The following is a 144,179-nucleotide window of genomic DNA, read 5'->3' on the forward strand; positions in this document are numbered from 1 at the left end:
CCCCAGTTTCTTACCATTAGATCAGACCCTTTTGTCCTCCAATCATGTTTCTTCACAATTATCTACTTTTCTTCATCAAGCTTAGCATAAAAATACAGATTTCCCTGTTTGTTTGGGTCTTCATTTCTGAAGGCTCCTGTGTTGTGTAAACTTGCATTAAATAAATTTGTGTGCTTTTCTCTTGTTAATCTGTCTATTGGTATATGGATGTCATTCATGAACCTAGAGATGGGTGAGAAATCTTTTTTCCTCTACAACAGATTTAAAATAATAGCAATAATATTGCTACTATTGGTAAGATTACTACTACACTTTTTTTATTTGTTATTTTTATTTTTTGGAATGGGGTCTCACCATGTTACCCAGGCTGGTCTCCAACTCCTGGGCTCAAGCAATGCTCCCACCTTGACCTCCCAGAATGTTGAGATTATAGGTGTGAGCCACCATGCCTGGCCCTGACTATACTTTATTTCCCTTCATTTCTTTGCCACCAAATATTGTTCTGCATTTTGCTTTTTTAACTTAACAATACATTTTGGTCATCACTCCATGTCATTATATATAGATCTCCTTTCTTTTAACAGCTGCATATTACTCCATTGTGTGGACATATATGAATTATTTTCGATGTTTATAACATAGATTTTACATTATTTCTCATGTTATCTGTTGAATGCTGTAATAATCAACATATTCTAGAAATGTTATATTTGGCTAAATTTAATAAAGATAGAATGCAAAGACTGGAAAAAAATGGCAACTCTTAACTAAACATAGTAATTTGAATTCACACCACTTGAGAAAGGAAAAAGAACTCCAAAAATGTGGTAGGTGGAGAAGCTAGCCTGAAATGATCAGTAACCTAAAATGTTCACTGCCAATTTAAAAAGTGGCTACCATTTGTCTTAACACAAATTCCCTGAAAACAGAGCCTGAAGTAAAAGGGGTAGGGTTGTAGGAGCAGTTTGTGCAATCCTAGGGAAGTAGAAGTGAGGAGAAGGAGAGAGCAAATATTAGGATTATTAGGTTGGTGCAAGAGTAATTGTGGTTTTTGCCATTGAAAGTAATGGCAAAACTGTAATTACTTTTGCATCAACCTTATAAATGGAAGATTTTTTCCCTTTCTTTCATCTTTCATCTCTCTCTCTCTCTCTTTTTTTTTTTTTTTTTTTTTTTTTTTGAGACAGGGTCTCACTCTTTTGCCCAGGATGGAGTGCATGATGCAATCATAGCTCACTGCAACCTCAAACTCCCAGGCTCAAGTGACACTCCCCAAATGGAGCATGTTTCTGAGCTGATCTCAGCTCCACAACATCTCTGGCTTCCCAATGGTGGAAGCGTGCTCCATGGAACTTCCTGCAGTTCTGGATTGTATCACCTGGCCCTCGCAAGCAGTTGCTAGAGAAGCCTGAGCCTCTCTGGCTCTTGGTCTATTTAGGCTGGTGGGCAAGCACAAGGGTTTCTCCTGGTCAGTCAGCTTCATGTGTTGGGGCTCCTTGTCCTATGACGGGGGGAGGTGGCAGCAACAATGAGTGTGCTTCAAGACCCCAGAAATGGCCTCTGTTGCTATGATGGCAACCAGGCTGCTAAAGGAGGTACAGCCAAGCCAATCTGAAGTGGTTCAGAAGCTGAGCCTAATGCACAATGCTAAATGAAATCATCTAAGTCTTTTGTCTTTCAGAAATCTTTCAGAACAAAAGCTATTTCTAACACAGCAAGAAAACATCTTAAGAAGTCATCAGATATTTTTCCTTGGCTTTAAACAAGACTATAAAGCCAGTGTGGTTGCACACACCTGTAGGTTCAGCTATTTGGGAGGCAGAGGTGGGAGGATGGCTTGAGCCCAGGAGTTCTAGACAGGTACGCGGTGCATGCCTGTGAATGGCTTCTGCACTCCAGCCTGAGCAAGAAAGCAAGACCCTGTCTCTGGAAGAAAAAAAAAAAAAAGTAGTTAATTCTAGTATCTAAACATAGCAATTTACACCTTTAATAATCAGGCTATAGGCCAATGCTGTGGCTCATGCGTGTATTCCCAGCACTTTGGGAGGCAGGAGGATCGCTTGAGCTCAGGAGTTGGAGACAAGCCTACGCAACATAGTGAAACCTCTGTCTGTACAAATAATAAAAAAATTTTCCAGGCATGGTGGCGTGCACCCCCAGTTCCAGCTATTTGGGAGGCTGAGGTAGGAGGAATGCTTGAAGCCAGGAGTTGAAGACAAGCCTGGGCAACATAGTGAGATTCTGTGTCTATAAAAAATAATTAGCTGGTTGTCTTGGCACAGGCCTGCAGCTAGCTACTCGGAAGACTGAGGTGGGCGGATCACTGAGCCCAGGAGGCTGAGGCTGCAGTGAACAGTGATCACCCAGCTGGATTCCAGCCTGGAAGACAGAGGGAGACCCTGTTTCCAAAAAAAAAAAAAAAAAAAAAATGCAAGAAAAGACATCATAAACTTGACCTGGGACATAACTTTTATGTGATGAAAATTCACAATCTTTTAGGAAGAAATTAGCATTTCTGATAAAATGTATTATAATTATATTATTATAAATTCAAATGGAATTAAATATTCTGAAAAACTAGCTTCTCACTCTCTCAGTTGTCAGTCAAAACTTTAATGGTCTTTCGCCGGGTGCGGTGGCTCACGCCTGTAATCCCAGCACTTTGGGAGGCCGAGGCCGGTGGATCACAAGGTTAGGAGATCGAGACCATCCTGGCTAACACGGTGAAACCTCGTCTCTACTAAAAATACAAAAAATTAGCCGATGTGCGGTGCCAGACGCCTGTAGTCCCAGCTGCTCAGGAGGCTGAGGCAGGAGAATGGTGTGAACCCGGGAGGCGGAGCTTGCAGTGAGCCGAGATTGCGCCACTGCACTCCAGCCTGGGTGACAGTGCGAGACTCTGTCTCAAAAAAAAAAAAAAAGTTGAATGGTCTTTGAGCCAAGTAGTCTTCCTTTTCTTCTTCTTCTTTTTTTTTTTTTCAAAAAATATCTCTAGATTGAATCTTAGAATTGGCTTAAGTCTCTTCTCTTGTGGCAATTTTGAAATGAAAAAACACATGCTCATAATTAAATTACCTGAACATTTTAAAAAACCATCATGAGGTTCAAATATCAAATATTCATAAATATTGTTGTGATAATAGACATAACTCTTATTTTTTCCCTTAATAATGTTTGTCTATATATCCTCCATTCTGTCTCGCTTTATGATTAGTACATTATAGTGGCAATAATCTTAGGAATCTAACAGAGAAAAGTGTTGAATTTGAAGACTACAGACTGCAAACCAATTTAAGCCAGATTCCTTGACATGTTGTGCTATTAATATAGTACTTTACATATAGTAAGCATTAATTACATATATGTGGAAGGAAGCAAGCAAGAAAGGAAGAAAGTATTTCATTCAAACTCCTCTCTCTCCATCACCATTGGCTAATATCATCATTTGTACAGTTAAGAACAACATAGGTGCTCACCACATAGTTTTTGAATAAATGAATGAATGGCAACCCTTCTAAGACTATTGGATACACTATTGTTTGAAGGCAAAGAGATGCAGTAGATATGTTCAACTTTTTTCCTGTTTTATGATTCTGTGGTTTCTTTGACTACTAAAAGTTAGCTAGGTAGCAAATTTGTTTTAAAGTCTGAAAACCAAAATGCTTTCAGATAAAAAGTAGGGAGAAAAATACTCCTCAACATGTCCACTTTAGCACCAGGAAAACCTAATATCAATATCACCACCAATGATATCATATAAATATCATTGCATAGATACGCAATGTCAATCCCTAAAAGCTATGTATACCAATAGCACTAACTTGTGGCCAGAACAAGAACCTTAACTGTGCCAAATTTTATTCTATTCAATAGCAGCTGCCTCGTTTTCAGTTGTGCACATCTGAATGCAAGCAATCCCTGTCTGATGTGGAGTTTCTTGCACTGATAAGGAAAAACTGCTGAAGTTGTGAGGCTGCTCCAGGCAGAGCCATCATGTGAGTCATATGAAAGCTCCACGCTGCTGACCTCTGGCAAAAAGGGAGAGAACAAGGATAGGAGAGGCAGTGGGGGAAAGGTTCAAGTGCGGGTTTTCTCCTTGAACCTAGAAGATTATGGGTCAAGAGCTGTGTGCAAAGACTGTACAGCCTGGATGCAGCTGCTATCGTTGTTCAGAGGGAGGCGAGGCACACAGCTGTCGGAGGAGTCAGCCTGAGACCACGGAGGCTGCGTTCAAGGTATTTGTATCCCAGGAGAGAGCATCTTTCTCTATTGATAAACCAAGGAGTTCAGACGCTCCCTTTTTGTAGCGGGGTCTGATTCTTCTGCGGTAGGTCTAAACCAATAAAATGAAAATTCTATTAAAGTCACAGAAAATTTATGGCTGTAGTTATCAAATTTGGGAAATTTCTTGTAAACCAAAAGGGAAAAATAATCCTTGGCTTTGGGCTGCACGAAACTCACTTGGCTTGAAGTCGAGAAAGTAGTTCTCTCAAAATCTCTAAGGTCCTAAATTACAGAGCTGAAACTTAAAAGGCAAGCTGCAGTATTAGTTGGTATGCTATGGATTTGAAACTTTAGTAATTAATATGATTATTAGCAATGCCATAGATTATTCCCCTACAGCAATAAATTAAGTGGACATGAAAAAAAAAAAAAAGCCAGACTTAAACAGAAAAAAGTTGGAAAACATCCATCAAAGAGATTTAGGTTAACCCGAATGTTAAAGACACATTTTTAGGTGAAGAAAGAATGTAGTATTTCAGGAGTTGATACCATTATGGTCTTTTTCAGGGATCTTTCAAGAAAAGTGCCTTTTGGGGGTACAGGAAGCTTAGAAAACATTTGAAGAGTGAAAATGAGGCAAATAAAGAAAAAATGGTTTTACCAGGCACTGAATCTTTACTTTGCATAAATTTTATTTCTGCTCTTTCTTTTTTCTCTAGCTAACAGACCTAAAAGAAGCATCATGTTCCATGACTTCATTTCACCCCAGGGGACTTCAAGCTGTCCGTGCCCAGAAGTTCAAGAGTAAAAGGCCACGGAGTAACAGTGATTCTTTTCAGGAAGAGGATCTGAGGCAGGGTTTTCAGTGGGTGAGTGAGCAGCTGATGTTGATCAAGAAGAATTTAATGTGAGCTTGTCTACGGAGGCCGGCCCTTGCTTCCAGGGCAATTACTGAGCGAGCCTTCCCAAGTCTGCTCTGGCAATGCTGTCTAATTTCCCCGGGGAAAAAAAAGTCAACACTAAAAAAAAGTGCTCTTTCTCTCTTCCCTTTCACCCGCTCCTTTTCCCCATTCCCCTAGAGCAGAGGAAGAGCCTCCCTTTTGGGGCAGCCTCATCTTACTTGAACTTGGAGAAGCTCGGTGAAGGCTCTTATGCTACAGTTTACAAGGGGATTAGCAGGTAAGTGACACCTAGCTGGGAGAGACTTTAGAGATGAGAGTCCCGCCCCCCCAATTTCACATTATAAAGCCAGGTGAGACATCATAGAAGTTCATAGCACTCAGGACCTGTGCAAGACACCATGGCCGACAGGGAGAGAGACATGATGACTTAAACAGCCTTGAAAGAAAAACAAACCTGCCCTGCCCTAATTAAAATCAGCCCACTTAAATGTTTATCAGCCTTTCCCTTCTTGCATTCAATTCAGAGAATTCAAAGAAAATAGACATTCTCTACTACTGACCCAAAGAACAATTATCACTCTTCAGGCCTGTGGGAGGCACAGTTGGTAAAGCGTCTCTAACAGGTTTTTTATATCCCTCCCTAAATCACAATGACAGAGGTTTGTAATGGCAACCTGGAATTTGCTGCTTCATTCCTCCACCTGGCCTTTATAGAAGAAACTGAAGTTGGTTTCTGCAAATTACGGTACATGCAAAAGATGATAAATCCTAGATTTTTTATATTTGCAAAATACACAAAATGTCTGGAGAATAAAAATAGTGCTTGTCCAAAAGCTAAGTACTAATTTTGGTAAACAGCCAACTTTGTTAAATATATGTAAAAGATCCATGAATTCCCCTTTTAGTCAAGATGGGAAAGTTGGATGGTCGCTTTTTTCTTTATGTTACTCCAATAGAGAGAAAAGTAATGGCTCAATAGTGGTTAAATATTAATTTTAAAAATATAGCTGATCCGAGTGCAGTGGTGTTTACAACTACTTGATCACAACCAGTTACAGATTTCTTTGTTCCTTCTCCACTCCCACTGCTTCACTTAACTGGCCAAAAACAAAAAAAGAAAAATTTTATATAACTACTACAAGACTAAATATTTATTATTTATCTTAGTATCTATGCTGTTATTATTATTTTTACTTGTTAAAACAGGATTGTAGGGGACATACAGTTTTATTTTATTTTATTATTTATCTATTTATTTATTTTGGAATGGAATCTCTGTCACCCAGGCTGGAGTGCAGTGGTGCGATCTCAGATCACTGCAACCTCTGCCTCCTGGGTTCAAGCAACTCTCCTGCCCCTGGCCCTTTATACTTTCTTAATCTGTTTTAGTCATGGTGTACATTAACTTTTTTCAATGCTGAGAACATCTGCAATAAAGGACCACATTTATTTTATTCTAAGCTTCCTCATGTCAATTTGGCCATGGTAACTGTTTTCAAGGTGGCTCGGAACGGGGGCACCCTGGAACATACTTGGATACGTGGGCACCATGGATACTTCTGATCCTCTCTTCTGAGTTCTGACTTTGATTGTTCTGCACAGACCTTTCCAGCCCAAAGTTTACACAGAATTCACTTATCTTTTCTTCTAGTTACTTTATGTTTTCTTTTTCATTTAATGGGAATTTATATTGTATATTCACAATCACCCCAGCTCCATTTATTAGATTTTCTTTTCTCTGATGGTTTGAAATGCTGCCATGATTATATATTAGATCTCACGAATACTTGAAATTCTTTCTGTTCTAATCTTTTAAAAATCATGTTTCCTTTATCTTTTCTTATATTTGTGCTGCATGATTTTAATTATTGTTGCTTTAGGCTATTTTTAGAATATATCAAAACTCTAAGTTAGAGAATTATTGACATCTTTGCATTATTAGATTTTCTAATACAAATATCCTGTAAATATCTAATACAACAGTCTCTGGATGGTCACTGTACAAGACCCTATAGAATCCCTACCCTCCATTCCCCGGCACACACTCAGCTCCTCCCTGTCCTCATCTCCTTCCCCTCTCCTGCTTCAATGCCAGACTGCTCCTGCCTCAGTCAAGGACTTTTAACTTGCTGTTCCCTCTGCCTGGAGCTGCCTTCCACTGTTCATGCACACAGCTGACTCCCCCTCTCCGTCAGATTCCCGGTTCAAGTGTTACCTTATTTATAAAACTGTAGTCCCAGCTAGTCAGGAGGCTGAGGCAGGAGAATCACTTGAACTTTGGAGGCAGAGGTTGCAGTGAGCTGAGATCGGCACCACTGCACTCCAGCCTGGGTGAGAGTGACACTGTCTCAAAAAAAAAAAAAAAAAAAAGCATTTTCTCCTATAAACATATTTGCCAAAAAACTTTTTGCAGGGTTTGGGGGAGAATTTCACAGAACCATGTTCTGAGGAAAATACTTACATCATAAAACTTTAAAACAAAATTTCAAAGACATGATAAGGCACACAAAAGAAACTGGGGAAAAGTATATGCAAAATAGTTCAATAAAAAGGTGGGCAAATCGGCAAATCACAAGAAAAACAGAAAAGATCCATAAACTTATGAAAAGTCAGTTTCACATATGGTTAAAGAAATATAAATTAAAATGTGATAAACCTTTTTACCTTTCAAATAGGCCAAAAAAAAAAAGAAGATGAAAGCGAAAAGCCAACCCACATGATAGGGCTATGACAGAGGGACACAGGAGCCAACTGAAAGAGCTTCCAAAGGACAAAGCTGCAAAAATATGAGCAACCAAAAAAAGTGGTATTAAATTATAACCCAAAGTATAAAATAAATATCTATGAGTCCGTACTGATATAAATAAATGATTCAATACATTAACAAATGGGAGAGAAGAAACAAATCTCTCATGCCAAATAAATACAAATAATTTATGTAGATAATATACCTTCAAAGAGGTACAGCATAACTCTCCACTCCTTAAGTGTGGGTCATTCATAGTGGCATTTCTCTAAAAGTACAGTATGAAAAAGGGGGGAGAAAGAGTAACTTTAGAGTAGAGAAACCTGACCAACACTATCTCAGACAGGTGACTAAGGTCAACATCAAAAGTCATAAATCATGATGATGGTATGCACTCTTTTTTTTTTTTTTTTTTTCAGATGGAGTCTCACTCTGTCGCCCAGGCTGGGGTGCAGTGGCGCAATCTCGGCTCACTGCAACCTCCAGGTCCCGGGTTCAAGCGATTCTCCTCTCTCAGCCTCCTGAGTAGCTGGGATCACAGGCGCGTGCCACCGTACCCGGCTAATTTTTTGTATTTTAGTAGAGACGGGGTTTCACCATGTTGCCCAGGCTGGTCTCAAACTCCCGAGCTCAGGCAATCCACCCGCCTTAACCTCCCAAAGTGCTAGGATTACAGGCGTGAGCCACTGCGCCTGGCTGATGGTATGCACTTTTTTTTTTTTTTTTTTTGAGACGGAGTCTTGCTCTGTTGCCCAGGCTGGAGTGCAGTGGCATGATCTTGGCTCACTGCAAGCTCCGCCTCCCAGGTTCACGCCATTCTCCTGCCTCAGCCTCCCGAGTAGCTGGGACTACAGGTGCCCACCACCACACCCGGCTAATTTTTTGTATTTTTAGTAGAGATGGGGTTTCACTGTGTTAGGCAGGATGGTCTCGATCTCCTGACCTCGTGATCCACCGGCCTTGGCCTCCCAAAGTGCTGGGATTACAGGCGTGAGCCATTGTGCCCGGCCTGATGAAATGTTAAATCTTTATTAAATATCAGATTGTACAAGAATGAACTATAAGAGAAAAGTTACATGGAGGAAAAAAGGTTACTAACAATATGATTTTAATCCCACTGTATTAAAAACAATGGATTTATACCTGCATTAAAATCTTCTCTATTCTCAGCACTTAGCTGATATCATGAATAAAATGATGAATAAGGGGAGAGTAGGAGGAAATGAAGAGAGAGAGAGATAATGGTGTGGCCTGGGAAGATCAGGTAGCACTTAGAAGCCAGCTGCAAGAATTTGGCTTTTATTCTAAGTAACGTGTGGAGATATGGTGGCTTTTGAACAGAAAAGTGGCTTGTCCTGATTGTCATTTGAAAAGTATGCCTCCAACTACTCTGCTGAGAATAAATAGTAGGAGTGCAAATGTCTCAGCAGGGAAACTGTCAGAAGACCACTACAAGGCTGGGCATGGTGGCTCGCGCCTGTAATCCCAGCACTTTGGGAGCCTGAGGTGGGCAGATCACCTGAGGTCAGGAGTTCGAGACCAGCCTGGCCAAAATGGTGAAACCCCATCTCTGCTAAAAATACAAAAATTAGCCAGGTGTGGTGGGGGTCCCCTGTAATCCCAGCTACGTGGAAGGCTGAGGCAGGAGAATTGCTTGAACCCAGGAGGCGGAGGTTACAGTGAGCCGAGATCGTGCCACTGTACTCCAGCCTGGGCAACAGAGCGAGATTCTGTCTCAAAACAAACAAACAAACAAACAAACAAAAAACAAAAAAACACACACTACAAAAAGTCAGATGAAAAATAATAATAAGCTCCAAATTTTCTATAATGGACATATATATATCACTTTAGTAAAGAGGGAAAATGCTTTCAAATATATATGTTATATATGTATTGATACATGTTAAACTTCTTATTTTGAGAAAATTATAGATTTATATGCTAGAATATATTTTGAAGTGAAAGTGCTTTTGTTAAGCCATCTTTGGTATAAATTGCTGCTTTGAACCACCTCAATAAGTGTGTGCCCCTCAATCCCTCTCTTCTAGAATAAATGGACAACTAGTGGCTTTAAAAGTCATCAGCATGAATGCAGAGGAAGGAGTCCCATTTACAGCTATCCGAGAAGGTAAGAACAGCAGAAATGGACCCAATAGATCTGTTTTGAGTCCTTGATTTGATAAAAAATGTATTGCATTGATCCATTCAGCATCTAGTTTTGATTCTTCTGGAATACTATAATTACATTTTTATTTTTCATACAAGTTTTTCAAGAACTTTACACTGCTATTTTTTTTACTTAATTTTGAGGAAATTGAGATTTAAAACTATTATATCACTTGACCGAAACTATGAATTCACTGAGCGATTACTAATACTTTCCGTGTGTTTGGCCTCATGCTAGGTGCTAAGGCTATACCTATATAACCTCAGAAAATTCCTATAAAAGATAAAATATATAATCACACAAATTCTTACTGGGAAATTTGCCTGAACATAACATGTTGTTAGCTAGCACTTGGAGATTCTCCAGAAGGCATGCATGTATAGTGTTCTGCCTGTATTTTCTCTGTGCCCTGGACAGTACAGCAAATGGGTGAGGAACCTGGTGTCAAATGGACTTGGGTTTGCAGCACAGGTCCACCAATCACTAGTGGTATGATGTTGGGTAGGTTACTTCACCTATTTATTACTCAGTTTCTTGCAGGAAGAGGATAATAGTGGTACCTATTTCATGGAGTTGTTATGAGGATTCAACAAGAATATGTATATGAAGCACTTATCACAGAGTCAGTTTTTCAGAGTTCAACAAACGTTGACCATTATTATTCCATTCTTCTTTTCCTGGGTAATGTCTTATTTACCATCAAGATAACTAATACTTTATAATATAAACATCAAGAAGCCAATATAGTGAAATGAATCATTAAAAATATAATTTATCAACCTTTATTGCATGAGCCATTTGAAATAAGATGATGATAGGATTGCTATGCATTTCAGCAAAATCCCAGAGAAATGGCACTTCCCTGGCCTTATTTTCTCCCACTTTTAACTACTTATCTTCTGTTCTTTACTGAGCACATGCTATATGCAGAGTATGCTGCTGGATGCTGTGAAGGATGAGAAGAGAAACCCATATCTTTGTTCTATCATTTGCAGTCTTAACAGAGCACATGATTCAAGTTACAAGTGTATAGAAGACATAAACTAAGATGAGAGCAAGTTAGTCTCAGTGTGACTGATGGAGTCACTAGATTTTGAACTGAGCTTCGAAGGATGGGTTATGCAAACAGGCATGGAAAAAGCAATTCAGAAAATGAGTTTATAACTGAATTTGATACCCTTTTCAAAAGTCTTTCAGAGCCCCTGGGAAATACATCATTTTGAATTTAATTGGAAGGGCCAAATGGGCTATTGGTTTAGCCAGAGATTCATCCTGGTAGGATCAGGTGCATTCTGGGAGAAGGCATGGTTTTAAGTGTTTAATATAATGGAAACTGCATTAACTAATGTACTTATTAATGGTCTCCATGAAAGGATGATCAGATTTGGAAGGAAATGTATGGATAGGTTAAAGAGTATTTGTGAACGTAATAGAAATTCCCAGGTCACCCGCATAAGAGGAAGGTTTCCTTTGTGAGCTTGAGTTTGCCAATTGCTTAAGATTGGCTTTGCTTAGATATTGCCCACAGCCAAGTTTTTCAGGTTGACATTTAACTGTAACAGTGAAACCTTTTGCCAGGTTTGCTAACAGATGGTTCTCAGCATGGTTCAGAAAACCTGGATCCGTTTTGTTCTGTATGCTAAATGTTTCTTTCATTGCATATTTACGGAGGAATTGCCTCTCCATCACAGGTGTTTACAATTACATTTAGTAGTCAACTGTGGACTTTCTTGGTTTGTTTTATGGACTTACCTTACCGAATGCTTTGCTTGTGTAATATTAAAAACCACAAGAGGATTTCTGACACATTGGAGGTTGTTAGGAATCCAATTTCCAACAATGAATGTTTCTTTTTACACCACTATAAAAGCTTGGAGCCCTTGTTAAAAGAGCCCTCTCCCCTCAAGAAGATATGAGGCTTTATTCGAAAACTTTGGCACTGTCCCATTTTTCCTGTAAGAACTTTAAGGATGTGAGACCAGGGAGACAGGAGGTTAAATGAGAAGGGCTGGAAGGCAAAATAAGAACAGCTGGAGTTCATTAGCTAAAATCCAGGGTCACTAGCTAAAAAGGCAACCGAAAGGCACGTGCAGGAAAACTGAACAAGTAATGCAGCCTTCTTTAAAAAGCCTTGAAGCAGGAATTGCTTTTCCTGAACAATTTGGCTGCCCTGATGGTATAGCAGCCAAAGATTTATTAAGTATGATTTTACTACATATATGGTCTCTTTCTATACAGGTAGAATACATGTGGCAATTTACTAGTCTGGTCATTTGGAATACTATTTTCATTTGACCTTAACATGTGATATTATGAAACTAGCAAAAGTATGAACAGCACTAAGGGAAATTTTTTTTTTTTTTTTTGAGACGAAGTTTTGCTCTTGTTGCCCAGGCTGGAGTGCAATGGCACAATCTTGGCTTACTGCAACCTCTGCCTTCGGGGTTCAAGCAATTCTCCTGCCTCAGCCTCCGGAGTAGCTGAGATTACAGGCATGTACCACCACACCCAGCTAATTTTGTATTTTTAGTAGAGACAGGGTTTCACCATGTTGGCCAGGCTGGTCTTGAACTCCTGACCTCAGGTGATCTGCGTGTCTCAGCCTCCCAAGGGAAATATATCTTAATACATGTGTCAGTGCTTTTCATACTTCTTTCAATCCTCTTAACAATCTTTAGAGATAGATATTATTAATATTATTCCACTATATGGTGGTGATTCAAACCAAATCTCTCTGATTCAAAAATTCATATGCTTTCTATGCACCCACTCTAGAAATATTCATTTAGCACCTACTATGACCAGGTACTCTGCCGAACTGCTAGATACACAGCAATACACAAAATAGATGTGTTCCCTACCACCCTCATTCCTTTGCTAATTAAGAAAAGCAGAGGCCTTCATAGTGCCTTGGAAATCTCTCATAATTGACTATAGAATTGTATTTTAAGTGTTGATTTTTACAACTAGGAGGAAATACTTTCATTTGAATAGGCTAATGTGTTATGTTTTTACATAGTACAGCATTTCTTAGTTTTATGAAACTTTATAGCAATATCTTAATAATGTGCATTGTTTTAAATATTTTTGTTCAAGTGGTCAACTTTTGGTTTAAACTGAGGACTTTCAGCCTGTTAATAGCATTTTTCTTAGGAAGGAGTCATATAACTAATCTTTTTTGAGGACGAGGCATATGACATAATCTCCCCCTTCCTCTACATAATGTATATTTTTAAAACCTTTATGCCAACCCTAGGAAGTAAAATGTGCTATTTTTGTTGTAGAGATAAAGAAATTCCAGCCTCAGAGAGGTTAGGTAACTTGTCTGAGGTCACAGAGATAGTAATCAGAGTTGTTAGAATCCATATCTATTCTATTTAAAATCCTTTCTACTTTATTATGATGAATTTGGAAATGCTTAACTAAAGTATTTATTGTTTAGCAACAGTAAAAATAAAAATAGAAATCTGTTTTTATTATACATTTTATATAAACATTAAGGAAAATGCAGAAGTATTTTTTTAATCTTTAATTTTAGATTCAAGGGGTACATGTCCAGGTTTGTTACATGAGTATATTGCATGATGCTGAGGTATCTTGTCACCCAAATAGTGAGTATAGTACCTGATAGGTAGTTTTTCAACCCGTGTCCCTCTCCCTTCCTCTCCCCTTTTGGAGTCCCTGGTGTAGTGTCTATTATTCCCATCTTATGTCTGTGTGTACCCAATACCCCCAGTTATTAGCTTTCACTTGTAAGTGAGAACATGTGGTATTTGTTTTCTGTTCCTGGGTTAATTCACTTAGGATAATGGCCTCCATCTGCATCCATGTTGCTGCTAAGGACATTATTATTTTTTTTTTTTTGTGGCTGCATAGTATTTTATGGTGCCAGTGTACAAATTTTCTTTATCCAATCCACCATTGCTGGGCACCTAGGTTGAGTCCATGTCTTTGCTATTGTGAATAGTGCTGTGACGAACATAAAAGTGTAGGTGTCTTTTTGACAGAACAATTTATTTTCCTTTGGGTATATACCCAGGAATGGAATTGCTGGGTCAAATGGTAATTCTGTTTTTGGTTTTTTTGAGGCAGGAGATGGGACTCGACTCCAGAGATGGGGCTTGAACACTAAACCAAATTTAGGACTAGCCAAAACAGGGCCTGGGGGGAGGCAGCTTTCCAGAAGACACACCCACCAGTGTGCCATGTCAGTTTACCATTGCCACGGCAACACCTGAAAGTTACCACCCTTTCCCATGGCAACAACCTGACAACCTGGAATTACCACTCTTTTCCTAAAACTTTCTGTATAAACTGCCCCTTAATTTGCATATAACTAAAAGTGGGTATAAATATAACTGTAGAGCTACCTATGAGCTGCTACTCTGGGCACACTGCCTATGTGGCAGCCCTGCTCTGCAAGGAGAGGTACACCCGCTGCTGCTGAACACTGCTGCTTCAATAAAAGCTGCTGTCTAACACCACAGGCTCACCCTTGAATTCTTTCCTGGGTGAAGCCAAGAACCCTCCCAGGCTAAGCCCCAGTTTTGGGACTCACCTGCCCTGCCTCACTTTGAGAAATTTCTAAACTGTTTTCCACAGTGGCTGAACTAATTAACATTCCCACCCACAGTGTATAAGCACTCCCTTTTCTTCTCAAGCTTACCAGCATCCATTAACTTTTTACTTCTAAATAATAGCCTTTTTGACTGGTGTGAGATGGTATCTCATTGAGGTTTTGATTTGCATTTCTCTGATGATTCATGACGTTGAGAAATTTTTTCATATGTTTGTTGGCCACTTGTGTGTCCAGAAGAAATATTTTAAAGAAAATAACATATCATGTTGTATATTCATCAATTCTGATTCTATCATTGATTCTACAGTGCCAGTAATTGCAGTGTTTAAATTAGAAACAGTCTCAGCTAAGAATCTTTTAAGATCATTCTCTAGTAGAAAAACATTACAAAGTAATGATTCCCAATCCATATATGAGAAAACTGAGCCAAAAATAGGCTAAGGAGCCTCCCTAAGGTCATACAATGAGGCAGGGGAGGAGGCTGATTAGAACTTCTGAATTGCCAATGACCAGAAATAGTCTAGGGTAGGCCTGGTTGACAGAAAGTCTGCCACTGAACACAATCATATCACATGACAAATACAGCAAATTCATTGTGCATAGTTACATCCTTATAAAACAAAATAATGCCAGGATAATGGTATGTGATCAGCATTACAATTCCAAAGATACCAAGACAACTACTTATCTGACACTTGTCTTAGTATTTCTCTAACATTTATCTAAAATTATTTCAATTATTTCTTTTCTTGGAATGCATAACTTGACTCATTGACTTGATTTATGATTCTCAGGTCAGAGGAACTGTAACAACAGGGACTAGAAACACTTTTTTATTCAATGTCCAATGAGGGTTGGGGAGGACTCCATCATTGACTCATTATATAATTCCTCATAAACTCATTACAATTGGCCTGGCTTTCATTAATTCATGAGCACTTATTGAGCACCACATGCCAGGCCTGTGCTAGTGCTGGAGATGCAAAGACAAGGGCAAGTTCAATCCATGCCCTCAATGAGTTTACAGCCTAGAGACGACTTTGACTACCAGGCCTTCATTACATAGAGCGACATCCTAGGACTTGGAGAATCAGCTTTCCTCTGGAGCCTTAAAGACATCCCTATTTACTTTTGTGTCTTTTCTTTGAAGAAAAACAAAAATAAGTATACATAGGATACATTAATAATAAAAAAACACTATTTTATGAGACTCAGAATGCTAATTTTAGGATCTTTGCCCTTCTCAGTTGACTTTTGTGTCCCTCAACTGTTTAGTCTGCAGGACAGATATCATATCCTGCTGTGCAGTTTATAAAATGTCCTTAAAATTAGAAGAAAGAAAGACCTTTTCTTCCTGGGTTTAAGACCCACACATCTGAGGCTGTAGGCATTTCACATCCCTCTGGTGGATGGACCAAAATGATAAACAATACTGTGAGATAAATGCTTTAAACATCATCTGCTCTTTCATCTGAATTCCCTATTCATTATTCAGCAAAATTCACAGTTTTCATATAACGATTTCAGTAGTTCTAGGGCACCAGAAAAGCAGTAATAGGAATGGCCGTAAAGCATAGAATATTTATAATCTAATGAGGGAGACAACTAAGAGAAAGAAGGAATAAAAGCATCTTCAACAGAAACACCCTTTACCAACCAACGAGAGGTATAGAAACGATATTAGGTAATTAGTGACCACTAATTTAAAGATAAATATTTATTGAGTGCCAGACATTGTTCTAGGCACTGAGTATACAGCAATAAGCAAAAAAAAAAAAACAAAAGTGCCCACTCTCAATGGAGTTTATATTCTCAATTGTGGAGACAGACAATAAACAAATATTTATATATAAAATGTCAGATGGTGGTGACAGGCACTATGGAAAAGAATAAAGCAGGGCCCAGAGAGAGAGGGTAGGATGGGGTAGAGGTGGGATGGGGTGGAGGGCTGCTGAGGTGGGATGGAGTAGAGGGCTGCTATCTCACCTAGAATGGTCAAGGAAGTCTGCACCTATATGTATCACTTGAGCGGAGGCTCTGAAGAAAGTGAGGGAGGATGAAGGCAGAGAGGTGAGAAGAGAGGATTACAGGAAAAGACATTGGCAAGTGTAAAATCCTGGGGTGGAAATGTGTTTGCAAGTGTGTCTAAGGAACAGCTAGGAGGCCAGTGAGGCTAAAGCCAAGTGAGCAAAGATGGAAGTGTGAGGAGATGACAGGTCACGATGGGCACAGCCAACAGTAGGGTAGGCAGGAAATCGCAAGTCCTTTGAATTTACTCTGCAGGAGATGAGAGGCCACTGGAGGGTTTGGAACCAGGAGGCACATGCCCTAACTCATTTGAGAAGGATAGCAGTGTCTGGCTCTCCTGTGAAGAAGTGGCCATAGGAGGAAAGCAGGGAAGCAGGCAGATGGGAGGCATTTGCAATAATTCAGCCAACATATGATAGTGGCTTGGTCCAGGGTGCTGGCAGAAGATATGGCAAGAAGGGAGGGGTTCTGGACAATTTGGAAGGTAATGCCAATAGATTTGTATGTGATAAAAAGTTGAGAGGACTTGACATGTACGAGTGGTTAATCTTCATAAAATGGATGAATGGTTAAAAAGATTTCTGCAAAGAAACTGTGGGTTGAAGGTAAAACTAGTAATTCCAATGTAAGTGAACAACACAGAAATACAAAACAGACATTTTTCCTACTCCTACAAAAACTGTAATTATCAAGAAGATGACATGAAGTTTATACCCAGTATTGTTAGCAGGAAGCCTCATTCCAAGTAGATATTGTTCCTTGGCCATTTTAGCAAGTAAGAGCATGAGGCCATCATAATGAACAAATCATGCCATCATGATTTAAAAAGAAGCATCTGGAGTTTTAGTAATATAGTTAGGTAAGACTAAAATTATACTAAACATAAAATTAAAATATCTTAACAATATTCTTAGCAATTTCAGCTTTACCGTATCCTTTTGAAATCTAATTTTGCTATATGCTTTGTAACATAGGGGTGGGGGAAAGAGAGAAATTTACGAGATAATTTATAAGTAAAAATACACCTAAAGTATAAGCATTCTCAACTGATGGTCAGAAAATATGGAAGGTATTCAAAACTCTAGCAGAAACATACCATAAACAAGATTTTAAGACTGAAAGTAGACGTTTAGTGGGGTTCAGGGTGAAAGGCAGGGGCAAGAAGCTGGCAAGAAGAGGGAAGGGATACTAATTCTAATTTGCCTCTGTAATGCTTTACATTTACCAAGGTTCCACAAATGGTATCTGATTCCATCCTCATATCAACCCTATGAAGTAAGTCAGAAAAGACGATATCTCTTTTCCTAAGGAATGAATTGAGACTTAGTTTGAGATACTCTCCAGAGCTTACTCAGATAGGAAGTGACAGGGCCAGGATTCATATTAGGGCTTCTGGCTCCACAGACAGTTCTCCTTAAGACATTCAATAATATGTTTGACAAATTAAGTGCTTACTCTCGGCTGAGTGTGGTACTAGGTGGTGTGGCAGCATCTCAAAAAGGGGGAAAGTCACTCCCTCAATTCCCATGTGGCCTTCAGTCTGAGACTAGGGAGATTAAACAGATGCCTGAGAAGCTGTTTATTACATTTACAAAGCAACACATTTGTCAAAGTGAAATAATAAATTTAGCCTATAAGGACTCTGGGGGCAAAAAGTAAAAATTAAGGCATTAGTCATTACAGCAAATAAGGTTAACAGGTGTGATGGAGCTCCTTCCGTGTAAGTCAGCTTAAATTGACAAGTAAAGAGAGAAATTCACTGGCTCACAGATCTGATAACTACAGGCTGGTAGGGCATAAGCAATATCATCAGGAAGCCGTGTCTCTCATTACCCAACACTGGTTTGCTGTGCATTCATTTTATTCCCAGGCATGTTGTCACCAGGTGTTGGTAATCTGACCCCAGCAACTCCTGGCTAAATCCCACAGGTTTAGCTCTCACAATAGAAAAGAAAGCACTTCTTTTCTAATGGCACCAGCAAAACAGGGCTCTGCCAAACTTGGGTTTTGTGCCTGTCTCTGAACCAATCACTAGGGATAGGGGAGTGCTGTGCTCTGATTGGCCAGCCCTGGGTCATATGCCCATTCTTGGGTAGAGGCCGGGTCAGTTCCACCAGATGAGCATGGTCTGAGGAAGAAGACAGTTGTTTTTCCAGGGGAAAATAGAAGTGCCCCCACTAGAAGGGAGAATGGCTATCAGGAGGGCAAAACGACAGATTCACTAAAATAGGTTGATGCCTAAAGAAAATAATTTTATTCCTAAATTTAAGGGAGTATTTCAGTTGTTTTTAATCTTATGGAATTCTACACTGGGAGGGAGTTGGTGCAGGAGATTCATGATATGCAGGCATAGGCTACAGAATAATGCTTTGAGTTTTTATCCTTTACTTTTCCTTACCTTTAAGCTTTAAAGACACGATTTCTTCATGCAGGGATGCCCTGAGGTGAGCCTTATCATCTCTTTTTTTTTTTTTTTTTTTTTTTTTTTGAGATGGAGTCTCGCTCTGTCACCCAGGCCAGAGTGCAGTGGTGCAATCTTGGCTCACTGCAACCTCCGCCTCCCAGGTTCAAGTGATTCTCCTGCCTCAGCTTCCCGAGTGGCTGGGATTACAGGTGTGCACCACCAGGCCCCACCACGCCCGGCTAATTTTTGTATTTTTAGTAGAGACGGGGTTTCACCATGTTGGCCAGGCTGGTCTCAAACTCCTGACCTCAGGTGATCCACCCACCTCGGCCTCCCCGAATGCTGGGATCACAAGCATGCGCTACCACACCCGGCCTCATGGTCTCTTTATTGTACCTTTTCTAGTCTCTGCTTTCCTGAAGCCAGAGGTCTTCCTATCTCCAGAAGCTCCAAAGACAGACTTTCAAACCCCTCCCAGTCACTTGGCCTTTTGTGATGACTTCTTTCCTTCAAGGCTGCCTTTAGTAAACGATTATTGAAGAGGCAAGAGAAAGCCCTCAGCCTTCTCCACTTTCACCTCCCTGGGCTCCCCAAGTTTGGCCAACTCCTCTTTTCAAGTTCACATTTTCTCCTTTCCACAGAGGTTTGCAACATTACCTTTAAGAAATCATCTCCAGTCTCTATCATGTTTCAACAGTTCTTTACCCCATGCTTTTATCCCTGTCTCCCACCAATCATATCCACCGGACCTACTGACCGCTTGTGGGAGTTAGAATTTTGGAGACTGCTCATATGTCGCAAAGTCCTGCTCTAGAAGGCAGAACACTCCATTTCCTGCTCCTCCAAAGCCCTTTATCTCTCCAGGCCTCTCCTCCTGTAGCTCTGAAGCTGGGTTGATGAGATTCCCAGAGGAGAGCATTTAGTGCTCTGAGTGCTTTGATGAAATTGATTAGGTAAATGGAAACATATTTTTTGCAACCACTCTAGCCTGTAGGAACAATAAGTTGCAATGATTTGCCATTTTTGAAATAATGAAGGTTCTTTGTAATTTTAAATATTCTTTTGCCACAAGAGATTGTTTTCCGGCAGTAAAATAACCAGAATGTTTGATTTGAAATGTTGAAAAAATATATACCGTCTGATATCTTTAGAGCAGCATTTTCATTATCAATGATGGATTTAACATTTTGTTTAATTTTTCTAGCTTCTCTCCTGAAGGGTTTGAAACATGCCAATATTGTGCTCCTGCATGACATAATCCACACCAAAGAGACGCTGACATTCGTTTTTGAATACATGGTGAGTTGTTCGAGCATTTTACAACACTTGAGAAAAATAGCCTGGTACTTGTATAATGAATCTGTTAATATTTTATGGCATGATAAAACTTTTATTACAATGTGAAAAGTATGGAAATTTTCGTTATTGTGATTAGTAGAACCTTATTGTTCCCACATCCATCTTTGGTCCTGCTTCCTTACCCATGACTTTTGCTGTCCCTTTTCCCCTCATCAGCAATAATAAATGAGGATCTTGAGTTTACCTTCTAAATAAAACTTTTGCACTTATTTTTAATCTAATTTTAATCACTATCTGAGCAGAATCCAACATTTTTTCATTGACAATAAAGGTAAAAATCACAAGATATTTAAAAATTGTATGCAAGCTTGCTAAAGAATAACTCATGTTGTATTTTTGGAAGAAAAAATATTTAAATAAGCAGAAAGAACTTATAAGGTATGTGTACTTGACTTGCCTCCAAGGACACTTGGAGAGTGAAAAATTCCTGCGTCGTTGTGTTCAGTGCCAGTCATTTAAAATGAGCATCTCTGTGCTGAGAGACAGGCTTTGTTCTAAGAGCAGCCAGTTAGAAAGACACACTGTGTTTGACCTTAACAGTGGGTTCTCAGAAAACCTGGTAATATTCCTTTTGCACCTTATTCTTAAAATTCTGTACTTCATAATACCTTCTGACAGTCAAGTCAATGTTCTGCTTTAGGACGCTATCCAAACACCACTGAATTCACTCACTTCTCTTTCTCCACTGCTTTATTTAGCACACAGACCTGGCCCAGTATATGTCTCAGCATCCAGGAGGGCTTCATCCTCACAATGTCAGAGTGAGTATGTTAAGGGTCAGGACCCTCTCCTGGCTTGCCCACAGAAGGAGAATTCTGAAACAGACTGTCTCACAAAGCAAAGTCCTATGATACTAAATAAGAGGATGGACATCACTGATATTCCAGAGAAAAGTTTTGTTTTGTTTTCGTTTTTGTTTTTTTTAAAAAAGGAAAGAAAAAAGAAAAAGAGTTGCTGAGTTGCTTCTTAAGATATGGAGCAATGTTTTCTGAGCAACCTAATGCTGTCAGTCATGGCCACATGCAAATGTGCCTTTAGATGAATAAACGAGTGAAGGAGAATTATACTAAAAGGAAAAAAGTAAAGCTAGGCCATCAAAAAATAAATACCTTCTTCATATCAGATTACCGTGGTCTAAGGTGAAGTCTGCAATACTTGTACTAGCAGATCCTATTATATATGTGGCCCTAACTCCCATTTTTCCAGTCATTAGAATAGAAATAATAAACTCTTAATTAGCTATAATTCTACATCTGTTATAAATTTTAGAAACCATTTGTATTTCATACTTTTCATTCCCTAAGGTTTTATTGGCATTAATTAATTGATTGGCTCTTAAAATAACTGTATGAAATTTGTATATGATGTATTTATTCATTTAACTAATATTTATTTATGTATTCATTTATTCATTTAAGAAATATTTATTGAGTACTTATTGCTGTAATAAGTTCTGGGGTTTCAATAACGAATAAGTTCTGTTTCTTATTTTCAATGAGCTTAAAGTCCAGTAAGATATATGAACTTAAATAGGCAGTGAGGGCCAGTCTTCAAGCAACAGCAATGCAAGATGGCAGCCACCATGGGCTCAGGAAATTTATGAAAGCCAAATATACAGCCTTAAAATAGAATGTGGACCTAAATACCCAGAAGAACTCCCCTTTGTAAGATTTGTAACAAAAATTAATATGAATAGAGTTAATAGTTCTAATGGAATGGTGAACCCAAGAGCCATATCAGCGCTAGCAAAATGGCAGAATTCATATATCATCAAAGTTATCCTTCAAGAGCTTCAGCGCCTAATGATGTCTAAAGAAAATGTGAAACTCCCTCAGCCATCTGAAGGACAGTGTTACAGCAATTGATCAAAAAGAAAAACCACAGGCCCTTCCCCTTCCTCCATACTTGATGTAAGCAGTCTTCATTTTCCATAGTCGTAAATTTTCTAGATACATCTTGTAGAGCTCAAAGTACTGGAAAGGAAGCTCCCATTCAAAGGAAATTTATCTTAAGATACTGTAAATGATACTAATTTTGTACATTTACAAAAATTTAGTACATTTTGTACTAATTTTTGGAATATATAAGTTGTTAGCCTGGCGCGGTGGCTCACGCCTGTAATCCCAGCCCTTTGGGAGGCCAGAGTGGGCAGATCATGAGGTCAGGAGTTTGAGACCAGCCTAGCCAACATGGTGAAACCCCGTCTCTACTAAAGATACAAAAAATTAGCCAGGTGTGGTGGTGTACACCTGTAACCCCAGCTGCTCGAGAGAGTGAGGCAGGAGAATTGCTTGAACCCAGGAGGCGGAGGTGCAGCGAGCAAAGATCACACCAATGCACTGTAGCCTGGATGACAGGGCAAGACTCCAACTCAAAAAAAAAAAAAAAGAAATATGTAAGTTGTGCTATAACAAATAAATAAACAGGCAGTGAGAAGCAAAGTGCTAAAGCCTATGACCATGGTAACTAGGAATACTGTGGGAACACATAATAAGGGAACCTAACCCAGTCCTGGAAGTAAGGTTTTGGAAAGGAATGTTTGAGGACAAAGGGTTAAGGAGAGTGAAAAAAAAAAATTAGCTGTGTGGAGAATGGGATAGGGAGATAACTAGAGAAATCAAATAGGAATGTTTCATGGTGTGTTAAGGACCCTGGTAAGGGTGAAGACCATTACATTATCTGCACGATTGCGGGACTTTTTTTTATGGTAATGCTTGGCAATTTAAATAGAGGAGCAGAGAATGTAGACAGTTGGATTGAGTCAGAGTTGAACTTCTGCCAGACATGTGAAAGGAAGAGACAGGTAGGCAAGAGAGTTGAAGAGATTACCAAGACAGAAGTTAATGTGCTGGCCAGTGGCATCTAGTCTGAGTCTAATCTGAGGGAAGGAAGTGAAGATAAGCAGCTTGCTGATAGTTATGAAGAGAGTGGAAGGCTTCAAGGACCTACAGGTGTTGATTAAATAGAAGAATGATTGGAGAAAGAATAACTGTGAGAGAGTGAGATTTTCAGGCTTGAGTGACTCTCACATACCAGACACTGTGCTAAATGCTTCAAAGACATGATCCCTGCCCTCAAGGGACTTACAGCCAAAAACAGGAGATAAGAAATACACACCAATACTATTATAGGACACTTGTGTAGAATATCAAGAAAGAAATACGATCTAGTACTGTAGATGTGCAACGGCATCAAAGATATCTTCTAGTTTCAAGAAGTTTCAGATCGGCCGGGCGCGGTGGCTCACGCCTGTAATCCCAGCACTTTGGGAGGCCGAGGCGGGTGGATCACGAGGTCAGGAGATCAAGACCATCCTGGTTAACACGGTGAAACCCCATCTCTACTAAAAATATAAAAAATTAGCCAGGCGTGGTGGCGGGCGCCTGTAGTCCCAGCTACTCAGGAGGCTGAGGCAGGAGAATGGCGTGAACCCGGGAGGTAGAGTTTGCGTGAGCCGAGATCCCGCCACTGCGCTCCAGCCTGGGCGACAGAGCGAGACTGCGTCTCAAAAAAAAAAAAAAAAAAAAAAAAAAGTTTCAGATCTTAAACACACTGCATTTCAACAGTCTAGAATAGGAGAGCATGTTACAGGGAGAGAAAATGTTTTCAGCAAAGGTACAGAGTAGGGAAACAGAGGATATGTTCAAGGAAGAGGACCCCAGAGTCATGGCTTCTTAGGGTTAGAGGAAACGCAGTGTTTTGCAATCTCCAGGTTCCTTTAGTGCGTTGTGAAATCAATATGGTGGTTAGCAACCTGCATTTTAAAAAATGAAATAAATGGATGAGAAGAGAATAGAAAATATTAGCATGCATTACATTTTGAAAGAGCAAGTATTATTTTCTGCAACTTTTGCTCCAATTGTAACTGTACTTATATTTTTATGTATGGATGTGAATACCAGATACATATATATTTCTTACTGTAGACTGCAGTCAAAAAATCTTTAAAGCACTGGCCTGGTCTAACTTCCTTATTTTGCAGAGGAGAAATCCAAGATCTGAGAGGACAAACATTTTGCCTGAGGTTATAGAACCAGCTTATGTCATTGCTAAAAGTGATTCTTAGTTAAAATTCTTTCCCACTAGTGCCATACCGCATTTCTAGTTCTGTTGGCCTGAAATACAGAATATATTAGTGAAACAGCATACACAAGTCAGGGGAAATAGATTGGGTAGGTAGCTGAGAGCCTCATTTTCTAAGAAATGTGGACCTTAGGCAGGGTATGGTGGCTCACACCTATAATTCCAGCACTTTGGGAGGCCAAGTCAGGAAGATTGCTTGAGCCCAAGAGTTCAAGACTAGCATGGGCAACATAGCAAGACCTCATCTCTACAAAAAATTTAAAAATCAGCTGAGCATGGTGGCATACGCCTGTAGTCCCAGCTACCTGGGAGGCTAGGTGGGTGGATCGCTTGAGCCCAGGAGTTTGAGGCTAAGGTGAGCCATGATCACACAACTGCACTCCAGCTTGAGTGACAGAGGAAGACCCTGTCCCTAAAAAAGAAAGAAATGTGGATTTTATTCCTTAGACAGTACAGTCATTAGTCATTAAGTTTGAGTTGAGAGAAAATAATATGATCAGAAGAAATTTATATCACTGTGGTCTGTAGGATATATGAAAGGAAATAAGAGACTAGAGTCAGGGATTCCACTTAAGTGTTTGTTTGTTTGTTTTGAGACAGAGTCTCTTTTTGTTACCCAGGCTAGAGTGCAATGGTGCAGTCATGGCTCACCACAGCCTCAAACTCCCAGCCTCAAATTATCTTCCCAGCTCGGCCTCCCAAAGTGCTGGAATTACAGGTGTAAGCCAAACGGTTTATTGATGTGGCCTGGCCTAGTGCCTCTCAAACTTCAGTGAGCAGACAAGTGACCGGGAACCTGACTCAACAAGTCTGGGTTTAAGCCTGAGCCTCTGCATTCTAACATGAGCCAAGCTGATGCAGATGGTGCTGGTCAAGAGCCAAGCACTGAGCAGCAAGGATCTAGTTAGCAATTAGTAATCAAGGTTGATATTATGGTAGTGACAATAAGAATGGAGAGGAATGTGAAAATCAGTAACAAAGAAGAGTTCACCTCTTGGTAATGTGAGCATGAGGAGGGAAAGGATGGGGCCAAATATAATTGGTTTTGTGTTTGACTGACGAGGAGAATTGTAGCTCTATTAACAGAAATAGGAGAAGAAGTTGGTTTGGAGAGAAAGAGGAGGAGTCCTGTTTCAGATGTGTTGAGGTCCCAGGTGAGACAGGATCTCCAAAGGGAAATGAGCAGTAGGCAACCTAAAAGGAAATCTGTGCTCAGAAGGGAGCTGTGAGCTCGACGTGTAGATCTGAGGGTCATCAGCACATAGAGTTTAGAAGACAAGGAGTAGGCAACCAAAAGAGCAAATACACAAAGAGAGGAGGACTGATGATGAGACTTTTGCCTTTTGGGATGAGAAGAGGAACAAGAAATGAAGGAATGAAGGGAAGCAGCTTGTAGGAATGTAGAGCATCTGGAAAAAAATACACACTGTCATGGAAGTCAAGGGAAGAAGAATTTCAAGAAGGAGGGTATGGTGGACAGTATTACAAGCATCAGGAATACAGCTAAAAGTCATAATCTTGACTGCATTGACCTTGTGGATTTGTGAGGGACACACTAATAAATAAAGTAATTTATTGTGGGTATATGGAGGCACAAAGGAAGAGGTTATCCAAATCAAAGCAGGTGGGAGTAGGGATGAGTTCTCCAAGGTGGAGGCATCAGTGAATGTGGGAAGGGGCACAGAGCATCCATGCCCATCCCAGGCAAGCCACCCTCCAGAAGCCTCCATGAGAGTTCAGCTATCCAGAAGGTCTCTGTACCCTAATCTTTCTGGGTTTTGCAGAGGCTTCATTGTGTAGGCATGATTTATTAAACTATTGGCCACTGGTGATCAACTTAACCTTCAATCCCTCTCCCCTCCCTAATCATGCCTTGGTCTTTCCAGTGACCAGTCCCTATCCTAAGCTACCCAATGGTCTGCCAGCTATCAGTCAACTCTACAAAAAGACATCACTTTGGAGATTCTAAGGATTTTAGGAGTTGGCTGTCAGGAATTTAGTTGAAGATCAAATATATATTTCACAATATCACAGTCGTGCTATTTTATATCAGGCGCCATTAAATGGTTTTAAACAAAGAGGTGATAAATTCGGATTTTCTTTTTATAAAGCTTACACTGATGACAGTGTGGTGAATAGATTGGGATGAGGGCAATACTTTTTTTTTGAAATATTATATTCCCCTGACCCTACTTTCTCCTTGTTTTCTTCTACCTCTCTCCCCCTACTCACACAGAAAACTTCTCTCCCTCTACTCATTCCCTGAATGCTGGTGTCTGTTAAGGTTCCAGCCTTGACAGTGAGGCTAATCAGAACCACGGTGGTACAGATGTGAGATGATGGTGGGAGAAAGTGGACAGATATGAGACCAATTACTTAGCCAGAACTGATGGGAAAAACAAGAGTCAGCGATATTTTTTTCTGGATCTGAGTATTAAAATGGATGATGGTGCCATTCACTGTGATAGAGAATCAGAAAGAAAAATTTATTTTGGAGAGATACCATGAATTGTGTTTTAGACATGCTAAGTTTGAGGTGATTATGGGATGTACAGGCGAGCTCCAGACTGTGTGGGCCTAAAGTAGAAAGGCAGTCTGAGTTGGAGATAAAGATTTTGAAATCATCAGAATACAGTTGTTCATTAGAGCACTGTCAGTGGGTAAGATAGCTAAGGGAGCATGTGTAGAGTGATAACAGAAGATCAAAGATGGAACCCTAAGAATATCAATATGTTATTATTTATTATTTTATGTTTTATTTTTTAATTTTATTTTTATTTATTTATTTATTTTTAGACAGGAGTCTCGCTCTGTTGCCCAGGCTGGAGTGCAGTGGCGCAATCTCAGCTCACTGCAACCTCTGCTTCCTGGGTTCAAGCGAGCCTCCTGCCTCAGCCTCTCAAGTAGCTGGGACTACAGGCACCCACCACCTTGCCTGACTAATTTTTGTATTTTTAGTAGAGACGGGGTTTCACCATGTTGGCCAGGCTGGTCTTGAACTTCTGACCTTGAGTGATTCACCTGCCTTGGCCTTCCAAAGTGCTGGGATTACAGGTATGAACCACTGTGCCTGGCCTATTTTTATTTTTTATAGAGATGGGGTCTTGCTACGTTGCCCAGGCTGGTCTCGAACTCCTGGACTCAAGCAATCCTCCTGCCTTGGCCTCCCAAAGTTCTGGGATTACACGTATGAGTCCCTGCGCCTGGCCAGAATATCAATATATTAGATTTTAGTAGAAGTAGAACCTATAAAAAGAACAGCCAGAGGGGCAGAAGAAAAATTAGGAGATTGTGGAAACAAAAGAAGAGAGTGCCTCAGGAAGGAAGGCATGGTCTATGATGCCAAATGCTGCAAAGATAAGGAATAAGAGGTATCCATTGGGTTTCATAGGAAAAGTCATGGGAAACCATGGTAAAAAAAAACATTGTGAATGACACAATCATTGCAAAAGCATTTTTATAGGGAGATGAATTTTGTATTTCAGAGGACAAACAGTTCCATACAATGGCAAGATCTAGTGTGTGACCACGGGAGTTAGTGTCTGAAGTGGATTGGAGAAGCAGATCATTGGAGCTGAGGTTGGCTAGAGCTGTTCTCATGGGCACTAATGTCATGGAGTCAACAGCTGTGATCCAAGTGCCCACATCTTCAGTGAATGACAGAGAGTGATTGAGAGTTCAGTGAATGACCGCTAAAAGAAGAGTAGTGGAAGATGTGGCTGGATGGCATTAAAATCCAAGGGACAGGGGTTTTTACTTAAAAGTAGAGAAGTAATGGTTTTGAAGTGGTAGGGGGGAAAAGGGAGGCAGCTTATGACACTTGTCAGTGGTCAAAGGTATGAGGAAGTTATAGAAAAACTAACATCCACTTGAGAATATTATAGGGAAGCAGTGAGCTCAAGGTCTCATTTAAGGAAAGGAGCCAGAAGGAAATTCACCAGAGGTTAGCTTTTAGGTAGTTTTTAAAGCAGGATTGAAGGATGGAGAGTAAACAGTGAAAATGTTTGGGAGAGAGAGGAGCAATAGATACGAGGCTAAACAGAGGAAGCACAGAGCAGAATGGAGATGAGTATGTTGGGAGGAAAAGGAATAGTCAGAGGCTTATGTTTTGAGTTGTGACCAAGGAAGACAGGGTGGGAATCCTAGTGAGGTTATCTTGTTTCAGATTTCTAGTAGAATGAGTCCCAGGGATTCCAGGGGGGATGGAAGGACTCAGGCTTCCCTATAAGGAGTTGGCTAACGGATCTCATTGGTTTTTTAGTAACTCCTGGCCCAGATGGCACTAGTTCAATGGAATTATTTTGTTCCCCCAAAACTTATTGAGTTGGAAACAGGTCTAACTCCTGGGATCTGGGAAGCCTTTCTGGAAAGAGTCACCCACGATCTGGCTGATGTTGAACTGTGCAGACACCATCATATTTGGTTATGTTAGGATGCAATAATTGGTGAAGCTTCTGCAGTGTTGAAGGAAGAATCCAGGTTGGAAGGGATGAAAGGGTGAGTGGGTGGTGAGGTTTGTCAGCACAGACTGCAATTTTGAGAAATGTGGTTATAAAATACCATACCTTAATACCGCAGTGCTTTACCACTTACAAATGCCTGTAGACGTATCTGGCAAAGAGGAAAGGGGTTGAATGGCAAGAAGGTGGGAAGGGACTGTGGCTCATTAGTGAAAATAGTCTACACTTGGGACATAAAAGGCATTTCAAGCTGACCTACTAAGAAGCTCTGTCTCTGACTCAGCCAGCTGGCTCTCTCCTTCCCTGTCATGTTTTCATTTTCTGTCTTTTCTGTAGTTTCTCAGAATGGTATAGTGGAGTCAGACAAGTCTGAATTTGAGTCTTGGCTCTGACTATTCCTAGACATGTTTTAAAAGTTACATTGAGCCCTGGTTTTCTCTGTAAACTGAGGATAAGCATGCTATCCCAAAGGTTGTATCCCTCACTGGTCACCAGCTTCCTGTCTTCTATCTACCTGTCTTCATCTTCCTCTTTCCCTAGTCCTGCATATTGAAAAACATTTTTTTTTTTTTTGAGATGGAGTCTTGCTCTGCCACCCAGGCTGGAGTGCAGAGGCACGATCCTGGCTCACTGCAACCTCTGCCTTCCAGGTTCAAGCAATTCTCCTGCCTCAGCCTCCCGAGTAGCTGGGATTATAAGCATATACCACCACACCTGGCTAATTTTTGTATTTTTAGTAGAGATGGAGTTTCACCACATTGGCCAGGCTGGTCTCGAACTCCTGACCTCAGGTGATCGGCTCGCTTTGGCCTCCCAAAGTGCTGGGATTATAGGCGTGAGCCACTGCGCCAGTCTGAAAAACGTATTTTTAAGCACATACTATCGTATCTTCTTGTCTTTTACCTGGAATTTAAGCTGGTTGTTTGTATTACCTTTTCCATGAACATTTATATTTATAACCAATCAGAAGGTTTAAATGTCAGTGTAGGAATTTTGTGCTATGGAAGCTTCGTGGCTTGGTGAATGGTAAAATGAATAATGTGTGTATATTTGAAGCACCAGGAAGAGAAAATGCTGGGAAGATTCATAGAACCAGTTAACATTTGAATTAGGAGTCATAAGAAATTTTTAAAATTCTTAAATGGTTCGTGAACCTGATGTGGTAGCTACATGAAACCTGCATAGCTGCAGGTATGCTATGGTAGGTAAACTCTCCATGCTCCTGCTTCCATTGGACCATTTGGCTCCAATGTCTCCAGGTCTTTGTTAGGTCAATACTGGTCCTAGCATCTCTGAAAGTCCTAGCTTTCTAAGATGCTGTTGAAAAAGAGGATTAATCCACTTAACTCTGCATCTGCCATTTTGCCCATGTCCCAGGAATGCTGGGCCTAGCCCTTCCTTTCTGAACTGCCAGAACACGTTCTCAGTTGACATACGTCTTTGTAAATACTGATGTTGGTGTTTGAATTCTCAATTGCCAATGGCACTGGAAAATAGCAAAAGATACTTGGAATACTAAGCATTCTTTTTTTCCCATAAGTTTCTGTAGTGATGGGAACCTAGTAATGGCTTTGGTTTCTGTGCCTTATAACCACATGAAACATTTTTAATTTGGGGCTCAGAATGTGTTTTTCCCTTTTATTTCTCCACCACTACCATTTACCCTTTCTCCCTTCTTCCTCCTACAATTTGTTCCTTATTCTTTTTTGATTTTTTTTGAGGGGGGGTCTAACTTATTTTGGTCTCTCTTCCCTTTTCATCTGTACTGTGTATTTCACTTGTTTTCAACTTTGAATTTAAGACTTTAAAAATAGCTTTAAAAAGATAAAGATTTCTTTATTTTCTAATACCATCTAAAGATATATTTTTTAGTGTGGTCTCCTTGTGTTGTGTTTTTAAAAGGGTTTCATATCGGAGAGCCTGGAAAACTTAAGCAGTTGTAAACTTTAGAATATCATTTCCAGGTCAACTTTGATCTTATATGCCAAGTTCATCGGTGGGGAAAAAAATTAAATCTTTCACATCTAAATCAATAACTAGTGTTCCAAAGGAAACTTCAAAGTTTCACTTTAGATTTTTAAAGAAGGGTAATTCCTTCAGTATCAAAGAAATGAGATGTCAGGAAAAGCCAGAATCCCTTTGTTTAGGACACAGTCTAGTTACTTGACTTTCCTTGTCCTTTTTCTTCCCCCTCTGAATGTAAAAATCTTCTTCTTCCTTTTTTTTTTTTTTTTTTTTTTTTGGTCTCTCAAGAGACACTTTTACTATATTCTTTGAGATGACTGTTTTTGATTTAGAGGCGAAATCTGCACGTGGTGGCTCAAATCTCCTTATGGATAGTGTTTCTTCTTCCAGCTTTTCATGTTTCAACTTTTGCGGGGCCTGGCGTACATCCACCACCAACACGTTCTTCACAGGGACCTGAAACCTCAGAACTTACTCATCAGTCACCTGGGAGAGCTCAAACTGGCTGATTTTGGTAAGTCGCCCCTCGGGTCTCATTCTGGGCTGTGAACAATGATGCTTTTGTGTGCACTTGTTTAAGCGTTGACTGGGCCTGGCCTTTGAAAACTGGAGGCCCGAGAACATGATGCTTTGTGAGGATATCAAACTACCACAAAGGAAGTGTGAGGCACGAAACAGGGAGGGATTGGTAGCTTTCTAGGATTCCACCAAATCCCAGTTTAGTCAGATGGCCAAAAGCTGGGCACCCCTGCTGCCCCACTGCCAGTTTTGATATAGAGACATTGGTAGAGTAAACTGTACTTAGTAAGTTTTCCTAAATCTAAGTGAATATACAAATTATATTGGAATAGATCGAGATTATCCCAAGATGATAAAGAGGTTAACCCCAGATTGTAGCATGGACTCCTGTCAGGATGAAGACTCCAGGACACTTGTTCCTGCTCTCCTACCTTCTTTATATAAGTGTGAGATGCAAAGTTTTGTTCCCATTAAAGTGAAGCAGATTTCCTCTAAGTATCACTGTATCCTTCCATTTTAGCACTTATCGCAGTTTATAATTATATTCACACACATAAATACATACATGCATACATACAAATATATACACATGTGTGAGCACACCCACACACACAAATATATATAGATTTGCGTGATGATTTTGTCTCAACTGGACTGTAAGCATAATGAGGGCAGCCTGGGTTTGTTTTTGCTTATCATTTTATCCTTAGTGCCTGGTACCATAGTAGGTGCTTAATAAGTACTTGTTGAAAAACTGGCTCTATGTGAGCTAAGGAACCACTCTTCTCTGTTTGGCAGATGCCAAATGGTGATACTATCACTGCAGTATTTATTCTGAGATGGCAGCTTTTATCCTGACATGTAAGCATTTAACAGATATTTGTTTATCAATTCTCCACAATAGCAAACTCATCTATTGAAGTTTTTCCCAACAATAGATCAGGCAATTCTGTGAGATAAACAGCTGCCTGACAGAAAGACTCATTTTGCAGAACAGTACTTAGAAATTCATCTAAGGTCCTACCAAACTAATTAATTTGGATGAGCAGTCCCTACCGTTTATCTACTAAACTGGGCTTTCCTGGAGTGCCAAAACGGAAGGTGGCCATGTTAGTCATGAACAGCTCAGTTTCTGTTACAGAGACCCAAAATTACAGAGGTATAACATGCTAGAAACTTAACTTTCTTTCACATCACAGTCCTGACCTAAGCAGGCAGAGCATGTATGGTGGCCCCATGCTATCTTGGCCCAGGCTGCTTCTGTCACGTGGCTCCTCCATCCCCAGTTGTATGTTTCAAGATGGCTGCCACTTCCTGCTCATCACAGCCTGGAGGAGGGAGAAAAGGGAAGCAGAACCCTTAACCCCTCCACTAAGGCATAATCTGGAAGTTCACACATCACCTCTGTTCACATCATATAGGCAAGAACTTAGTCACCTGACCACACCCAACTGCCAAGAAGGCCACATCTAGCTGCAAAGCAGGCCAAAATTTGAGAAATTCACTTGATGAAGTGATAGACAAGAGTCAAGACAGTGATTAGTTCTACTAAAAGCACCTAAAGTTTGTGTGTTATTTTTTCTAATGGTGTTTACCATGGTCCAGTGCATCATGGTGCAAGCCAAGGTCCAGAACAATGGGTTTTATGCTTTTCCCTTTTGGACAGGTCTTGCCCGGGCCAAGTCCATTCCCAGCCAGACATACTCTTCAGAAGTCGTGACCCTCTGGTACCGGCCCCCCGATGCTTTGCTGGGAGCCACTGAATATTCCTCTGAGCTGGACATATGGTAAGAGTGGTGCCGAGAAAATGTGAGTCATTCTACTCACGAGGGTTGCTTTATCATCTACATTATATTTTAATAATAATTCTAAAAATGGCAATCACATATATATTTTTATATATATTTATATATATTTATATTTATATATTTATATATATTTATCTATATATATTTATATATTTTAATATATTTATATATATTTATATATTTTATATATATTTACATATTTTTATATATTTATATATTTATATATGTTTATATATATTTATATATTTGTATATATTTATATATATTTATATATTTATATTTGTATATATTTATATATTTATATTTGTATATATTTATATATGTATATATTTATATTTATATATATTTATATATTTATATTTATATATATTTATATATATTTATATATTATATATTTTTATATATAAATTTATAAATATATTTTTATAAATATATATATTTATATATATTATATATATTTATATATAATATATATAAATATATATTATATATATATTTATATATTTATATATATTATATATTTATATATAATATATTTATATATTTATATATTATATATAATATATTTTATATATTATATATAATATATATATATAATATATATTTATATATTATATATAATATATATTATATAATATATATTTATATATTATATATAATATATATTTTTATATATTTATATATTTATATATAATATATATTTTTATATATTATATATTTATATATAATGTATTTTATATATTTATATATAATATATATTTATATATATTTATATATTATATATTATATATATTATTTATATATTATATATTTATATATAATATATATTTATATATAATATATATTTATATATATTATATATTTATATATAATATATATTTATATATTATATATATTATATATTTATATATTATATATTTTTATATATTATATATAAATATATAATATATTTTATATATATTATGTATAATATATTTATATATTATATATAATGTATTTATATATTATATAAATATTTATATTAATATATATAATATCTATATTTTATATATATATGTATATTTTTTGATGGAGTCTCACTCTATTGCCCAGGCTGGAGTGCAGTGGCATGATCTCAGCTCACTGCAACCTCCACCTTCCAGATTCAAGCGATTCTCCTGCCTCAGCCTTCTGAGTAGCTCTACTAAAAAAATACTAATATTTATATAAGATTCTTGCAATTATTCTATAACCTTTTACTGTTGAACTGAGACCCACAGAGTTCCTGCCCAAGGCATCTTCTGAATCCGACGCTCTTTTTATCTTATTTTATGTTTTGAGATTGGGGTATCACTATATTGTCCAGGCTGGTCTTGAGCTCCCGGGCTGAAGCAGTCCTCCCACTTCAGCCTCTTGAGTAGCTGGGACTATAGGGTTGCACCACTGCACCCTGGCAATCTCATGCTCTTTCTTTCATGCCTTTCCTCCTAGCTCCTCTCTTTAATCCTTTGCCTTGTCTTCTCCTTGACACCTTATCCACAGAGAAACAAACATACATCCCCAAACCACAGACACACAGATGTGTGTGCACGTGCATGTGCATGCACACACATCTGCATGAACATACTCACACATGTCCAAATGTAGTTCAGAGCCTGGTTTAGGAAAAAAAAAAAAAAAAAAAGCATAAAGACCAAGCGTCAAGACACCTGATTTTCACGCCAGTTCGATTTCTAATCAATTAACTCTGGATTCTGTTATCTTGAAAAAGTCATGTATCCTCTCTGTGTCTATGTTTCTCCATTTTTAAAAATGAAGGTAATAAATTATCTCCATCTGAGTTAAATGGAACTGTAGTACAAATATAAGAACCAAATAGGTGGCTGGGCTTGCCGGCTCATGCCTGTAATCACAGCGCTTTGAGAGACCAAGGCTGGAGGATCGATTGCTTCAGCCCAGTTGTTTAAGACCAGCCTGGGTAGCACAGTGAGATGCTGTCTCTACATTTTTTAAAAAAATTAGTCAGGCGTGATGGCTAATTAAACACTTCAGGAGGCTGAAGTAGGAGGATCTCCTGAGCCTGAGAAATTGAGGCTGCAGTGAGTTTTGATGGTACCCCTGCAATCCAGCCTGGGTTACAGAGCGAGACCCCGTCTGAAAGAAAGAAAGAAAGAGAGAGAGAGAGAGAGAGAGAAAGGAAAAGAGAAGGAGAGGGAGAGGGGGAGAAGGGGAGAGGGAGAGGGGGAGAAGTGGGGAGGGGGGAGAGGTGGGGAGGGAGGGAGGGAGGAAGGGAAGGAAGGAAGGAAGGAAGGAAGGAAGGAAGGAAGGAAAGAAGGAAAGGATCCAGATAGGTGCTATCAAGTAAAGTCACAGAGTTGCGGAGGCTCTAAGGTTAATGGTTTACAATAGTGAGCATGGGCTCTCAGACACTCATCATCCTAGAATGGCAGTGTTATTTTCTCTGGATCATGTTCCTGGAGACTTCCCAGTCATTTGGGGGCCACTGTTAGATATGTGATGACTTTACAGACGTAGACAACTCCCCAAAGGTAAGGAAATATATGAATCTCTTTCAGTACCTTGGAAGAAACGGTTTATATAAAAACACAAAGCCCCATTTTCAAAAATCCATAATTGATTTTAAAAAATTAAATGGTGTCCTAAAAGGCTAAACTAAGCTTTTAGATCTCCCAAAGAATTAAGAAAGGTTGCAGACATTTTTCTCCAGTGTAGAGTCATTGATTTCTGATACCTGGTACAATTTATAGAAATATCATCTGCTAGTCAAAACCCTCCTGAAACTGTCAGCTCACACCGCTCAGCACTGTCACTTCAAAGGACTCCGGCAGGCTCTGGCTTACTCAGCTCTTAATGATGTCTTCCTGATTATGTTTCACAGAGTGAAACTTCTTCCCATCAATTTTAAACTAATTTTATTATGGAATATTTAAAACATTCAAGAGTATATATAACATATATGTAGATCAGTGATTCTCAACCAGGGAGCAATTTTGCTCTGCAAAGGACATTTGGCAATGTCTGGAAACATTTTTTGTTTTCACAGCTGGGGGTGGGGTGGTGGGGGGTATCACTGGCATCTAGTGAGTAGAGACCAAGGATGCTGCTGAACATCCTACAGTGCAGAGGACAGCCCCTGCAACAAAGATTTATCCAACCCAAAACGTCTGTAGTATCAAGATTAAGAAAGCCGATGTAGGTTAAGAAGCTTAATTTACTTTTAGAGACAGGGTCTCCCTTGGTTGCCCAGGCTGGAGTACAGAGGTGAGATTGTCTCACTGCAGCCTCCAACTCCTGGGTTTAAGTGATTCTCCTGCCTCAGCCTCCTGAGTAGCTGGGAATACAGGTGTGTGCCACCACACGTGGCTAATTAAAAAAAAAAATGTAGAGACAGAGTCTCACTTTGTTGCCCATGCTGGTCTCAAACTCCTGGCTTCAAGAGATCCTCCTGCCTTGGCCTTCCCAACTGCTGGGATTACAGGTATAAGCCACCGTGCCCAACCAATTAAGAAGCTTAATAACGTGAACTTCATAACCTGCTACTCAGTGTAACAACTAGAAGATAATCCATACTGTCCTATCAACTGTGTCCCTTTCCCATCAACCTGCCCCTCCACTAGAAGGCCTTCTACCAAAATTTTTTTTCTTTTTTCATGAGTATTCTCATATCTTTTTAAAAATAATCCTTTTACATTTTAGAGGTATTCTTAAAAATATTTTTTTGTTTTACTTGATTTTGAGGGTTTTTTTTTTTTGAGACAGAGTCTCGCTCTGTCACCCAGGCTGGAGTGCAGTGGTGCGATCTCAGCTCACTGCACGCTCCGCCTCCCAGGTTCACGCCATTCTCCTGCCTCAGCCATGATGTTATATTGCTTCTAGTCTTCTGTGACTTGGCTTTGTTTCATTCAATATGTTACATGTTTCTAAGATTCATCCATGTTGATCTGTTTAGCTATACTTTATTTTCTGTTAGTGAATATTTCAGTTTTTTTTAATGTCTATAGCTTTGCAATAATACTTGATACCTTGTAGGCCAAGTCTCCCAGCCTATTCATCTTCTTCCTGAGGATACATCAGATAAACTAGTTTAAGGGACATTCTACAGAGTAACTGACCTGTACTTATTGGAAGTGTCAAGATTTTAAAAGATAAAGACTGAGGAACTGTTCCAGATTAAAGGAGACTCCAGAAACCTGCCAACTAAATGTAATGCATGGTCCTGGATTGGATCTTGGGGGAGATGGTGCTCTAAAGGATACTGTAGGGACTATAGGTGAAATTTCAATAGGGACTGTGGATTAGATAGGGGTGTTGGATGAATGTTAAATTTCCTGATTTTGATAATTGCACTGTTGTTATGTAAGAGGATACTTTGGTTCTCAGAAAATACCAACATAATTATTTAGGGATGAAGAGTCATGATATCTACAATTTACTCCCTAATGTTTCAGAAAAGATATAGACAGACAGACAGACAGATAGATAGATAAAATAACGAAACAAAAGTGACAAAATATTGGCAATGGATGAACCTGTTTGGAGGATATAAGAGAGTTCTTTATACTGCTGCAACTTTTCTATAAGCTTGAAATTATTTCAAGATTAAAAGTTGCCTCCAAATTGCGAAATCCTTACTGTTTCATCAAAGTTAGTGTAAGACAGCACTAGCCTAATATGTGATCAGTGTTTGTAATTTCATGTGTGTTTGAGAAGAATGTGTGTGTCCACCCAATTGTTGAGTGCTGCTGGGTTTTTTTTTGTTTTTGTTTTTGTTTTTTTTGAGACAGAGTCTCACTCTGTCTCCATGGCTGGAATGCAGTGACTCAACCTCGGCTCACTGCAACCTCCACCTCCTGGGTTCAAGCGATTCTCCTGCCTTAACCTCCCAAGTAGCTGGGATTACAGGCGCACACCATCACACCCGGCTAATTTTTGTAGTTTTAGTAGAGACGGAGTTTCGCCATATTGTCCAGGCTGGTCTCGAACTTTAGATGTCAGGTGATCAGCCTCCCAAAGTGTTGGGATTACAGGCATGAGCCACCGCGCCTGGCCAAGTGCCCGTTTTTACATATGTTCAAAAATTCAAGGTTGCTAATTGTATTATCCAAATCTTCTTTATATTATTTTCGTCTTTTTAACCTACCAATGAAAGGTGTGTTGAACTCATTCACTATATTGTTGATTTGTCAGAATTCTATCCACTTTTGCTTTATATGCTTTGAAGCTATTTTCACTAAGTGCAAATAAATTTAACACTGCTCATTATTCCTTTGTACACTTTAGTTACCACTTTCAGAATAATTTTCATTTCTCCTGAAATACATCTTTTAGAGTGTTTTGTTGTGTGTGTGTGTGTGTGTGTGTGTGTGTGTGTGTGTGTAGGCCTGCTGGTGGCAAATTCTCCGTTTTTGTTTTCAGAAGATAAACCCTAATTATTGAAAGGTGGTTTTGTTGGGGATGTGATTCTAGACTGACAGTTATTTTCTCTCAGAACTTTGAAGATGTCATTCCCCTTCTTTGTCTTCCACTGTTGCTGTCGAGGATTTTGCTTTTAGCCTTATTATCTTCCTTTTGCAGGTGATCTCATTTTCTCTGGATGTTTTAAAGACTTTTTTCTTTGCCTTTACAATTATGCAGTTTTCTCTAGGAGCTGTCTAGTGTGGATTTCTTTTTACTTACCCTGCTTGGTATATCTTGTGTTTCTTCCATTTATGAATTCATGTCTTTCATCAGCCATTTTCTTTTTGAATATTGACTCTATTCTATTCTCTCTCTGTAGAGCTCCAATGAAAGACTATTAGACCACATTCTTGTTATCCATTTCTCTTCTCTCCTTCATATTTTCCACTTCCTTAACTTTCTGTGATGCATTCTGGGTAATTTCTTCAGCTCATCTACCAGTTCTTTAAGTCTCTCTTAAACTATGTATTAGGTTGGTGCAAAAGTAATTGCAGTTTTTGCCATTAAAAGTAATGGCAAAACCATAGTTGCTTTTGCATCAACCTATATCTCTTACCTTTTTACCACATATACAAAAATGTATGTTATTCTATGGATAAGTGTTTCATGAATTTAACCATGAGCAACAATGACACAATATAAAAATGCAGTTATAAGTTAAAATTATTGTTATTACTCTTATTCATTCCATTTGATTGTTGTTTTCCTGGTAAAACTAAAAATGTAATGTAGAAATAGAACAATATGCATCTTCCATTGAGCTCACTATATTTGTTTACCCTCAAAGTAATTGCTAGACCTTGGGTATTTACACTGAGATCCCTCTCCTCCCATTTTTTTCTTTTTCTTTTCAGAGTGATAAGAGGGGAAGTGAGAAGGGAGAAGATTTCCAGTTGACAAAGAATGAAAAAGAAAGAATAATCCTATTCTGCTAGGCCATGCAACCCCATAGGGTCCAAAGAGAATGCCCTTGTAGGAGGTAGATGACACTGGGTGAGCATTAGTGCGTTTGTCTTAAAGAAACCAATTATAACCCGTAGTGCAGAGCCTCTCCTTCACAATGAGGCCTGGTGGCAGCAGTGTCAGTAGGGGGCCAGAGCAAATAAACAGGGGCTCTAGTCAATTATGGAAAACTTGCAACTAGGACATATTGGTTATTCCCAAAGCTCCCAACCAACATTCTCTCATCTTCTGACGTCTTTTCTTCTCTCTCTTTCTGCTACCTTTTCAGACCTTAAAAGATTCCATTAGTGACTTTAGTGAGAATAATACAATATTTTAGGATTATTAAATGGTGTTGTTTTTTGTTTTTTGTATTGTGTTAAAATATACATAAAATTTACCATTCATCACAATTTTCAGGTGTACAATTCAGTGGCTTTCAGTACATTCACATTGTTGTGTAACCGTCACCACTGTCCATCTCCAGAACTTTTCATCATCCCAAACTCAAACTCTGCACGTATTAAATGATAATTTCCCATTACCCCCTCTCCTCAGTCCCTGGTAACCATGATTCTACTTTTTATCTTGATGAATTTGACTATTCTTGGTACCTCATATATAAGTGGAATCCTACAATACCTCTTCTGTGTCTAGCTTGTTTTGCTTAGCATAACATTTTCAAGGTTCATCCATGTCGTAGTACACTGAGTTTTCCAGAAGCATTTACTTCAGTACACAAGGTCATCTATTCAGTATCAGTTTCAGGCAGCTGCCGGTGTTAGGACTAGAGAAAGTTGTCTCTGCCTAACAGATCATTTACTGTCACATTTCTCGCTGCAAACTTCCAAATATAAAAAGGGTGGTCTAGAGAAAAGCAAGTGAGAATGTCATGTCACTGCCATATATTACGTTATTCTGAATTAACTTCAACAGTAAAAAATGAAATACTGATTCATTTCTCCCAACAACATTTTGATATTCTCCTTGCACCTCCAAAAAGCCTAAAACTCCCGAGATGGATTTTTTTTCTCCAGGGACTGCCTAAGGAATCTGAGGAATCTTTCCCCCTCTTATGGAAGAATTTGTTCATGCTCAGAATAGAGAAAAAGTAGGAGGAGAACCAGAAAGAGGAGAAAACATCTAAGCAGTTTCCTCTAACTTGACTGAAGAACCACATTTGGAACAATAAAATGACCCAGCACATCTCTCCCTTCTGGAAGGGTTTAATGTTTGATGTCACTGGGTCTTTTCTCCCCTGCATATGAATTTCCCCTTCATCTACACGGGCTGCCCCACGGGTATCTCCACACAGCAGAAATCCTCAGAGAAGCTTAAAGATATGTAGGGTAAGAGGAGCCCCAGGAATGAAGATTTAAGGACAAAACAGAAAAATAAAAGGAAATAGAAGCTGGTTCCCTATCTGGACTTGAATGTTCAGAATATTTAAAATGTTTGCTTTAAGAATAGTCTGTGGTGGGCAAAATAGATGATAGCCACATGACTTGTATTCTTAAGGGTAAGAAGCAAATTTAAAAAAAGAAACAGTTCTGAACAGAAATGAAAAAATAAGATAAATTGCACAGTTCTTTTTTTTTTATTAGATGGAGTCTGGCTGTGTCACCCAGGCTGGAGTGCAGTGGTGCGATGTCGGCTCACTGCAACCTCCAACTCCCCAGTTCAAGTGATTCTCCTGCCTCAACCTCCTGAGTAGCTGGGATTACAGGAACACACCACCACACCTGGCTAATTTTTGTATTTTTAGAAGAGACGGGGTTTCACCATGTTGGCCAGGCTGGTCTCGAACTGACCTCATGATCTGCCCGCCTAGGCCTCCCAAAGTGCTAGGATTACAATGCTTACACCTAGAACAGATCTGTCACCTTTCAAACTTACAGTGTGGGCTTGTTTTGTTATCAATGCATTGATATTTACAGTACCTATGGATAGTCCATGTACTGAAATAAAATTGATTTAGGAATTTTGTCTTATAAGTGTTCTAAAGACTTGCACAAGTGCACACATACACACACACACTATATACATAGTGTGTGTGCCTGTGCGTGTATATAAATGAGTAACCTTAGACTTCGATTTGTTAGATGAGGAAGGTTTCAACCTTCCCCAAAATGCAAATGGAGAATTTCAACCATATAAACCAAATATTGGCATTTTATCTCTGGAACACAAACATCTCATGTTACTTTATGGTACTTACGTAATGGCCTGAATGCTCTAGTTTTTGCCAATATATTTTACATAATTTTGTATACAAGTTTAGTGGTATAGAAGATAAAGGACACTAAGGAATTGTGTAACAAAATGACTTCTTGGTTCCCTACAGCCGTAAGTATGAAAACACCATGAAAAGGCAACAAGCTTCTTCCAGGCAATGGAAGGCTTTTTGGGGGAGAAAAGAAAGTGAATTACAGGTTTAAACCTAGGAATGTCATTTTTTGAAACTTGTTTAAAATATTTTCAATCCTTCTAGTGGTTTGTGAGCTCCTGGGGTTTCTGGAAGGTGTCTGGGAACTGGATAGAGGGTTAGTTCATGCCTTTAAAAGCCAATACATTTCCATTTCTGTTTTATAACCAAGTAATAACCCAATTATGTATGTATTTTATATACACAGACACGTATTTATTTTTACTTCAAAACAAAATGGTCTGAGGCCTTTCAAGAAAGTGCATGTGGAGAAGTCATGGGGGGCAGGGTGGAGACCATTTGGTGGTGCCCACTAACTAGGTTTCTCAGTTGGCTTATCTCTTAGTGGACCATTGCTAGCAACCAGGGTGTTTTTAAGCATTTGACAGTTTTCCATCACTTTTATTTGCCTTCATATATTGTTTCATTTACACCCTTAGTATCTCTTGTTTTAAAGACAGGAGACAAAAAGAACATGGATATTTAAATACAAGTTAATGAGGAACTTTAAAATAACAATAATTCTACAGATTTACCTCAAGATACTTTACCAAATTCATAAGTTACATTTATCTGATCAAAATTCTTGTGTCACATATCAAGATGTTTCTTATACAGCAGAAATCAGTAGAAAAGAAAAAATAGGCCAAGCGTGTGGTGACTCACACCTGTAACCCCAGTACTTTGGGAGGCCAAGGCAAAAGGATTGCTTGAGGTTTGGAGTTCAAGACCAGCCTAGGCAACACAGTGAGATCCCATCTCTATAAAAAAAATTAGAAAAGAAAAAAGAAAAAGAATAAAATGGGGCTGTTATATCCAAATTGGCTTTTTAAAAATCAGCAATAAGGCTGGGTGTGGTGGCTCACACCTGTAATTCCAGCACTTTGGAAGGCTGAGGCAGGCGGATCAATTGAGGCCAAGAGTTTGAGACCAGCCTGGCCAACATGGTGAAACCCTGTCTGTACTAAAAATACAAAAATTAGCCAGGCATGCTGGTGCATGCCTGTAATCCCAGTTACTCAGGAGGCTGAGGCAGGAGAATCACTTGAACCTGGGAGGTGGAGGTTGCAGTGAGCTGAGATTGCACCACTGCACTCCAGCCTGAGTGACAGAGTGAGACCCTGTCTCAAAAAAAAAGAAAAAAAAAATTGGCAATAAAAACAACCTGTTGCTTGATGGAGGAAAAACCTGCTTGCAAAGCTCAGTCTGATATCATTTTTTAAACAAAACTCTAAGAACAAGCCAGTCAGTTAAGCTAAAACCAAATATCTGATTATGAAAAGGGTTTTTGTATATTTTTACAGGATAAGATACAAATAAATTTCAGTCTTTCTTTTAATATGTATTCTGTTCCCAAACCAGACACAAAGCAATTTTTAAACTTGATTGTCAAGAAATCTGTTTTCTCCTACACAATCAATGAAAAGTAATCTAAACAGTGTTTGTCAGGCCAGGCACAGTGGCTCTCATCTGTAATCCTAGCATTTTGGGAGGCCTAGGCAGGTAGATTGCTTGAGCCCAGAATTTCAAGACCAGCCTGGACAACATGGCGAAACCCCATCTGTATTAAAAAAAAAAAGACCATATGTCTGCAGTCAGATGGAAAAAGTAAAAATATGTAATAAACACATATCATATGTAATAAACACATATGAATAATATTAAGGACCATATTTTAAAATAAACTTGATAATAAATTTTTAATAATATTATCTACAATAAAATGTTTTACTTAAATTTCGTTCTTTATCATGCCACACAAAAATGGCAAAATGATTAAGAGAGTTTGCAAAATTATGTGGTATAGTGAAAGAGGTTTGCGGTAAAAAAAAAAAAAAGAGAGAGAGAGAGAAGTATGGGACCATGGGGATAGTCTCTGTAATCAGTCACCTGAACCACTTTTAACACTCAAAGGACTTATGAGAATAAAAATCTGATTTTTGCTAAGATTTATTAGCAAAATAAATCTTACTCCTTCCTGTCCCTCTGTAATTATCCTTCAGCTTGACCATGTATGAAAGAAAATTTACATTTCACTGTTTAATCTATTTAAAGATGAACATTTCCCATTAAATCAGGATGCACCTTATAATCAGTAGCATCTAACAATATAAGTCAGCCAGGCTGCAGTTGTGACTGTAGTTAGAACTGCACATGTGTGAACATCAAATGAGCCAGCATCAAAACTTGCAGAATGGCCAGGCACAGTGGCTCACACCTGTGATCCCAGCACTTTGGGAAGCTGAGGTGGGTGGATCACTTGAGGTTAGGAATTCAAGACCAGCCTGGCCAAGATGGTGAAATCCCGTTTCTACTAAAAATACAAAAATTAGCCAGGCTTGGTGGCAGGTGCCTGTAATCCCAGCTACTTGGTAGGCTAAGTCAGGAGAATCGCTTGAACCTGAGAGGTGGAGGTTGCAGTGAGCTGAGATCGCACCACTGCACTCCAGCCTGGGCGACAGACCAAGATTCCACCAAAAAAAAAAAAATTGCAGAATTGGTGTCAGCGACTTGGAAGAAAATTCTGCAAAGAAAAGTCCTTTTTTTTTCTTTTTCTTTTTTAAACTCCTAGGAACCAAATTGTTGTGGAGAAGGAGTAAATCAGACATGTTTAGCAACATTCTTTAAGCAGGAGTCAAAAGTAAGCTAACAGTACATAACTGCAAGGCCAGCTTAGGAGCCCAGGACCAATGACTCTCTGTTGTTTTATGGATTATTTTAAGAAATGCTGCATCATCAAATTCTTAATATAGAGGATGATACATGGGTAAGTGTAGACATCAAAGAGTCTGAGTCAAATGCTGAATGTGAAAAAGTTTTAGGAATACCGAAACCAATTTATTTTGCTTAATGTTTCTCTTTTTCATGTACAAGTATGCTATATGAGAAAATAATCTCTATTTAATTAAATTTATAACAGCCCTTTCAATAAGTATAAAATGAACATTCTGATCATGTCATAGTTTAACTTGTATTTTTTTTGTCTTAATGGCAAAAAACCAGTGATGCTTCTTACAATGATAGCATCTTAGACTCAATGAAAAGTGGGGATGAAATGAAATTTGGGGATACAGTACTTTCCCCTCTTCTCCTAAAACAGATAATGAGCTTGAATGATCTACAATGTTTGCTAACTCTACTGCTTTCCTAACTGCTGCTCGTGGTGTTCCATTTTAATAAAAAGCTGTGGGCTGTTATTATTTTTGTTTGACATAGGGACTTTTTTTTTGGCCCAAGACTTTTAATATCATGTGGTCCGTATTTAACTCTCCCTAAAATATTTCTTGGGAAGAGAAATTCTAGTAGTTCAGTTTCACTTGTATGATTTCTTTCAAAGTGTCAATTTACTCTTGTTTCCTTTGCTAGGGGTGCAGGCTGCATCTTTATTGAAATGTTCCAGGGTCAACCTTTGTTTCCTGGGGTTTCCAACATCCTTGAACAGCTGGAGAAAATCTGGGAGGTAGGAGAATAATTCTTCTAAAGAAAATGAAATATCTGCATTTTAAGTTTTGAACCAAATTTGCCTTACAGACAAATGAAGCAGTCCATCTGCTTTGAGATATTAAGCCCTATATTAAGATTGTAGAAACTGTAGCATTTGCCACAGCTATAAGCACCCTGGGAATGTGTGGTCAGGAAACTCCCTGTTGCCCCATAGCAGCCCATGAATCCAGCTCACTGAATGATGTTCAGGTCTCCTGCTCCCTGTCATTATTATTGTCTTAACCTCCCAGGGCAATTTCTGCCATTACTACTCAGACATGCCCCTACCTTGCTACCTCCAGTTCTAATGCTACCATATATTTGGCCCTGGATCTTTGTCAACTGAAAATAAGACATAGAATTTTTAGCTGGGTGCAGTGGCTCATGCCTGTAATCCCAGCACTTTGGGATTGCTTTGAGCCCAGGAGTTCGAGACCAGCCTGGGCAACATGGCGAAACCCCATCTCTACAAAAACAAAAATGAGTGGGCTGTGTGGCGCACACCTTAGTCCCAGCTATTCGGGAGGCTGAGATGGGAGGATCGCTTGAGCCCAGGGAAGTCGAGGCTGCTGTTAGCTGTGACCACGCCACTGCACTCCAGGCTGGGGAACAAAAAAAAGACACAAAATTTTCATAGAACCCTGATAGAACAGAGGCTTTCCCTCTTAGTGTGAAAGAAGTGTACCATTTATCATGCTTATCCACAGCCAAGTTCCTAAAGTGTCAAGGTGCCTTTGTGTGTGTATGCAGCTCCATTTCTTAATTCATTATTTATCCCTACTGCAGTTGCCTATGATATGCTTTGTTTTTATGGCCCTTATATAGTATTACAGTCATACTATAGTCATCTGTATATTTCCTTTTTTGGTCATATTTTTATTGTGGTAAAATATACAAAACATAAAATTTACCATCTTAACCCTCCTTAAGTGTACAGCTTATCAGCATTAAATACATTCATATAGTTGCACCACCATCACCACCATCCATTTCCAAAACTTCTCTATCATCCCTAAGGGAAGCTCTGGACCCACTGAACAGTAACTGCCCATCTTCCCTCCCCACACTCCCCTAGCCCCTAGTAACCTCTAATCTACTTTCTGTCTCCATGAATTGGCCTATTCTAGGTACCTCATATAAGTGGAATCATACAAATTTGTCTTTCCGTATCTGGCTTATGTCACTTAGCATATTTTCAAGGTTCATCCATGTTGTAGAATGTGTCAAGGGGCTTTAAATCGGCGGGGTGCAGGGGGGTACTTTATTACTTGCTATCCTGGATCCTGCTGCTTGTCTTCTGGCTAAAATAAAATGTACTTTGTGAAATTAAGACATTTTATAGAGATTAATTACTGACATTAAATTTTCTTCTAGAAACATGGGGGCTATTATGAAGGAACATGGGAAAAACTGGGAAGCATTCACAACTGAAAAAAAAAAATCCAAGCCAAAAGACTTTTTCTAAAAACTTTCTTGCAAGACAGAGTAATGCTATCTTCACATTATGTTATTGGGTGCTATAACATCATTTAAGCTGGAGACAGCCTACTGTGATAGCTTTGGAGTCCGAAGACCTGGGTTTGAATTCTAACGATTTTCTAGCTAAATGAACATGGGCAAGTTATGTAGTCCCTCTGAACTTTCGTTTCCTTGTCTGTAAAATGGCAACAATGATAAGGACTTTCTAATTCTTTATTGAGAATTCCATAAAAACAAATGCATAACAAGCTCCATGCACCATAAATGCTCAATAGATGTTTGCTTTCTTCCTGTCCCATACAAGTTGTTGTACAGATGTTTCAATAACCTAACTGCTAGCAAGTATTACCTGAAATTTAACCCAATTGTTCTCTTCTTTCACTTAGCAGTATTATTTCTTGTCCACAATAGAGGAAGCACAATTGCAGTTCTGACGCTGCAATGACCTTTTATACATTTGAAGAGTTTTTCCTGGTCATTTAATCAGGAAACAACACTTACTCACCATATATGAGGCGAGTAACTCTACAAGACTCTACAAGGTCTTGTAAGAAGCTATAAACCAAGGGGGAAAAAAAAAGAAGAATAAGAAAAACACATGATCTGTATTTTCAAGTGTTGTTCAGTCTAGGTAGGGCAATGGGTGAAGTATACATAAATATATGTGAAACAAACACAAACTATGTATGTATGTAAAAGGATGTGTGTATAGATAGTTAATATAAATTGTAATACTGAAATAAGATGTGCTATTAGGATACTTGAAGAGTAGTTTATTTGAAAAGAATATAAGTATATCCTTGTGTGCCATTAGTATTTGAAGAGTTGTATATAAACTGATTTTTTTTCTTTTTCCTTTTTTTTTTTTTTTTGAGAAGGAGTCTTGCTCTGTCACCCAGGCTGGAGTGCAGTGGTGCCATCTCGGCTCACTGCAAGCTCCACCTCCCCAGTTCAAGCGATTCTCCTGCCTCAGCCTCCTGAATAGCTGGAATTACAGGTGCCCGCCACCACACCTGGCTAACTTTTGTATTTTTAGTAGAGACGGGGTTTCACCATGTTGGTCAGGCTGGTCTCAAACTCCTGACCTCGTGATCCACCCGCTTTGGCCTCCCAAAGTGCTGGGATTACAGGCGTGAGCCACCGCGCCCAGCCTCATAAACTGATTTTTAAAATACAATATACAGTTAGGCATAGTTGTGTGTGCCTATAGTCCCTACTGCTTGGGAGGCTGAGGCAGGAGGATCCTTTGATCCCAGGAGTTTGGGCAACATAGTGAGACCCCCATCTCTAATAATAATAAATATAAATTTAAAATAACATTTTAAAATATGACATACTATCTTTGAATGACCACACAATTTAAAAAGCAATCATTTTACGGTTCTTTAGTGTTCAGTTAGCACAGCACTTAGAAATCATAGAATAAAGTAAGCAAGATGCTTCTCAAGGCCTGATCACTCTTTAGGACTCACAATGGGCTAGGTACTATGCTGGAAAGAGAAAAAATAATAATTTGCTAACCTGCTTGAGACATAGTGGTATAAATGATAACACAGCTGCTGAACGTGATGACTTTCTCACTTTGTCCGCAGAGCAAGAAACTACAGATGCAGTAACAAAACTTCATTCAATGAACATGGGACTGTAGATAACAAACTAACTTCATTTCTTTGGGTACATGCCCTGTATTGGGATTGCTGGATCATATGGAAGTTCCATTTTTAATATTTTGAGGAACCTCCATACCATCTTCCATAATGGCTGTGCTATTTGCATGCCCACCATCAGTGTGCAAATGCTCCCTTTCCTCCACATTCTTGCCAACACCTCTTTCATCTTTTTGATAATAGTTATGAGGTAATATCTCACCATGGTGCTAGCCTTCATTTGTCTGATGATTAATGATATTGAGCATTTTTTCATATATCTCTTGGCCATTTGTAGGTCATCTTTTGAGAAATGTGTATTGAGGTTCTTAGTCCATTCCAGCTACCATAACAAAATCCCTTAGAGTGGGCATTTTATAAAGAACAGAAATTGGCCGGGCGCAGTGGCTCACGCCTGTAATCCCAGCACTTTGGGAGGCCGAGGTGGGTGGATCACCTGAGGTCAGGAGTTCAAGACCAGCCTGGTCAATATGGTGAAACCCCATCTCTACTAAAAATACAAAAACTAGCCGAGCGTGGTGGTGTGCAACTGTAGTCCCAGCTACTTGGGAGGCTGAGACAGGAGAATTGCTTGAACCCAGGAGGAGGAGGTTGCAGTAAGACAAGATCATGCCACTGCACTCCAGCCTGAGCAACAGAGTGAGACTTCATCTCAAAAAAAAAAAAAAAAAAAAGAACAGAAATTTATTTCTCACTGTTCTAGAGGCTGGAAAGTCCGAGATCAAGGCACTGTAGGCTGTTGTCCAGTGAGAGATTTGGTCTCCAAGTTAGTGCCTTGTCGCTGCATCCTTCAGAGAGGACAAATGCTGTGTCCTTACATGGTGGAAGGGTAGAAGAGCAAACGGGCCTGACTGATTCCCTCTAGCTCCTTTATAAGGGCATTCATCTCTGTGCTTGTGTCCTAATCACACGCTAAAGGTGGCTAAAGGCCCCACCTCTTAATACTGTTGCACTGGGGATAAAGTTTCAACATGAATTATGAAGAGAATACAAACATTTAAACCACAACAAGTCCTTTGCCCACTTTTTTTTTTGGAGACCGAGTCTCACTCTGTTGCCCAGGCTGGAATGCAGTGGCTTGATCCTGGCTCATTGCAACCTCCGCCTCCTGGGTTCAAGCAATTCTCCTGCCTCAGCTTCCCAAGTAGCTGGGATTACAGGTGTGCACTACCACGCCCAGCTAATTTTGTATATTTAGTAGAGACGGGGTTTCACCATGTTAGCCAGGCTGATCTCGAACTCTCGACTTCTGGTGATCCACCTGCCTCAGCCTCCCAAAGTGCTGAGATTACAGGCGTGAGCCACCGTGCCCGGCCCTTTGCCCACTGTTTAATGGGGTTGTCTTCTTGCTATTGAGTTCCTTATATATTTTTGATATTAACCCCTTATCAAATATATGGCTTGCAAATATTTTCTCCCATCGTAGGTTGTCTCTTCACTCTAATGATTGTTTCCTTTGCTCTGAAGACACTTTTTAGTTTTATTTATTCCCATTTGTCTATTTTCACATTTGTTGCCTATAAGCAGGTTAGAAAATTATACAGATTATAAATAGTTCCTGAATTTGTGTTTTACTAAACGTAGCCTACACAGATGAAAACAGGAAAGCTACTTCAGAATCTGTGATATTTGATGTCAGAAGTGCATCTCTGAAAGCAATGGGTCCATTCTAAATCTCCTAACCTCTAACCATAATTTGTTCTATATTTATCCTGAGATCTCACTCTTAGGAATAAAAACACATTGAGAAGTCCTGAGTCTTTGTTTTACTGTTTTTCTGAAGTGCCTGTAGTGTGTGTGTTTACATCTGAATAACAGCTGTCACCACTTTCTGATCAATTTTTAAAACTAATTTTAAATAAGTGTTTTTCATAAATAATCCTGGATTTAGTTCTAAAATCAGAATAAACTATGCAAACTTTGAATCCATTAATCAAAATGCTTTTAGTTTCCATTCCAACAAAGGCAGATAAACAGCCCCTTCAGACCACTGTGGTTTGAAACATAGCACTCACTGGCTGCCTTTTAAGAGCCTTCAGGGAGGGAGTAAAACAACAATTTTTGGTTTTCAGTTTCCCAGACAGTGAAGGAGAGATTTAGTAATTTTCTCAAGTGAAAAAGAATTCAATAACTTTCAAATAGAAACAGAGATCAAATTTCCAAATAAAGTATATTGAATTTTTGTTTAAACTTTTAAAATCTCAAGCTTAAAGCTTTGAACATAAGATTAAAAAATTTTTTTTTAGTATCCATTTTGTTGGCTTTAGTTAAATATCATACAAAGTAACCAACCATCTGGTAACTTTCACCTTAGAGAAAACATGATAGTGGTTGTCACCTATTTCTTCTATTGTTTTCTCTTCATTATCTTTGCTTTCTTTTCACTGCACTTTGCCAGCCAACAGAGGATGTATGGGTACATGTGACTCACACCCACTTGTTTACACATGCATCTGTGCAAATACCTAAGATGGTAGGTTAAAAAAAGAAGAATTATTTTCTTGTCCCCTGGCCTTCTCCCACAAAAGAAGAATTAGTCCAGTTGGTTTTTCAAAATGGATTCCAGGATTCTTAGTGTTCCCTCGGGCTCAGGGTGGTTGATAGGAAAAGCCTATAATCCTCTCAGTCACTTTTCAGTTTGTTTAGGGAATGGATCAAAGAAGGAAGATTTTACTGGGTGGCATGATTTTTTTATTATGTGAGGGAAAATAGCACTTCACTGTCTTTTGTTTAAAGACAAGCTTAACAGATGCTAAAAAGTACATCTCTCAGCCAGATTCCTAGTCAACAAGCTGATAGATACTAAGATTCTGGATTCTTCATTGATTATATTCAGTCATTGTTGGGCAATTGACTCCCTGCCATAATAATTGGGCCAGTATCTATAACCAGCATTTTACAGATGGATTCGCTAGACTCTGGAAGAGATGTTTCTAAAAAGAATTATAGTGAGATATGCTTCTAAGAAAAGTTATACTGTAGTAGTGTAATGAAAGCTACTAGTGTTTTATTAGTATTTCACAAGAACAATGTTACTCTGTCTCCCATATATAACTGTCTATGGGCTTTTATGATTATTCTTTAAAAAAAAAAAATACTAAGGTAATGCCTACCGGGGAACTCATGGTGCTGGCTTCATCCAAAGTCTGAGCTGTTTTGGCTTTCTATTCCGAAAGACTTTATTTTCATACATCTTAACTAAAAACTGGGGCTTTAAATTGGTCATTCAAGGCCAGGCGCGGTTGCTCATGCCTGAAATCCCAGCACTTTGGGAGGCCGAGGTGGGCGGATCACGAGGTCAGGAGATTGAGACCATCCTGGCTAACACGGTGAAACTCCGTCTCTACTAAAAATACAACACCACCACCAACAAAAATAGCCAGGCATGGTGGCTTGCATCTGTAGTCCCAGCTACTCAGGAGGCTGAGGCAGGAGAATAGTGTGAACCTGGGAGGCAGAGCTTGCAGTGAGCCGAGATCGCATCACTGCACTCCAGCCTGGGCGACAGAGTGAGACTCCGTCTCAAAAAAAAAAAAAAAAAACATCGATAATTCAAAGCATAGACCAGCCCTTTTTCAAGTGATGTTGTTCCCATGACAATCCATCAGTGAAAAACCAAATACCATATTCCAAGCTGCTAGTCACAGAGAAAACAAGCAGATGAGATGAATGTAATAGAAAAGACTAGAGTTAGTTTTGGGGTCATCTTTAGCCAACATTCCATTGCCTGAAGGTCAGTAATCTGAATCCTTTTTAATTTGAGCACATCAGGGAACAGCTGAATACCCATGCTGAGGCATAATTTAAGCTGTCAAGTGTCTCCTGTCAATATACATGTGGTCTTCTGATGCAAGGCAAAGAGACAGTCACTCCTGCTTCTTTATATCCCTAGCTCCCAACATGGTGTCCTAATGCATGATAATCATGCAGTAAATGTTCAGTGATGAGAACATGACTTTGAGCAAGGCTGTATGATCTGCCTCAGAACAAGTGAGTCAGTAAGAATGCAGGCCCCGGACCATAGGAATGTATTACAGTTTTGCCCAAGAAACCACAAACGTTGGAAACACTCAAGTTTCTTTCTCGTATACATCAGCTGGTGTCATGCAATGGGACATACATCTGACGCTTCCCTGTTCTTCCCTGATCTGTCCTGCATGTCTCCATACCTCTTCCATCCACCTCATCTCCCCACCTCACCTTTCTTTTTCTTTGTTTGGCTTTATATAGGTGCTGGGAGTCCCTACAGAGGATACTTGGCCGGGAGTCTCCAAGCTACCTAACTACAATCCAGGTAATATTGATCTGAGCTTCTGAATACTCTGAGAATTAGTAATGTAAGGAGAGCATTGGCCATGCTAACAGGGCTTTCTTGTATTGTGAACTCAGCGGCAAAGATGGGTGTAGAGGAATTTCTACATTCATATATTCCCTGACTAATCTTTGTGTGAGGAAGACACTGAAAGAGTAGCTGAGGTTAGACCAGTTCCCCAGCTCTGTAAAACACAAGTGGCAAGCTGAATAGAATTTGAAATGACTATTACTGTGGATTCCACATCCATTGTCAAATACCCAATGGCTCAAAAGAACAACTCAAAAGATGGGCTCACTTTTGGGCCCCCTGACTGTCATAAGTGTATTGATTAGTATTGAATTTCATATGTATAAAAAGAAAGCTAATGCAACAGAACAGAGGTAGAGGCTCGCTAGGCCTAGGACATGCCAAGTAAGCTGTCTGTAGATTATACTTACTAAGAGTTCATTCATTGCCTGTAAACCTGACACTTGGTCATTGTCTCTCACACATTTCATCTTTCAAGACTGGCTTCTGGGATGGATTTAGAAGTGCTGGAAGTGTTATCCATGGGGGAGTTCTTTGAGAAGCTGTCACAGGGCCACATCAGAGGGATCAGATTAAGCAGTAGTCACTTCAAGGATGTTGAGACAGAGGGGAGGAGACAGGCACTGAACTACAGGATGAAGGATCATATTAGAAGCTGAAGAAGCAAATAAAGCCCATGCCAAAGCTGAGCTCTCACTGGCAGGGTTGAAGGGGAGGTAGAAAGGTACAGATAATGACAAGATTAGGGTGGATATGCTCCAAGCCAGATTTTTCTAGTCTTTATGGTCTTACATTGTTCCATTACTAAAAATGAAATCTTCCCAAATTGTTGTCCTTACTAACTTTTTTTTTTTTTTTGAGATGGAGTTTTGCTCTTATCGCCCAGGCTGGAGTGCAGTGACACGATCTCGGCTCACTGCAACCTCCACCTCCTGGGTTCAAGCAATTCTCCTGCCTCAGCCTCCCCAAGTAGCTGAGACTACAGGCACCCGCCACCATGCCCAGCTAATTTTTTGTATTTTTAGTAGAGATGAGGTTTCACCATGTTGGCCAGGCTGGTCTCGAACTCCTGACCTCAGGTGATCCACTTGCTTCAGCTTCCCAAAATGCTGGGATTACAGGCATGAGCCACCGTGCCTGGCCTGTTGTCCTTACTAACTTTGGTATGAGATTATCCTGGAAGGGTTTCCTGAGAGCAAGAAATTGTAGGTAGAGTTAAAATGTGATTAAAGAAGAAAATAAAATACATAGGGAGCTGGGGGCTCTTTTTCTTATTTTCTTTAGCATCCAATACTTTTGCTTACAGCTATCCATAGGGATCAGGCATCTTGAACTACCAGGATTATGGAAGCCCTACAGCAAGCTAAAGACTAACTGTAAAGTCCTTTCAGCTGCTTTGTGAATGGTTATATCTATTGCTAAAAGGACTTAATATCATTTGCAAATAGTTTATGATTTCTAACTATTTTTCTAGAGTTTAACACCTGAGAAAAATGCTACTCTCTGGTCACAGGACTTAGAATACTGCCTATTTCCATTGGTCTGAGATAGAGAAAAAAGAACAAGTTTCTTGTGGAGCCGTGGTCCAGTCTGCAAATTGCTCCTATCTCCAGTTGCCATGGTTTCCAGGAGAACGTGGCTCTCATCTTTTCCTGCCCTGCCTGTACTTCTCCCTGTCCACTCTGTTCTCTATTTTCCCTCAGTTTCCTAACTGAGGATGCCAGCAGAAGTTTAGAGTCACAGATGGATTGTAGGAAACAATTTGGATGATGCCAATACAAAGCTACTGTGGTGGGCATATGCTGCTCCCCCAAACTTCAGACATTTGGGTTTCAGGTTGGTCCAGGCAATCAACAGTGATCCTTAATACAAAATGTCTTGGTGAAAGCAATAATCAAGAAACTTGGCCAAAGTGCTTCCCTGCCAGATTGTGTGCTTAATAAGATAACTGGGTTCCAATAAAACAGAGAAAATATGTTACATTTTAAAAAATTTTCTGTTGTTTCAAAACAATGTGCAGTTTTTCTATATAAGAAGAAAAGTCTCCAGGCCCAACATCCATAGGGCTCATCATCCATTGTTTTTCTTTTAAGTTTTCAATTTAATCCAAATAAGTCAAAAATTTTCAGGCACCTACTATCTGCCAGGTGCTGTGCCGTGTGCTGGGGCTACACAGATGGAGAGGGTGCATTCTTGGATCTCTAGTGTTTGGGTTTGGATTCATTCACCCACACTCTTTCACCAGTTCTCTTTGTTACTGGGGTGCTCATTTGTGAGCCCTGCTTCCATGGCTTGGAGAGTTTGTGGCTGTGGGCCAGGCTGAGCTTATGGAGCAAAGGGAGTTGGAACCTTAGCCATAGACAAGATGTCTAAACCTGGATTTGGAAATCTTAAAAGTCCAGCCTATCTTGGGCCATGGGGTCAGTATTATTGATAACTCAATCCCAAGGACTGTGTTTTAAAAGGGTCTTCAACATCTGCATTTCAGGAACATCCTCTTACGTGAGTCAATAAGTTCCTTTTGAGCCACCCCCTACCCATCCCCATCCCTGAGCTGCTGTGGCTTCTAAATACTTGAATGTCAGTGATTAAGGGGAGCAGAAGACAAGCTGGGAGCCAGGAAAATGTCACAGATGAGCACCGTGTCAGCAGCATTCTGGATGAGCTTCCCCATTCCTTTCCTTTTCATTCTAAGTAGTCCTAGGAGCCCCCAAACTTTGAATCAGCCAGTACAATTTTGAGGGAGTCCAATTGTCCGGAACTTGGGAGAACCATCCAGTGTCCATCTACACCCATGCCTCCATTTCTAGGCCTTATCTGGACACCTCTAGGAGGACAGCAAAGTTTCCGTTTGTACAGCTTTTAAAAAGTCACCTGATGCTGACCCAGTCAGATTTCTCTGACAGTTAACTGTTTTCTTGGAGCTTTGATGAGCAGGGTTGTAAGTTTTCTAGCCATCAATTCAGATTCTAGTGCCTGATTAAACCTGGGCAAGGTAAGAGGGTTGTATAATTTTGGAAACTTGCTTTTCCTTCCCTCTCTCCCTCCCTTCCTTCCTTCCCTTTCTCCCCCCCTCCCTTCCTTCCCTTTCTCCCTCCCTCCCTTCCTTCTCTCTCTCTCTTTCCCTCCCTTCTTTCCTTCCTTCTCTCTCTTTCACTCCCTCCCTCCCTTCCTTTCTTTCTGTCTCCCCCACTCCCCGTTTTAAGCAAGCTGGCTGAGAACTCTGTGTCCTCCACTTCAAAGGGCCAGTTGTCTTATTTTGATGTGGGCAGATTGAAAAGTAGGCTTTGAAAAGTAGGCGCTTTTTTTGTTTAATCTTTTCTCTTGGGATAGCTTTCAGAGCAATATATCCAAGTGTCAGTGAGGGGGTTCTGACGAGCACGGATTCCCAGACTCTCAGCAGGATCATTCTCTAACAGAGATATAAAAGTGAAATATTAAAAACCCTGGAACGTGAACTCCATCTGCAGAGTACCCAGTGTCTTGCCTGCTTTCACCAAGAGAAAAAAAATAAATCTTGAAAAAAGAGGGAGGAGAAAAAAAGTGTTTTGAGTAAGAGGTTTACAGGTTTAGTAGAGCATAGTAACATCCCCTCAAAGAAGTGGGTGTTGCTCTGTGACCCCCCAAAACGTTCCTCCTTTGACTCAGCCGCCAGAACACTCACACTCCTCCGGCAGCACACCCCCTTTTCACATGCTAACTGAGGCGCCCGTGATTGGCTGAACAATAAACTGGTCACACTTGCTAAAGGGCTGCCGTCTTTCACACAATTAGCCAAGACACATTAATCAAGCTGGCGGGCCGGGGCTGCGCAGGCCTCCTGCAGTGGGGGAGGGGAGAGAGTTTGGTGAGTCTTAATAATACTCCACAGGAAGCAATAAAGAACCGCAAGCTGGAGAGGATTCTGCTATCAGAAAGTTGGAAGAGTTTAAAGCCCCAATGGATGCCGTAGCTAGAATGGACAGGAGTTGTGGCGCTGAAGATCCCAGAAACTTAGAGCAAATTGAATGTTGGTCTTGGCTAAAATCTGCTAGTAGAAGACAGTATCGTGCATTCAAATGGCAAACCTCTAGAGACATTTTTACAAAGTTCCTTTAGCCTTCTTAGCTCTCCCTACCACTCCCACGAAAATGCACTCAGGAGCCACTCCCCTTTGAAGACTCAAGCACTGGGCAGTGGCTATGCCAAACCATACAGTGTAGGTTTCACCATCAGAACCAATAGAAATGAAGAATATACAAGAAGCAGAGAATACCATTCTGGATGAGATTTCCATTCCTTTCCATTTCATTCAAAGTAGTCATAAGCACCCCCAAACTTTGAATTCAGCCAGTACAATTTGAGGGAGCCCAGCGGGGAGCCCAATCGAGAGTTCTCTCAATTTAGAACAAATTAAGAGAAAGTATTAGCTGGAAAGGTATTGGTCCTAAACTAAGCATCTGAAGGGTATTAAAAATAGTTAATTTTGAGAGAGAAAAAGTTAACATTTGTATTTTTAATAATATTTTCTGATTTTTCTTTCTCAAATTCCCTTTAAATAGATGTTCCAATGGCAATACAGAGCTGATAAGATCATACCTTAGAACTCAGTTTGCTACAGAATCATGTAGAGCTTTTAAGAGAATCAACTAAATATTTAGACATTTCTCAACTAAAGTAAACGGAGGCCTTACTCCTCTGGAGGTTGTCCAGTCACCATCTCATTAGATGCAAAGATCCTGCGATAAAGAGAAACTTTTTTTCTTGCCTACATGATTGCAGCCCAGTTGTGGTTTTTAATGTGTCATTGATTGTTTCATCCAACTCCTTTTGCTCCACTGAAAGGGTCTGTCATAGCTCTGTTTGCTTCCTTAAACACGGTTTTTGAAAGCGCTCACGCTGTGTGAGCTCAAATCCCAGCATTAATGTACTGCTGGGTTCATTTCACCAAACTCAAAAGCGCTGAGTTTAAATCCCTCTCAATTCCATTTGAGGCACCAGAAGACTTTATCCTTCTCCACTAATGGTTCCAAGTTTACATCTAGATACTGGGGGTCAAGGACAGGAGAGGATTTAGAAATAACAGTGCATGACATTAGTCAATGCATTTGCCAAATTGGCAATTAGTTCCTGATGTGCGTGCAAAGCATTTTATTCCTGTCTCTTTGATGCTTGTTCCCATAAAGAAGGGAATAGGGTCCACAGAGGCCTTCAAACTTTTAAAGAAATATCTGCTGAAAATCATGCCTGATTTGTGACATGAGCTCAGCCGCAGGGAAGCATCCGGGATTATCCTGGTTATTTTAGTCCTAGGAAAGAACACTGCACGTGGGAAGTTTTTCCACTAGAAGAACGTAATGAAAATCAAAAGGCAGGAAAGCGGTACTAAAAGCCCTGCAGGGACCAGAATCAGATGTACCATAAGCGACAGGCCAGGGGATGCCCAGTTGTTTTTCAGTATGCTTGCTTTATCAACTTCTGACCACCAGGTGGAAGCAAGAAACAGCATGGATGGCATACTGACATCGGACAGCATCGTACTGCAGCAATGCAGCCTTGTTCTAGGAATGTCTTATTTTGACCTTAAATCCGGTGTGAGAGCTTCACTGCGTCTGAAACCACTATGAGACAGAAGATGATTAAAATGATCCTTGTCCCCACTGGGATGATAAAGAGCTATTCTGCTTTGGGCTCAAAGAGTTCTGAGCAAGTCTCTGTGTTTGCTGTGAGCACAAGCTAAGGTCTGCATCTGGGTCGGCATCAGCTTGGTTGTATGAGCTATTAGCCAAGGGAGTTATTCAGTGGGTTGAACTAAGGGGAAAGATATTGATAAAAGAGGCTTTAACTGCAGGCATCAATTCATATGGAACTGTAAGTCCAAGCTCCCCCTTTTACTATCTGGGGTAACTTGAGGAAGTTACTTATTTCCTAGTTCTGTAATCTGCAAAATGGGAGAAATCCTATCATTGTAAAAGTGTTTCCTATGTGCCAGACACAGAACATACACAATTGCTAATCCTATTACTGCCTGCCAAGATCGATGCTGGGTGGAGTAGCCGGATTCTACAGATGAGGAAACAGAGGCTTTCTCCTAGGCTCACAGAGAGGTGTATACTTATTGGAAATGGCTGAAATCTGCATCCAAACCTTGTTCTCCTTTCATTAATCATGTTGTATCCCTCTGTCTCATTTTGCAGGATGAGTCTGAAAAATAAATGATATTGAATTGCATCTGCTATAGTGCCTAACTTTTAGTAGGTGCTCAATAAAAGTTCCCATTCGGTTTTTTTTGTTGGTTTGTTTTTTTGTTTTTCTTTTGTTTTTTTTTTTTTTAGATGAAGTCTCACTTGTCACCCAGGCTGGAGTGCAGTGGCATGATCTTGGCTCACCGCAACCTCCGCCTCCTGGGTACAAGCGGTTCTCCTGCTTCAGCCTCCCGAGTAGGTGGGAATACAGGCGCACGCCACTGAACCCAGCTAATTTTTGTATTTTTAGTAGAGACAGGGTTTCACCATGTTGGCTAGGCTGGTCTCGAACTCCTGACCTCAAGTGATCTACCTGCCTCAGCCTCCCAAAGTGCTGGGATTACAGGTGTGAGCCACTGCCTCCATTTGGTTTTTTACATAGTGTGGAAGTTCAGCTGCTCAGTGACTTGCCATGGTTCAGACCCAGTGACAGGTGTGTGAGAACTGATGCTATCTCTGCTCCCTTAGAAATCTTGGCTTTCTTCTAGAGGTCAGAAATACCTCCAGGCACCAGAACTGACTTTTGTTTTTACTTGCATGGCCTAAACCTTGCCTGAATCCGCACATCCTAAGAGCTGACTCTGAGTTTTCAAACGCCTACCTAAGTCAGTTGTGTGCCCGTTAAGGCTGTTCTTATTTGGTGATGGGTCCATTCTGCTCCCCACACCTGGACTGCAGTAATATGTCTGCCCACTCTATGCCCACAGGGCCTTTCCCTGGGAGAATCCTTGTCATCTACATGCTACACAATGGGTATCCAGTAAGGGCTACTAAATCACAGACAACATTAGTGTTACCATTGTTAATTTCACCCAAACATGGTATAGTGGAAAGAGTGCTGAAGTTTTCTACAGAGCACACCTGACCACTTCTAGTGCTTCTAGTGTTTTACACAAGCCCCCTACCTGGCACATAATAAGTAGTCAGTAGATATTTGTGAAATGAAATCAATGACTAAGAGTTAGAAAACCTGAGTTCTAGTTCCAATTGCACCCTCTTGGACTCTAAATAATTCTTATTGTCTGCTTTGCAAAGAAGAACATATAAGTTATTATTCACCTTATTAATGGTAATAATAATTGAGGGTTAACTATGAGCTAGACACTTTACATATTTTACTTTACTTTGGTTCACAGCAGCCTTATCAGATAGAGACAATGTTGTAAACCCTACTTTACTGATGAGAGAGCTGAGGCTTTGAGAGAGGTATGTGACTTGCCTAGGGTCACCTAACCAGGAAGGGGGTGACCTAGAATATCCACACCTGTTGGACTCCAAGGGGGTCGTAGCTGTATTCCACTTTACCTTAATTATCAAAGGGCAGATATAATGATTTGGTAATTAAAACAGTGCCCTAGACTGGGGACTGGCGGTAAACTTTTGCAGGTTCATTTCCAAATGATTATGTCTTTCCACCCAGACTTGATTTTAGAATCTGTGAGCCTGGCGACATATTTCAGGAGTGTAATCTGAGTGGAGTTCCTACCCTGGGACTCCAGCAGCCTCCCTCGCTACAGCTAATGAAGCCACTGGCGTTCACTGAATCTATGAACCTTGATTGGGCTCATTACTGTCTCACTTCTGGAGCGCTGCTGAAAGCTCCTGGGGAGTTACTATTAACATCTTTATTAACCCGTCCCCCAAATCAGTCAGTGAAATTAATTTAGATACACAGCCACTTTGATCTTCATTAATGGTTGCTTCTAGTTTCTACATTTATTTTTAGTTTTCTCATCTTTAATTTATTTGGTGTCAATTATTAGTTTTTATTGAGGGAGGAGTAGATGATCTTAAAGTAATTAAGATTAGGAAAAATTGCAAGTGAGTGAAAGCAGGTAAAAAGTATTTTTTCTAAAGTAAAACCCCAAGAATATATACAATTTTAATTTATTAATTAAAAAATAATAAATAAATGTTCTTAATGTTAAAAAGAAATAAAAGTTCCTTCCAAGTTGAAGAATAAAAGAGGCCTCAAGGTGCCAAATAACATGTAAATGGCTCAAACCAGAGCCTCCTTCTCCATGTTTATGGCCAGTGCTTTGCACCATCAAGCTCTGTAAAACACAGAGCTGGGGCTGGGTGTGGTGGCTCACTCCTGTAATCCCAGCACTTTGGGAGGCCGAGGCGGGTGGATCACTTCTGTAATCCCACCACTTTGGGAGGCCGAGGCAGGCGGATCACTTGAGGTCAGGAGTTCGAGATCAGCCTGGCCAACATGGTGAAACCCCGTCTCTACTAAAAATACAAAAATTAGCCAGGTGTGGTGGCAGGCACCTGTAATCCCAGCTACTCAGGAGACTGAGGCAGGAGAATCACTTGAACCCAGGAGGCAGAGGCTGCAGTGAGCCAAGATCATGCCGCTGCACTCTAGCCTGGGCAACAGAGTGAGACTCCATCTCAGAAAAACAACAACAACAACAACAAAAAACACACATAAACAGAGCAGGTACACAAGTGGGCTCACCTGAGTTACTTTAACGTTTTTAAAGTAAGGTTTAATATATTTATTTCATTTTTATTTTTCATCCAACCGTCTACTTCTTATTTATTCAGCAAATATGTATTGAATGCTAGGTACTAGGGACTGAGAGAGTAAAAAATAAATATGACACTGGTACCTGCCTTCCAGGAATATAGTCTAGAGGGGAAAATAAATAAATAATACAATGTGGGAAGTATACTACAGCAGCATTGCCTGGGGATCTTTAAGAAACTAGGGAAATCTTGGACTTGGCTGTGATATGACAAGAAAGAACAGGAAAATAAAAGAAAAGAAGGAACTAGGGAAACGGCCCTCTTAATTTGGGGAATTTAGGGATAGTTTTATTTATTTATTTTTTGAGATGAAGTCTCACTCTGTCACCCAGGCTGGGGTACAGTGGCGCGATCTTGGCTCACTGCAACCTCCACCTCCAGGGTTCAAGTGATTCTCGTGCCTCAGCTTCCCAAGTAGCTGGGATAACAGGCGTGCGGCCCCATGCCCAGTTAATTTTTCTATTTTTAGTAGAGACGGGGGTTTCACCATGTTGGTCAGGCTGGTCTCGAACTCCTGACCTCAAGTGATCCACCCACCTCAGCCTTCCAAAGTGCTGGGATTACAGGCATAAGCCACCATGCCTGCCCTAGGGATGGTTTTTAAAGAAAGAGATGTGAGCTTGGCCTCCCAAAGTGCCAGGATTACAGGCATGAGCCACTGTGCCCGGCCACCCCTGCTATTTTATTCAAAGGAAACAGAAGGGGGAAGGAACAGATTTATAGAGAAGGTAATGAGTATAAGGTTTTAACATTTTGAGATTAAGGTATCTGTGGAACCACAAAATGGAGATATCTAAAAAGCAAGTAGAAATATAAACTGTGAGTACAAAAGTCCAGCCTAGAAATACAGAAGTCACGTGCTTAAATCGGTATTTAAAGCCTCAGGTGTGAATTTAGTTGCCCAAGGGAGAGAGTGTAGAGAAAGAAGAAAGGACAATGAGGGAACCCTGTGGGGCCAGTACTGCAGGACTGGGTAGAGGGAAGGGAGTCTTTAGAAGCTGAGAAGGAACAGCCAGAGGAGCTAAAGGAGACTAGTAGGTAATCCTAGCAATACCATGGAAATCATATGGCCAGCACTCACTGGAAGAGAGCTGGGTTCCATGCCTGTGTATTCTCAATGCTGAGCTCATTGGCTGCATGTGGTGGCCCTTCAATATTTGTGGAGACTACAAGGAGTGGTCAATGTCAAATGATGCCTCATTAAATACAACACTCACTGAAAAGCATGATCAAGCCATAGGTCAAAAATCATTTGTTGGGGTAGACAGAGTTCAGTCATAGCCCTGCCTCTAAGAGAGGGGAGAGTCCTGACTATGCCCATTCCCTCCACCTTCTCCATCCACCAGGAGCAAGGCCTGGTCTCTCCTTCCTTTACAGAGACCTCAGGAACAGGCTTTAGCGGATGGGATATTTTCTCAGAATCCACAGAAAGTTTTGATTCACAATTAGAAAAGTGATACGCTACAAATATGAGTTGGAGGACCAAGGTTGAACAATGCCAAGGAGCACCCTCAGTGAGGACACTGGCTTTTAGAGCATCCTGATGATGCTCAAAGGGGACTCTAAAGCTTGGGAAGGGCCAGGTGCAGTGGCTCACGCCTTTAATCCCAGCATTTTGGGAGGCCGAGGTGGGTGGATCACCTGAGGTTAGCAGTTCAAGACCAGCCTGGCCAACATGATGAAACCCCATCTCTACTAAAAATACAAAAATTAGCCAGGTGTGGTGGTGTGTGCCTATAGTTCCAGCTACTCGGGAGGCTGAGGCAGGAGAATCTCTTGAACCTGGGAGGCAGAAGTTGAAGTGAGCCAAGATCGTGCCACTGCACTCCAGCCTGGGCGACAGAGCAAGATTCCATCTCAAAAAAAAAAAAAAAAAAAAAAAAGCTTGGGAAGCCTTGAGCCAAATACTAGAGAAACTTCCAAGCCAGCTACCTGAGGAAGAGTGAAGCAAACAGTTGTGAGGGCATGAGTGAATGTGTGTGTGTGTGTGTGTGTGTTTGGGGTGAGGGTGAAGGGCATGTAGGAGAAAAAGAGTTACAGATTTTGGCAGTGCAGTTTTCAAGTTACTGCTTCAGATAGTGAAATAAGGCTAACAACATTATCAACTATTTAAATATACGGTATCTCAAGAATGCATTGTATTCAGGAAATTCCAGAGGTGTAGTTCAGTAGACAGCACTATAAGATAACCTTAGGGTGATTGTGGCAAGACTATAGTAACTAGAAAATGTTTTACCTTGAGCTGAGACTCAGAATGGTGCAGTCATGTTTTACTAAATCAATCAACAAATCTCTGTTGACTAAGGTTACCAGATTTGAATTCCGTTGTGAAATGAGCTTTATTAAATATTTATGAAAAATGGACTATTTTTACTATGGTAGCAATAGTTCTGCCCTCATTTTGATTTCACTCCACTTAGTTTGGAAATTTAAATGCTCTGCTTTATTACTTTCCTTTTGCAACTTTGCCTTTCCTGCCTCGAATTCCAATTGAACTCAAATGAGAACTGTTTTTAGAGAGAACTGCAGAGGGATGAGAAGGAGAAAAATCAGGTCTAATGATTTACTCTTGTCTTTGGAAGGAGAAGGGAAACAAGCTACCTCCAGACCTATTATTTTTAGAGGCTATTGAAGCCAGAGAAACCAGACTCCTCTTGAAATGGTGCTGTGTGAAATGCCTATCTGTTTGTGGATCATTCTCTCACTGATCACTCACAGCTTACCTACTGGGAAAAATCAATGGGAGAGAGGCAAGGTCATTCAGCCTCAGGTTATCTGCCTGAGTGGGAGGGCAGGCCACAAACAGGCGATGGGCTTTGCTTCTGCTTAATAGCAGCTCCCTGACTGACCCGGACACATCCATTCCTGTCTCAGCTAATGTAGCTACAAAATAGAGGTGAGAGGGGCGTCAGCACAATCCTTCTACCCCAAACATGGACTCAAGTACAAAATGTTGTTACTCCTGGGGTCCTGGGGCAACTATTACAGGTCATCCTTTTCTGGCAGAATTTACGAGAACTGAATTTTCCCTTGTCATGCTTCCTCTCTCACAGCCCTGAACAAACATATTAAGTATGTGTCAGACACTGTGTTCTGCAACATGTATATATATTGATTAATTAAATTCTTACAACAACCTCATTTGAGTTGTTACAGATGAGGAAATGAGCCTCAGAGAAGTGTTTGTTGAGTTGCTGGTGAGTGATAGACCCTGCCCTCTTTGCTAGACCAAAGGTCCTCTGCCTTAGCTCCTCACTGGAAAATTCTGGAGACCATTGAAGACATAATAACCGCCCAGGCATGGTGGCTCATGCCTGTAATCCTAACACTTTGGGAGGCTGGGGCTGGAGGATTGCTGGAAACTGGAGTTTGAGACCATCCTGGGCAACATAGGGAGACCCCATCTCTACAGAAAATTTTAAAAATTAGCCAGAAGTGGTGGTGTGCACTTATGATCCCAGCTACTCAGGAGGCTGAGGCAGGAGAATGGCTTGAGACCGGGAGGTCAAGGATGCAGTGAGCTGTGATCATGCTCATGCCATTGCACTCCAGCCTGGGCAACAGAATGAGAACCTCTTTCAAAAACCAAAAGAAACTCATAATAACAGTACAATAAGTAACCAATGTCTGGACCCTTCCCAGGCTAGTTGAGTCAAACCTCAGGGCTTCCTTTCTCGTAAAGATTTCCAGACGATGCCAGTATGCAGCTCCCTTTGAGAACCTACCTCTCCAAAATGAGAGGTCAGAACCAAAAGAAGAAAAGGAATAAGATTAACACTTACTGAGCCCCTACGACTGGCCACGTGCTTAATCTTTTGTAATTCTCCCAGCAACTGGAAAATGATTCCCACTTTACAGATTTGGAAACTTCTCAATTATTTAACCAGAGAGGCTAAGCAATTTCCCTAAAGTCTCAAAGCTCGTAAGTGGCAAAAAGGAGACTTGAGCTTGGGCTTGTGTTCATGTTACCATACTACCAAGCTAAGAAACACAGCACTGACCCACACTGAGGACTCAGAAGAAATCAAGTCAGACTTAGAGGAACTGGGGCTTGGAGCAAGTTAGAATTTTAGTAGAAGACATTTAGAGGAGGTTTCCAAGGAGAACTAACAATAAGGCAGAAACACCTGAGTGGGAGAGAGAGGGATGTTATGTCAGAAAGGGAGAGAAGCAGGAAAAAAAGAGACAAAGAGTGAAGAAATTTTTATATTACATTTACTATGCTACTTTCACAACCCTATGCAGTAGAAACTATTACTATCCCTCTTCTGCAGGTGGGAAAACTGAGGCCCAGTGAGGTTAAGCAATATCTTCTGGTCACACAGCTGGTAAGAAGCATAGTGTGGGTTCACCCGGGTCCTGGGTCCAAGTGCCTGGCCACGCATTGTTTATACTGCCCATAACTTTTCAGAGGAAGGGAAAGAGGAAGGAAAAGCAGATAGGATTTATTTTGTTTAATGGTCCAGAGCAGGCATTTTGCACTCATTATTTCATTGGTTCGCTTCAGGTGAATACCACCTTCAATTTGCATTGAGAAAACTGAGGCTTGCCCCTACAGAATGTGAGAAAATTTTTGCAATCTACCCATCTGACAAAGAGCTAATATCCAGAATCTGCAAAGAACTTAATTTACAAAAAAAAAAAAAAACCATCAAAAAGTAGGCAAAGGATATGAACAGACACTTCTCAAAAGAAGACATTTATGCAGCCAACAGACACACACAAAAATGTTCATCATCACTGGTCATCAGAGAAATGCAAATCAAAACCACAATGAGATACCATCTCACACCAGTTAGAATGGCAATCATTAAAAAGTCAGGAAACAACAAATGCTGGAGAGGATGTGGAGAAATAGGAATGCTTATACACTGTTGGTGGGAGTGTAAACTAGTTCAACCATTGTGGAAGACAGTGTGGTGATTCCTCAAGGATCTAGAACTAGAAATACCATTTGACCCAGCGATCCCATTACTGGGCATATACCCAAAGGATTATAAATCATGCTATTATAAAGACACATGCACATGTATATTTATTGTGACACTATTCACAATAGCAAAGACTTGGAACCAACTCAAATGTCCATCAATGATAGACTGGATTAAGAAAATGTGGCACATATACACCATGGAATACTATGCAGCCATAAAAAGGATGAGTTCATGTCATTTGCAGGGACATGGATGCAGCTGGAAACCATCATTCTGAGCAAACTATCGCAAGGACAGAAAACTAAACACCGCATGTTCTCACTCACAGGTGGGAATTGAACAATGAGAACACTTGAACACAGGGCGGGGAACATCACACACCGGGGCCTGTCGTGGGGTGGGGGGCAGGGGGAGGGATAGCATTAGGAGAAATAGCTAATGTAAATGATGAGTTAATGGGAGCAGCAAACCAACATGGCTCATGTATACCTGTGTAACAAACCTGCAGGTTGTGCACCTGTACCCTAGAACTTAAAGTACAACAATGAAAAAAATTAAATTAAAAAAATCAGAAAAAAAAGAAAGAAAACTGAGGGTTGCCATGGATGGTCAAAGTATCTTACATGAGGTCTCAGCAAAACTGAAGCAGCAGAGTCTGTATTGAAACCCTAAGTCAGCTAACCCCCAACCCACGTGCCACAAGAACCCCACTCAAGTTAGAAAGAGTATTAAAATATTGAAGGCCAAAAACACAGCACATAGACCTCTCAGAAGGGAAAAATAGAAAATGGGAAAGGATGGAAATGGATTTCATTTTGTTGATTTAAATTGGGAGATGACAGAATGAGCAAATATTTCGATTTTGTTTGGCCAGGGAAGAGCTGTAAATAGGCAGCAGAAAGTGGTTTGAAGAGAAACATACTAAACAAATGCCAGATATTCTTATCTTTACTGGTTATTTTGAACTTAGGCAAAATCAACTGAACAGAGAGTAAATAACCTGTGTAGACAAGTGCTTCTCTTAGTGCCCACCTGGGACTATAAAATGCCAGCAGAGAGGTCCACATTTGATTGCACCTGACCTTGAAAACTCAGCTGAAGTCACTTTCTTTGATCACTCCTTTCACTCTACAAGTCTTAGCACTATGAATTCAAATTTTCATTGAACTTCCTTTTGAAATTACAAAATAATATTGTATATGCTTTATTTCAAAAATGTCTGAGAAAATGGGCAAAGAAGGAAAAAGGGTAAGCCCCTGTAACCACCACCACTATCTAGTGAGTAGTCTTCCAGATCTATGTGCATACCAACATGAACAGATGAGTATTATCAAATTAATTTTTGCCCAACCATGATTAAATTCTTTGTTGTGATGAACAGCCTTGGTTTATTCCATTTATATAGGAACTGGAGGAAGAGATTTTTAAAACCAAAATAATGGTTGGGAACGTTGGCTCATGCCTGTAATCCGAGCACTTTGGGAGGCTAAGGTGGGAGGAACACTTGAGGCCAGGAGTTCAAGACCAGCCTGGACAAAAAAAAAAGTGAGATTCCCATCTCTAAATAAATTAAAAAACAAAACAAAACAAAACAAAAAAAACAGATGTGGTGGTGTATGCCTGTCATCCCAGCTACTCCAGAGGCTGAGGTGGGAGGACCACTTGAGGCCAGGAGTTCCAGGCTGCAATGAGCCATGATCATGCCAGTGTACTCACCAGCCTGGGTGAGATCCTGTCTCTAAACAAACTAACAAACAAAATAATTACATTTCAGGCCTAAGAAAAATATAAGGCAGAAATACCATTTTGAATGAGAGTTGAAATATTATTTTCTCAATTTGGAGTGGACAATAAAGGAAATTTGATAAAGAGCATCCATCAGCTTGCCTCTCCTGCAGCTCCTCTTACAGCCCTTAGATACAAGAAGCATTCAGTTAGTATTTCTTGAGTGGATGAGAAATCATTCCCTTTTAGGATGGTTTTTGTTTGGGTTAAATGGTATCAATACTAAGAATCATGGAAACACATACACCCAAATATAAATGTTATAGAGTGCTCCAATTTTTATTATCACCTATTTCGGAATATTCAAGCCAGGATTCACTTCCATTTTTACCACAAGTGACATATAAAATTAGCTCCCCTTACTTTTTTATTTTTTATTTTTATTTTTTTTTTTGAGACAGGGTCTTGCTCTGTCTCCCAGGCTGGAGTGCAGTGGCACAATCACGGCTCACTGCAGCCTCAACCTCCTAGGCTCAGGTGATCCTCCCAGTTCACCCTTTCAAGTAGCTGGGACTATAAACACATGCCACCAGGCTCAGTTGTTGTAGGGACAGGTCTCACTATGTTGTCCAAGTTGGTCTTGAACTCCTGGTCTCAACTAATCCTCCAGCCTGAGCCTCCCAAAGTGCTGGGATTATAGGCAAGAGCCACCAAGCCTGGCTCCCCTGACTTTTTTTTTTTTTAACCACTTTTGAGTGTTTAAGACTGCCTCATTATTCATCACATTTCACGCGCGTATACTTGTTCTCCCAAATGAATTGTAAGCTCTGCAGAGGTAGTGGGGTTTCTTTTGATCTGTTTTGTATTCTTCCCAGCACTTGGTACATGCTCTGCACACAGTGTATGTTAAACAAATGTTTGTTGACTTTACTGAATATGTTGACTGTATTAGTTTGCTGGAGTTGCTGTAACAAAGTCACAAACTGGGTGGCTTAAGCAACAGAAATTTATTGTCTTACAGTTCTGGAGACTGGGAAGTCTGAAATTGAGGTGTTGGCAGGGTTGGTTCCGTGGGAGGGATGTGAGGGAGAATTTGTCCCAGGTCCCTCTCCTTGGCTTGTTGATGGTCGTCTTCTCCTTGAGTCTCTTCACCTCACCTTCTCTGATGCACGTCTATTTCTGGGTCCACATTTTGCCTTTTTAGGAGGATGTGAGTCAAATTGCATTAGGGCCCACCCTAATGCTTTACATCTTAACTAATTACATCTACAATGACCCTATTTCCATATAAGATCATATTCTAAAGTAGGTGGGGTTAGGACTTCAACATGTGAATTTTGGGAGCACATAATTCAACCCATAGTAGTGACCTTTCACCAAATCATAAAAATTCAGCAGGAGATGAGGCTTTAAAAATCACATTAGCCTACCTGATACTTGAATCATTTTTTTAAACCAAGCCAAGAAGAGCCTTTAGAATTTTAACAGTATATTTGGCAACAGGGTTTTCGGGTTGATTTTATTTTTTAACGCCCTCTGTATGCTTCCCAGAATGGTTCCCACTGCCTACGCCTCGAAGCCTTCACATTGTCTGGAACAGGTGAGTACTACCTCAGGAAGGGATCTTTAAGGGATCTTTAAGCAGGATTGGAGAGACATTTCCCTGGATCTCAGTCCACTGAACAGCAGCCCCCGAGCACTTCCATGTGGGGGCTCTAAGCTGTAGGAAGATGCCTCTGGGAGCGCCAGACCCCTGAGAGTCTGTTAGTTTTTCTCTATGAACCATTTTACTTTCAGTGAGTTTGGTCATTAAAATTGTTTTGTGTCCCTCAGCCATGCCCCAGGCCCTGAGAACGAGGGAGTGTTGGTCTGCAAGAAAACCTAGTGGGTTTATTATTCTCTGACACAGAGAAACCAAATAACATCATTGAGTGGCTATTGGAGGGGGGGCAACTTGATTCATGGGGGTCATGCTTTCCCAGGCCCTCTCTACGCAGTCTCGGCTCAGACCAGGGCAGACTTTTATTACCAGCTTTCAACAAATCCCTAGTTTCTTTTGCAAAGTAAAACAGATAATAGAGACATTCCGGGAATAGTTAGCTAACTAAGCTGTGCCAGGCAACCTCCGGGCTAAGAAGAACTCAGTGTTTTCGGACAATGACCAATTACAATAACCAGTATTATTTGATCTGAGAGTAATTAGCCGAGGCTCTGTTCTTTTTGCTTCAGTGAGGAGGCAAAAAGGGCAATGAGGAAAACATCAGAGACAGGGGAAACGAGCTCAAATGTCAAAGAAAAACACACTCTTGCAGGTGGGGAGAAGTGGAAGAGTTTCACTGGCCAAGATCCTGACTGAACACTCGAACATTGTTTTTCCCTGAAAATATGGTAGAATTTAACTTAACCAAAAGTTGTTTGAATTCTTCACTCTTACTGTTCATTTCCTTTAAAAAGCCTCCACGTAGAATAAAATATCAGGGTACAAAGAGTAAAATAGATTAGGAACATAGAATTATGGACTACCAGAGATCTTTCATTGGGAGGGACAGGTATCTCCAGGACATCTGCACCCTCCACTCTTATTTTCAACAGCACTGTATAACCTGAAACCTTTTGGAGACAGGTTCTAGGGAACTACTGTTTATCACTTCATTCAAGATGTGCAGTATAGTCAGGCTCCTTCCCCTCTACCTGGAGAAATGTGGATTTTAGCACACCCCGTGGCTTTCTTTCATGTCACTGTCAGCTTCCAAAGTAAATGGCAACTCTCAACCTGAGAACCATCTTAATACTCCATGCTGCTGCTGCTGCAGCTGCCCCTGTCCCATGGCAGAAGATAGTTCACTAGCCTCCTGCTATCACCCCACCAGCCTTTCTTTCGAGGGCTGAGCAAGGCTTGAATTCTCTGAATATCTCTCTGGCTTTTCTGACGATATAGCACCCATGGCCTCTGCGCCTTCCCTTGTCCCCTAGCAATATGTATTCACCTTTTCTCAGACTTCTGGCTTCTCTGCTCAGATCTTTAACACAGGAAGTAATGTCTAGGCTGGGCCCAGTGGCTTACGCCTGTAATCCCAGCATTTTGGGAGGATGAGGTGGGCAGATCACCTGAGGTCAGGAGTTCAAGACCAGCCTGGCCAACATGGCAAAACCCCATCTCTACTAAAAATACAAACAATTAGCTGAGCGTGGTGGCATGTGCCTGTAGTCCGAGCTACTCGGGAGGCTGAGGCATGAGAATCGCTTGAACCCGGGAGGCGGAGGTTGCAGTGAGCTGAGATCGTGCCACTGCATTCCAGCCTGGGAGACAGAGTGAGACTCCGTCTCAAAAAAAAAAAAGTGGGGGGGAAGTAATGTTTAGGGGTGTTTAGAGATATGTTGTCTAATACAGTAGCCATTAGCCACATGTGGCTATTTAACTTTTTAATTTACTTAAGTTTAAAATTCCATTCTGTTGCACTAGCTGCATTCCAAGGATTCAGTAGCCACATTGGAGTAGTGACTATGATATTGGACAGAGCAAAAATAGAATATCTCCATCATCATGGAAAATTCCATTGGCAGCGTTAGCCTGGATTATCACATGGGAAAATTCTTGGCTCTTGGAAGGGCTCTGTGAAAGGGTTAATATTAGATGGGATATATACTATGTACCTAGCAGGGTGCTACATATATTATTATATTTAATCCTTACAAATATCATTCCCAGGTCAAAGAGGAGGAAACTGAGGCTGAGAGAAGTTAAGTAACTTGGCCAAGGTAGTCCAACTAAGTGAGTGGTAGAGCCAGGATTCATCCGGTACCCAGGTCTCTGTGGATTTGGCTGTTGAATCAGGTTGCAGATGTGGCAAGTAACAAGCAGCCGAAGTGTCACTGGCTTTTCTACACAATCCCTTCAGAGGTGCAATGGAACCATTCACAGGCCTGTAAATGAATCCCCAGGGCTTGCTTGAGGTTTGATGGTGATCTCCTTAATGTGGGCCTAGTAGGTACGCACTCACTTTTTAGATTGATTGGCAAATTGTAGGACAGCTTCTGCAATGTTTCTTCCTAGTATTGCATGTATTTCTGACTGTGGGCATCTACTGCATCCCAAACTGAGAACATTTAAAAAGTGACTACTCTATCCCTGCCCTGTTCCTCTTCCTGTAGGTCTAGGGGGAAAACCAAAGAACCCAGTTGAGCTCATACTGACCAGCCTGTCCTGCACCTCGGAGGTCAGTGGCAGTGCTGTGGGTGGGAGACTTTTATACTCAGAGCCAGGCTGTGCTAGGAAATCAAAACTGCTGTCCCAGACCCCTGAGAACAACCAGATTTTAGAAGTATGGAGTGATGGGTTAGTAGATGGTGTTTTACAGAGTCACAAAACTCAATTTTCATTTTTTCTTATTGTTTGTGTTTCTATTCTGGACTTTTAAGATTACATGTAGCTGTCCTGGCCCCCAGCACATCTTTTAGGATTGATACACAATTTTAATTATTTTTATGACTTTTATAAGCAATGGGGCCTGTGGCAATTCAGGTGGGTTGGAATGAATTTATTATCCTTGCCCACAGGGATGAGCATGCTCTTAGGCTGCTGGCAGAAATGGAAATTGGTACAGCTCTTCTAGCTGATAGTATGAATCTACAGCTCTTCTAGCTGATAGTATGAATCAAATACTTTAACACGTTGTATATATCCTTCAACCGAACATCAATTCTAAGAATGTATCCTAAGGAAATATACACAAACCCACAAAGATTTCTCTTTGAGAATATTTGTTACAGCGTGATTTTAATAGTACTACCTCCATCCCAACAATAAAGGAAACAACTCAGATAGGAGTCTAGCTCTGTAAATTATGATATGCCTACATAATCGAACGATAACAGCCAGTAAAATAATGTCCTAGAAAGTGATTCAAAGTTATGGGAAGATGATCAAGGTAGTTCAATGGAAAAAGTAGGTTATAAGAGCATGTATAGTATGATCCCATTTTTTTGTAAAACAAAAACTATACCTGTCTAAAAGCAAAGGACTGAAGAAAACGAAGACCTCAAGCAATGGTGATTATCTTTGAGTATCAGAGGATTATCTCAGAGTGATGGGCTAGTCGTAATTTTCCTTCTTTGCATTTTCTAAGTGCTCTACAATAAGTATGAATTATTTTGGCATTGGAACACTTCTCACCTCTTGAAATGTTACTAGAAGGACTGATTTATCACAGGATTCTTTACCTTTAATAGCAGATTCTCATTAATTGGGCGGGGGGTTTTCCTACCTCTGCAAGATACTCCTGTCATGTTTGGTAGTTAACATCACAAACCTAAGAGTATGAATTCACATTTACCTTGGAAAGGTGCTGGTAGGCAAATTAACATTTGTGATGTTCATTTTTTTATGCCAATGTTTATTTTTAAAGTAGGGGTTGTAACCAGTGGATAATTGTTCCAGCGGGAGTTAGAGGTGGTGGCCACATGTACAACTATGACAGTAAAGGCAATTGGTAGCAAGCAAGGCCATAGGTGACAGGAAAAAGCATAATGATACAAACACGGAAGATGTCAGTAAATCAACATTTGTACCCAAAAAGTAACATTTGTTTTCCCGGGACTCTTTCCTCAGCCTTGCAAAAAGAGCTCAATGTGCAATAGCAAGGTGGCGATTACTGGGGCACTTGCCAAAGGCCCAGATCCTAATGGTCTTGCTACCAGTGCTGCCAGTGAAGGTTTGTGTTCATGTGGGGTGGAGTTGGCTTGTACAGGGGAGACCGACACACACTTGGCTGCTAGGAGGAAGAGTCTTCACTTGCCCACTTTGCGCTGGTGACCACCTCTACCGGCAAAGGAGAAGGAGAAGCAAAGTGCAGCAGTCATAGTTCAGAGGCTGTGAGACTGGAACAAGTCCAGAAACTACCAGAAGCCCTGAAACAACCCTGTGGGGAGGGTGAGGGTAGGTTCTGTTGGTTGAAATGGAAAATCCTAAAAAAGAGGTCCTTGCACTAATTAGTACCTACCCTTCTTTTATTCATTCACCTGGTTTAAAAAAAACAAAAACAAAAACCTGTTCTTATTTTATTTTTTTGAGACAGGGTCTAGTTCTGTCACCCAGGCTAGTGGTACGATCATGGCTCACTGCAGCCTCGACCTCCTGGGCTCAGGTGATTCTCCCGCCTCAGCCCCCTGAGTAGCTGGGACTACAGGTGCATGCTACCACACCTGGCTAATTTTTGTATTTTCTGGTAGAGATGGTTTTCACCATGTTGCCCAGGCTGGTCTTGAACTCCTGGGCTCAAGTGATCCTCCCACCTCAGCCTCCGAAAGCGTTGGGATAACAGACATGAGGCACAGCTCTGGCCAAATAACCTGTTCTTATAAGAAAAGGGGTGCCCCTAATACCCCTGTAAACTCCATTAGCCTTTCTTGGCTTCCCAGACACTCTACACAAACACAGTCTAAGTAAAAACAATACGCCTGCCATGCTAACACAAGTTTAAAACAGGTCTCCCAGCCTTCCCTGTCCAATCAGACTGCAGCCCCTCAGCCCCCACTACAGGGCAGTTCAGGAGCCATCTGTTGTGGGTTAATGTTGGGGGAGTATTCGAGAGAACAAATCGCTGATTGGGGTGGGACTGTGGAGGTGGAAGTTGAGAGAGGCATTGCTCCCCACCACCTACCCGCCCTCCCCATGTTCAGAAGTTCATATTTAACCAGAAAGCATGAAGCCTGCAGAAAGTGGATTCGGGGCTCAATTTTGGCACAAACTTCACCTCACTACCCAATAGTGTGGGTGGACCAGCTAAAATTTGTTCATGAGATTTCCCCTGAGTCTCCTTCCAGACAGATCCTAGGCTCTAGTGATTTGTACTAACATTCCTCTTCCAAACCTCCATTTCATGGGCCCTAAAAAACCTCTGCCTGGACAGGATACCCTGGATGAGGAACATATCTGCCAGTCCTTCTTCAGGCCACAGCAAATGAGTAGATTTCTACCCAATTCCTTTTTCTCCTAACTGGCCTGGAAATTTGCAAGGATTTGGAAATTTGCAAATTTCTTCTCTATCTTGCCTATGAAGCAATTATTCCTGAGTTTGAAGGTAGTTATCTGTTTGCAGAAACAGTTTCATGTCTTGGGAATCAAATAGCTCAAATTTTTTAATGCAAATCTTATGCAAAAATTAGGTAAATTAGAATTCTGGGCCAAGACTTCCAGCATCTCTGCATCATGGCACCTGGAAGGGAAAGAATATCTGATCTTTCTTGCTTTAAGTCAGTAGGTGTATTTGACATTAAGTAAGCCCATCTATGTCTGCTTAATTGGGGATTTGCTGTGGTGTCTCGTGGCCATACAACTTAATTCTGAATGTCAGACATCAGTCCCATGATCAGCTGCCCTCTGGGATATGCACAGTTTTCCCTCTTGTGCCTTTCCAGTTATAAACCTATGTGTGGGTTGTGGAGTTGGGTGTACATAAATGATTGGCATTAGATGAGCAAAGACTTTCAAGCATTGTAAGTAAATGGGAAACATGAAGACCCACAAGCCACCCTCCCCAGCTTCATGTCATGCCTCTCTCCCCATTTTTGTCCTGGGCCAGCCAACTGGCCTTGATTCCCTTCTTAAAACTCTGGCTTCTCCCTCCCACTCTAGGGTCTGTGTAGGTACCACAGATCCCTGTCAGGCAAGGCCTGCCTCTTTCCTGCCCTCCATTCTTCAACTCTCAGCTCAAATGCCACTTCCTCAAGAAATCCTTTCCTGACCACCTCTTCCCATTCTAGGTCAGGTATTGAGGCTATCTTAACCCTTAAAATAAGGTCAACTTGAGGATTTGTCCTTACTGTGATTTAGGTACTTAATTATCTCTCTGCCTGTGCTCCATCTCAGGGGAACCAAAATGTTATACCTGGGCTGCTATAACAAAATACCTTAACTGAGTGATTGCCAATTAATAGAAATGTATTTCTCACAGCTCTGGAGCCTGGGAAAACCAAGACCAAGGTGCCAGCAGCTTAGGTGTTGGGCAAGGGGTCTCTGCTTCACAGATGGCACCTTCTCACTGTGTCTGCACAGGGCAGAAAGAGCAAAAGGGCTCTCTCAAGCCTCCTTTATAACCTAATTACCTCCCAAAGTTCCCATTTTCTAACACTATCACTTTGGTGATTAGGTTTCAACATAAATTTGAATTTTGGAGAGATACAAACAGTCAGACCATAGGATTCTTTTCTTCACAGTTGTACTTAGACATCTGTGTGATAATTTGATGAACATCTGACTCCTCTACCTGAGCTGCCAGAAGACAGTCTTGTCCTGTGTCTCCCAAAGCCAACCACTTACTAGCACATAGTAGTTGCTCAATAAATGAATTTGCTCATCTCCAGATATATATTTCAACATAAGATCAACTTGAGGATTTGTCCTTACTGTGACTTAAGTACTTAATTATCTCTCTTCCTCTGCTCCATCTCAGGGGAACCAAGAGAGCTTCCTAACTAATAAGCCTGGGTGAGCTTCAGAAATGCTGCAAACAAGTGTATTTTCTACCCAAGCTTCACCCTCCAGAATCACCTCTTTAGAATTCTGTGCTTTTCCCCCTCCAGATTTCTGTGCTTGCCACCCTTGGAGTCCAGAGCCTTGAACATGTTTTTTGTTTGAGACGGAGTCTTGTTCTGTTGCCCAAGCTGGAGTGCTGTGGTGCAATATTAGCTCACTGCAGCCTCTACCTCCCAGGTGCAAGTGATTGTCATGCCTCAGCCTCCTGAGTAGCTGGGATTACAGGTACATGCCACCACGCCCAGCTAATTTTTATGTTTTTAGTGGAGACAGGGTTTCGCCATGTTGGCCAGTCTGGTCTCAAACTCCTGGCCTCAAGTGATCTGCCTACCTCAGCCTCTCAGAGTTCGATCGTATTTTGAATCAGGCCTTTCTACTTGGTTGGGGCTGCAGTGTTCCTCCAAAAAGAATCCTTGATTATATATTTCTGTTTATAATTCTATTTCTGTGTCTTTTATGTGTACATGGTGCCCAGACACACGGTGGAGGGCAAGGGAGCTGAGTGATAGAATGAGCAGATTTTTCCACTTCAACTTAGTAACAGGACAGTCAGTAAGAGTTTAGTATGGGGGTTACTTTTCCAGTCGCCATCAACTTTAGCAATTCCAGGAAAATTCTACTTAAAATCTAAGTCTAGCCATCTCCTTTTCTTTACTTTTTGTTTTTCTCCCTTTGTTTTTCAGAAGGGAGGCTGCTGGAGAAACTCTATTTTTCTCTCCCACTTTTCCAGGCTGGGCAGGGTTCCTGAAGCTGAAGACCTGGCCTCCCAGATGCTAAAAGGCTTTCCCAGAGACCGCGTCTCCGCCCAGGAAGCACTTGTTCATGATTATTTCAGTGCCCTGCCATCTCAGCTGTACCAGCTTCCTGATGGTGAGCGAGGGAGTGTGTGCATGTGCGTGAGTGCATGTGTGTGTAAGTCTTGGTGTCTTAAGTAGTTTGCCTCAGCACCGGAGAATCATAGCATTTACCTCCAGGAGTGAAGTTAGAGATCAATTTGCCTGGGAGAAGCAAGATAGGACCCAATCTTGTCTGAGTTTTGCATGAGCTTCTCTCAAACTCTGAAGCACTGGTGGGGAGAGGTTACAAGGACCTCTTTGTAATGGTCCAGACATTTCACAGGTACACATTTACACTCAGAAATTGGATGAGATGGACGTTGTCTCTGAGTTGTTTGCCTTAGCTACCATCTGCCAGGAAGCCACACCAGTGTTTCTAACAAGACTCTTCTCCTTTTCTGCGGAGAGTAAGATGATAGGTGAAGCGGATATGTCCTGAGAGGGAGCTGGGCCTTTCTTGATTGGTAATGGCAAGCTGCAGAAGGCAGTGCCGGGGTGGGGTGCTGGGGGAAGGGAGGCCTCCTCCCAGGCTGCCCACCTCCTGTAAACACAAGTTACCCTGGAATCAGCCTTTGCTGCCTGGGCCTGAAGTCATCTTCCAAACCTGAAATCTGCTGAGGGATCATGTGGTTGGAACTCCCGTCATGTTTCTTGGACTGTGGCCAGGAAGGGCTACAGGAGGATGTGGGCAGTGGTCATGGGGGACTATCCTTAGGTGAGGTTTCTTTGAAAAAAATCCACCATTCAACTAAAAATAGTTTTAGGAACAAGGGACAAGTAGACAAGAAAAGCAAAGCTACCAGGAAGGAAAAACAGAAGAGAGAGAAGCAGCCAGGGTTGGTTTTAGAAGTCCTAAGCCAGAGAAAAGAAAGCTTCGGGGGGAGGGCCTAAGGGCTGGAACTGGGATGAGGACACTGGAAGGGGCGTGGGGGAGTGGCGATGGGGTGCAGTGAGATAAAGATGGGGACAGGGTGAGGAGCTACTGCCCAAGAGGTGTGGAAACAGCCTGGTCCGCCTTGCCAGAGTTTGCAGACGCAGCTCCTCTGTGTCTAGGACATCGTCCTGCAGCAGTCCAAAGCGCTTAGTTTGGGACTTGCTGAGGCATTCTGTTTTATGACTAAAGTGAGTCATTTAGGATCTCCAAAAATAACCATAATCATACAACTGGGGTTAATGTCTTACTTAACCCTGTAGAAAGAGTCAGTCATTAGTATTTACTAAATTGCCATTAAGTGTCAAGAACATAATAAGTGCTATAAAAAGTTGAGGAAAACAAGAGACTTGTCCTTGGCCTCCAGGTTCTTATGAAGTGGGAGGAAAAGAGGGTGAGGAAGAGGAAACGGGGCACCCTCGCACACATATCAGCACAAATCATATCTAAACAGCTAAAAATCTGTGCATAATCAACTGCAGATGTGCAGAGACTATGTGTGTGTTGAAGGCAATTATTTGGAGGAACAAGAATTCAAATGAGATGGATTAGACTGGAGGTGACTCTAAAGTGGAATTTGGAAGGAGGGGAGAGGCATATGGGTGGAACAAAAGACATTGCAGGCAGATCCACAGTTCTCACTCCTTTCCTGGTACCTCTGTCCCCACTTCAGCCCTATTCCTCCCCGGCCACTCCCATCCCAATCCCCTCTTCCCAGTCCAAGCCCCTAGATTGTTCCTTTTCAGCTTTCTCCTGTCAGACTTGGGACTTATAACTCTATTACTTCATGCAAGTGTACACGCTTGGATGTACATACACATGCACACACACACACACACACACACACACTCCCTTCTCTCCACTTAAAGAAACTTTCCCCATTGGCCCTCCTTTAGGATCTGTTATTCCACATGCTGAGAATTGCTGGGGATCTTCAGAGTTTTCTAGGCTCCAGCTTTTGCTTGATGCAAGGTGATTAGGAAGAAACAATCACTGTCCAAACTGATGTGTTGTTAGAAACTTGGGTTTTGATTTTTCCTGCCTGACCCAAAAGCAGAGCCACCAACAGAGGGGCCGTGGTGCATGGATATCTAAGGTTGTGTGTGTATGTGTGTATATGTGTGTGTGCATGTGTGTGTGTGTGAGAGAGACAGAGAGAACAATCTGTATTCCTTCCCTGTTCGCCCAGTCACAGAGCCCAAATCTACTTTGACACTTTTAGAAAAATGAAAAGATGGAATCTTGCAGGAGGCTGCCTGCACTAGCGGGGGAAACCAGGAGTACTCACAGCAGGAGGGAAGTTGACTTTTCTTTATACATATAGGGGTTTTTCCATGCGGAGTTTAAATTATGCCTGATAAAAGGAGTTTCGTGGATGTTTCAGTTCTTTCAAATTCTCCTGGCTTCCTCCCAATTAAATGAGGTTTGTCAAAGCCACAGGGCTCTGCTGCTGCTGCCTCGGCGGACAAGCATTTCCTGCAGCGACATCTCGAATCCCCGAGGGAGAAGATGAAAGCGCCGGTGCCAAGAGACAGGGAAAGGCGGGGGCAAGATTGGGTGTGTGTGCCTCTGTGTGTGTGTGCTTGTGTACATGTGTGACAGGGTGGTGGGTGTGCAGAAATATGTATATAGACAGATGGACAAGTAGATAGAAAAAGCAAAGCTACCAGGAAAGAAAAATAGAGGAAGAGACAGAAGCAGCCAGGGCTGGTTTGTGCACCTTCGTGACAGTGGCTCTCACCACCAGCACATTATCTACTAAGAGATGCAGTCCTTGGCCTGGCAGTGCCAGCCTGCTTTTTCATTGCCCCTGGCAATGAGCCTTTATTAACAGCCTCCTTTGCAGACAGAGCACACCAGTGGGTAATCACAGTTCCCAATCTGCAGGGACATAGAAACTCCATCCCTGAGGAGGGCTGCCCCAGGCATGAGAATTGTGCAAAAATCGGCATGCTCTTCTGAGTGATTTGTAAGGAGAGTTTCTCTGCCATCATTATGCAAGAAATTTTGCTCTCTGGTGGCATTTCAGTATAAAATTATTTAGGGGCTTATATTTATATCATTTTATTATTCTGGTTTTATTCTGGTTGCAGGATAACAGAGTTGTCACTTTAAAATATATTCTGTTTCCCCTTTGATCTGGAAGATGCCAGCTCTTATTGTCTGCCCTCTAAAGAAGACAATTAAAGCATAAAGCCTGGGACTGGGAAATATGTGGAGAGTGGAAGGACAGCCTAAATCTCAGTGTAGGAGCGGCATAGAAATTCCACACAAAATGAAAGAATTGTTCCAGTCCATCTCTATTTTCATGATGCTGAGAAGTCTCGAACAATGCTTTCCCTAGGTTGTGGCAGTACGCTTAGAGCCAAAGGGCATTTATCAGGGGGTTATTTGCCATGAAAACCAGGAATTCCAGGATTAGTTTCCTTTTGGACAGCACCTGAAGTGGAAAAGTGTGAATATTAGAATGGCAAGCACGTGGGAACTTCTGCCAAGTTCTGACATTTTCCGTTATTGACTCGTGAACACCTGAAGAAACACTTGTTGAAGGAGAAATTATTGGTAGTCCCTCTCAAAACACAGCCAACAGCAAGCTAATTGCTTTTGCAGATGGCCAGGGAGTCGCTCTTCCCACTCAGACACCGGCTTACGGCCACACTTGTGGTCCTCGTGGCTGAGCCAGCAGGGCAGGACGTCAGCTGGAGCAGCTAGGACCTAAAATTAGGCCCTTGGCAACTGTCTAATCTTAGCTGCAGGTTCAGCTTCTTCACTTAATTCCCTTTGCCCTCAGCATGAACTTGGGCTCTGGGAAAGGAACACTGTTTAATGATTTGGGGGTGGGGGTAGTAGAAAATCATTAAGCTGCCCCTTCTTAAAACTGGCTCCGCTCTGTTCTTGCAGGAAACCTTCCAAATGTTACCCTTGGAAAGTTAAGACTGATTTTGGAAACTAGCCATTTTGAACTACAGACACTGATCCAGAAAAGTATTTTTTATCTGAGGCAGTAAATGACACGTGATTTAAGAGTCTGGTCTTTAAGCCATGGTCCTTGATCGTCAGGACATCAAAGGCTGTCTCTCTTTCTCTCTCTCTCTCTCTGGGTTGGCCCCATTTTGCTTGCTAGCCAAGTCTCATACTTGAGTCTCCCATTCCTTCCTGGACTAAATCCCCTTCTCCTTTAAAACGGGTTTTAGCATCTTAGGGGGAGAAAATCTTAAAAGCTTGCAATTGTTTCACAAGTAATTTTGCAAAAATGCTGTACCACAGCCCCCATTGTTAGAGTATACTTATATACACATAGGGATGGAAGAAAGCATGGCATTTACCTCTACCTTTGATCACACCATCCCGATATCTATACTCCGAAAGTTCTTCAGCATGCCTCATTGCCCTGTTAAAATCTGAGTCGTGTTTTGTTTTGGTTCAATAAAATAACTTCAGGCCTTCTTTGAGTGTTATCTCCTTAATATATTGGAAGGTCCCTATGATATCACTTCCCAAAGGCCACTTTAGGCTGAATTCCTTTAACCTTTGTTTCCGAATACAAATTCTGTTTCTCCCACTTTTTAGTCATTTTGTTTTATTGTTCTCTTCTGAATCTGTTCCAATTATTTTGCTTATCTCTGAGAATATGGAGGCAGCATAGACTCAAATTCCTTGCGTGGTGGGAGAATCATGTTCCATTCATTCATTGGAGGTTTACTGAGTGTCCATGAGGTGTGATATTGAAGGATACAAAAATGAATTAGTCATAGACCCTGTCCTCAAAGAGCTTACAGTCCTTTAGGAAATAAGACAAGTATATAAACAGCTGCAGATCAAGTAAACAAATAAAGTGCTCTAAGTGTTTGAAGGAGGTGAGATTAACTCCAGCTGTGGGGATCCACGATGATTTTGTGAGTGGGCCTTGAAAGATGATGGGTCTGGATGATTGGGGAGGAAGGGCATACGGGCAAAGGAATGTCATGTTCCTCTCAATACCATCTAAGATCATTCTGAAGTTGTCTTCTTTTTAATCATAGTGGCTCAGTCTTAACTCATATACCATTGTAGTTTTTCTTACCATCGTATGCCTTTTTGCAACAATTTAAACATTCTTTAACATGTACTAATCAAGCTTAGTTTCACTCTGAATGCCTCCACGTAATTTCAAACCTATTCTGTTTATTGGTTTTATTGTGTATTCTATTCAAAGTTGAACCAGAATATTTTGTCATTCTATGAGGCCAGGTTTCAGGGGCTGGGGATGTTGGAAAAGAGGGAAGGAAGATTCTCAGCCATCCTCTTGACTCTATGCTACTTCTAGGAGTTTGTAACGTAACTCAGACCAATCTGTCCACCTTTTAAATCCTCCATTAATCAGCCCTTAAGAAGCGAATTTGGAGACGTCCTCCATAACACACTTCCTCACCTTCTATGCACAAAGTTGTTCTCCATCCATTTCAATACGTTAGAGGAGATACTGGGTTGAGACGTGGTTTATGGGGTTGCATAGCATTGTGTTGCTGGGAGAAGTCTGGGAAAACCAAGTCCCTCAGCCCTACCAAGCCCTTAAGTTGGTTAAATTTGTTACGTTCATGGCTGAGTCTCCAAGTAAAGATAAATAATTCAGAAAAGAGTTATTTATAAAGGATCTTAAAGACTACTTATTCCATACCTTCATTATATAGCTGAATCACTGATGCCCGGGGAAGAATAATCATACCTGCCTTTTATTGGACATCTATATGCTTTATATAAGTTATCAATCTATGTACTAATTGGTGAGGCTGGAATTGTTATCCTCATATTACAGATTAGACAGCTGGAAGTCAGGTAGGCTAATTGCTTGAAGTCACACAGCTAGAAAGTTGTAGAGCCAAGATTTTACTTCAAATCTGACTCCTAAAAGCTACTGCTTTCCTACTATTCATTGTTCTTGCTAAAGATCACATAGGAACTTAGCTGCAAAATCAAGATTAGAACCAAGATCTTGATGCCCAGTTCTGTGCTCCTCCCACTCTCTCATGTACTCTGTTTATTTTAAAGCTTTTCTGGGAAAGATTCCACATGTCTCCAGGTAGCGTGTTTAATATCTCACAATTAAGAGGGCTCAATTTATGTTGAATAGAGATTTACACCCCAGGACCAACTTCTTCCTCAATGCCATCTTACTGTAGTTTATTTTCTTTTCTTTTCTTATAATAATATATGCAATCAGCCTTGGGTTTTAAGATTTTTTTTTTTTTTGAGATGGAGTTTTGCTCTTGTCGCCCAGGCTGAAGTGCAATGGCATGATCTTGGCTCACTGCAATCTCCATGTCCCAGGTTCAAGAAATTCTCCTGCCTCAGCCTCCCGCGTAGCTGGGATTACCTGCCTGTGCCGCCACGCCTGGCTAATTTTTGTATTTTTAGTGAGACAGTGTTTCACCATGTTGGCCAGACTGGTCTCAAACTCCTGACCTCAGGTGATCCACCTGCCTTGGCCTCCCAAAGTACTGGGATTACAGGCGTGAGTCACCTTGTCTGGCCAAGATTTCATAATCGATGGTGATAAATGTTTTTGTTTCACCTGTAACTCATTCAGTTTTATAAGAAAACATCAAGGAATCCAGTGGAAAATGAGTTGAAGGCATAAAATAGCAATTTATGCAAGAGGAAACAAAAAGAGCACAGCAACACATGGAACAAATCGACTGCTTTACTAGGGATTAAAAAAATACAAATTACCGTCAAATTAGTTGTTTTTTCCTGTAACCTAATAGCTCCCAGTGTTGATGAGATTGTGGTAAAATGATTCTCTGCTGATGGTATTGAAACTTTTGCAAAGTGTTATAGCATGCATATCGGGAGCCATAAAAATGATCATACTCTTATACCCTATACCTTTGTTCCTGGAAATTATCCAAAGAAATAATTGAATAGGGGGAAAAACCCTAAAACCTAGATTAATGAAAATGTTCATTGCAGTGTTGTTTATAATGTTTTACAATTTTTTAAATAAAAAGAAGCAATGTAACTGTTAAACACCAGAGAAACAACTGGACAAATGTTGGTATATTGACTCAACATACAGTACTATGTAACCATTTTAAATGATCATTAATAGAAGTGTGTGATATTATGAAAGTTCTTATGCTATAACATGATCTATAAGAAACTAGAATACAAAATTGCATATTATAATGTACCTCTGAAAATTAATATGCACATGAACAAAACTGAAAGGTAGTGTACAAAATAAAAATGCTATTCTAGTTTAGGGGGGTTGTAGGTCATTTCTTTTCCTTTCTCAGAGCTTTCTTTAAACTGATGTTATATTGTCTTAGTTGTTTAAAAGAATAAGTTAAAACAAAATGGCACAGGCAGTCTGAGCTGTGGATTGAGAGTTAAAGGACCTGAGTTTTCTTCTTTTTTGTTTCCCAACATAATGTGTTTTGGCTGTAATAAACCTCAGTTTCTCCATCTGCACGATGGGTTAACACTAGTTTTCTTTACCCCAGATTGACAGAATATTTATTTTTATAATGCTTCTAACTCACCGAATGCAAGGGTTCATATAAATTTGGTCCTGGGAGAATGAAGGGCGGGAGGGAAAGGAAAAAATAAATAGGCATAATTAATTTTAAAAGCAAAGATCATCTGCTTTAATCAGAAATGTATGTGTATTGTGCCCCTAGTCAGAGTTTTAAGTGCACTTCGTGTTAGTTAGCAACTTCAATTTAAAGTGCTGTGTGATCCTCTGGGCTTTGAAGATATGAATTCTCCATACATACACATGAGCTAAAATTACCACATAATCACGAGGATGTGTGCACTTTGAATAATTGAATGCACTAAACATCTCCAGCTGATGGATTGATGATGTGGGAGAGTAGTGCAAAACCCACGTGACACGGAAGATTACAAGACATTTTGAAATGATAGCTTAATTTTCAACCTTTTTTTTTTTTTTTTTGCTTGTGCTTTCTCTTTTAGCCATTATGGGCAAGTAAAAGAGATTTGATTATCTTGTTTCCTGTGAAAGGTTATTTAGCCCCTCAATCCCATTAAGTCGCTTTCTGCACTCCAGTGCACTGAGCCTTCAGGTTATCAGCCCAGGAAGAGTAAATGGAGACACCAGGATCAGATTTCTAAAGGAAGGAAAGTTAAAGCAAAGTTTGAAAGGGGTGACAGCCAACAGCCATGAGCTTAGGAACTCAATTAGACTAAAAAGACAACTATCTCATTATCTCGTTCCGAAATGATCTAAATACATAAGAATCTAAAAGTTTTAAATAAACTTGTCCTGCCGACTGTCTAGATGACTGAATTTCCCTTCTCAAAAAATTTTTAAACACCCGCTTTCATATTTATTTATTCTAAGAGTGAAGCAGCTGCGATAATTATGCTGTCAGCCTCGGGAAGCTAATGAGGAGTCACCAGAGTGGAAGGTTTTGCATTTGTGAGATTGCTGAAGGAGAGCCACGCTGCAGCTTTTTTCGTTTTTTATTTCCCTTTCTTTCTTTCTTCCTCCTTTTTCTTTTTCTATGAGTTGGGAAGGAGAGTCTGGCAGTCCACAGCCAAATTGGAATCCTTTTGATTAACCAGTTGCCTTCCCAGCATGTTCTGCCAGATAGTGTCTCTCTCTCTCTCCCTCCCTCCCTGCTTTTGAGGAGCTGCTGCTTTTGAGGGGCAAGGAAGCCGGAGGGAAATCCCAGCTTTTCATGCCACTGTCCCCAAGGCAAGAGGATACTTCTCCCCGAGAGAAGTTCCCCAAATGGTTTGGATTTGAGTTGATTTGAGAATAATTGGTAAAGTATACGCACTGTTTATTTTAGCCATTTAACTGTCTATGCTATGACAAGATCTAATAGAAAGTAGAATACAAAATTGCATATTGTAATGTCCGTGTGAAAATGTCTTATGCATATCAACAAATGGTATGATGGCTCCCCTTTCCAGCCTATTTGGAATATGCGATTCCAAGTACAAGACAACGAGACCCCAGATTACCCACAGCATTTAAGGGCAGAAGTTTAGGCCAGGCGAGGCAGAGCTGGCAAGTTTATTTCTTCCCTTTGGGTGTGAGCAGCTTCCAGCAAACAATATTATTTAAGGCATTTTATGCTTTTGGTGCACTAATAACAGAAGCCTCTCTTTTTGTTAAATTGTGAGATATTTTGAGCACCCCAGATTTATGCAAATTGTGAACCTGGGAAAAGCAATGCCCAAGTGGAAAGGGGCCCTGAGCAAATTTTGCAGATGTGCTTTGGTGACAATGTGGCTGCTGCCTCTTGCTATTTTTCTCAGTTATCTGTGCTAATACTTGTAACAATGGCTACCATTTATTAAAAACATATTGTGTATCAGAAACTAACACAAGGTGTTTTGCATATATTATCTTCTTTAAACTTACAGCAATCTGCCAGGAAGTTTTGTTTTCCCTACTTTTCAGATAAGCCCCTTGCAATGTCAACTTTTGGAGGAATTGGCTTGTAGCTTTAGTGTAGTGAGCATTCAGGAGTAGCAAGCACTTAACAAACACAGGCACTTGGGAAAATGCGAACTGCCAGTATTCTGAGCCAACCAAATACCTGATTTGGACATCAAAGGTAGTATATATATTTTCAAATAGTTTTTTTTTCTCAATTTGCAAAAGTTGCACCTTAGAGTCTATATAAATAGATTGCCAGCCAGGCCCCGAGGCTCATGCCTATAATCCCAGCACTTTGGGAGGCTGAGGCAGGTGGATCACCTGAGGTCAGGAGTTCAAGACCAGCCTGGCCAACATGGTGAAACCTTGTCTCCATTAAAAATACAAAAATTAGCCAGATGTGGTGATGCTTGCCTGTAGTCCCAGCTACTGCGAGGCTGAGGCAGGAGAATCACTTGAACCCAGGAAGTGGAGGCTGCAGTGAGCCGAGATCACCCCACTGCACTCCAGCCTGGGCCACAGAGTGAGACTCAGTCTCAAAAAAAGAAAAAAAAAAAGGTTGCCTAATGTATCTAACAAAATTGGAAACTTTCTAAAACATATCTAGCCCAACGTGATGCTCATTGCCTATCACTCTCGAACATCACCCTCTAACGTCCGGACTCCTTGACATGATATTAGTTCCCTTCACCATCTGGTTCCAACTATTTTTCCAACTTTATCTCCCAGTCTGTCTTGTTCTAACCACGCAAGATGACTTGCAGTTCCCTCAAACACTTTTCTTCCTTCATATCTTTGCTCATGCTGATCGCTCAACCGGGAATATCCTCCTTGGCAGTCCTTCACTATTGAGGGCATAGTAATCCTTCAGGTCTCAAAGGGCACCTTGTCTATGCTGTTTGTGCTCCATAGACTTGGAGGGAGAGGTTATCATAATCCTTTGTTTGTGCCTCACTTTTGGTCCTTCTTTGTATGTGTATGTGTGTGTCCCTCCCAGTTTTATTCCTATTTTTATCATCTTCAACAAGTAGCATACTGCCTTGCACAAGTGTTCACTTGGTAAATATGCATTAAATTGAATTAAATAGAAGGAACTTGCCAACTATTGGATTCAGTAAAGTGAGTCATCTATGAGTCAGTATGAATTATTAGTAAATAAGTCTGGCTCATGTTTTGACATTTCTTCAGGTGGCAAATATTACAACAGACAAAAATATACCACAAAAGATCCCAGGAAATAACATATTGGTGCTTCTCTCTTTTCATTCCTACAGAGGAGTCCTTGTTTACAGTTTCAGGAGTGAGGCTAAAGCCAGAAATGTGTGACCTTTAGGCCTCCTACCAGAAAGGTCACCACCCAGCCCAGTTTAGCAAATGCTGGTGAAAAGAAAGGGCGAGATCACCAAGGTTCTTCCAGGTAAGTGGTAGCAACAGTGAGGTTCCTTATGGAACAAATTGAAAAGCAATTGGTGCCGGGTGGAGAGGACATTGCTCAGGGATTCAGAGCACCTCTGTGCTGTTTCTAGTTCTTCCTCCCCAGCTCTAGGACAGGTGGCCTTGCCTCTTCAGGCCTCCATTGCCTGGGCTGGGCAAAGAAAATAATTACATGCATTGCCTTTCTCTTCCACTCCCGGAGCAGGGATAAAGCTCCTAAGACAGAACTTCCATGCTTCCTCATCGGTGTGAGATCTTCAGCTGACACAGGTGGGACGAAGGGAGGCAGAGGTTGCAGTGCGCCAAGATCGCACCACTGCACTCCTGGTGCGTCAGCCTCCCAAGTGCTGGGATTACAGGCGTGAGGCACAGTGCCCAGCTGGAAATCTGTTTGTATAGACTCTAAGGTGCAACTTTTGCAAATTGAAAACAACTGTTTTCCGTTAACTAGGGAATTCTCACTGTCAACTGAGGGCAAAATTTTGTCCTGGTAAGGGTAACAAACAAAGTTTTCCCCAAAACCAAGGGGTTTCCTGGATGTAGGATGCTCAGTACTAGAATTGGTGCAGTCCTGGGTAAACCAGGATGGTTGGTCACTTTTGTGGCACAAATTACCTTCCAGGGTAATCTTGAGGAGGAAGGGGTGCTGTGAAGGATTTTCCCAAACCCACCATACCCTTAAATGAGTACTGCTAGCAGGCACAGGAAGCCAGGTGGGACAACTCCAAAAGTCACCGTAGTATAGACAACCCTATAGATGTCTCAAGAGCACTTCCCATACTGGGGCTTCCATGGTGGTAGATGTGACAGCAAACAAGATAGAGGAATCAAGGTAGAGCCCACATGCAGAGCCTGCCAGCCAGCCTGCCCACCCTTTAGGTGACCCTGGCTATATTCCAAACCACAAGCATTATCCTATGATTTGGCCACCCATTTGACAACCACAGCTTGGCCATGCTTCCCAGGGGCCTAGATGGTAACCACCGGCATCTCCCTACACACCCCCCAACAATATCACTCACATGGCTGGATTCACTCTTCATTCTTTCTTTTGATCTCTATCTTTGGCTGTCACGATTTAAAGGCATATACACATTAAAGATATCAGCTTCCTGGCTCTTCTAAGATCATTGTCTTGTCTTCAAAGAGCAGGAAAGTTTAAAATTATAGCTGATCCTCAGAGCATTTTATGAAATATCTAAGTTTGTATTTTGACAATATACATTTAGAATTACAATTGGTGATATAATATGGTATTTCCCAAGCAAAATATTCCCTAGAGCAGAGCTTTTACTGTATAATTATTTTAAACCTGCTAGTTATAAGGACAGAATGAACTTTAGCTGCATTCTGTGAAGTGGAGGGCTTACCCTTCATAAAATTATCAAAGATACTAATGGAAATGGGCTCAGATGGTGGTGCTCCATTAACATTATTATTATTTCTATTGTTGTTATTTTATTTTCTTAAGCAGCTGGAAGGTAGGGAGATAACCTTGCCTTTCTGATCTACAGTGACCTTCCACAAAGAATTGTTACCTGTAGACATAAATTGGTCACAATAGAAAATCAATTAAATGCAGCATGTCAAGCTTGTGGCCTGCGCCAGCAATTGAAGAAGGGAGAAGGCAGATTTTGCCTCTGCTGGAGTAAGCTCATGATGTCCCTAGGCCTTGGTACGAATGTAAGGAGATAAAACTGGGATGAGCCACAAGAGGGAAAAGCTAGAGCAATTAAACTGTTTAATAAATGGCTTGGGATCAGCAAAATCTAGAGTGCTAGAGTTAAAGAGACTAAAAGCAGTAATCACATGGACACTTGGGGCCTGTAAATCTTTTCCAGTGAATTGAATTTATGTTAAAATATTCACTTTTCAGGAGAGTCAAAAATGTAAATTGGCGTATTAGGACTTCGTAACTGGCAGCAATGCCTCAAAATTAAAATTCTTGAAAGAGCTTCAAAATGTCGGTTTCAGGCAGGGAAAAAATGTTTACTGATGTCTACAACAGAGAAATAGAGGGCAACTAAAATTTACTGGATAGATACCACACACCAGGCACTACAGTAAGGGCTTTACACATATTCTTTCAAAGCTTGGCATGTTTTGAGCAGTTGGTGGTGGTGAGTTACAATGATCGCTTATAGAAGCCATCTGGAGATAGATTTTGATTATTTGCAAAGCTTTCTTAGTTCTTATAACCAGGGTTAAGATGCTGCCTCCCTTATGTTTTATCATTACCTTTTCTATCAATATATATAATGCCATCAATAACTTTGCAATGTTTAACTGATTTTCCTTCATCAATACTCTGTTGTTCATTATTTTGATTGTGTTTATTTTTCATTCACTTCCAGGGCTGTATTTCTGCAGTTTCGGTTTTCATTTGCTTCAGCTTACTAAGAAGCTTCAAATCTAACTCCATACTGAACAAGGGGTTTTATGTCCTCGCCTATGACCTGGAATAGTTTAAATATGGTGTTCAAGGCAATAGTACATAATAGTGGAAGAAAATTCAGTGGAAGGTTATTGCTATTGTCATTTGCATAGAATTTAAGTGATTGATTTTTAAAAACTGGACATAAACTAAGTCTAAGGAGAGGGCTTCTGAATAAGTTCATTCATTTTGGGATTTGTTAAGAGATTCCTGGGCCAGAAGGTTGATTTCCCAAAAAGACAGATAAGAGACTGACAATTTAAAAGAATCTGGAGACAGAGCTGGTGCTTACAGAGACCTGCCACTCCTGTGTTCACTTACAATTTCTCCCAACAAAAGGATTTCTGTGGCAAGGAGAAAACTAGCCTAAAGTTTAGAAAAAGATGGTTTCTTGGATAACATTGTTAACAAAAGGACTTCCTGAGGACTATTTATTATTATTTTGTAGGGGGCACTTCCTCCTTCACTAAACTGGATTATCAGAACGTATTACCACCCAACCCATATTTTAGAAGTTTGGATTTGGCTGCTGATTAGAAATGAATTTCAGGCTATCTCCTTCTACTGAATCTTAATTGTCTGTGATGATGGCAACAGTGATGGGGAATCTAAGCGCTGGTTTGATGGTGGAGATATTGAATAAGTAGTTGGGAGCAGAGTTCCAAAGATGTAATTTAAGCCCTGTTGCACCACCACACACACACACACACACACACACACCTCAAGCAAAATGAGAGATCTGTCTTAGCTAACACGTGTGCTGTTTTATACAATGACTCCTTCTAAAAGAAGCCAGGGAAACTCAAATCGCTTCTGTCCAGGGATCATCTCAGGAAATGTAGCAGCCTAGAAACCAGAGACCTCTGTATATTCTTTGGAAGAGCAAGGAGGAACTAATTAAGAGAGAATTACAAAATAGTAACTATCCCCCAATGTCTGAGATGGAAAAAGGAAAAAGACACATGGGTAGCCCAAATCAACCTGCCTGAGTAAGTATCTGATTTTAGTAAGGCATTTGACAAAGACTGTCCAGCTATACCTGAAAGATGACACAGTGTAGGCTGGGTGATGGAGCAGATATATGTACTCAAATCATGGTGTTTATTTAACCCAGAGAAAGGCCAGCCGTGGTGTGCTACAGGGTTCAGTCTTGAGTCCTATTCTGGTCAAATATTTTTATTAATTACTTGAATAAATCAGAGTACATGGACAACTTTATACAACTCCTTGAAGTAAGTACTATTATTATTAATTTATGACTTCCATTTCACAAAAGAGGAGACTGAGGCCCAGTGAAGTTAAGTAACTCCTTCATAGTAGCATGCCAGAGTGAAGATGCAAACCTCAGACCTGGCTCTCCAATGTTCCTGACACCTATCGAATTTAGAGAATATACAACTCTTGCAGAGGCAGCTGCTATTTAGTATTGGATCATGATTCAAAAGACACCTTGCTAGAAGCCAATGAACAGCAGGCCAAAACAACACTTATTTGCATCAAATTTCATCTGACTTAAATTCTTACACTTTGGGCTACAACTTAAAAAAGGCTGTGACTTAGTGGAAATTGGCACTTTTAAGTACAATATGAATTAATAGTATAATTTCGCTGTCCCCCAGAGATAATGCTAGTACCAATCGAAAGCTCAGGGATGCTACTGTTGACGCATCAGCAAGAGTTCTTGAGCAGTTTTACCTGTCCATCAATACAAAGAGTTCCCACAACAGTAGTGGGATTCCTCTGCCTCCCTGAAGATATGAGAGCTATAGGAGGGATTCCCATGTTGGAGGTTAGAAGAGCTGACCTCCAATGTCACATCTAATTCCAAGATTCTCCAATAATGACTTTGGAACAGCTGTGGACAGATTATACTTGGAATTATGGTTAGATACTATTGCTGCAGGAATGAATAGACAAATTTTGTTATTAAAAAATTGATTTTATTAAGTGGAAGTTGACAGAATTATCCTCTTTATAATGGAAGAACATTATGCTTATGCATATGCATATACCTTATGCATATGATTATGCTTGTGCTTCCTTCTTTAATGGATTTACCTATTCAAAAGCTTAATAAATGTTATAAGACTCTAAAACATTTAAATCTTTCATTTCTCAATTTTATCAAATAAACATTCCTGGAATTTGTGCATATTTTTTCATCCCATGTTTTTGTTGTTTCTTCTGTATAGACCAACACCAGACTTTAAAAAAACATAATTTATTTTTGTTCAGTTTGAGGCACTAGTTATTTTAGTGATGCTTACTTAGCCACTAGTGCTATTCTCCTAATATTTGTCTTCCAGGCATCCATAATGGGGTCGCACTTCTTGGCTCTCTGATGGGTGGATATGGCCACGTGGTTAGTTCTGGCTAATGAATTGTGAGTGGACGTGATCTCTGTCACTTCTGGGCCAAGCATTCATTTGATTGCCAGTATAAGACCCTCCAAATTTCTTTCCTTTTTTTTTTTTTTGTTCTGTTTTTTGAGACGGGGTCTCACTATGTGGCCTAGGCTGGCATGCAGTGACTATTCACAGGTTGTGATCATCACACACTACAGACTCAAACTCCTGGGCTCAAGCAATCCTCCTACCTCAGCCTCCCAAGTAGTCAGGACTACAGGTGTGCACCACCACATCTGACTCAAATTTCACTTTACTTTCCCTCGGTTCCAGTGACCAGCAGTGTTTAAGATGATCCCAGAATGAGGAGATGTAGAACAGAGTTCCTGGATGACATATGATGAAGGTGTAGTGGAAGAGAGAAGTAAAACTTTATTGTTTTAAGCCACTAATATTTTGAGGTTATTTGTTACTATAGTATAACCTAGTCTATCCTGACTGCTACCAGGACACATAAAACACACACCTGCACTATCCAACGTGGTAGCTACTAGCTACATGTGACTTTATATTTACATTTGAATTAATCATTAAATGTAAAAATCAGTTTCTCATTCACACTGACCATATTTCAAATGTCAATAGCTCAGAGGCTGGTGGCTGCCACATTGCATGATGCAGATACAGAACATTTCTATTATTGCAGAAAGTTCTGTTGAACGGTGCTGACATAGAGTGTCAGGATTTATACGAGAGTTGATAGTGATGTCTTCTAACATTTCTTGATATTTTAAGTGTGCATTTAATACCACCTTGAAGTTAGTCTCTAAAGATTTTGCCTTTTAAAAATAAAATCTCTGAGAGCCTCCAGTGGATGCTGGAAGAAAATAAATCACTCTGAAAAGTTACACTTCTTAGAACCAAACAACTCAGAAGGTCTTTTCCTGAAGGTTACATTGACAGAGAAGATGAACACCTTTTGATTAGTTTTGACACCTTTCATTAATAAATTCTGAGGGCAGTTTTATTTTAGTCCATCCTCCCTGATTTTCTGCACATTTTCTACTTCTAACTCTTCTCTATCCCTAAGTGGGTTGATGTGCACCTGATACAAGATCTCATGTGCATAGTAATGAAATCATCCAAGTTTATTATCACCCTTATACACAATTGTTTCTATTGTAAGAACTATTAATATCATTGGATATACAAGAAAATCTTGTAAGTAGACCAAAATGGAACCAAGATGTAAAATAATCCTTCTCATTAATTATTCAACAAACATCCAGGCAATAGAAATACAAAAATTAACAGTTTCCCCAAGGATCATATAGTCTAATGGAGAGTTAGCTGTAAATAAATATAAGATCCAATGGCAACATATCAATCTGCCCTATCACAGAGGAGATGACATAGGCTTTGTCATGAAGGGAGAGTGTGCCAGGCAGGCAACTGAAGGGATAAGAAGATCCCCGGGCAGGGCGTGGTGGCTCACGCCTGTAATCCCAGCACTTTGGGAGGCCAAGGTGGGCAGATCACAAGGTCAGGAGATTGAGACCATTCTGGCTAACACGGTGAAACCCCATCTCTTCTAAAAATACAAAAAAAAAATTAGCCAGGCTTGGTGGCGGGCGCCTGTGGTCCCACCTACTTGGAGCTTGCAGTGAACCGAGATCACACCATTGCACTCCAGCCTGGGCGACAGAGCGAGACTCCGTCTCAAAAACAACAACAACAAAAGATCCCCAATGTGAGGGTATTATAGAAAGGACAGGAGCTGGGAGAGTGACATGCACCTGTATTTCCAGCTACTCAGGAGACTGAGGTAGGAGGATCCCTTGAGCCTAGGAGTTTGAGGCTGCCTGGGCAATAGAGCAAGACTCCATCGCTAAAAAAAAAATAATAAAACTAATAAAAAAGAAAGAACAGGGTGTTTTGGGTTGTGATGAACTGAAAACCCCAATTCAATGGCTTAACCCACAAGGGTATTATTTTACATAAGAAGCCTAGAAGTAGGTGGCTCCAAGATTGATTCATCTGATGGGTCAATGACATCACAGGGACGTAGGGTCTTTCTATCTTTCTTCACTGCATCTTCAGTGTCCTTCATTGCCTTAGTCCTCAGGCTGGTTCCTATCATGGTCACAAGATCCTGCCACAATTCCCAGCATCATATGCAGATATGTCTACATCCAGTTGAAGAAGAGACCATCTCTTCCTGTATGCTTCATTTTAAAAGAAAGCACAGGCTGGGCGCAGTGGCTCACGCTTGTAATCCCAGCGCTTTGGGAGGCTGAGACGGGTGGATCACGAGGTCAGGAGTTCAAGACCAGCCTGGCCAAGGTAGTAAAATCCCATCTCTACTAAAACTACAAAAATTAGCTGGGCGTGTTGGCAGGTGCCTGTAATCCCAGCTACTCAGGAGGCTGAGGCGGGAGAATCGCTTGAACCTGGATGGCAGAGGTTGCAGTGAACTGAGATCGTGCCACTGCACTCCAGCCTGGGTGACAGAGTGACACTGTCTTAACAAAAAAAAAAGAAAGAAAGAAAGAAAAGGAAAGAAAGAAAGAAAGCACAGTTCTCTTTATATCTTCTGATAAGACTGTCACATACCTGCTTCTGAAATGCTAGCAAGGGGAATTCGATAGCTGCTTTAGAATGTTCAGGATTTCCTCCTGATTTGAAGCTAGGAACACCTCTCCTGAGGGGCAAATTCCTAAATAGTCATGACAATCTATCAGTCTGCCCTATCACAGAGGAGATGACTGAGGAAGAAGTGGGGACAGACTGTTGGGCAGACAACCAACAGAATCTGCCACAGCAACTAATTGATCATTGGGCCGTGTGGTGTTGGGGGCAGTGGGAGGTGAAGAATGGGCATAAGGTTTCCAATCTGGGGGCCTGGATGGCTTGTTACATCATTCACAGTTGGGTACTTCCTTTGAGAGAGACGGTTATGAGCTCACTTCTAGACATCTTGAGTTTGAGGTACTGGTGTGCATAAGATGATTAGAACCGCTGGCCTGGGAACAGGACGTGGAGATGGCTGTGAGTGAGTGTCATCTACACACTGATGGTCCTTGAAGTCCCCAGGATGTGACTGCCCAAGAGAACATATCCGAAGAGAGGAAGCACAAGAATTGTACCTTAGGAAAGCTCAATATTAGCTTTATTTAAGCAGTATTTAGAGCTTGGAGATGGAAGAATCAACAAAGGAGACAAAGCATTAGTGGTTAGAAATTGGTGGAAAGGGGAGGTGTTGTGCGGAGAGGGGAGGGACTAGAACCATTCTGTGTGACAGAAGTTAACAAGAGCGTTCCAAGATTGAGTAGCCTGCAGAGAAAACCACCAGGAAGGTGTGAACAAAGAAAGGCCGTGGATTTGGGAGGCTACCAGTCCTTGGTAACCTACAAGGGAGCAGCTTCCATGGCATGGTGGTCATAGAAGAGCACGACGGATTAAAGAGACAGTGACAGGTAAGAAAGCAGAATCAGGGAATATCTTTCAGAAATTCTTGCATAAAAGGATAGGAAAGATGGAGGACTCACTAGAGCGTGGAAGGACTGACAGGTTTCGTGTTTTGTTTGGCATAGGAGAGATTATACATTTTTATGAGCTGAAGAAAAAAGAAAGAAAGAAGTTGAAGAATCAGTAGATAATCCAAAAATACCAGGCATGATCCCTTCTCGAGTTTTTGCCTGGCTCGTGCCTCTGCCTAGAACCCCTCTTCCAAATATCCACACAGCCAACTCCCTTGCCTACTTCAAGCCTTTGTCCAAATGTCACCGGTTGGTGAAGCCTATCCTGGCCACCCTATTTAATGGGCCACTAATTTGGAAGCCTCCTGTACACCAATCCCCCTTAACCTGCCCTATTTTTCTAAAGCACCTTATCACTTGATGTCATGCTCCATAATAGATTTACCAATTTATGATATTTATTGTTTCTCTCTCCCCCCAGCTGGAATGTAAGTTCCATGAGGATAGGAATATGTTTTATTTTATTTTATTTATATTTTTTTGAGATGTAGTTTTGCTCTTCTCACACAGGCTGGAGTGCAATGGTGTGATCTCGGCTCACTGCAACCTCCGCCTCCCAGGTTCAAGTAATTCTCCTGCCTCAGCCTCCTAAGTAGGTGGGATTACAGATGCATGCCACCATGCCCGGCTAATTTTTGTATTTTTAGTAGAGATGTGGTTTCATCATGTTGGCCAGGCTGGTCTTGAACTCCTGACCTCAGGTGATCCACCTGCCTTTGGGTGAGCCACCACCTCCGGCCTAGGAATCTGTTTTATTCACTAGTGTATCTCAAGCACCTTGAACACTGTCTTGCATGTAGCAGAGTCTCAGTAGATGTCTTTTGAATGAATGAACTCTACCATGTTTCAACTGCAACCCAGCACACTTTTTCTCCCTTGTCCTGTTCTGTTTTGGCTTTGTTTTTTCATATATGATGTACCAGTGTATTACATTTGTTATGTTTTCTATCTCCCACAGTAGAAATCAAGCCCCACAAGAAAAACGATTTTGATATGTTCTGTTACTGATATATCCCAAGCACCTAGAATTGTGCATGACACATAGTCGGTGCTTAGGAAACACTTGTGGAATAAATGAATCAGTGAAGATTCAGAGATTGAAGGAAAGGAGATTGAGAGTCTATGTTTGCCTGGGAGAGGGTAAGAGATGCATGTCCTCTGAGACTGGAGAAGAGGAAAAGTACACAGATAAAATATAATCAAACCATTGAGCAGGTGTACAGAATCAGGAGCCAGGTGGTACACAATCAGGCATTTGTTCAAATCTGTCTCTGCCACTTACTAACTGTGTGATTTGGGGGCAAGTTACCTCCCTTCTCTGCTTTCACTTCCTCCTTTGTAAGATAGGAATGATAATAGTATCTGACTCATAGAGTTGGTGGTGAGGATTAAACGAATTAATACATTTAAAATATCTTAAAGAAGCTGGGCACGGTGGCTCATGACTGTAATCCCAGCACCTTGGGAAGCCAAAGTGGGAGGATCACTTGAGGCCAGGAGTTTCAGACTAGCCTGGACAACATAGTGAGACCTCATCTCTACAAGAAATTAAAAAATTAGCTGGGCATGGTGGCACACGCTTGTAATCCCAGCTGCTTGGCAGGCTGAGGTGGGAGGCTCGCTTGAGCCCAGGAGTTCAGAGGTTGCTGTGAGCTGTGATAGTGCCACTGGACTCTAGCCTATGTGATAGAGCAAGACCCTGTCTCAAAAAAAATAAAGAAATTGGGCCGGGCGCTGTGGCTCACGCCTGTAAGCCAGCACTTTGGAAAGTCGAGGCAGGAGGATCACCTGAGGTCGGGAGTTCGAGACCAGCCTGGCCAACATGGTAAAACTTGGTCTCTACTAAAAATACAAAAATTAGCCAGGTGTGGTGGCACACGCCTGTAATCCCAGCTACTCGGGAGGCTGAGGCACAAAAATCGCTTGAACCCAGGAAGTGGAGGTTGCAGTGAGCCAACATCACACCATTGCACTCCAGCCTGGGTGATAGAGCAAGACTCCATCTCAAAAAATAATAAGTAATAAAATATTTTAAACAGTGCCTGGCACATAGTAAGCACTATAAAAATTAGGTGGTGGTGGTGATAGTCAATGAAAAAAAAGGAACAGGGGAATTAAATATGCTAATACCCATGGGGTTTGACCTGGAAGGGAAGGCAGGAGGACAATATGGAACCAACTTAGATTTAACAGTGAGTTTGGGTTTGGGGATGACGTTGGGAGGGAAAGTCGACAACACCTGATTCTGGTTCTGTTTGTGACTGTGGCTCCATTTGGTAAGCCTGGCTAGAGCTGCAGGAACCCTGGGTTTCACTAACCTCCTACTCTGAAGAACAGATTAAAAAATGAGGATCAGAGTTTTAAAATATAGATATTTTTCTCTGCAGACAAATTCCAATTCCTGAAAACTTGTATGAATAAAATAATGGCACTGATTTTTTCAGCTGTGAGATCTTTTTGGTTTTTGTTTTAGTTTTGTAGGTATTTTGTAATTTTTTATGTTTCAGTGTTTAGAGAAAGATCTAGGGAATTCGAGGCAGGAAACACAAAAGGCCAGGCTAATCACACGAACAGCGCCCACTACAATGGCTGCAATGGGCCACGCATCTCTGGAAAAGACAATTCCCCAAAAGAGTGCCTGGGGAAGGCAGATAAAAGACCGAAGTTGGGTCATGTGACAGGTGTCACTTGAATAACGATACTGGGGCCAGAGATAAAAGCCCACTCCTTCAGGTCACATGACCCAGCTTCATTACGCTCCCAGCAGGGGGTTAGAGAGTCTGGATGCCATTTTTACTTATTTATTTATTTGTGTTTTTTCCCCTTATTCTGTGATAATGAGAAAATGTTTAAACTCCCATCTCTGTGTTTAAACATTTCTTCCTGCTGACAGCAGCGGGATACCCCTTGATCAACTGTCAGATTGGAAAGTGCAATTTTTCTGGAAAGTAAACAGCATGTTAGCTGGTTGGAAATAATTTTCTGTTTATTGGTAGCTGTTACTCTGGGAGTGATGGAGCCCTGTGACAGCACTTGTCAAGTGAAGAATAAGAAACAAGTTTGGAAATGCCTTTAAGACATAGCTCTGACAATAGGGCCTTACTAGTTTTTGACAGAAATGAACTCTAAAAAAGTTAAAATGGGCAAAAAAAACTTTTCCAGTGTTACCAGCTCTCGGAGATCTTTCTGGCAAAACTGACAGAGAATCAAAGGCAAATTCATGGAATGCTGGAAGTGGATGGGTCCTCAGCAGGCACAAAACCCAACCCCTGTGTTTTACCACTGGGGGAACCTTGGACTCTTCTCATTAATAAGAGGAAAGCAGCCGGGCGCGGTGGTGGCTCACGCCTGTAATCCCAGCACTTTGGGAGTCTGAGGCAGGCGGATCACGAGGTCAGGAGATTGAGACCATCCTGGCTAACACGGTGAAACCCTGTCTCTATTAAAAATACAAAAAAATTAGCCGGGCCTGGTGGCAGGTGCCTGTAGTCCCAGCTACTCGGGAGGCTGAGGCAGGAGAATGGCATGAACCCTGGAGGCGGAGCTGGCAGTGAGCTGAGATCGCATCACTGCACTCCAACCTGGGCAACAGAACGAGACTCCCTCTCAAAAAAAAAAAATAATAAAAAAAATAAAAAATAAAAGTAAAATAAAATAAAAAGAGGAAAGCATGACAACTATCAATATAACAAATAAAAATTTTATTTTCTTTTATGTATGAAGATGAATGCAAAAAGCTGGTGGAAGCAGTTTAAACATTTTGACCTAAGTATACTTAACAAGGTTTAATGGCACATATAGATATATACAGTTGACCTTGAACAACACAGGGATTAGGGGTGCCAAGCCCCCCACCCCCTACCCCCACTCCCCACCCTGTGTGCAGTAGAAAATCCACATGTAACTTTTTTTTTTTTTCTTTTGAGACAGGATCTAGCTCTGTCACACAGGCTGGAGTGCAGTGGCACAATCATAGCTCACTGCAGCCTTAACCTCCTGGGCTTAAGCCATCCTACCACCTCAGTCTCCCAAACGGTTAGGACTACAGGCACATGCAACTACACCTGGCTAATTTTTTAAATTTTTTGCAGAGACAGAATCTTGCTGTGTTGTCCAGGCTGGTCTTGAATTCCTGGTCTCAAATGAGCCTCCCGCCTCGGTCTCCCAAAGTGCTAGGATTTCAGGAGTCAGCCACCACACCCGGCCCACATGTAACTTTTGACTCTTCAAAAAATACTTACCTAATAATCATCTACTGTTGACTAGAAGCCTTACCAATAAGATAAACAACCAATTAACACACATTTTATGTATGTATTTTATACTGTATTCTTACAATAAAGTAAGCTAGAGAAAAGAAAATGTTATTAAGAAAATCATAAGGAAGAGAAAATATATTTACTGTTCATTAAATGGAAGTGGATCATCATGAAGGTCTTCAACTTTCTGTCTTCATGTTGAAAGGGCTGAGAAGGAAGAGGAAGGGTTGGTCTTGCTGTCTCAGGGTGGAATGGGCAGAAGAAAATCCACTTATAAGTGGACCTATGCAGTTCAAACCCACGTTGTTCACGGGTTAACTGTATATATATATATACAATCTTTTTTTTCCAGTGGCTAAAAGAACACCATTAGTCTTTTGTTAATTAAACATGTCATCAGAAAAAAAAAAGTGTTTTTTCTTTTTTTTTGTTTTTTGTTTTTTTGAGATGGTCTCCTCTGTCACCCAGGCTGGAGTGCAGAGGCACAATAATGGCTTACTGCAGCCTCAACCTCCCTAGTAGCTGGGACTACAGGCTCAAGCCACCATACTCAGCTAATTTTTTTTTTTTAAATAGAGATGGGGTTTCACCATGTTGCCCAGGCTGGTCTCGAACTTCTGGGCTCAAGCAATCTGCCCGCCTCAGCCTCCCAAAGTAGTGGGATTACAGGCATGAGCCACCACACACAGTCAAAGGTTTCTAATTATAAGTAATATATATTCTCAAGCTATATAAAGGTCCATATCTATCTTCAATTAGGGTAAGTTTAAGGTCCTAATTTGTCCCGGAATTCACCTCACTTTTTCCTGATGGTTAGAAAAGTAATTCCAGCTGCTTGACGAGGTGCTTTCACCTAGATGTTTCTAACAAATATGTCAAATTCTGCATGTCCAAACTTCTCCCTACATCAAAAACAAAGCAAAAAAGGTCTTCTCCATTCTCGTTTTGGTTAATAGCATCACCATCCTCCCAATTGCCTGATTCCCCTCTCCCTGCCTCCTAAATACCTTTCAGTCCATTTTTTTCTATCGCCAGTGCCAGGCTATGTGGTTCTCAAAGTGAGGTCCCTGTACCAGCAACATCAGCATCCCCTGGGAAGTGGTTAGAAATGCAAATTCTCGGGGCTTACCTCAGACCTACTGAATCTGGAACTGAGTGGGGTGGAGCCTGGTAAATCTGCATTCACTAAAGTGAGAACACTGTCCCGGCTGTATTCTGCAGGTCTTGCCCTGTAGTCTCCTAACTGGCCTTCCAGCCACCAATTTTTTCTCTGGAGTATTCCCCATACCAGTAGTTCTCAACCTTGGCTGCACATTGGAATAATCTTGAAAATACTGATGCCTGGGTCCCTGTTTAATTGCTCCGGTCTGCAACATAGGCACAGGACTTTTTTAAGCTCCCCATATTATTCTAATGTGTAGCCAGGGCTGATAATCACTGCTCCACCCGCAAGCCAGTGTTCTCTTGTTAAAAAACAAATCAGATGATGTCACTATCCCCCCTAAAAAAATCTCTATCAGTCATAGGATAAATTCTGAACCAGCTCTTCAGCATGGCCCCAACTGAGTACTCCAGCTGGCTCCATCAGCCTCCAGGCTCACTCGCTTCCTCTACACTCAGCTACGTGGAATTTCTCAGTATTCCCTGAATGCAGTATTCTGTTCACATCCCTAGCTTTTTGCACTTTCTGTTCCCTCTGCTTAGAATGCCTTCCTCCATCCTCTCTGCCTGGTGAACTCTTATCCCTCAATGCTCAGCTGAAAGGTCCTCCAGCCCAGGGTGAGTTGCTCTCTTCTCTGGGATCCCAGAGCACTCTGTTGCTATGTACATCATAGTATTGGTCCCATTTCATTGCAATTATTAGTTGACACTTCTTTCTTCTTCTTCTTTTTTTTTTTTTTTTTTTTTTTTTGAGATGGAGTTTCACTCTTGTTGCCCAGGCTGGAGTGCAATGGCATGATCTCAGCTCACTGCAACCTCTGCCTCCCGGGTTCAAGTGATTCCCCTGCCTCAGCCTCCCGAGTAGCTGAGATTACAGGCATGTGCTACCATGCCAGGCTAATTTTGTATTTTTAGTAGAGACAGGGTTTCTCCATGTTGGTCAGGCTGGTCTTGAACTCCCAACCTCAGGTGATCCGCCCGCCCCGGCCTCCCAAAGTGCTGGGATTACAGGCGTGAGCCACCACGTCTAGCCTTCTTTATCCTTTTTAAAAACTGACAGCGTTAGGAGATGAGAAGAATGCTTAGCTTTTTAATTTTATCCCCAGTGTCTAGTGTAAGTTGGACATTGGGAAGATGTTCAATCAATGTTGGTTAAGCAAATGAATTGGAAACACCACCACTTGCTGCCTTCCACTGAGATCAAATCATGGTGCCATTTTGCTTTTCTTTCCAGAATCAGTAAAGATCATATATCTCATATCATACACATATGACTTAGTAATCACATACCACAAACACATGATTAGGAGCCAACCAGATCAAGTCTGTCACTTGCTGACCTTGGTTTTCTAATCTTTAAAATAAGGTCAATAATGCCTATTTTGTAGAGTGAGTGTGAAGATTCATTGTATAACACCCAGCAGCATGCCTGACACAGACTAGGCACTAAATAAATTAAAATGTTTATTATAATAATAAGTAAATAAAACTCACTGAAAAGAAAGTTAAACTGAGCAGCACTTCTGTTTATACATCTGTCTCTCTCTTCAGTGTGAGCTGCTGAAAGGCAAAAGCTGTCTTATTTATCCGTGTGTTCCCTGGGGCGGGGAACACAGTAGGCATTCATTAATTAATTCAGTTGCTCATTCACCAAGCATTTATTAAGCTAATGAATGAAATGAATAATATTTGGGTTAGAATGATGGCTTGCTGTTTGGGGCACAGAGAGACTCACACATTTGTCTGTCTTACAAAACAGAGAATCACAAGTTTGGCCACTGGAAGGTGTCTCAGAAATCATTTTTAAAGGTTCTCATTTACAGGTGAGAAAAGGGAGATAACTAACCAGGAAAGCCATTTTAATTTCAATATTGAGGATAACATTTCAAGGTTGGGAGTGGATGCTGACCAAGTAGGAAAGCAAGTTCACATTTGTAAAAGTTCTTGGGTGGGTGATAACTAGGACAGTGCTTGGTTTTTCATGGTGAGAAACTGGGCAGTTGAGAAGAATTTTAGCAAAAATCATCAGAAGCACTTTTGAGTATTGTCAATTCCATATTATATACTTTATCTGGTGGAAAATAAAGCACCTTCTACCCAACGTGCATTTAAATTTATGTTGCTCTGTCCTTTTAAAGGGCAGGTAGAAGGCACAATGTAGGTCATTTAACAGGTGTCATTCCAGGCAACAACAAAGAACCGATAAAAAAGCATGTAGCAGATGTAGTCGTGTAAATAAGCCTCTTTTTAAAAATGAATCACCACGTGTCCCCAAGATCAGAATCACTCCCGGGAACCTGGTGTGGAGTCTCCCAGATGCAGAAGAAAGAGGAATGAATGAATGAATGAATGATCCAGACCAGCCAGACACTAAACTGCAAGCAACGTTAGGTTTCCCTGTGACTATTCAGACTTAATGTGACTCTATGAGAAAGCAGTGTTGCAGGCCGGGGATTGGCAGGCAGCCCCGGCCCCCACCCTCAGATAACAAGCTGCTCTCCAAGAACACGTGCTAGGAAAAGTGCTTGATCAGAGTGTCAGCTTGTGGACTGAGTAGGAACACTAAGTGGTTTTGTCTGTCACCTCCTTCACCCCAGCTGGAATTTGGCCATAATCTGATGGAAACACTTTGCCCACTTTCAGGAGAATTTTCCACTATCAGTAAGGCTGCTTTTTCATACTTCGGCTATCACCAAAGGCTTTCAGAACACTCGTACTACTATCGCCCAGGGGAGCTTATATGTCTCAAGGGTAGGGGGTGGGGGACCAAAACCATTCTGAGCATGGAACACTCAGTTGATTGAGGTTTCATCCATGTTGAATTTCAGTCCCTGTTTCCTGAGGACTAGACTGTACTAGATGCTGTCCTGGAATTATGTCTTCATTAGTCCCCTGGGCCACATGACCGGTGAGTGAGTAAGCTGGGCTTCAAACTCAAATCCAGCCCCTGAGGTTTCAATGTCCATACTTGAACGTCTACTCGTGATGTCTTCATGTCACTGTGAAGAGGACTGACAGGGCTTCAGAAGCTGCTGTGTGGGAAAGGGTTAAAAGTGTCAGAATGCCTGGGTTCAGATCCTGACTCCACAGCTTTGTAGCTGAATGCCTTTCGGCAGGTTACTTAACCTCATTAAGCCTCAACTTCCTCATCTGTAAGAATGGGTCCAGCAATAGTACCTGCCTGTAAGGGGGTTATCATGAGGTTTGAAAGGGTTTGACTCATGACAACTGTATAATAAATGATAGTTACTAGTATTGTCATACACATCACAAATACAATCAACATTATGGATTTACTCCCATCTAGGCATGAATAGTCGTGTGTTTATGTGTACACAATGTGACAAAGAAGAAACACAATAGCCACAATTTATCGGGCACTTATTATATGTCAGGTAGTAGAATAGGGGTTCTGCATACATAACCTCATGCTTTTCATATATATGACCTGATTTATTCCTCATAGCCATCTGTGAAGTAGTTAATATTATTTTTATTATTATTATATATTTTTTTGAGACAGTCTTGCTCTGTTTCCCAGGCTACAGTGCAGTGGTGCGATCTCGGCACACCACAACCTCCGCCTCTTGGGTTCAAGCGATTCTCATGCCTCAGCCTCCCTAGTAGCTGGGACTACAGGCGTGCGCCACCACACCCAGCTAATTTTTTGGTATTTTTAGTAGAGACAGGGTTTCACCATGTTGGCCAGGCTGTTCTTGAACTCCTGACCTCAGGTGATCCGCCCACCTCAGCATCCCAAAGTGTTGGGATTACAGGCATGAGCCACCATGCCCAGCCAGTAGTTAATATTATAATCCTCCCTTTCAGATGAAGAAAATGAAGCTCGCCAGGCACAGTGGCTCACGCCTGTAATCCCAGCACTTTGGGAGGCCGAGGCAGGCAGATCACTTGAGGTCAGGAGTTCAAGACCATCCTGGCCAATATGTTGAAACCCCATCTCTACTAAAAATACAAAAATTAGCTGGGCTTGGTGGCACATGCTTGTAGTCCTAGCTACTCTGGAAGTTGAAGCAGGAGAATCACTTGAACCTGGGAGGCGGAGTTTGCAGTGAGCTGTGACAGTGCCACTGCACTCCAGCCTGGGTGACAGAGTGAGATTCCATCTCGAAAAAAAAAAAAAGAAAAAAGAAAATGAAGCTTACACAAGTTAAGTGACTTGCTTGGAGTCACAGTTGATATTATATATGGTGATGCTGAGCTTAGATTCCAGAACTGCTTTGAGAGCCTATGCTTCTAATCACTATTCTACAGTGTCTCTCTGAGGCAATAGGCTTAAAAAAATAGATTCCAAAAATTGCTGCTTTCAAATGTGTTGTCTTTTAAAGAAATCTCTTTGAAAAGTGCCAGCTTACCCCATCAATACTGCCATTGTTCAGGCTCTTTGGCCTTCAGAACCATACACGATCCTCACGAGAAAATGAGTCTCAATTTTATCATCCTCATCTTTTAATCTAAAATGGTATTACTTAACTTGATCATGCACCTTATTCCCCGGACTTTGATCTAAATGAATTTTAGCTGTTAAAAATCAAATCCACCTTTAAAGGATAAATATTTGTCCTCATCAAGATACTCCATTCACTTCAGTGTCGAAAAAGAAACGATCCAGAGTGTTTTTAACAGCATCTTTGGAATAAGTAATTCATCTTCCAGGGAGATTGCTTTGAAGGAGAGCCTCATGTGGGATGCATAAGCTCTGGTATGTTTATTTAAAACATACCTTAAATTTCCTTACACATATTCACAAGTAACTTGCCTGGAAGCCCCAGACACTCAGTTCTACTAAGGCAGGAGAAATTGATGAGGTCATCACGTCCTTTTGAATTGTATGTTCCTAGACTTTTAAACTTTTATTCAGTGAATTGTAAACATGAGCAAAAGGTTGCACTGCGGGAAAGGACCCTGCCTAAACAGAGATGCTCACACACATGCACCTCAACCCACCTCTCCATTCTGCAATGTGGAGCCTTAAGCCATTGCTGGCTTAGGGCTAGAGAGACTATTTGGGGCTCTGAAGAGACAAATCAGAATAGGCAGCTTTTTTGATAGGAAGTCAGCAACTTCCATTCTTGCAACTACCCTGAGTTTAACTTAAATGCCTTCCAGTTGCTAAAAACCTGCAGCTGCATCTAAGCCCAGACAGTCTTTTAACAAAAGTTGTCCATTTTTATGTGGTCAGCCATTCGGTAATCAATACACACAAGATCACCCTTCCACAACCTTTTTCAGTCGCCAACACTTGATGAGTCAGGGTAGTTAACCCAGCCCAAAGACACTGTAGCTGGGCTTCATCACTACATTAGACCCTACTTAAACCCCTCCTTGCTGATTTACTTACAGCACAGCTCTTCTACTTTTTGCCGTAACATAACTTTGGTTAAAGTTCTTGTCACTTTCAGTTTTGCCTACGCTGCCTCCCACTTCCTCCCAAAGCACCCCTACCCCCATCATGCTGTGCTCTCCAGATGTTCACAGTCCTGAAATATCCCACATGACAAAATATATACATGTTGTAATTATCCAAGTAAGTCCATCTTTGCTTACTTTGGTCTGGTTCCCATTTGTCTTATCAGTTAAATAGCAAAACTTTGATTAGTGTGGTAGGCAGAACACTGCCCACTCCTCAACCAAAGATCCCCACATCCTAATCCCAGGAACCTATACCCATGCTATCTTACATGGCAAGGGGGAATTAAAGTTGCAAATGGAATTTAGGTAACTGACTAGCTGACCTGAGAATAGAGAACATATCCTGGATTATCTAGGTGGGCCCAATGTTATCACAGGGTCCTGAAAGTGTGTAAACCAAAAAGTATCTGAGACAAGCCTCAATCAATTTAGAAAGTTTATTTTGCCAGCTGGGCACGGTGGCTCACGCCTGTAATCCCAGTGCTTTGGGAGGCTGAGGCGGGCGGATCACGAGGTCAAGAGATCGAGACCATCTTGGCCAACATGGAGAAACTCCGTCTCTACTAAAAATACAAAAATTAGCTGGGCGTGGTGGCACGTGCCTGTAGTCCTAGATACTCAGGAGGCTGAGGCAGGAGAATCACTTGAACCTGGGAGGTGGAGGTTGCAGTGAGCCAAGATTGCTCCATTGCACTCCAGCCTGGCGACAGAGTGAGACTTCGTCTCAAAAAAAAAGAGTTTCTTTTGCCAAGGTTAAGGATACACCTGCGACACAACTTCAGGAGGTCCTCACGACGTGTGCTCAAGGTGGTTGGAGTACAGCTTGCTTTTATACATTTTAGGGAGACATAATACATCAATCAATACATGTGAGATCTACATTAGCTCCATCTGGAAGGGCAGGACAACACAAAGGTGGGGAGGGCTTCCAGGTAACAGGTAGATTTAAACAGATTCTGACTGGCAATTGGTTGAAAGATCTGTTATCTGTAGAAAAGAATGTCTGAGTTACCATAGGGGTTGCAGAGACCTAGGTTTTATCACGCAGATAAAGCCTCCAAGTAGCAGGCTTTAGAGAGCAAAGTAAATTTCTTATCAGACTTAAGGTCTGTGTTGATGTTAATGCTGGAGGGGTCTAATGAGGCATGTCCAACCCCTGCTTCCCTTCATGGCCTGAACTAGTCCTTCAGGTTAGATTTTTAGGGTGCCCTGGCTGAGAAGGGAGTCCATTCACATGGTTGTGGGCAAGGCCTTTGAATTTTATTTTTGGTTTACAAGTGTAAGAGTGAGGCGGAAGAGAAAGTCAGAGTGATGTGATGGAGAACCGGGCCTGCTGTTGCTGGCTTTGAACATGGGAGAAGAAGGCCATCAGCCAAGGAATGCAGACAGCCACAAAAAGCTGGAAGGGACCAGGAAACAGACTGCCCCTACAGCCTTCAAAATGGAGCACAGCCCTGCCGAAATCTTTATTTTTAGCCCAGTGAGTACCATTTTAGATTTATGAACTAGAGAATCATAAGAAATTTGTGCTATTTTAAGCCATTGAATTTATGATAACATGTTATCGCAACAATAGGAGTCCAACACAATCAGCTGAAGCCTAAATAACCAGAAGACACATTCACTTCACATTTTCTGCGTATCACTTTTGAGAGAAATATTCAAATCTCAAGAGAAACTTAAATCAACAGTTTACTTTTAAGCAAGATCCTAGATTGAATTCTCTTCAAACAGACCCTGACAGGATTGGGGGCCACAGGTTTATTGGGGAGCTCTCTCTGGTGCAAAAAGCTAGATCTGGCCGAGACACTGGCCTGCAATGCAACTGCATCTGAGGCCTTAGGCAATCCTACAATCCTACAGGCAGCTCTGGAACTGGGATGGCCCTTCAAAATAGCCCCAAACTGAGGCAAAGGGGCTGAAGCTCTGTATCCACATCATCTGGTTTGAGAGACAGGACAGCCTTGGGTGAGGCGGTTCCTGGTGGCTTGGAGCAACGCCCAGGCAATAAGATACTGTGAGCCATCCACCTTTGATATTTCTACCTACTGCTGCTGGGGGATGGATGGGTTGGCGCTGAGGAGAGGATCTGGGCAGGCGCTAGGATATTCCCTACAAGCAATCTATATTTCTATGGGCGTGTCCTGAGATCAATACCTATTCCATCTTGTCTTGCTATGACATAAGAAGAGCTATTATTAATTTAGTGCTTCCTACATAACAGAGACTATTTGAAGGACTTTACACTCACCGTCTCTAGTCCTAGCCTCCTCCTAACCTAGCAAAGTAACTATAATTAGTTCCACTCTGCAGATGAGGACACTAAGGCTCAGAAGCTTAGACAGGCAGAGTGCTTTGTCCCAGGCCACCCAGCTAGTGAAGTGGCAGAGCCAGGTTTTGACATCAAAGCCGGCCCATTTTATCCCCAGTCTTCCACAGAGCACACAGACCACACCCCTAGAAAGAGAGTCAGCATTCACAGACATCAACCTGGCACCACAAAAATTCTTGGTCCTCAAAGAAAGATAAGATTGTATTTGGTAAACTCTGATTCCTAAATAGGAAAAGGAGCCTGAGACAGATTGATAAGATATTAAACAAGGCTGAAAATGAAAAAAAAAAAACTTCTGGTGGCCCAGAAGTTTGAGTTGATCAAAGTTTGAACTACACACTGTAAATCAAAGTTAATTACATTTTTACTCCAGGTTGTACGTGGTGAATTTTGTCATCATTTTTACTTGTTCCTCGGTGTTCTCTTTCCCAGTGGAAGCTCCTGGGGGAAAAGGGCCAAGAGGTTCTAAGTTTCCTCATATGGCCCCTAACACCACATCAACACAGGAGAGCACATCATAAATACCATTTGATGATTTTCTTCCCACGCATTCATAGCCCCAGACCCCGTGTAAAGGCCTGCTAAGCAATATCATTCACTGAAGCGCTACTCTCCCTGCGGGTCGGGTCCAGAAAATATGGTGCTCTGGAAAACACTGTAAAAGCTGCCTCTTTAATAAGGATCCTGGTGTCCCGTGATGGATGCTATAAAACCTCAGACTGGCTGGTGTGCTCACAGCCATGTAGGACCATTAACAGCGTCTGGTCCTGTGGTAACATACTTCATATTCACAGTGCAAAAGAGAAAGCATTTATTATAAATAATGCTAGGTGACCCTCGAGTAAACACAGCTGTGCCCTCGTGGTGTCTTGTCAGTGGTGCTCCCTCAGTAGATTAAAGAAATCCATGTTTTATGGAGCCATCACTTATTCTGTGTATACACAGAGGGCTGGTTTGCTATCAACCTGCAGCTCACTGTGTATAAGGTTTCAGGCCCAGGAATTGCATGAAGCTGAGATGCTTCACTAAAACACTTATTCTTGCATGTTCTAATATTTGCAAAAGGGGATGAGAGTCGGTTTCTATTTGTTCCTAAATGATTTACACGACGATTGGGGCTCTATACAACTTGTGGCTGCCCTTCAGATTTCTTATAAGCTCCTCTCTGCACTCCGAGCACCCTCCCCTGCAGCTGAGGCTGGGGGAATGAACATGACTGTCATCCACTAGCTGTGGGACTTGGGGCTATTCCTTTAACTCTTTGAGTCTTATTTTTCTCTCTTTTTTTTTTTTTTTGTTTGATTTTTTGAGATGGAGTCTCACTCTGTCACCCAGGCTGGAGTGCAATGGCACAATCTCGGCTCACTGCAACCTCCGCCTCCCGGATTCAACCAATTCTCCTGCCTCAGCCTCCCAAGTAGCTGGAATTACAGGCACGCACCACTACGCCAGGCTAATTTTTGTATTTTTAGTACAGATGGGGTTCCACCATGTTGGCCAGGCTGGTCTTAAACTCCTGACCTCAAGCGATCCACCTGCCTCAGCCTCCCAAAGTACTGGGATTACAGGTGTGAGCCAACACAGCTGGCCACTTTTCTCATTCTTAAACATGGGAGAATGAGCTCTGCTTCCTGGAATTTGTGCTAAATTAGATGGTCATCCCCAAATTAGGGGACAGAGTAGGAAGGAAGTGGTAGTACAGCATAAGATCCCTTAAGCTGCTAGGAAAAAAATAGAATATATATACATATTGTATTTACATAACTTTATAATATAGGCATAGTAATAAATACAATTTTTGTTAAATATGGACATGTAAAATCATGCACAGATTATATATTATACAGCTGACCCTTGAACAACAGGTTTGAACTTGAAGGGTCTACTTACACGTGGATTTTTTTTCAATCAAACACAGATGGAAAATAAATTCACGGGAAAATTCACGGGTTGCAAAACCTATCTATAGCAAGGGCCAACTTTTCATATGCACAGGTTCTGCAGGACCAACTGGAGGGCTTGAGTATGCATGGATTTGGATATACGGGAAGTGGGGTGGGGATCCTGGGACCAGTCCCCACATATACCAAGGGATGACTATGTATGCACTTGTAGATGTGTGTGTATATGTATATAAAAGGCTTGCATTATTTAATTGTATACGATTGGTACAGCAGCATAAACACAATTTATAAGTAAAAACTATACGTATATTGGGGTGAGCCACCAGGACCAGTGAACGACATAGCCCAGACTAACACTGCAGTTTGGAGTGGTGAACCAACGCCACATGGTGGTTTTCTTACAAGATTTCCATCACCTCTCCAACCACTTTCTCCTCATTGGTCAGATCTAGACCCCGAGAAACTGTTCCTTTCATTGTTTTCTCTGCCTTCTACAAACTGAGATACTCGAGAATCTTCCTCAACCATGAAGAGGGTGATGCTGAGGAGGGATTTTTACCTCAGGGATTAGGGAGGAGACTCCCCTAATTAGGTGGGTGGTGTACCCATAATCCACACAACAATTAGATTTTTGAAGAAAAACCTATCACTGGAATGAAACCAAATTCTTGAAGGTTCTGTTTATACACAAACTTAGTTGCCTCTCCTCCATTCCAAAAGAAAATATACATATTTTTTCTTTAATAAGATGTATATATATATATATATATATACACACATATATTTGTGTGTATATATATGTGTATGTGTGTGTGTGTATATATTTATCTCACTAAAATAATGTTTTACTGTCACAAATTCAGGGCTACTGAGTATTTGACTTACGTTTTGGGGCCCCACTATGTGTCAGACATGTTGCTAGGCCCTGGAAATTCATGAATCTCCATGACATCATCTCTGCCCTTGAGATACTCACATGGAGTGAAGGAGATGGGCAAGTCAACAAATGTCTTAGTTCATTTTCTGTTGCTTATAGCAGAATACCTGAAACTGGGTAATTTATAAAGATAAGGAATTTATTCTTACCATTACGGAGGCTGAGAAGTCCAAGGTTGAGCAGCTGCATCTGGTGAGGACCTTCTCGCTGGTAAAGACTCTGCAGGGCATAGAGGTGGCACAGGGTATTACACAGCAAGCGGGGCTGAGCGTGCTAGCTCAGGTCTCTCTTCCTCTTTTTATAAAGCTACCAGTTCCCTCTCATGATAACCCATTAATCTATTAATCCATGAATGGATGAACCCATTTGTGGGGGCCAAGCTCTCATGATCCAATCACCTCTTAAAGGCTCCACCCCTCAGTACTGCTACATTGGGTATTAAGTTTCAACATGAGTTTTGGAGGTGACATTCAAACCACAGCAACAAAGAATCACAAAGTGTATGTCAAGCAGTGAATTACATATAGAGTTATGGGCACAAGTAGCCTGCCTGGGAGACCAGGCAAGGCTTCCCAGAGGCACTCCCTTCCAAAAAAGTGAGTTGAATTTGCCAGGTAAGGAAACACAGAGTGGATGGGAGCAGGGCATTGCGGAGAGGGGGATCCTCATCTATGAAGGTTCAGAGGTATGGAAGAGACAGGATGACAGCAGGGGTGCATGATTCCACAGGGCAAGAGAATACATGGTGTTAGGGGAAGTGTCAGGATGTGACCTAGTAAGTTAGGTAGGGAAGCTTGTAAAGAGTCATATATGTTCTGACTTTATCCTATACACAAAGGAGAGGGATGGAAGGCTTGTAAGGAGAAGATAGGCATGACCATGTGGTAGGCTACCCCACTGTGGATTAAACAGATATTTTCCCCTTTTATCATCAGCAAGAAAGGTATCAGAAAACCATATTGGATTTATGAAGGTAGTTTCCCTGTGTGTGTAACCCAGGGGTTATTTTGTCCTCCCTAAGAAACAAGGGATAAGAGGCAACGTAGAAGCCTCCCTTTGAAAAGGCCCAAATGCCCTGGAACAACTGAAGATAGCTTGCATTGAACAGCTAGAAGGAGGGCAAGGGGCCTATGGAAAGGGGCATACAGAGGCAGAGGAAACCCTTTGTGTATTGGAAAGGTAGCCCTGCTGCCAAGGGGAAGAGAAGAGGGATAGACCTCAGTGGTCAGAGACTGGTGAAAGAACACATTCTGCCCTAGGAGACCTACAGGCAAGGAGGAGTTGGCTGTATGTGAGACTTGAAAGAAGAATTCTTGCAAAAGCCCTCATTCAGGTGTCTGTGGAAGTCACCAGAACAGAAAACCCTTTCAGGTGAGCTTTCAAGGCCAGCAGCTACTCAGTTTCAGGAGCTTCTTCTCATCATCAGGGCCAAGAAACAGAATTGACCTGGGCTGAGCTTCTCCTTTAAGATTGTTGCAAGCCAGCCAGGCTGGTGGCTCACGCCTGTAATCCCAGCACTCTGGGAGGCCGAGGTGGGTGGATCACCTGAGGTCAGGAGTTCAAGACCAGCCTGGCCAACATGGCGAAATCCCATCTCTACTAAAAATACAAAAATTAACTGGGCTTGGCAGCACACACCTGTAATCCCAGCTACTCAGGAGGCTGAGGCAGGAGAATTGCTCCAACCCAGGAGGCGGAGGTTGCAGTGAGCCAAGATCACGCCACTGCACTCCAGCCTGAGAAACAAAGTGAGACTCCATCTCAAAAAAAAAAAAAAAAAGAAGATTATTGCAAGCCACTTCTCATGACATCTAACAGGGAGAGCAGACATTAGTGGCTACGGGACATGGTATTTGTAGGGGTGAAGATATTGGGGGTCACATTTGTCAGACCTTAAAAGATCAGATCAGTGTTTAGTCCTGTTAATTACCAAGTCATAGAACACTTTGTGAGATGTTATTCTACTATCACTACTGGGCACACACACACACACACACACACAAAACTACCTTTAACTTGCCACATTAAGATTTCTCCAAAAATGGAGTCTATTCATTTTATTTAAAAAATTAAAAAAAAAAACAGCTTCTTAAAACAGCCTTCTTAAGGTATAATTCACATACCACACAAGTCATTCATTTAAAGTGTACAATTCAGTGGCTTTTAGCATATAGGTTGTTTGTGCAACCAGCACCACAATCCATTTTAGAACATTTTCTTTCCGTTTTTCTTTCTGATACAAGGTCTCCCTTTCTCTCTCTTTTTTTTTTTTTTTTTGAGATGGAGTTTCACTCTTGTTGCTCAGGCTGGAGTGCAGTGGCGCGATCTGGGCTCACTGCAACCTCCACCTCCTGGGTTCAGGCGACTATCCTGCCTCAGTCTCCCAAGTAGCTGGGATTACAGGCCCATGCCACCATGCCCAGCTAATTTTTGTATTTTTAGTAGAGATGGGGTTCCCCATGTTGGCCAGGCTGGTCTCAAACTCCTGACCTCAGGTGATCCACCTGCCTCGGCCCACCAGAGTGCTAGGATTACAGGCAAGAGCCACCGCACCCGACCTCAGGGTCTCCCTTTCTTGTCCAGCTGGTCTTGAACTCCTGGGCTCAAGCAATCTTCCTGCCTCAGCCTCCTGGGTAGTCGGGACTATAGGGACACACCACTACACCCAATCTTAGAACATAGTCATCATTCCAAAAGGAAACATCATAGCCCTTAATCATCACCCCTTAAATCTCCATCCTATTCATTTCTAGGCCATCATGAATCTACTTTTTGTCTTTATAGATTTGCCTATTCTGGACATTTTATATAAATAAAATCCTACAATTTGTTGTCATTTGTGTGTGGCCTCTGTCATTTAGCATAATGTTTTCAAGGGTCATCCATGTTGTAGCATTTATCAGTAAGTACTCCATTCCTTTTTATGGCTGAATAATATTCCATTTTAGGATATACCATTTTTATTTATCCATTCATCAGTTGATGGTCATTTGGGTTGTTCTACTTTTGCCCACTGTGAACATTCATGTACAGGTTTTTGTGTGGATATATGATTTATTTCTCTTGGGTATATACCTAGAGTGGAACTGCTGGATCTTATGTATACACATGGTTAACATTTTAGGGAACTGCCAGATGTTTTTCCAAAACAGGGGCACCACTTTACATTCCCACCTGCAGGGTATGAGAAGAACCTCATTTTAATGTCAAATTCACATTAATTCGTAGGGGAATTCCCCTTTGGATAGATGGGCTGGCTCTTGCCCCTTACTCCTGAGGGAAGAACTGGGACATGGTCATAGTGCCGGCTTTTGCTTTTGGCCTTGCTTAGAACTTGTTTCAGTGTGTCTAGGCCATCCCCTTTGTTTCAGGCAGCCTCGACATCTGGGACATTGGAATGCAAGGCTTATTTTCCTGTTTCTTACGAGTATTTTAAGGAGAGAAATACTCTGAGATCCTTGGAACAGAATAGCCCAATTTTATGAGGTCTGTTGGTGTTGGTTGCCAAAACAAAATGTATAGCTGTAATACTTAAAATTGTTGAACATTAACCCTGGAAGTGATAGTGAAGAGACCTTCTAGTCCAGGCATGGTAAATAAGCAGCAGCTTGCAAGGACATCTGATGGGTTGTAGGTGCTTGGGAGTATGGAGCTCTACCCAGGCTCAGGAAAAGGACAATGATTGGTTAACAGTGTCTGCCATGGTGGCAGGAAGACATCAGTCGTAGCCCATATGCTACCTATTTTCTCTCTCTGATTGAGGCCACCTGTAGTACTCCCTGGGAAACAGGTAAGGAAGTATCCATGGCCGCAGAGCTGGCTAATGACAGAGTTGGAACAAGAATCAGTACAATGTTTTTTCCTCTGCACCATACGGCCCTCAGCTCTGAAAACTGCCTCCTAAAGGGAGCCGACTGGGGACAGGAATAGGGTAACCCAGTCAGAAGTTCCGTTTCTATCCTACTGTGTTCAGACTGTTCTCATCAGTGCCTATGGGACTTCGTCCATCAGGGTAACTAGTTAATGATTATAAAAGCTTGGTAAATGCTAATAAAGAGGGACCGTTCCCACCTGCCGAACCCCTATATCTCCAGCATTCATGTGGAACGCCCTTTGAAGTCCACAAACCTGATGCGTTTGTACACAGGGAGGCGTGAGGGGGATGGGTTTGGACCAAGGAAAAAAAGTGAAGCCCCTTCTGATTTGAAAGGGAATGATCCTGCGTGTGAATTCTCCACTTGAACAAAGAGAAAAGGAGTTCCATATTCTGCCCTTAGATCAATCAAACCCCATTTTTCCAGAAGTAGAAAAGACCAACATCATTCTGGAGGAGGGGAAATGATTTTTCCTTTCTCCAGGGGAGAAATGAATATTGACTATGAAAGATAGCCATGTTTTGATGGTTGCCCCACATTATGAATATATTTAATACTGCTGTACACTTAAAGGTGGTTAAAATGGTAAATTTTATGTCAGGTGTATTTTATCACAATTAAGAAATTGGGGGAAAATAACAATTTTTGAAATCCTTAAATCTATTTGAATTTCATTAAGATGTAAAATACGCCTGAGTTTCTCCTTTTCCACGTTATTAATGAATGAAACTGCATACCAATAAAAAGTTTACATAAAACTCAGAGACCTCTTGTAACAAATTCCTTTTCTCTTTTTAAATATTATTGTATAAAAATTTTATTATTATGTTTTTGTTGTTGATGCTTTGAGATGGAGTCTCACTCTGTCTCCCAGGCTGGAGTGCAATGGCGCAATCTTGGCTCACTGCAACCTCTGCCATCTGGGCTCAAGCGATTCTCCTGCCTCAGCCTCCCCAGCAGCTGGGATTACAGGCGCCCACCCCTACACCTGGCTAATGTTTGCATTTTTAGTAGAGACGAGGTTTCGCCATGTTGGCCAGGCTGGTCTGGAGCTCATGGCCCCAGGTGATCTGCCTTCCTTGGCCTCCCCAAGTGCTGGGATTACAGGCGTGAGCCAGCGTACCCAAAATTTTGTTTAAACATAAAAAACGAGGCTGGGCGTGGTGGCTTACGCCTGTAATCCCAGCACTTTGGGAGGCCGAGGTGGGCGGATCACCTGAGGTCAGGAGTTTATAACCAACCTGGCCAAAATGGTGAAACCTCATCTCTACTAAAAATACAAAAATTAGCTGGGCATGGTGGCAGTTGCCTATAATCCCAGCTACTCGGGAGGCTGAGGCAGGAGAATCGCTTGAACCCAGGGTTGGAGGTTGCAGTGAGCTGAAATCATGCCACTTAACTACAGCCTGGGAGAAAGATCAAAACTCTGTCTCAAAAAAATAAATAAATAAAAATTACAAATCATCTCCCTTTTCCTTCTGTCCCTGTCTTCTTTTTGTTTCTTCCTCCCCATTATCACTTGAGCACCTACTATATTCTCCGCATTATGCTACAGTTCCTGTGAGTGAGCCACAGTCCCTGCCCCTGAGGACTCACAATCCAATAGGGCCTGTGCCTGTTCCCTACCCAGGGGACAGCCTCAAGCTGTACCACAGCCTGGAGTAGGAGGCAGAAACCAACTGCCTCCGGGGAAAGGAAAGGTCAGGGATGGCTCTATAAAGTCAAGTTACTGGGCAGAGAATTAGGAGAAAAGCATTCCAGGGTCAGCATCCACAGAGGCATGGAAGGTTCCAAAACTGCAAAAAGTTGAAGATCTACAGTATTAGGTAGATGTGGAGGAGGGACATTGGAGAACCGTAGGGATCTCTCTTCCCAGACTCCTGGAGGGAGCCTGGCACCAGACCCCTCCTGTGAAGAAGGCTCCTGTTTTTTTCAAAACTAAACCAGGAATGCAGGCCAGGGTATGCATGTGCGTGTGTATGCATGCACGCATGCGCGCCTGAGACAGAGCTACAGGAGTTGGTGATGAATACATTTGTTAAAAATTTGAATTCATGTCTAACTGTTCTTTTAGATCTCCTGTTGCATAAGATATCATTTATTTCATTTGACAAGCTCATGACATCAACCTCAAAGGTGAGGACTGCCTCTGTCAGCTAGAGATTTGTTTAAACCTTTTGTGAATGTCATCGTCATATTTTTCAGACTGCACCATCTCTTGGATGACAATGGGATGTATAAATTTCCCCTCAACTATGCCCCATCACTGTCCCCTCGGCCTGTCCTAAACCCACTTCCCTCTCAGTTCAGTGAGTGTCCTCTGGCTCTGGTGAGCAGGACTAGGGAAGCCACCAATGAAACAAGTGCCCAGCCTGAGCAGGCTGGAGCAAGGAAATGTCTTTGAGTCACTGAACGTTATGAGTGTTCAGCATGGGTTTCTAATGTTATCCACCTCTCTCCTTTCTGTGTGTGTTTGTGTTTTGTTTTGAGATACAATTCACGTACCATAAAATTTACCATGTAAGAGTGTATAATTCAGTGGTTTTCAGTATGTTCACAGAGTTGTACAACCATCTTGAAACCAACCATGGTTTCTTTTTTGGGTGATGAAATATTCTAAATTGATTCTATTTTAGAATGTTTTCATCACCCAAAAAAGAATCATGTATCCATTAGCAGTAACTCCTTAGTCTCCCCAGCTCCCTGACCCCTGACCCTAGGCAACCACTAATCTACTTTCTGTCTCTATAGTTTTGCCTGTTTTGAACATTTCTTATAAATGGAATCATATAATATTATATTATATATATTAATATCATAATATACATTTATATATTCAATATATCATATATCATATGTATCATATTATATATAATATGATTATAATATAATATGATTATATTATATGGGATTTTGTGGTTGGCTTCTTTCACTTAACATTATTTTCAAGATTCATCTATGTTGCAGCATTGATCAGTATTTCCTTCCTTTTCATGGCTAAATAATATTCCACTGTGTGGCTGTACCACATTTTGTTTTTCTATTTATTGTTTGATGGATATTTGTGTTGTGCTCACTTTCTGGTTATTATGAGTAATGCTGCTACGAACGTTTGTGTACGAGTTTTTCTGGGACCCTATGTCTTCATTTATCTTGGTTACAGATGGAGGAGTGGAATTGCTGGCTCGAATGGTAACTCTACATTTGACATTATGAAGAACTCCCAAACACTTTTTTTATACTTTTAAAATCTGAATTAAAAGGTAATTTTAAAGTTTCAAAATATATGGCTTCCTTCTAACAGTTGTAAAGCAAAAATAAAATTTGAAGCCCCCCACTCCCCTCCACAACCACCAGAATGAAGTTCCCCCTCAGCTAGGGCACTCTAAAATCTAATCTGAAGGACTGCTTCAGGCCATGACCAGAAGTAGGGATTGGACATGCCTCATTAGACCTCTTCAGCATTAATGTCAACTGAGACCTTAAATTTGATAAGAACATTTACTTTTCTCTTTAAAGCCTGCTACTTGGTGGCTTCATCTGCATGATAAAACCTAGGACTCCATAACCACTTATCATAACCCAGACATTCCTTTCTACTGATAATAACTCTTTCAACCAATTGCCAATCAGAATATGTTTAAATCCACTGTGACCTGGAAGCACCCACCTTACATGTATTGACTGATGTATTATGTCTCCCTAAAATGCATCAAAGCAAGCTGTACCCCGACCACCTTGGGCACATGTTGTCAGGACCTCCTGAGGCTGTGTCATGGTGTGTCCTTAACCTTGGCAAAATAAATTTTCTAAATGGATTGAGACCTCTCTCAGATCCTTTTTGGTTTACACACTTGTACACAGCGGTCTGTGCTCCTCTGTGATTATGTGTTTATTATATGACGAGGGCATCATAGTTCCTGGGCTCTGGCTGGCCTAAGCCTGCAGGGGCCGCCATCCAGCCTCCCAGGAGAATCCCAGGTTAGTATCTCAGACTCATGGAGGAAATTTCCTTCCTGTCTGGCCTAAAATCTTGGCTTTGCTCAATGCTCACATCGCGTAGGTCCTGCCCACCCTCTTCCCCTTATGCATTGACCAATGTCTACAGGGTCGTGAAGGGTAAAGGCCTAGATAGTTCTGGGGGTGCTGAGTTCCCACAGCAATACAGAGAAGAAAAGACCAAGTGAGACGTTCATCATGACCAGAAGACCTAGGCAATACTTTTGTGACAGATCAGATCTCAGTAGTCCAGACTGGGGAAGGCAGTGGGATGAGGAAGGATGTCTTTGAGCCAGGCAGCAGGGGTGTGGAGGGGGAGAGCCTGGCCTGCCCAGCAAATTGCCCACCTACTGTGTACCAGCTGCTCTGTGTCCAGCTCCTTATTTACCCCCACCTTTAGAGAGCAGGAAGCCAAGAGCTCAGAAACCCTTGCTGTGTGCCCCACAGCAGCAGAAGGTAAACCTGAGCTGCAGACCACATAGGCCAAGTCCCCGGGTCCACCTCAGACCCCGGCCAGCAGCCCTACGATCTGCAGCCTGGATACTGGCACAGGAGAAGGGGACTGGCTCCATTTGCGTTTGCCCGGGCATTCATTCCACCTCATTCAGTAGCCTTCAAACAGCAGCACCTGGCTCTGCCCAGCAGAGCGGCTGTCACTGCTATTTTAGAGGCAATCATATATTTTTAATAACCAGCAAAATCTCCCTGTGAGAAGGGAGGGAGAGCTGAAATTACAGCCAAGCAATTTGCATTGCGAATCAAGTTATCCTCCCTCCTGCCCTCCAAGAATATGCAGAAATAAATGCCTCCTAATGAACCCTGGGGGGCTTAGGCTTTGATATGAATTCTGCTGTAGGCAGAAAGAGTTCTAGCCAGACTGAGACCCAGCATGAAGTTGGAGCAGGAGGGTCAGGGCCGTTCCCTTCAGCACAAGGGAGAAAGGAAATTGGATTATCTTGCTAGCAGTTGGGGTTTTTCTATCACTTAGAACCACAGATGAGAGCTCCCCACTTTCAGACGGGGGGAATTAGATTTAGCCCTATTCAACCAGCAGGCTCCTCACCCCACTCCATCTTCTCCACCCTGGTTCATAAGCCCTCCAGCCCCATCTAGACTCCCTGGGTCTACCAGGAGCTGCAAAGCCTTTGTCTTTTCCAGGACTTAAGAAGATCTATGAAAGATAGATGGATGGATGGATAGATAGATAAACAGACAGACAGACCACCTTTCTATCTGAAGTCAGGTAACCTTTCCTTCTGGCTGCCACTGGGAAACTACCAGCTCCCCTGTCCTCCCCCTTGGCCTCCAATGTCTGTGTTTACTCAGTACAGGAAGGTGTGCGTGTTGCAAGCACGTCTTTGTAGGAATGAGCCATATGGGGGCTGGCCTGTCAGCCAAGTGGCTGGGTAGAGTGCGTGGTATGGATCTGAGGGCATGTGCATGTGATATTTATGTGGGCCCGAAAGCATGTGGTAATAATGGTTCATGGGGACTTGTGAAAGAGGGGGTGGGAAGCCTGTTCACTGCCCACCTCGGGCAATGCATAGAAATGGGCACCAGCCCAGCGTGAACAAAGGGAATTTGCAGGAAATCCCCAGCTCCCTGTTGCTCTCACCTTTCCCCAGAACTATGACACATCCTACTGATCAAGATTTCTCCTTCTTCTCTGCTGGTCCTGCTTGAGAGGGGCCTGGAAGCTCAGCAAACCTCTTGGCATGAAATGAGATCTTGCATGCAGAGACAGGGTCTCTCAGTGATTGAGCAAGTGGGGGTGTCCATCAGACAATTCCATTTCAAAGCCCAGATCCACCAACTGGGATAAGTAAAACAGGTTCCTCTATCCCTCCATTTCCTCATTTATATAATGAGGATAGTAAAAAAAATTATCCTATTGGGTTGTGGTAAATACTTAATAAATGTGAGTCATTTTTGGAGTGAGTGGATTAGTAACTGCTCAACACTTTAGAATCCCATCATTGCAATTGGCATTGGAGCAAGATGATTTAGCCTTCTGAAGGCGTTCTGAGGGACAGTGGATGGAGGCCTGTGGGTTAGGGCCACCCTCAAGGGAATCACTGAATCCATGGTACAAGGAAGGTCTCTGCTGACATGGGTGCTTTCAGTATTTCTTTGTCGGTGACGGCACAGTGTACATAAGTTTGAGGAAACTGTCTACATTGAGATGCCCCTGGGAAATAAAAAGAAAGGGGAAACTGTTATGGGTTAAAACAAAAAGACACATAAGAGTCATATTAGTCAAATGCAATTGGGAACACTGATTGGATCTTGATTTAAATGAATCAAATATAAAAAGATATTTATGGGACAATCAAGAAAATCTGGACATTGAGTAGATATTAGATCATGTTAAAGAATTATTGTTGGCCAGGCATGGTGGCTCACGCCTGTAATTCCAGCACTATGGGAGGCCAACGCGGGTGGATCACTTGAGGTCACGGAGTTTGAGACCAACCTGGCCAACGTGATGAAACTCCGTCTCTATAAAAGAATTAAATAAATAAAAGTAAAACATTAAAAAGGAAAGAATTATTGTTAATATTTTTAGATGTGACAATGGTATTGTGGTTATGTTAAAAGACCAGATGCTCTTTATCTCTTAGAAAATATACTGAAATAGTCATGGATAAAAGAATACAATATTTTGGGTTTAATTTAAAATAATCTAGCTAGTGGGGGTGGTTTGGAAGCAGGGAGAAGCAGATGAAACAAGTTTGGCAAAGGGATGGTTCAAGAGGTTTCATTGTATTGTTTTCTCTAATTTTGTGTATTTGGCCATTTCCATAATTAAAATATTGAAAAGAAAAAAAAGAAGCCCCCTCTGGAGCTGCCCCTTGGAGGGTGGCTTCTGCCCTCTTACAATGTCACCACAGCAGCATGATTCACTCAGGCCCTTGGACCCACAGGGAGGGCCAAGGCTCAGCAGTGCTTTCTAAGCCCTATAAATCAACAAGCACAGCTGAAGCCATTTAGTAGGAAGCTTGTTAATAAGAAAAATATGGTTTAAATGGGTCATTTTATTGGAGAGAGGGAGCAGAAGATGATGGAGAACAGGGCCCCCCTGGCAACGAGGAGGTTTGTAAGTAGTGCCAAGCTCTCCCTCACAGGCAAGGGTTGGATTGCGTTAACTCTATCATGCCTCAAACCTTTTCCAGGAGGATGGGAAGCCCAAGGTGGGAGCAACAGGAGGGGGGTTGGGCCCAGAGAATGTGCAGAGAGAGCGCCCCTTGGGTTATCCCCACACCAGAGATGTGTGGGTCCTTCAAGGGGCAGCTGGGAATTTTCAGGTTCAAGGAAGACCACAGCTGGGCTGGAGCATGGACTCTCATGTGTGACCTAGGGCACAGAACTGAAGGGAGAAAGTCAGCTTGAAGTTTTCAAGAAGGGTAATGAGCCAAAGAGATAAGGAAGACCTCTAGAGAGGTGGGACTTCAAAGGAAAAGATCCCAAGAGGGAGCCTGAGGAATCAATAACGTAGTCAAACCAAGGTAAGGATGACCGTGCTTGAAATGCACTGGAAAGTGTTTTTTGATGATAGTTGCCTTGGGGGATCATGAGACTTAGCTTTCTTAGCCCAGGAACTAAGAAGGTCCAAGCACCTGAGTTTAGGGCTTGGGTAATGACAGACTAAGGAAAGAAGGCTGAACTAATCTGATTTCCCATTGACGAGGATCACTGCATGGGTCACAGGAATAACACTGAACTTGTCAAAAGACCCAAGTTCCAGTAGGCTTTGCCATTTCCTAATGAGGAAACTGAGCAATCAATCCCTTGAACTCTTTCATCCTGAGTTTCCCCATTGACTTAGGGTGAATGATACCTGTTTCACAGGCTTGCTGTCAGAGCCGTATTTGTGCAATAAAAAGTGCCTAGGATTTGGAGTCAAGGCACCACGGAGCCTTAAGCATGAGCCTAACCATCACCCTGTGATTTCAAGCCAATGAAATTCAGACAATGCCTCCGAGCCTCTGTTCCTCATCTGAAAAACAGGAGAGGAATACCAGCCTACATGAAGAAGTAAAGAGAAAATGTAAGTAATCAGCTTAGCACAGTACCTGGCACATGGTAAACACCCAATAACTGTAGGAATTAGTATTAGCAATATAAAATATAAGAATAAGGAGTACTTGCATCAGCAGCACATGTGCTTAAAACAATTGGAATGGTACAGAGAAGATTCACATGGCCCCCGTGTGAGGATGACATGCAAATTCATGAAGCATTTCATTTTTTTTTTTTAAGAAAGAACATTAAATGAGGTTAAATGTGGGAAGTCACTAAATGGCACAGAGTAAGTACCCTAGGTGAGCGAAGGAAGCTCAGATGGTCCCAGACTTCTGGTTAAAACGGTGCCTTCCTCAACTTAGCATTTACCATTTGTACTTTTTCTCTTTTCACTTTGGGAACAGGGACTGCCTAGTTTTAACACAGGCACTCCTCTGCTTTGACATTTAATAGACATGGTAGTGTCTATTAGATCAATAAAGACTGTTGGTTGACTAAGATCTTTCTCCACAGGGGCAAATGTACAGAAACTACGTCATGGGCATGATCCAACACTTAGGAGAAGAAAAAGGGGGGTTAGAAGTTGGGAAAATAACGGCAGAATATGGTTGATTGTTTCCTTTTTTTTTTTTTTTTTTTTTGAGACATAGTCTCACTCTGTCACCCACACTAGAGTGCGGTGGCACGATCTTGGCTCACTGCAACCTCCACCTCCTGGGCTCAAGCGATTCTCCAGCCTCAGCTTCCCAAGTAGCTGGGACTACAGGTGTGCACCACCATGACCATCTAATTTTTTACATTTTTGCAGAGACAAGGTTTCACTATGTTGCCCAGGCTTGTCTCAAACTCCTGGGCTCAAGTGATCTGCCCGCCTCCATCTCCCCAAAGTGCTGAGATTACAGGTGTGAGCCACCATGCCCAGCCTGGTTGTTTTTGTTTTTTGTTTTTTTTTTTATCTTTTTTTTTTGTTTTTTTTTTTTTATCTTTTGTTTTTTTATCTTTTGTTTTTTATCTTTTGTTTAACTGGGTAGCTTCAGAAAAGTTTTTAACATGAACAGTGATTTGTAGACCAAGAATCTTAGCACTGAAGCCAAAAAAAAAAAAAAAAAGGAGAGAGAGAGCTTTTTGCATTGTTAATACTCATAGGTATATATGGATCTTTAAATATGGGTATGCAGACAGCCTTCCTTCCCAGAGTTTGTACCTTGTGGTTGCTGAGGAGACAATTATGACATTACCTTTGCTAAATTAAACCTCGTCTACTTCACCCACATTTGTTCTCGGTTCCTGCCACACGGGAACACCCCTCCCTCCCCTGGCCCAGGCTGCACCCTGGCTGGTCCCCAACCCTTCCATGGAGCAGGAGGTGACCCCAGCTGGGTCTTGGGATGTTTTCCTTCCCGTCTGCCCCGTTAGTCCCCGTATGGTAGACGCCCGGGGTGTGAAACTGCACACCTACAAAGTTGGCCTTCTTGTTTGGGAGGCCTCAAGAGGAAACCAATGGTCCCTGCATTTCCTGTGGATGAAGGATTATGTGATTTAAACAAATCACCCCTCATTCTTCTTCCCAAGTCACACATGCCCAGTGGCTGAGAGTTAAATGAGCATGAGACATCAAATCAAGGCCAGGCTGAGACTCCGGAGCTTAAAGAGAGGCTTGTGGACTTCCAGGATGCTTGTTCATCTCCTTCCAGCCCTATCCCTTTCTCCAGTGAAGGGAGGGGGCCAGTACCATCCCCTTGTGCAGAAAGGGTGAATTCTACCACCCCACTTGCTCTTGTTCCTGTTACTTTTCTTCTACTTTCTTCTCTCTTGCAGGCTGATGAAAAGTTCTTTGAGTTTCAAAGGGCTTGCAGGCTGGTGCCAGGCAGAGAATATACTTGGAATTAACATGGCACTGTCTACAGCCATACCACCCTGAATGCACCCAATCTTGTCTCAATTAACATGGCACCACAGGCCAGGGTGCCTGGAAGGGCCTGGAGGGAGGGCTTTTGACATGGAGATGAGTGCCACTTGGCTCCTTCTGTAACTAATCACCACTGTTGTTGAAATATTACTATTTCTGTTACAACCACTAATGCCTTAAATGAGGAACAGGCACTTTGGGGTAACAACAAATACAGGATTGTCATTTCTCATTTGGGATCTCCCAAGCCTCCCAGTGAAGAGCCAGGGAACCCCAGTTTATTGCTGTCTGTTGACTGAGTGGGAGCAGCGCCAGGAACCACTTGACTCCTGTTTAAACCAGGGCTTCCCTGATGATGCTTTTGGAGTACTGAACCTGGAAGGAGACCTATAGGGAAGTAAATGCAAGGGACATGAGTCCTAGAGTCACCCAGCCTGAGTCCTAGCTTCAGCCCTCACTAGCTATGTGACCGTGGACCATTACTTGCCCTCTCTGAGCTCCTTTCCTCAAAGAAATGAATATACTACTAATATCACTAATACTATTGGGGTTGTCATGAGAGCTGAAGGTAACGGAGACAGGCAGTTAGCACAGCGCCTGGCACCCAGCAGGGGCTCCAGGATGCAAGCTGTTATTATGGTTTTGTTGATCTTGGTGTCTGACACCCTTCATAGACTCCCCCACTCCACACACACACACCACACACAGACACACCCATGTCCTTAGCAAAATAACTAGCTTATGATTTACACCTCTCTCCACTGGCACTGGGTCCTAGGAAACCCATAGCGATGACAATGATCAACACTGTGCATTTCCCTTCCTGTTTTATAAAGCACATTCAACACCCACACTCTGTTATTTAATACAGACCCACCTTGTGGGGTGTATTGTGTATCCTTAAATTTTTTTTTTCAGAAGAGAAAGTTAAGAGGTTAAGCAAGGTATTTGGAGTCACATAATTCACAAATGGCAAATCTGGGGCCAAAGCTTGATATCCTATCTTCCACTCCAAACTGCCTGTTGATCCAGCATTCCCCAAAAATGACACGTACCATCCCCCAAGGGCCTGGCTATTTGCTAGGGAATTAACTCACTTATCGGTGAGAATGTAGAGACAGCTGTCAGAGGTTCACCCATCACAGGTAAAATATTTGTATTTTGATGTCAGTCTTCTATTTGCTAGGCCTTGATCCAAAGGATTCACTGTAATGGGCATTTTCGAGTCTTGTGTAGGAAATTACATTAACCCAGTGGGTGACTGTCTTTTTCCTTCTATGTATAAAATTTGTCACACACATTGAGGCTATGGCCACAGGAAATAAAGGGGAGACATCACAAAATTGTAAAGTGGTCAGCAATCTTTAACTCAGTAGGGTGTAGCCCAGCCACTGGACCATTGCCTCCTAGACTTAACCCCCTTGTCTCAACCAGCTAGACTCGGCCACTGGGCTCTGGGCCAAAGGGGAACCAGTTTAACCTTCTGGGCTGAGCTGAAGGAAGAGTGAGCTTTTCAATGACATCTTCATCTCCTTTGATCTTAAGAACATCCTATGAGGTTGTGTGCAGTAGGTACAATTTTCCCTTACATCAAGGAGGGGGTTATGAAGGCTTAACTGAGGTGCCCAAGATCCCAGGCCAGCATGCAGTGGTGTCCAGACCAATCTCACCCTTTCCAAGTGGTGCCTCTTCTGCTCCTTCCTGCACACCCTGCACTTCCTGGGTAGTAAATGAGGAAACCACAAGTTTATCCTCCCAGGAGGCTGGCCAAGCCTTGTCTCTACAGATGGAACAGTGAATCAGGGAGACTGGTAGAACCCACAGAGACCACCCTGTTCACCACCACATTACATTTAGGTTCAGACTCTGGAACTCCACTATGATGTGGGTTTGGAGAGGGCCCAGAGACAAACCTCTCCCAAAATGGAGCTAAGTAGGGAGAAGAGGAGGTCAGGGGTTGACCTTGTTATATTCTCTAAGAATGTGAAGGATTAACTGTGGCTGCCATTTTTCCCTAGGACAAGGCAACAGATTATGGGTTTAAATCATAGCAACAAGATTCAGAATAGACATTAGAAGGAGCTTTCTGGTCACAAAGCCCAAAAATGCTGAAGTAGATTTACAGGAGAGGAGATGAAGCTACTTCTTTGGAGATTTATAGGAAAAAGGTTAGCTGTTGAGTAGGATAGCAAAACTCATCATGGAGAAGAGGATATTGAAGTCTAGGATTACTAGATTTCTCTTTGAGTCTCAAGGCTAAAAACTGCCAGATGATACTATATAAATAGAAAGTGTAACTACACTTATTTTTAATTGAATAATCACTGTTTCCAATTTGGGATTATTTCAACAATGCCTCTTCTTGTATTTTTATTTTGACTCTCTAGGGGAAACTTGAAGTTTCCTGGTAATTTATCATTTTAACCACAGTTTTCCTGAGGCAGTAAGTTTATATAGGAAAATAGTTCACTCTGAATCTTCAAAATTTTTTTCTATGGTATAATTTGCCATCACACTAAACACACGTGTCATTATCTCATAAGCTCATAATTGCTGACTCCTCTAACCCTGACATCTCCAGAACACGTAGTTCTCCAAAAGAACACAACATTGCAATGCCAATACAAAATGCAGGCACCCCTGTATGTCAGGGTGAGAAGTCAACATTGTTTTGAAAAGGAACTGCCACCCAGGGTTAGAGGAATCAAGGCTGCTGTGCGACTCTGGCTCCTGATGCTTTCTCCTTGCATTGGAAAGTCCTGTCCATAGATGCAGATAAGCCTGCCGACTTGTTCCCAGAGGGCACATGTGCCACAGCCTTTCTGGCAGGTGAGGTGTTGATGCAGATTCAGACACACTCCTGCCCACCTCTCCCTTGTGTTTATGAGATGCCTCCCAGAGGACTGAGCGGAGTCTGGGAGGCTAAATCATCAGCCGGCAGGGCTAAACCTGTGGCTAATTTATTCTGAGCTAGCCAGAAAGCACGAAACTAACTGAATCATCCATCGTGACTACATTACAGAATATGGCAGCACTTTCCAACATTCCTCAAGCCATGACACATGGAGAAAATAATAATACAACATAAGACACCCCAGGACAAACAAATGAAGTTGTTTGCAACTAACCAAGTGGCTCCAGCCACTCCAGTCCTTGCCTGGGCAGCCAGTGGCTGAAGGGCTAATATTTTGTGCCATTTATTGGGAGGTCTAGTGTAGAGCAAAATGGTTAGGGCAGAGTAGTGCCAGGTGAGAGAAGGCTCTGAAGATAGAGGGCTTGGATTTGAGTCCTGGCTCTGTCACTTATGACCTTGGATGAGACCCTTAATCTCTCCTTGCCTCAGTTTCTTCACAGATGTAATGGGCTTAGTAACAGGACCTACTTCAAGGGCCTGTTCTGAGGATTAAGTGAGTTAATCCATGTCAAGTGTTTAGAAGAGTGTCTGGCACAGAACAAACACTGAGTAAATGGCAACTGCTGCTGTTACTGCTATATCAGCTCCAGAGACCCAGGGCTGGCTTCCCAGCAGGGAAGCGCAGGCACAAACAGAATAACACTCCAAATCCAATTAGAAGTCGTAGTCAGATGATTCATTGCTTTCCCCAAATCTGTGCCTCTTCTGTTCTCTTCTCTCACCCTCTTTCTTTCTCCCCTTCCCTAATGTGGCTGTGGATGCCTCAGAAGCAATAGTAAAAGAGGAAAGAGAGTTGACCTGGGAGTGGGAATGCACATCCCAATTCTAGTTCTTTCACTCTCTAGTGGGCTGCTGGGCAAGTCACCTCACCTCTCTGCCCCTCCAGCTCCTCATGGGTTCAGTGGTTGACCAGATGACTGAAAAGGTCTTTTTCTGCTTTGATGTATCATGGTTGGTACAGAATTACATGCTATGGAGTGCATGCATGCCTGTGTGTGCGCGCGTGTGTGTGTGTGTGTGTGTGTGTGTGTGTAGGGAGGCGTGCAGGGATGGCTATGTCTGGTGCCTAAAACCGCAGCACTGATGTCCAGAATGATTAATACAAGTTAATGTTTTCTATGAATCAAAACCCTCCAACACATCCCCACCTGCACTCAGAACACACCTTCAATTTGCCAGCGTTGCCCTCCAATTGCTGCATTCTAAATTGGAGCCTTTTCTACCTAAAGAATAAATCCATAAATATGTCTCCTAGGTAACATCTTGTTAGCCCCATTACTCAAAGCTCTTGAAAATAATAAAACTGCATTTCTTTATTAAAATATGAATTCAGACATTTCACTTAGGCATCTCACCCAATTAGCCTGAATTAGTAAAGTATGTTCACATTTCTGCACACATGAGGGCATTGGATAAATGCATACAGACTTATATTTATCCATAGAAAATGCATGTTTTAAAAAGCCATTTCCCAGCATCTGCTGTTATTCTTTCCTATCTCAATTTTACTTAGAGGTAGTTATAAAATGTTCATCCTTCATGTCATTAAAAATTAATACTTTAGCCCAAATAGTCACTCATGAATAACAGCCAGAGCAACATCTCAATTTCATCCTGATCCTGACAAGAACTACCTCCCACCTTCCCAGTATGAGAATTTTCTCCCCTTTTCTTTCTCCCCCACCCTCTAGAGAGGATGCTCCTCTGAAGCCATTTCTCACACTCCCCGGAAGCCAGCTGTCCTGCTCTTGCAGAGTCACTCAAGAATGTCCTGGCACAGTGAGGAGGAGGCTCGGGCAGAGCCGGGTAGCCTGAAGGATTTGGCAGAACAAAGCCCCACCAAGCAGGACCCTGCGGTTTCATTTTGTTTTCACTGACATAATGCCCTTCCTCTGTGAAGCCCAGCTCAGGCCTGTGTGAGACAGACTTTCCTGGGGTTTGGATACCTACCACAGGCTCAAGTGACTGCCGGTCTGTCCAACGGCTAGGGCGATGTTTTTGAAGCTTTAGAGAGAGCTCTGACCTGCTTCCTACTAATGGAAGGGCTGACAGCCTGGAGCAGAGCCAGGTCCAACAACTGGGCATCCTCACAGCCTTCATATGTCAGTCTGTGGGGGGCCCAGGGCTGGCAGCAATAGCTGTCATGGGCCTGCATCCTGGAGGAAGAGAGGGAGGGCAAGATGAATGTGGCCAGGACTTTGATTGCCTGCCGCCTTTGACAAATGACAACCGTTAGGAGAAAGAGTTCACCAGGAAAAACAAAATGCAACTCACAGGGCAGCCCTGGAGCCCTTTGAGGAGAGGTACATTTTGTCTCCCCTGGTGGCACAGCCATTGTCCAAGGCAGAGAGATGCAGGCCCCTGAGTGTGGCGTGGCCCAACCAAGCTTCCCTATGACTTGGTTCCTGTGGTAGGCTGAATAAAGGTCCCCAAAGATACCCAGGTCCTAATCCCTGGAACGTGTGAATGTTACTGTTGGCAGCAGCAAATCGGAACAGGTCTCTGTTCTGTTCTGTTCTGTTCAGGTTCTCTCATCAACCTCAATTCTTGCCTTCTCAGAGGAAAAAATTCAACGAGGGGGCATAAGGGAAAGTAAAAGACAGAAGCAAGTTTTTGAGCAGGAGTGAAAGTTTATTAAAAAGTTTCAGAGTAGGAATGAAATGAAGTAAAGTACACTTGGAAGAGGGCCAAGTAGGCAACTCGAGCGATTCAACTGCACTGTTTGATCTGTGACTTGCGGCTTTATACGTTGGCACATGTATTAGTCTGTTTTCACACTGCTGATAAAGACATACCTGAGACTGGATACTTTATCAAGAAAAAGAGGTTTAATGGACTTACAGTTCTGTGTGGCTGGGGAGACCTCACATTCATGGCAGAAGGTGAAAGACACGTCTTACAGGGTGGCAGGCAAGAGAGAATGAGAGCCAAGTGAAAGGGGAAACCCCTTATAAAACCATCAGCTCTCATGAGACTTATTCACTACCATGAGAACAGTATGGGGGAAACTGCCCCCACAATTCAATTATCTCCCATAAGTCCCTCCCACAATACGTGGGAATTATGGGAGCTACAATTCAAGATGAGATTTGGGTGGGGACACGGCCAAACCATATCAGCATGCTTCCGGGGTCTGCACTCCTTCTCCCCTGATTCTTCCCTTGGGGTGGGCTGTCCGCATGCGCAGTGGCTGGCCAGCACTTGGGAAGGGCTGCATGCACAGTGTGTTCACTGAAGTTGTATGCATGCTCACTTGAGGCATTCTTCCCTTACCAGTCAGGTGTAGAGGAAGGTCACATACCAGTTAAACTCCGCCATTTTGCCTCTTAGTGCACATGCTCAAGTCCACTCACCCAACTCCTGAGATCTTCCTGCTGATCACCAGCTTCAGGTGTTTTCTTTCTAATGGAAAATTGCCTTTTCTTAGTGCTGGCTGTGACTAATTATTATTTTAGAGAGACAGTTTAACAACTTCCTGACCATCACCTAATGGTTACCTGACATTCCTGGTTGGGGTGGGGGCCCTATCTTTTCCTGCTCATGCCTGCCTGCCTACCTACTGTAACATTATCTCATCTCGCAAAAGGGACTTAATAGAGATGATTAAGTTAAGGATCTCGAAATGGGGAGATTATCCTGAACTTGTCTGAGTGAGCCTTGTATGTAATCACAAGTGTCCTTATAAGAGGAAAACAGAGGGAGATGTGGCTACAGAAGTGATGGCGATAGGAGGCCTGAAGCAGAGCTTGGAGTCATGCGCTTTAAAAATGGAGGAAGAGGCCACAAGCCAAGGAATACAGGCAACCACTGGAAACTGAAAAAGGCAAGGAAACGGCTTCTCCCCTAGCACCTCCAGAAGGAACTAGCCCTGCTGACACCTTGACTTTAGCACACTGAAACTAATTTCAGATTTCCTGTCTCCAGAAGTGTGACAGTATAAATTTGTATTGCTGCAAGTCACTAAATTTGTGGTCATTTGTTATAGCAGCCACAGAAAACTCAGATGGTTCCCAAGTGCAGGAGATGCCCTAGTTGCAGGGCTGCCCTTTATGGCAGAGAGACTCCTGAGAAACAAAAGGGAGCACCAGTACACCTCTAGGCAGTTATTCCCATAGATTGTGCATCTCTGGCCAATGCTAGGAGTGGCAAGGGCTGGGATGAGGAGGGAAAGCAATAGACATTTACTGAGCATCTGCTATGTGCTGATATATCATGTTCATATATTCTAATTTAACCCTTGCAGCAACCTTATAAGGCAGACGCTAGTACTCTGTTTTCTGATGAAGATGGTGAGCTCAGAGACTCCTGATCACCTGCCCATGGTCGCACAGTTGGTCAGCAGCTGTTCCTCTAGGAAAGTTTACTTGGGGCTTCCCTTCATCCCTGCTCTGTATATCCCTTCCTTATGGATCCCCCAAAGTGAGAGATTGGGTGAGGCAGTTCTTATGGCTCCAGTTCCAAGCAGTTCATTTATTCATTGTCCTATTCATTCATTCACTAAATATTTAGCCAGTACCTCCCACATATTCAGTCCTATGCTATGGGAATCAGGGCTCATCCTGTCTCAGATCACTTACAAACCAGGAACAGACTTTACAAAACAAATTATGCCGGCATTTCCCTCTAAAAGTCCACCACCCACCTCGGACAAGGACGTTGGCACAGAGGGTCATGCACAGTCCACAATGAGAATTCTTTTATTTTATCAAGGAGAAGCTAACATTTGGCCTTGTTGGTAACTTGTCAGAACAGAGGGAAGAGGGACTGGCATCCTTCATGAGGAGGTGATGCCACTAGTTTTCCTGAAGGTGTGCATAAATTGCATCAGGCCCCAATGCTCTCTCACGCTACTCCCTGCACAACAAGAGTAAGCAGGGGTTAATGATTGGCCAGTTTACAGGTGCAGGCTGTGGCCTGTACAGTACTGCTGCTAATCTTGATCCAGGGTTTAGCTTGGACTTTGCTTCCATAACTCCAGGCTCTGTAGGGGCAAGAACAAGGCCTAAGGCTTGTGACTACATCAGCTGCTCCATATCTGGGGTGTAACAGGAAGGCATTGTGGAGTTTCAACTGGGTGTTCCTCTCTTTATGTCCTCTCCCAGCAACGATGCTGACTTTGCGTCCCATTTGGTCTTCTACTGTTGGTTTCTTCCAATCGAATGCTTTCAGTTGCAAATAATGAAAAATTCAATCCAAACTGCTTACATAAGCAAGGTATTTTATCGGCTTCGTTTAATCTAAAAGTCTGGAGTAGGGCTGACTTCTAGGAAGAGCTGTTCTAGTGGCACAAACAATGTGAACAGGCTGGGGTTTTTTTCCTCTGCATTTCCCAGCTTCCTTTCCTCATCAGCCTTTGCCCACATAAGGCTCTCTTTCTTTGGGCAAGATGGCTGCCAGCAGTACCCCAAACAGAGTCTTGTTGGCCCTGATGGGCAGATGAAGGTGATGGTCCCAACTGGGAGCCAATCAAGAAGGCCAGGAGGAGAGTGAGGCACTGATTGGTTTAGAGTAGATCACGTGCTCCCTCCCTGACACTGGGGGTGGAGCACCTGTGGCACACAGCTGAAAATGGGAGGGAGGATGACTTCCCGGAGGAAGTTGGGGGTATTGTTAAGAAGGGGAAGGGGAGAATGGATAGATATTGGGGAGCCAATCAATAAATGTCTATAAAACTTATAGGTGTTGTTGTTGTTGTTGTTTTGATTTTAAACGAACAAATTCCCTACCCTTCTTAATACTTCCTGGGAGTGAATAATCTTGCAAGGGCTTCCTTAATTGGGTACTTATGATATGACACTCTCCTTAACACTCCCATGAACACATTTCTTCTTCATTAGGGCTTCAGGAGTTTGAAATGCCAAGCGCTTCCCTGTGTTTTCTGTCTGCGCTTCCCCTAAAAGAACCAGGGCTGCAATATTGCCCTTGATTAATCACAGCCCAATTATCTATGTGGATTATCCTTCTTTCTGTTCTCACATCCTGCCTGCCTTTTAGCCACCCCCTGCTCATTAAGAAGACTGTCTAAAAGGATGGGGTTTAAAAAAAAAAAAAAAAAAAAAAAGGAAGTACAACTCCAAATCAGCAGTTCAGCTCCTTACTAACCCTGGTAAAATTTTTGAGGAAGACTTTGAAAGGAATGATTGCTTGAGATTATCTTGAATTTCCAGCATACATGATTACTTTATTGACTCCTTCCCATGTCCTGTCCACCCCCACCCCAAGTCCCAGCCTCCTTAGAGATACTGAAAACAGCTAAATCCAGAAAAGGCACATTCCTTAGACACCCAGACATTTCAATGGTTCCATTCTTATTCTCTCATTTCCTAGGTATCTCAAGTAACTTTTTATTTTTAAATCAAGCCAATTGTTTTTGAGACCTGTTGAAAGGATAATGGCCCAACCCCACTCCCCAAGTTGAGAACTCAGATCCCACCTCTCAGTTTCCTAGCAAATGAGTCAGAGAAGCACAAAAGCCCTTGCTAAATCAGGTAAACAAAGTGAAGGGTGTGGAGGCAGGCTGGGGGGACAAGGCATCCCTTCCAGCATGTCGAAGTACTTACATCACCTTCCCCGAGCATTGATCACTATTTCCACCCACACTGAACTGGATTCACCCTAACTCTGGTGTAGGCTAGACAGGAATTGGTAATGATTTCCTAGATTTTCAGTCTCCTTGGCAGAATTTGAACAAAAGGAAAAAGATATCTTTTCTACTTTTTAAAGGTCAATTTTTTTCCCCAACATCTATAACAAAAAAAAAGTGATTTTTCTCTGGGATTTGCCTTTCTCCTGACCACAGCTGGTGGAACAGAGACCGCCATCTCGGCCACTAGATGAGAGCAGTCGGGCAGTTATTAGAGAGCTCCAGCTCTTGCACGCCATCATATGACAGCAGCCCAGAAGCTTTAGGTTTGGTAATGAACGAATGGAAGTGTTTTCAAATCCAAGCCACCGGCCCCACATTCAGCCTGTAAGTCTTGGTAGAAAGTAGGGGGCTGGCATTTCCTTTTACTGGCAACACAGCTTGGCCTAGGTGGCCCTGCATGTTCGCACAGAGAGTTACGGTAAGCATTGACAACCTCTCCCAGCTATGTTTAGAAGGGGCATAAGCAGCCCATCCCCTTGGCAATGTTTGTGATGACTGTTCTCACAGCAGCAAAATGCATGCTGGACTCAGAAACATTCTATAATCCTTATTTGCAGGTGATAATAGAATACTAGTTGTTGCTGTTATTCTTATGATCCCAGTTTTACATGGGAAGAAACTGAAGACTAGAAAAGATTAGTACCTGTAGCTTTCCCAAGGTCACATCACTAATAAGGACACAGCCAGATTTCGACCAGGACCTGCCTGACTCTGTGCATCATCTAACCATTAAGTTTTACTGCCTCTCCACTCCCTTTCCCCGGAAGACCCTAGAAGGGCAGTCAGGCCTGCCTTTTCAAGGCCCTGGAGAAAGGCCAAGCTTCCTTCCTGGATCTTGGAACCTCCTTCTCCTTAGGATGATGTGGTTCTCTAAGCCCTGAAAGTTTCACCCAGGACCTCTAGGTGAGAAGCGACTCCCCAACACCAGCAGGTTCACAGAAACCATGATGCCCAGAAGGGGAGCAAACCCTTCCATCGGCCGGGGCTCAGGAACCTGAGGATTAACTGCCCTGCAAACAGCTTGTTAGAGGCTGTGTTGGCAGATGAGGAGAGCAGCAACAGAATCAGCCAATTAAGCAGCCAATGGTGCTGAACTAAATGTGACCTCGTACTTAATTGTGGATGTTGTTTCTCGGCAGTTTCTCACCAGTCTGGGTTTGGGGGAAAGAAAGGGAAGGGTGAGGGGAGGGTGAGTGGCGATGGGAGGGTCCTATTTGTAGGGACGCAAGACTCTCATTTCTTTCTTTCTTAAGGGGACAGTAGCATCAGGGATTCAGTGATTTCCAGCACAAGAAAGTTGAGGAAGGGTGGCCTGTCTCTGATGTATCCCTGGGGCAGCAGGCAAGCAGAAGGCCTAGGCTTAGATGACAAAGTGACAAGCCCTTTTCAGTTGAATGAAACATTTCCAAACAGGCTGGAGACTTAGACTCAGGATCACATCTCTAATAGGGAGGAGGAGACACTGATAGAGGCAGGAGCCTGTGCTGTGCTTCATAGAGAGCTCACACCATTTGGAAACCTCGTTCCTCTCTACTCATACCCTAGCCTGGTGATTAGGGAGACCCTCGGTCCCCTCCATACTTTGTCACTAACATGCCTAGAGCACCAGGTTCAGAAACCTGTGGGCCTAGAGAATAGGGGGTTGGGGGGCTCAGAAAGAGAGGGAGATACTAATGTCTCCACATCTCCACAGCTGGACCTGCTGATCCAGCTGCTTCCCCACTGCCTTTGTGACAGCTTCAGGGGTGTGCTGCTTGGATCTCCCCTCAAGAGATGACTTGCCACTCCTTGCAAGGAGTGCGGTGGGCTGACAGCCTCCAGTTGGTAGAGCCTTTGGGACTCACCCCGGCTCTGAGGTTACCTCTTCTTGGCCAGCCCTAGCTAATGACTGAGCATGGTGGAGTGTGGGGCTTGGAGTCTCTACCAGCGTGGCATTCCCAGTGAGGTTGGCTGAGAGAGACTTCATCAGATGTGCATTGCATTCTCAGACTCTCCCTACCCAATTTGGCTTCCTTGCCCTTTCATCTTTCACAGGCATTACCCCCCAACAAACCTCTTGCTGCACTCTTGACTCTGTCTCAGCATCTGCTTCCCAGCGATGGGCTTTGGACACACTCCCCCAGTACGTGGCATCTTGGCATTCGCAGAAACAGCAGCAGCAGGTCATAAAACCTAGGAAGGTCCCTCTTACTTTTCTTCCACCCTTCTCCCCTGAAGTGGGTCAAAAGACACTCAGAGAGGGGGCCCCCCTGTACCTGGAGGAGAGGAACATCCTTATGTCTGAAAACACAGGGACACAGAGAAAAATATGAACAGGCCTTGCTAAGTTCACCCTCCCTAGTTTATTGCCATTAGATCATGCCCCTTTGTCTAATCATACTTCTCCATGACTATCCATCTCTTCATCACGCTGAGCGTAAAAATACACATTTGCCTGTTTCTTTGGGTCTTCATTTCCTCATGAAGACTATTGTGTCATGTAAAACTTAAATAAGTTTCTATACTTTTCTTTCAGTATCTTTCTTTTATTATAGGGGCCTCCGCCATGAACTTAGCAATGTTTGAGGAAAGCAAGCTTTCCTTCCCTTATACCAGATGACACAGCCTTCTAGTGAGGGTATGTCCCAAAACCAAAGGGCTGTTTCTTTCCTATTTCTTCCCAGCCCTATTCAGATTCTCCAGCAGGCGTCCTCTCCCTGCCTACTTCTGTCCGTGTCCCAGGGAGCAGACAGTGTGGCCTGCAGTTCTGCCAACCAGTGCCTACCATGTCTTCTCCTGAATCCCAGACTAGTGGAAAACCAAACAGGTTGCTAAAAGTTGGGTTCTAGTCAACAAGGGGGAAAATGTCACAGGCTGGCAAAAGCATTTTTACCTCTTACAGGTGAGACTGTGAGTTTGCAGAGTCAGCACAGACATTGGCTGAGTGCCTCCACAATGACGAAGATGCCACAGGTAAGGAGCACCTGTCTTTGGAGCAGACAGTTCTTTAGGGATGGGATCAGGCGGTGCAGATGCACGAAGAATATAAAGCACCAGAGGTACAGCAAGGCACCAGGGAACCCACAGGAGCAAGAGGCCAACTCAGCTTGTGAGAGCCCTAGGAGGACTTCCTGGTGCAGGCAGCATGAGGGTTCTGTCTGAAGTGACAGGAAGGGTGGGGTGTTATAAACGGAGAGAGAGGCAGAGATTCCGAGTCAAGGGAGTGCAGGAGGATTCAGTGCATGGTGACTGGCCCAGCATGAGTGGGGTACTTGGTGTTTTGAAGACAAAGTTAGAATGATAGGGTATCTTTAAATAATGGAGGACCTTGAATGCCTAGGATATTTGAATTTTATTCTATTTGTACTGGGGAGCCATGAAGAAATGAAAGAAGAGGGGCAATGTGATCAGATTAGTGTTTTAGAAATATAGGTTCTTGACAGGACAAAGGGGTAGAGACTAAAGATGGGTAGAACAGTTAAAGGCTGTTCCATCAATGAAAGCAAGGATGGTGATGGCCTGACTAGGTCAGAGAAATAGCCATGGTGAAAAGGAAAAAGATTGGAACTGTATTACAGAGGAGAATAACCAACAGGATTGGATATAGGGCAAGCTGAGGAAGAGAAGGTGCCAGAGTCATGAGTCTGAATAATCTACTAAGTGACCTCAGAACAGGATTGAGGGTAAGTGGAAGAGTGTGGGTCAGGATACGTGGAGGCTGAGATGAAAGCAACTGTACATGGAGTTCTGGAGTCTTGGAGAAGGATCAGATTAAAGATACAATTCTGGAAGTCAACCTCATCGTTATCTTCACACCTCGGGTTCAGGTGCTGAAAAGGAGAGGGAGAAAGAGAAAAAAGAAGAGAATCCAAGACCAAACCTTGGGACAGCCTCCATTTAGAAGGATGAGTCCAGAAATGATTGAGATGACATCATCACAGTGCAGTGGGGCCAAGATCTGGAAGAAGTCCCAAGTAGAAGGGCATGGTCAACAATATCAGATGCTATAGAACGTCATGAAGGATGTGGCCCACTGGGAGGCTGCCAAGTGGAGAACACTGGGGTGGAGTTGGCCTTAGTAAGTGTGGCTGCAGCAGAAAGCTGCAAACAGAATACAGTTTTGCTTGGGTAGAGTCATGAGCTGAAGGCAGGGAAATGAGGTAGAGTGCTGATCCCTCTTTCAGGAAGTTTGTTGAAGAACAAAAGAAGAGTAGTCTTAAGTTTACGTAACAACATGTTCCAAAGAGTTATTTATCTAAGAGCATACATTTTTAAAACTTTTTTTTCAAAAATAATTTCAAGCATGCAGAAAACTTGCAAGATTATAAATCATACATAGAAAACCCATCCACCAGGCATGGTGGCTCACGCCTGTAATCCCAGCACTTTGGGAGGCTGAGGTGGGTGGATCACTTGAGGTCAGGAGTTCGAGACCAGCCTGGCCAACATGGCAAAACCCCATCTCTACCAAAAATATAAAAAATTAGCTGGGTGTGGTGGTGCATGCTTGTAATCCCAGCTACTCGGGAGGCTGAGGCAGAAGAATCACTTGAACCCGGGAAGCAGAGATTGCAGTGAGCCAAGATCGTGCCACTGCACTCCAGCCTGGGCAACAGAGTGAGACTCCATCTCAAAAAAAAGAAAAAAAAAAAGAAAACCCATCTACTTTTTACCTGGATTCATATTTTGCCCATTTGTTTCATCATTTGCTTTCTCATTTTCTCTCTTCTCTCTCGATACACACACATATAAATATATACAAATATATAATTTTACATACCCATGCACATATATGTCAAATGTTTCTCTGAACCATTTGAGAGTAAGTATAGTTGACCCTTGAATAATGCAGAAGTTAGAGGCATCAACCCCCTATGCAGTCAAAAATTCTCATGTAACTTTTGACTCCCCGGAAACTTAACTACTCATAGCCTACTGTTGACCACAAGGTTTACCAATAACATAAATGATCAATTAACACATAAGCTGGAGTAAGCTAGAGAAAAGAAAATGTTATTGAGAAAATCATAACAAAAAGAAAATATATTTACTATTTATTAAGTGGAAGTGGATCATCAGAAAATCTTCATCCTTGTCATGTTCACACTGAGTAGGCCGAGGAGGAGGAGGAAGAGGAGGAATCAGTCTTGCTGTCTCAAGGGTGGCAGAGGTGGAGGAGGTGGAAGGGGAGGTGGGAGAGTTGAGCACACTTGGTGTAACTAAAATCCATGCACAAGTGGCCCAATGCAGTTCAAATCTGTGCCATCAAGGGTCAACTGTACATATTTCATGGCCCTTTCACCCCTAAAACCATCGGTATGTATTTACTAAGAATAAGAATAAGAGTACTCTCTTACATATCCATAGTATATTATCAATTTTATTAAAGTTAACATTGATACAATCTTTTTTTCAATTGACCAATATCCTTTATAGTGTAGGGGAGGAAAAGTACTCTTTTTCTTACCCATCGCAAGGTTCATGGCTGAAGCCCTTATAACAGACGACATTAATAACAAGAGAAAAACATAAAAATTTATTTAATATATTTTATGTAACACGAAAACCTTCAGAAATGAGGACCCCAAGAAACTAAATATAAAACTATCTGAAAGGAGACACAAACAGGGTGTTTTTGACCTGAATACATTTAGTAGGATTATTTGATGACATGGAAGTCTGTTCTCCTGAACATCTTTCTGAATTTTGGCAATCCCAGTATCTCACACTGGTATTCTTCTTTTTACCAGATGAAAATGATACACATATCTCATCATATTTCCTATCTTCCCTTGGCTGCCGGAAAGCTCAAAGCTAAATTTAGTACTCTATCACAACAAATATATTACCATAGATTTTTCTTCTATTTATATCTCCATTTACTATATGTATATATTTTTCTATTTATATCTCCATTTATTATATCTTGATGTGTCTCTGGGTATAGCTGTCTACATATGGATTTATTACATAAGTGTCTTTAATATTAAACCTCCTAAAATTATTTTTGGAATTTAATGGGGTAGCTGCCTCATAAATAGGAAGTTCCTCAAGAGACACTTGTCTCATTCAGCTACTTATTTACCCAATAAATAGCTAGACCAATACGTACCACATATAAAAGCTAGACCAATATGTTTTCTCTTGTTACTGTTAACTACCTTTCCTAGTCCCAGCTATAAATGGCCTTGCCACAGAAGATAATTTGGTTTGGGGAGGAACTCTTAGTTAAAATAGAAATGTCTCTCTTTGGACTGTGTCCCAAGTCTTTGTGTTTGTTTAATTTCTTCTGCAGGCTTCAAGTCTGATGCTGACAGAAGCCAAAGGGAATGCTGGTCCAAAGAGGCACACCCTTCCCAAGCTGACTTTTGTAGAGAGAAGGAAAGAAAAACCTGACCTTGGGGAGGTAGGTGCTCCCCCAAGCCATGCCAGAGAAAGGAAAGTAGGTCGGAGGGCAGCAGTTTCCTCAAAGATGACTTTTCTCTCTTTTCACTGAGACAGAGTCTTGCTCTGTCACCCAGGCTGAAGTGCAGCAGCGCAATCTCGGCTCTTTGCAACCTCGACCTCCCAGGCTCAAGCAATCCTCCCACATCAGCCTCCCGAGTAGCTGGACTACAGGTGCATGTCACCATGGCCCGCTAATTTTTGTATTTTTGTAGACATAGGGTTTTGCCATGTTGCCCAGGCTAGTCTTGAACTCCTGAGCTCAAGCGATCTGCCTGCTTCAGCCCCGCAAAGTGCTGGGGTTACAGGCGTGAGCCACTGTACCTGGCATGGAATCAAATTTTAAAGCTAGAAACGGTCTTCAGAGATTGTCCAGTCCCACTCACTTTACAGATTTGGAAGCTGAAGACCAGAGGTCACAGAGCAGGTTAATGGCAGAATGGGCCCCCACCCAGGTCTTCCCATGGCTGGAGAAACATCCTTCCCTTTCCACTTCATCTTCACATGTTCCAGGACTAGAGGTGTCCTGAGTTCAGGGACCACCAAGTCTGAATTATCACTTCTCTAGAACCCAGCAAAGTGCCTGGCATACAGCAGGCCCCTAATCAATGCATTTTTTTTTTTTTTTGAGATGGAGTCTCTCTCTGTCCCCCAGGTTGGAGTGCAGTGGCATGATCTTGGCGCACTGCAACCTCCGCCTCCCGGGTTGAAGCGATTCTTGTGCCTTAGCCTCCCCGAGTAGCTGAGATTACAGGCACCTGCCACCACACCCAGCTAATTTTTTGTGTTTTAGTAGACATGGGTTTTCACCATGTTGGCCAGGCTTGTCTCGAATTCCTGGCCTCAAGTGATCCACCTGCCTCAGCCTCCCAAAGCGTTGGGATTACAGGTGTGAGCCACCACACCCAGCCTTATAAATGCATTTTGAATGAATGAGCCATCTGAATTCTCACCTTCTTCCTGGAAGTTTGAAGACCAATGTTTTTGAAATTCTTTGAAAGAGACTTATAAGATTCTTAATGTGCACACTCTATCATCTCTGGCATGGACAAGAAAATGCACTGCAGTTCTGGTGAGCAAGTCTTCCCTGAACTTCTCAGGGGCTGAGACCGATATTATACCTTACTTACAATATGCAGACTCGGGTGGTCTGCATCCTGTGGCTCACATGGGATAGGGGCTGCCTGAAAGGTGTACGCTGGCTACTGCGTTAGCATAGCAGAGTGGTAGGAAATGCAAACTTTGAAGCCAAGCTTCTGAGGTATAAGGGCCACCTCTGCCACTAGCTGTGTAATCATGGACAAGTTACTTACCCTCTCCGAGCCTCAGTTTCCTCCTCTGTAAAAGGGGGATAATATATACCTACCTTATAGATAGATATATATACATGGGTATGTGCATGTGTGCAAGTTCTTGGAACAGTAGCTGGCACCTGGATGGTCTGTGCAAGTGAAGGCTAT

The 144,179-nt window shown here is 41.8% G+C and overlaps 2 protein-coding genes and 1 pseudogene across 5 annotated transcripts; all 3 read left to right on the plus strand.

Annotated features, from left to right (window-relative positions):
- The first annotated feature begins 4,002 nt into the window (after positions 1-4,002).
- CDK15 (cyclin dependent kinase 15) lies at positions 4,003-91,187 on the plus strand. 4 transcript variants are annotated; one of them, XR_010129674.1, is made up of 14 exons: positions 4,003-4,235; positions 4,944-5,093; positions 5,309-5,403; positions 9,924-10,003; positions 20,258-20,352; positions 21,111-21,173; positions 31,311-31,434; positions 33,106-33,226; positions 45,438-45,531; positions 52,931-52,994; positions 70,012-70,060; positions 77,724-77,863; positions 88,430-88,572; positions 90,944-91,187. XR_010129674.1 is itself a non-coding variant. In XM_004033061.4 (13 exons), the coding sequence occupies exons 1-13, from the start codon at positions 4,113-4,115 to the stop codon at positions 86,108-86,110; spliced, it is 1,203 nt and encodes a 400-aa protein (XP_004033109.2). In that variant the 5' UTR covers positions 4,027-4,112; the 3' UTR covers positions 86,111-87,098. The 4 variants fall into 4 exon arrangements, 3 of the variants coding, with proteins under 3 accessions (XP_004033109.2, XP_063551168.1, XP_063551167.1); XM_004033061.4 differs by lacking the exons at positions 88,430-88,572; positions 90,944-91,187 and adding an exon at positions 86,106-87,098 and having other exon boundaries at positions 4,027-4,235; XM_063695097.1 differs by lacking the exon at positions 90,944-91,187 and having other exon boundaries at positions 4,054-4,235; positions 88,430-90,758.
- LOC101143675 (ubiquitin-conjugating enzyme E2 variant 1-like) lies at positions 21,278-22,340 on the plus strand. The gene is made up of 2 exons (XM_055379837.2): positions 21,278-21,305; positions 21,946-22,340. Exons 1-2 carry the CDS (start codon positions 21,278-21,280, stop codon positions 22,275-22,277), a joined length of 360 nt encoding a protein of 119 aa, XP_055235812.1. The 3' UTR covers positions 22,278-22,340.
- Positions 91,188-124,960: 33,773 nt separating the features above from the next.
- Positions 124,961-125,056, plus strand: LOC115933817 (uncharacterized; annotated as a pseudogene).
- The last annotated feature ends 19,123 nt before the right edge of the window (positions 125,057-144,179 follow it).

Source organism: Gorilla gorilla, chromosome 11, assembly GCF_029281585.2.
Source record: "Gorilla gorilla gorilla isolate KB3781 chromosome 11, NHGRI_mGorGor1-v2.1_pri, whole genome shotgun sequence".
In the NCBI taxonomy this organism is placed as follows: Eukaryota; Metazoa; Chordata; class Mammalia; order Primates; family Hominidae; genus Gorilla; species Gorilla gorilla.

What these genes read in the sequence shown, in the direction of transcription:
- CDK15 (XM_063695097.1), top strand. Translation starts at nt 4,113, where the DNA reads ATGGGTCAAGAGCTGTGTGCAAAGACTGTACAGCCTGGATGCAGCTGC. An exon ending in GCTCAAACTGGCTGATTTTG is followed by an intron (nt 31,435 to 33,105) that starts GTAAGTCGCCCC and finishes CCTTTTGGACAG; the next exon opens with GTCTTGCCCGGGCCAAGTCC. An exon ending in CTTCACATTGTCTGGAACAG is followed by an intron (nt 70,061 to 77,723) that starts GTGAGTACTACC and finishes CCACTTTTCCAG; the next exon opens with GCTGGGCAGGGTTCCTGAAG.
- LOC101143675 (XM_055379837.2), top strand. Translation starts at nt 21,278, where the DNA reads ATGGACATCACTGATATTCCAGAGAAAA. An exon ending in CACTGATATTCCAGAGAAAA is followed by an intron (nt 21,306 to 21,945) that starts GTTTTGTTTTGT and finishes GAACTTAAATAG; the next exon opens with GCAGTGAGGGCCAGTCTTCA.